Source organism: Microcebus murinus, chromosome 6, assembly GCF_040939455.1.
Source record: "Microcebus murinus isolate Inina chromosome 6, M.murinus_Inina_mat1.0, whole genome shotgun sequence".
NCBI lineage: Eukaryota > Metazoa > Chordata > Mammalia > Primates > Cheirogaleidae > Microcebus > Microcebus murinus.
This window is the reverse complement of record NC_134109.1, coordinates 17,874,383-18,018,561: the sequence shown is the minus strand read 5'-3', so window position 1 is coordinate 18,018,561 and position 144,179 is coordinate 17,874,383. Positions and strand designations below refer to the sequence as shown.

Genomic DNA, 144,179 nt, shown 5'->3' with positions numbered 1-144,179 from the left:
GTTTCCAGCATAGTAAGAATTTTCATCAAATGTCATGTACTAGTCTCTATGCTACTCATCCAAGACACTACATTGAAAACATATAAACTCCTGCAATCGGAGAGGTGGCGATATCCCCTTTAATTTGTACTCTATGCATTTGGTTTTAATTTTTCTCATGATAAAGGAGGGGCACATGGTTTCCAGTTATTGTATAACTGCCCTAGTATGATCCTGTAAAAGAGAATAATCAATAATCTAAGGATGAACCTGTTTGTAAATTCAATAGTTTGTCTTATTTCCAACGCTGTTCATTCAAGTGTTTGACCTAAAAAGAAGAGAGTGCTAAGAGGAGAATTTGTCATCTGTCCCCCATCAGGAGCTTCTACATTGTGTTTAATTTTGCTTTGGCAGCAGTGACATTTTGGCATGGAATTCTGGGACTCTTCTTCACTCATCAGGAATGTCACATCTCTGTGCCTCACTGCTGTTTTAAATGTAGGATACAGATGTAGGCACAAAACCATTAGATGGGGATGGAAAATTCTGACTTCTCAGACCAGTTCCAATTTTCTTAATTGCGTGACTACCAGAAGTTGCTTAATATCTATGGATTTTCCAAATAGTACATTGCAATAGATACTCTCAACTACCCTCCAGCACTGAATCTCTGTAATTCTATAGAACCTCAGGCCCCGCCATTGTTATCCACCCATTGGTTGCTAAAGCCTTTTTCAAAGTAGGAGATTTTATACTTTCTGGTGTCTAATCTAACTCAATATATTGAGCATTTATGGCATGAAATTTATGTTCATGTGGATTATTTCTCTATGCGTAATTATTAGCCCCACATTACAGAGTTTTAAATTTCTGGAGCTGAGAGAAATTAAGGGACTTGCTCAAGGTCATAGACTTTCTTAGTGGCTGAGTAGGGATTTTAACTCATCATATAATAAGGCCAAATCTGGGACTCAGGCTACCACAGTGAAGCCACCTTAACCATCGTGGATGTGGTAAGGATTTGATCTTCAGGCTTCTTTTTCCTTTATATCTCTGGAAGTGCCTGTAGCCTCTTATCACTCAGAAGAGAAGTAGACCAGACCTTTGCAGTTCTGCTCTCAAAATCCTCTTAGATGGTGGCAAGGTGGCTCTGAACCGTCTTGGAAGCTGGGAAACCAAGAAGACAAAAACGACATTGCTCCATGTCTTTATCATTCCCGAAAACTCAGGGCTAAGTTTAGCCTTGAATTTCTGGAAATGTTAGTGTAAACATCCAGTGTTGATTTTTTTTTTCTCTAAGCATATTCAAAACCTTGCAAGCTATAAGGACTGGTGAAACACAGGTGCCCACCCTCTCCCCCCATCAGGTGTCTCCCCTGAGACACTGAATCCAGGGTGTTTTCTGTCATTGGAGATGGAAGTAATGTCAAGTGGGCCTGGGCGAGTGCTCTACCTCCTATCAAACGCTGCAGGGTGCTAACCCAATAGCCTCAAAGGGACTCATTCATGGGGAAGAAGGGGGTTTATCTTAAAAATTTCATGAACTGTCGATCATGAAGTATTGCTTCTCTTATCCTGGCTTCTCTTATACTGGGCTTGGCCAGGTGTTCCGGTAGGAAGCTGCTGTTTGCATAGGTGCCCGTGGACAGGTAAATGTGAAGCTATACCAACACCACCTTGAAATCCTTGTATTACCAATATATCTAATCTCAGTGAATTACAATAAGATGTGTGAAATAAATGAAACTATATGTGAAATATAATTTTCTCTATAGTTCAAGTTAGCTGTGGCCCAATAAATACTATTCTTGTTGCCCAATTTTGAAACAAGTGAGATAAACAATGAACTTAGGGAAGTAGAGATCAAAATAGTTCCTTTTTACTTAAAAAAAGGGGGGGATTGGAAAATGTGGCTTAGATATGTGACCACAACAGACTGCCTAAAAGCGAACTCCGGAATGAGTCTCATGCACCTAAGCCCAGGCGGCACTGAACAAGCACAGGCTTTCCCAGGTTGGCGTCATCCCTGTCAAACGGGGAGCATGAGGACCAGGCAGAATGCATGTGCTATGGGCAGACTAGTCCTCAAGGGCACTTATGGGCGCCTTACTGGAACTTGGCATTCTGACAACTTCCTCCCCCCTTCCCTGAGGGAAGAGTGAGTGTGTGAATTAACCAGGAGGCCGAGAATGTGTAGGGAAAAGCTTTGCTCATTAGAAACTGGAGAACTGGGGAGCAAGCGAACCCCCGCCCCCCAATAACAAAGAAAGCCTTCCTTGGAATTAAGCATCTCACTGTAGGTTCTCCTTATAAGGATATCCCCAGTTTCTAACTTTGCCAAGATATTCTTAGCTTTCACATCGATCTATGAAAATGCCAATTTCTTCTAGCCTTTGACTAACCTCTACTATAAAATCAGTTGCCCACTATCTGGAAAACCTTGGCCCTCTGACAATGGACAGCCTATACATGATGTACCCCCCTCTCTGCATGAGTGTCATTTCTCATGTGACTTTCTCAGACTATAACAACATCCTCAAAGGGGCTCATTCACAGTAGTCAGTGGTGGCTTTTGGCATCTATAGTCCACTGCATAATCCAGAGGAGCAGGTGGGTGCTTTGGGATGAAATCTCCACACTCCTAGCCCTGCCACATAGGCCCGAGTGGATGTTCCTCTCCACTCCTCATAACACCTGTGTTCCTTGGGGTCTATAGGTGCACCTTTCCATTCTCTTATACCGCTGGTTGCCTAGGAGAAAATATTGACTCTCCCGCAGCCAGCACCCAAGGACAGATTCTTTCAGTTAAAAAGTTATAGGTATAGTTTACCATTAACAGACATAATGACCAGCCAAATTAGAGTAATAATCTCTCCAAATTTCTATGACTAACATTGAGTTAACACTGTGGTCTACTGACTTAAGCGTCTTGTTATACACTACAGTTTTTTTTCTCTCTTTTAACCACCAAATCACGGCTTCCTAGACTTTTATATGAAATATGCAATAAGTACTTTCCTACAGCTTAAATCTATTTGCCCCGGTAAGTGTCATTTGAAGTCTACTTTGATGCCATCTTCTCTGACAACTGTAGCTAAGGACTGACTCTGATCTCATATTGTACTCGTCTACATTTACTGTTTCAGTATTATATTATTTGCCCTGGTTTAAACAAAATTTATTTTCAAAAAGCCCCAATAAGTTCTTGAAAGCACTGACCGTGGCTTATATGTCTCTAAAATCTCCCACATTATGTGTTCATTGACTGCTAATTGATTGCCTTGGCTAAAGAATTTGTCCTCTTCTGACACGGTGTTTGTGAATAATGTTGCCTAATTACACATACTTCTTTATCAGTGTCATGTTTTAATACAACTTAATGGAGATAGGAGGAGAAGCCGGAGGAGGAAGAGGGAGAGGACTAAGAAACTGAAGCCAGATAATTAAAATGATTCAGCCCCAAGCCATCCTGCTAGTTAACAGCAGGTATAGGACCAGAAATTTAGTTTTCCTGACATTTAGTACAATGAGGTTTTCCTGTCACCACACTGAATCATTTTTGGCTACTTTGATGGTTTCTCTAGGCTGGGAAGCCATTCCTATAATCGAAATGTATATTTTGGAGCCTGAATCTCAGAGATTGAGATTGAGTAAATTTTAGGTGGGACACAGGAATCTGCATTTTTAACAAATACCCAAGGTGATTTTAAGCAGGTGATTTCAGAACCACAATCTGAGAAACACAGCTCTAGTCTTACCATCAGTCTTGCTATCTCCTACTCACCATGTTATTTTTTCTCTAGCCCTAACTCTTTTATATATATACACACACACACACACACATACACACACACACACACACACATAAGCATACATATGTCACAGTATGTATGCTGCATTGAGTAAGCATGTTTAGAAATGGCCAAGGAATAGTCACGTCATCAATAAAACAGTCCTTTATCGCAGCAAAAGTGACTCTGGTCTACTGCCACCACTGTTATAACCACACACTTGCAGGAGTAACTCACAATCACAGGCCTTTTCCTCTTACCTACTCATAGTGAGCCCCAGGATCTAGTGCCTAACAATACTCCCTAACTACTTTACAAGCTCTTAATCAGTAGTGAGGGCCAATTAGGATGCACTGATTTGAAAGTGTCTCTGACATCATTAATATAAGAAATAGCAGCGATATATTCTCTAAAGCAGTGGAGTTCAAAGAAAAATTCCATTTGCTATTCTCCCTTGAGGAGCAGGATACAATAACTGTGACCCAGCCTCATAGCTTGAAATGTCCAATTTGCTCGTAAATTTATGCTTGTATCACATCTATGCTCTACTCCAATTAGAATATAAGCTACTTGAGGGCAGGGACAATGCCTACCTTGCTCATTTTTATAATATAGTGCCTAGCACCACACCTTAAAGACAATATGTACTCAATTAAATTCATGAAAACAAGAGTCCTGATGAAATCCATAGGAAGCTTCTGCTACCCATAGGAGACATTACCATAGAAATGTGTATGCATTATGCCAGCAAGCAACTTCTGTTAAAATGCAGGAAATGAAAGATACTAGATCACTCATAATGGCTGAGTAATTCTAAGTGAAGTATGACAAGAATGGAAAGACAAACACCACATGCACTCAATACTAAATTGAAACTAATCAATCAACACTTATGTGCACATATGGCAGTAAAACTCAACGGAAATCAAGCAGGTGGGAGGCAGGAGGAGGGAATGGGTAAATTCACACCTAAGAGGTACAATGCACACTATCTGGGTGAAGGGCACACTTATAACTTTGACTCAAACTGTACAAAAACAAATTATGTAGCCAAAACATGTGTACCCTGGCAATATTTTCAAATTGAAAACAAGGCAGGAAATGAAATGCCACTCTTGTCTATATCCGATGAAGTGACTATAGAATGATATGGCATATGTAAGACTGAATGTTATATATAAAACGTATGTGGAGTGTTTAGCATTGAATCTGGCACATAGTAAGTGCTCAATAAATAGCTTCCTATTATAATTATTGCTGCTATTATAAATATTAGGTTTTAATTAAAGGAAACCATTTAGGAAAAACTCCAATCCCCAGGAATTCTGCCTCTGAAGATAAGGATAGGGATCTCTAATATGTAATTAGAAGGTTTTCTCTGAGTTAGCAGAATATGGATTTCTGATAATTTTAAAAGAAATCTCTCTTCCTATGATCATTTTAAAATAAATCTGTCTTCCCACAAATTGCTCATATCGAGAACACTTTAAAAACACAATGAATTATTTTGTGGCATTTTACAAGATTACATATTTTAGGAGAAAGGACGGCTCTAAATGTACATGCAGATTCACAAGTATGTATATTAGAAAAGGAGAAACAAAATAACTTTCTTAATTATACAGTCTCACATTGCCTGTCTTGATTTTTAATGTTTCAAAATTCTTTTAAAGCTAAATGTATAAGTCAGACATGCACTTCGCCCATAAGTCTCCACAGTTCAAATTTTAGACCAGTATTACACTGCAATAAATTCCTGTTTACCCGCAGTCCAGACCACTAGGACAGGGAAGTACCATAAATGGATTTTCTGGGATTTTTGTAAATGCTGTCCTTCAGTTTTATGCTAAAAGAGAGGGAAGTGGTAAGTAAATACACTGTTAAGATTATGGTCAGATGAAAACAACCTCCAGGATGTGTTAAGGATCAGCAGAGCCAGCCCGAGCTTTCATGACGGGTGGTTCTTAACCTTTTATTTCTCAGGGATTACTTGGAGAGCCTCATGAAAACCATTGATTTTCTCTGAAGAAATACATTTTTATACATGCACATAAAATCCGGCATGCAATGTCAGGGTGTCCACAACTCCTGGAGAAATTAAGTTTAAGAAAAGGCCCACATGCCAGTTATTTGAGAAATTTCCAGCTGAGGTTGAGAGCCATTACTCTTCCTTGCCAAATGCTACATGTTTCCACTCAGTGACTCAGTTGGTGAAGAGCCAGCATAAAGCCCAGATGTGAGCAGGTGTACCAGCAACGAGACAATATTTTCTTAGAAACCGCAGGCATAGGGCTGAACATACGACTCTGGCCTTTGCTTAAGAATGATGTCCCATAACCTCTTTTTCTTTTTGAAAATCTCAAGAACTCTCTCTTTAAGAAATTGTGACAAGTAGAATTGTCTTTTTGAATGCACCTTAATTATCAGCATGTCAATAACCTGATATATTAATTATACTCTATGTATTTACTCTATGTTCGATGTACCTCTGGCACTGCACTAGACTCTATGGCAGTCACATAAAGGCAGCAGAAAGCATGATCTGACTCTTGGAAGAAATTTAAAGCTGTTTGAGAGTCTTGAACAAACTTTGAAACAAAGACACACGTAATGAGAATATAGCGTGCACCAGACAAATCTTGAGACATTTGGCATCATTATATGAGTCACTAAGGGAATACATGGTATGTTTTAGATTGGCAAAATGTGATGTCATATGTAGGGACTTAGTTGCCATTGCATCTCGGGGCTCAGCCTGGTATTGCCCACTGGCTTATAACAGGAGAGAACAGTCTGCAGCTGGGGCTGGAGATTGCAAATAGACTGCAGGGGCGAGCCCTGCTCCTCTCCCTCCTCCTGTCATAGTGGCTGACTTCAGAATGCGTGTGCCAGGCACTTTTCCAAGGCTTTTACATAGACTAGCCTGGTTAGTCTTCATATGCACACTGTGGGGCAGATCCTACCTTCATTTTACCCCTGTTAAAATTGAGGCACACCTCATCAGAGAGCCCATGGCTAGGAAAATAGAACAGCCAAAATGCCAACCTGGGCAGATGTGGTTCTAAAGGCTATGGCTTTAACCAGTGTGTTAGTCTGTTTAGGGGCCTGTTAGCATTTATTCTGTGCTAGCACAGTGCTTGGCTCTGGGAAGGCAAGAGTTCAACGCTAATGTTCCACTGTGCTAGATGGTGTTTCCAAAGATGGTCACAACAGCATCTCTCATCCCACGTGGTCTGATGCATTGTGGTCTTGCCCCACTCCCATCAATGGCTGAAGTCTATTCTTTTCCCCTGGATCTGGGTAGGCTCTGTGACTGCTCTGACCAACAGAGTACAGCGGAAGTTCCGGGATGTCTAAGCCCAAGTCTTAAGGATAACTAGGAGCTCCTGCCCAAGCTTCTAATAATGCTCACTGATGGGGCACTATGTGTCCCATGAACCCTGCTGGCATGCTGACAGAAGCCCAAGCCATGTGGACTGAACAAGTGTAGGTGCTCTGTAGACACCCCCAGCTGAGCTCACAGCCAACAGCAAGCATCAGCTGCCAGAGGTGGGAAGAAGTATCCTGTGCATCCCGCCCAGCCCAGCCTTCAGATGACTCCAGTCCCAGCTACCACCTTACTGTATCAAAATGATACCTGGAAAAGATTTTCTGCGTAGCCAAACTTTAGTCAGACTCCTGAACCTTCTCCTAGGTCCATCTGTACACTTTCGCATAAAATCCAATTTTACCAAAGAATCTTGCCAAGTTAGTTTAGCAAGAACCAATCCCCCCTCGATACCTGTTCACTTTCACTGTATGGTTAAGTTCCTCATTCTCCACCCCCACACCTCCAGGCAATGTTTGATCACCATGGTCTGTCTTCAGTAACAATTCTATTAGGTCGATTTAGCCTCAAATCTTTCTTATCCCTGATGTTTCCTTTTAGTGTTAATAATTTTCCAGCCACTGACCACCACCCTGTTCCTTGGCTATAAATTCCCACTTGCCTATGCCATATTCAGGTTTAACCCAATCTCCCTCCCTACTGCAAGACCCCGTTGCAATGATTCCTATACCTACCGCAATGGTCCTGAATAAAATCTTCCCTGCCATTCTTTAACAAGCACCACTGAATAATTTTTCTTTAATAGACCCCAAATAAGAATCTTCCAGCAGTTAATCCACCAAATCATGAGAGATACAAATAGTTGGCTGTTTGAAGACATTAAATTTGGATTGATTTGTTATATAGCCATATATAACTAAAATATCCAACTATAAGAAGCTCTATTGGGAGATAATCAAGTGGTGATCAAATAAATATAAATTACAAATAACATATAAGTTACAATTAAAATAAACATAGAAATTCTGGGAGTACAAAGCAATAACACCCACCCCAGACTTGGGGATGGGAAAGGCTTCTTAGAAGCAGCAGTGGCTGAGACAGAGAAAGGTGAAGGAGGAAGGGAAGGTATTCTGGGTAGGGGAAAGGGAGAAGGTGCCAGAAAAGAAGATGGATGGGGAGAGAAGGGGAGGGAGAAGAAGGAGGAGAGAGAAGCAGCTTTTGCAAAAGGGGGTGTATGAGAGCTAGAGAGTAGGCTGGCTTGGCTAAAGAAAAGAATGTATTGATTGTGAGTGTATGGAGAGGGTGGTAGTTAGTGGGGGAGAATGGGTTAGAGTAGGCTTAAGAAACTGGGTGGCATGCTGGGAACTGTAGACTTAATGCTGAGGTAATGGAGAACTCCTGAAAACTAGCAAAAGGAAGAGCTACCTGAGCACATTTACAACTTGGGAAGATTAAATCCATTTGGAAACAATGCGTAATGGATAACAGGAGAAGGTAGCCACACTGAAGGCAGGAGATTCTGTCAGGAGGCAGTTCCAGAAATAATAGAACAGAAAGAGGACTGAAACTGAAGCTAACAGTTGTCAGGGTGAGGAGCGCATGACATAGTAGCAAACTAGACTGATTTGCTGGAAGGATAAATGAGAAGACGCAGTCATAGACCAGCCCCAGTTTTTGGGCGTGGGCATTTACTACCTGGTGCTGCTACTCATCAAGATAAGAAATAGAGTCCAGGGAGCAGCAATGAGGGGAAAGATAAGTAATAAATGTTGAACAAGCTGAGGCTGGTGTGCCTTTATGGTATCCATGCAGAGATATCAAACCGCTTGATCAACATGACTCTCTGAAGTTCAAGAAGGAGTTTGTTCCAAACTTACAGAGCTGGCAGTCATCAATATGCAGGTGTCTATTAAATTGCAGGAGTGATTTAGAACTCTTAGAGAGAGTACGTGTAGTGTTCTCCCCTCAGGATAAATAGTAAGGACTGATTCTAATGAAAATCTAAAATAACTCAATGATTCCAAAGATCTATATATATTTTTGACATTTTAAAATCTCTGAAATCAGAATGCCTCTTAAAATTAATGGAAGATCATAGTTTAGTTGACAATACTTCTTTTTAGTGTTACAAAAAAATAATAATGTCTTACAATCAATGACATTTTAGATTCAATAAAATAAGATAGCACATCAAAGCAGCCTGGATCTAGTAATTACTTAGGAGAAGGCTTATCTTTATTTAAGTTAAAGAAAAATCCCATGGAAAATATATCAAGAAAATGGTAGCAGGTAATATGCTAGTGGGGAAAAATAATGACATTACTCAAATGGCAAATTTGGGAACATTGCTCCAAGGAGCGTTAATAAGAACAACAATAATAGTGTTTATCTACTGAACACTGTAGTGCCCCGACTGTGCAGGTGATCCACCAAGTATTTATGTGTAATAATTTCATCCGCATATCGATCCCATGGGGTAAATACTGCTATTTACCTTATTTTACAGATGAGGAAATGCAATAGTATGATATAGCATCAAGTCTTAGTCCTAGCAAAGAACACAACAGGAATCAGATGATGTGATGAAGATTGAGATTGAAGCACAGCCACAAAGAAATTTTGGAAAGACAGTACTAAGAAGTGGAGGTGCAATAGCCTGTAGAAGGAGACAGGATTCTGTTAGCAGATGGCAGAATTCAAGCCACACATCACAATTCATGAATGAACAAGATATAAATAAGTACTCAGGAAAGGAAACTTCAAGAATAAAGCAAGACTTCATTTCCAAGAAAAGAATGGGGCGCTTAGGGAAGTTACTAGAATAAAGAAAAGGACCAAGGTAGAAACCCTGATGTGAATATGATAAAAATGATTAGCGTCCTTCTGGAAAATACTTTGGGGATAGTAAAAGGTAATTGCCTGGGATACCCCAGACCATGCACCAAAAAGTAGTTTGAGACCTGCTTCAAACTTAGTCAGATTTAGATTCAAAGTAAACCTGGAACTGGAGAAAGGACTAGCTTATAAAAGAGGATGAAGTAGCTACAGTTATGAGGAGTGAGAGGCTACAGAAACTGGAGAATCAAGCAGGACTTGAAATCAGCAAGATAGATGTTTAGGAATTCCTTGACTGTTTGATGCTATCAGTCATCAGGGGAAGACTCAGTACCAAAGAAAACAACTTTCCTCTTCCCAGACAATAGTGATGAAGATAGAGACTATCTATATAGTAAGTTTCAAATAGCTAGACTATTTGACCTTTATAGTGATGGGTCAAAAATGATAAAATAATAAAGCATGGAAAAATTTTTTTTAAAAAATCTATTGTGATTTAACCAGATCTCTCTATAGATTAAAAGCAAAAAGTAAAAATGCTCAAAAGGATGCTGTTAATATTAATAACAAATATAATGTGTGTTTATCACGTGCCTCATGCTGTACATTTTACATCCATTATCTCAACGCTAACAATAACCCAATGAAGAAGGCCTATTAGTACCATATCTACTATTACATAGGAGGAGACTGATGGTCACTGATGTGATGCAATTTGCCCAACAACTGGGTAGTAGAGGCAAAAATCAAACTCATGTCATTGATTTGAAGCCCATCATCCTTTCATTATATTAATTTTTTCCAGTGCCTTTTTAAACTCTCGGATAAAATTTTACATGCTGGCAAAAGATAAAAACGTATTCAGTTCAAAATGCATATGGTTAAGGAGACTAACCCCGTCAGTAGATTTTTGCTTAAATGAAGGAGGACTCCAGAACTGCTAAGGCTTTCCTATTACAGAAACACCCACAAATAAATAAGTCTCCCCTCTTTCAAAATGAGAAACAAACCTGTGTATCAAGGAGTTCCAGTTTTTATGCAATTCAGGTGTTAAAAATTAAGAAAAAAACTGGATTCATGAAGCTCCATGGTGGTCTGAGCTCAGACTGTGAGTTGGAAGGTGACAAAATCCTTGAAACACTCTAACTCAGATATGAGCAAACAACGGCCATGGTCAAAATCTTGCCAAATGCCTATCTTTTATACAACCTGTGAACTAAGAATATTTTTTTCATTTTTAAATGCTTAGAACAAAAACACACACACACACACACACACAAACACACACACAAAGAAATAGAATATTTTGTGGCATGTGAAAACTATATAAAATTCAAAATTCAGTTTTCATAACTGAAGTTGACTGGAACACTGCCACATGGATTCACTTGCATCTTGCCTATGCCTGCCTTTGTGTTACAGCAGCAGAGTGGAGTAGTTGTAACAGAGACCACAAAGTCTTACTATCTTACACTTTACAGAAAAACTTTGCTGACTCCTGATGTAAATGAAAAATGGCAAAGCATCTCTCTGAAGCCGGTCATTCACGACTCCTGAGATCATTCATAACCTCTAGTGGTAAATGAATAAATTCCAGCTTTAAAATTGGTGGGGAAAATCCCTCTCATTTCATATCTCTGTTTTCCCTTTAGCAACCCACATTCTTAATCCTGGTTACACATTATTTGTAGAATCTAGAACATGATGTCCCTCTACTTTAAGTGTCTGCTTATGCTGTTGTCTACCTGGAATATTTTTCCCCTTCCTTCCCTGCATCAATAATAATAATTATTATTATTATTTTGAGACAGAGTCTCACTCCGTTGCCCTGGCTAGAGTGCCGTGGCATCAGCCTAGCTCACAGCAACCTCAAACTCCTGGGCTCAAGTGATCCTCCTCTCTCAGCCTCCCGAGTAGCTGGGACTACAGGCTTGCGCCACCATGCCCGGCTAATTTTTTCTATATATTTTTAGTTGGCCAATTAATATCTTTCTATTTTTAGTAGAGACAGGGTCTTGCTCTTGCTCACACTGGTTTCAAAGTCCTGACCTTGAGCTATCCGCCCGGCTTAGCCTCTCAGAGTGCTAGGATTACAGGCGTGAGCCACCACGCCCGGCCACCTATAATTATTATTCATTGCCCAATCATACTAGCCTACAATAAAAATATGTGGACAAAATTAAAATTTTCTGTAACTATAAATCTATGAATAGTATGTTATTTTTCTTTTGGATTGAAGTGTCATTGCAATTTTTAATTGATAATGAACATTTGACCAGATTATATTATTATTTTACAAATTTGATTATAGTTATTAAATATAAAAAGTAAAATTATATTATAACAGCATCCTTAAATAGATGGACTGGGCTGTTTTAATTTATTATTTCCCTAGGTTCATGTGTCAAGAATGGATATTAATCATTGATAGAATAATAGAGGACACAGAATCAAGGGTTTCCTACCCCCCTATTATTTCATTATTGTCTTTGATTTTTGATGTACTGTTTACCATAAATAAGTGGTTGAGAATGGGAGAGTCAATCCATAGACCCCTCCTTTTGAGTTTCTCACCAAAAATTACACCATGATCTAGCACCTAAAAACATTTTTTATGAGTCGTGGGTCTTCCACTATATCAAGTTCCCGTTCTTTTTTAAAATTCATTTAAGCAAATAATTGTAAACCACCAGACTCTCAAAGAAATTTGTTACAAAGTTCTTAGTGATTCATTTTCTTATCATCATTGTTCTGTACCTGAAAAGTTCGTACCCCTCTAGATAGAACCCCAGAGACATGCCTTTCTTTCGTAACTGGAAGAAGAGTTCCCATGAAAGGAAGTTGGCAAAGTTCCATCCCAGGTAGATTAATTTTTGGAACTTTTAAGAAAAAAGTCGACAGTCTAGACACTGATGTCAATAGAATACTTTGGCTTCTCTTACCTACCTTGAACATCTGTACGGGTCTCCAAGGTACATGTAGTCACGTGTAGCCAAGTGTGAAAATCATTGCTCTAATAGATGTTTTTACATTCATTGTACTGACGACATTCACGACTGTATCCCCAACTGGCTAGCACAAAGTGTGTTCAGTTGTGTTCAATAAATTTAAACTTAGATGAATTACTGGTGGAATCACACTGTAAGATTCCAATTCTCAAAATGTGGCATTTTCTTTCCTTGTCATTCAATAAGCCAGAAACTTCTAGAATTCAAATTTCTCAGCTTTCAAGAACACAGTTTTTCTCTAACAAAACCCTATAAAGAAATGCAATGCAATGCTTCCAACCCTTTTTGAGAAAAGGTGAACAAGAATCTTTGAGCTATGACAATACACTAACCTTACCTTTTGAAAATGTATGGCTATTGAAAGAACAGATTAATTAACACTCCTAAAGCTAGGTTATATTCACAAGATAGAAAACTCAGTCGAGGTGGCTTCTGGCCAAAATAAGAGTGATAAGTTGCTAATTAGCTTTGCCTATTATTTGCAGAAAGACGTTTATTCTGCGTATGAGAATAAAGTATATATGAGCTGCCTAAATTATTAAGAAACTTGATACATTGCAACTAGCTAAAAATAATGATGCAATAATAGAAAAACCTGAAAGCTTGCATTTTCCAAAAGAACTTTAATTTATGTTCTCCTCTTTCTTTGTGGTTATCTCTTTCCTATATCTGAAAACTAAAAGAGGGATAAATCACAATACAGGAGTTTTCTTTGTTACAGAGCATTTTCCCAGGTACTTTTCCTCCCACCAAGCACCCCTTTGTCTATAAAGGCAAAGAATAAAATTGATTCCACTCAATTTCTCCCAAACCTGCTACTGTAGTTTTATAAGATAGGAAAACCAAGGGCAAAGCCATCCAGATTTGCTGCCTGTAGTGGTAGAATTAGCTGAAGTCTCTGGTTCACTTTGTCTTTATAGATATACCATAAATTTTGGGACTTGACTGTCTACGTCTGTATGTCTTTATTGGCATCCACAGCTAAAATCGCTGACCCCATTAGATCCTATTCCCAAAGTAAGTATTGAGCTTTCAGCTTTTCTTTTTTTTCTTTTCAATGGCAACTTCTGCCCTGAGGACTCTGGTTTCTATTTCTGAGATGATCAGGAACTCACAGGAAATCTCAAAACACACCGTGGACAAACAGATCTATAATACTAAGACCAATATATGTCAAAATTGGTTTCATTTCATAGAAAAGTGGGCCTAAGTATAATTTCAAATAAAATTTATAATAATATGTAGCATTATCTCTATGTACAGAAGCAAAACCTAGAACTAGAGAAAGCTGGTCAGGGTTAGAAGGCTATTAAAACACAGATCTGGGTTTGCTGACTTCAAATTCAATGTCCTTAACATACCACACCTCAAAAGAATTTAAACTCTAGAGAGAAACACACACTGATAGGCAAGCACTGAGAACAGTCAGTACCCAGCACAAGGCCAAAGACACTTTCCTTCTCTACCCCTGAGGATAGAAAGTAACACACAGCAATGATCAATCAGAATACTCAATTATTTACATGTGAGTTAGGAGTTAAAGTGACTATAGCTAAAAAACTGTCCAAATATTTCAAAAATGTTCATCCTTCAGGATCTCCAAAGACTACAATAAAAAAGACCAAAAAAAGTTTATATCAATAAATTCTAAATTATGTTTATATAAATCAATTAACATAATTTTATAATAATATCTTAAAGTGTCTTGCAAATAACTAAAATGTGAAATACTGAAAGGAATGATAAAATCTGTCAAGTATCTATCTTCTGCTAACCTCCCAATTTCTATCTCAATTTCTCTGTGTTCTACAGAATCTCTGCTGATCACTCCAAGGTTAATACTCCAAGATCAACACTTAAAGGTCAATATAAAACCAGAAAATTCTCCAACAAAAAAGACAACTCACCCTTGAAAGAACCAAACATCTAGCTGTGTCTTTCCCACCCAGTAAAAAAAGAATATATAGAACACATAGAACACATCCTTCCCTTCCTTCCTCTGTTCAGTCCCATTCCTATTTCTTGCCTCCCCTTAATGGCAACATTCTTACAGTTGTCTGTGTCCACTGTCTCCAAGTCTCTCCTTCCATTCTTTCTTGAAGCCATTCGAGTCAAGTTCTGTCTGACACACCTCCATGACAACAAAATGATTGTTACTAAGTTCATTTAAGGAAATAATTAAGATTAAATGAGGTCATAGCCCTAATCCAATGGGGCCCTAATCCAATATGACTGGTATCTTTAAAAGAAAGAGAGAAACCATGGATGTACATGCACAGACAATAGGCCATATGAGAACACAGGAGAAGGCACCATCTGCAAGACACAGAGAAGGGACTTCAGGAGAAACCAACCCTGCCAGCACCTTGATCTCAGACTTTCAGCCTCCTGAACTGTGATTTTAAAATATTTCTGTTGTACAAGCCACACACTCGTGTTATTTTGTCATGGCAGCCCTAGTTGACTAATACAACCTCCTCATTACTAAACCCACTGATCAATATTGTCATTGTCTAATTTTATTTTAACCATCAGTAGCATTTGATACAGTTGAACATTCTCTCAAAATGTGTCTCTGGGGATACCACAACCAACTAGTTTTTCTCTTATCTTCTGACCCACTCTTTCTCATCTCCTTTTTTCACTTATTCTCATTTCTCTACTTCTAAATGTCGGTGTGCTGTACTCAGTAAACTGATTCTCTTCTTTAGCCGTGCTCAGTCCTGAGGTGTTCTCATCTTGTTCTTGGCTTTATTGATGACCTGTATCCTGATGACTACCAAATTTATACATCCAACCTGGAACTCTCTCCTGACCTCCAGACCTAAATATTCAACTTCACATAAGACACTGACACTTGAATGCCTAATGGACATCTCAAATTTATCCCAAACTAATCTAATAATCTGCCACTGCTTCCAACTAACTTATGCCTCCTAGAGTTTTCTCATCTCAGTTAATGAAAATTCAATTTTGCTCAAGCCAGAAGAATTATGATTTACTCACAATCCAGATCCTGTCCGTAAGCAAATCTGTTGGTTCTACTTTCAAAGTATATCACTGAATTTGTTTACACAATGAATGTACAATTATTTGAAAGAGACCAAATAACCAGTCAATTATGCCACACACACACAGTTTAGGCTACCCATCTACTATGGTTTGAATGTGTCTCTCAAAATTCATGTGTTAGAAAGTTAATTCCCAGTGCAACAGTGTTTGGAATTAGAGCCTAATGGGAGGTGTTTATGTCTTGAGGACTCCACTCTCCTAACTGCATGAATGTTAATTATAAAAGGACTTAAAGCTGGGAGTTCAAGCACTTGCCCTCTCTTACTCTCTCTTTGCCCTTCTGCCATGGCATGATGCAGCAGGAAGACTTTCACTGGATGCTAAGGCTTCGGTCTTGGATTTTCCAGCTTCCAAAACTGTGAGAAAATAAATGTATGTCCTTTATAAATTACCCAGTCTTGGATATTCTGTTTCAGCAGCACAAAAATGGACTATGACACCATCCATATAATTCTCTCTTTCTAAGGGGGCATCTCCCACCCACAGGACCTCAAAGAATTGGCTTAGGCTTTTCCTGGTCCAAAAGATTAGACCAGAAATGAGCCACAATGCAAGGGCAGTGAAATACACAGTCCTGTAAATTAAGCTCTCATCCTTCTAGCTTCACTCAAGGGAGCGGGGAGCCAGTAAGAGTGTTCTCTTCAGCATTTGGTTTTGGAAAGCTGAGGGATTGAGCCACTTGATAGAGAATGATCCAGAGACCGCAATGAAGATCCATGTGGATAGCAAAGGTAAGAGGGAGCCATGGAGAACAACATTTGAATGCAGATGAAGTTAGTTTATAGGGAAATGGAACTAGAGCAAGAAAAGAGCACAGAAACTGAGATAATAAAACAAGGGCTCAAGAGGAGCCTTGCTTCCTAAACATACCGATATGTCTATAAATCACTGTTTTGAGGCAACTTAAATGGATTTTTTTTCCTTGCAAACAAGCTAGTCTGACAAATTCACCAGCTAAGGGCACTGTAAGGTTATATTTATATTAACTATATATTATCTTACTCATGCATTTGAACCATGTTTAAGTCAGGTATGTTCGCCTGAGGATGTCAATGAACAAAAATGTACAGAATCACAGTTAAAGGATTAAATGTTCAGGTCATTGGCAGAAGACAGTGTTTTGCTGAATGGCATTTTGTTGAAACAAGTACATTTAATGAACTACTTTCAAACGGTTTTATCTGTGTAAAAATCTAATGAAGCTCAGAACTGTGCGGTCATAATTTAAACTGAACTGATGGTAGTTAAGTGTAGCAACTTTGTGGTCTTTCGTTTTGTTCGTAATTTTCAAATATACTAAGCTAAAGATGAACCCTAACAAGAGAAGAGGTGGAGGGTGATCTTTTCTAAGGGGATAGAGAAGGCACATTTGATTGGTGATGCTGATTTTGTGACATCTATTGTGTGAAGGTGACAGAGAAAAATAGACCCCAGAGACATTAATCACACAAAATCTGTCACTAAGGAGGGACACAACCAACAATTTTACCATCAAAATGCAATCCATAATCAGGAGGAAAGGGAATTGCTTCGCTGTGTGATTCTACCCTGATAACTAATTAATTAGATGCCAACTGCTAAATACTGGAGCCAAGGCAGACAAAGGGTCTATTTTCCCCCTTTGCAACAAAAGCATTTATCAATGGAGTACATTCATTTCTTCAAAAATTATTGCATCAGTTTGAGATCTGAAATGAATCCTTTTTAGAACTCTAATAATTAGTCTCTAAAGCCTTGGGTATAAATTTACAAATTGAAAATTTTTTAAATGTGATCAGTAATATTTATTCTATATATCTTTGAAACAACATTGTGTGCTGCTTGGAAAAATCTATACATGTGTTGTCACCTTGAGCTAAAATTTAAATAAATGTTGAACCAGGGCAAATAAGTTTTACTTAAAGGCCAGATTGCTATGTATTTTTGTGTACACATGGTTTACATTTACTATTAAGAATTAACAAAGGAAGTAAAATATGAAAAAGAAAGAAAGAAAAATGTCCTTGGTGTTCAGATTTCAAATTCATTTTTAAAAAAAAAGGTTTTAGAGAGGTAGTTGTTTTATCTGAATTGTTTTTCTTTTATTTCTATTCCTATCCCAGCTATTAACCAAATTAGAGTTATTACGCAAAGAATAAAAGTCCTAGAATCAGGCCCAGAGGGAATTCAAGGGCATTAGCTTTTGTGTATGAATTTGTGCTGTTATGGTTAAAGAAAGCCATTCAGGCTTTCTATGACTTTATTTTTATCAATGTTTTAGGAAGAACTAAAAAGTATAAAGGATCAACACTGTATGTGCGTGAGGGAGGATGGGGAGGGGAGGCTGGGATTTGAGCAGTCTAAAGGCAAAACTGAAAGAGGAGTTGGTGGAATTTATATTCAGTGGTTTCTTGGGAAATGTTAGACCTAGTGGGATGTCGTATCATCTACTTGATAGAACTCAAAACCTTAGCTGGTAGATGTGCAGATCAGTTACCACTAACTATGCCCAATACTTACCCACACCTGTTCTGTGATTCCCAGTAGGAAGTAATGTACCTATGCTCTCTGGATCTCAAACTAAAGAAAATCTCTTTAATCGAAAACATTGATCATTTTTCATAGAACACAAATTATTTCAGTCTTCCTGGACACAAGTCCCTATATTTTTATTGAGTACTCACCTATGCAGCCCTTCTGGGGGATTTGATGTTTATGAGACATATTTAGTTCCTGCCCTCAAAGAGGCCTGTAATCTACAGATTTGCAGTGGAGGTAGATCCAACACACAAGAAATAACAAAGTTGGGGGAAAGAAGGGCAAGGAATGGTATGAAGTGTGATGCTGACTGAAAAAAATCAAAAGAAAGTCCTTTATTGTCAATCCTGAAATTCTAAAGTAATTCATTTATATGTGACTGTGGGGTATTATGACTGCAAAACACAAGCTAATTCTGTTTATATTTATGGTATTCATTAGAAAGGTTAGAAGAACTTGTGTTCTTTAAATATGAAAAAGAAAGAAAAACCTGTTTCCTAGTTACTCAGTGCTGGGCAGCTTTTCTTTAAATGCCACCTGTATTTGTAAATGTATCATGTAAATGTCTCCAATATTAGTTTAATTTTAATGACATGGTCATGTTATTCAGGGTTAATAAACTCCACCCTTGAATCCTTCCATATCCCTCTGTTCTCAGTTTTCATCTATTGCAAAAGGTGTAAATGAAACCTTTTCTATGGTTTAAAGTAACTATTTGATTAAGAAATTCTTTTTCTTCACCATATAATACATGGTGACATATTTGAATAGATTTTTTTAAAAGTATACCTGTATCATCTTTACTTGTCAAAACAAAGCAGTTTTAAATTATTTTTATGGTGTTTTATGTAAATTTTGCACTTGGGTACACAAACATCATTTGTGTTTTAAAATGTATGCAGACAGCATTTGGGTACATTATGCCAGTTTATTTATGGAGAGTACTATAGCATTCACACTTTTGATATTAGTGGGCCCTATAAATATTGTACAAAATGGCCATTTTTTTCAAAGATTTTTAAATACCTTTGTTTCCACAAAACCTTAAAAACCGTGTTCTGTGCTAGAAATCAGGAATCCTAAGCCTTACCCTCTGCTATATTGCTAAGTTATTTCCTGACCTTGGACACAATGCATCAAAACCTTTAATGATTTCCCATTTTCTAATAATAATAGCAACAACAATAAAAGTGAACATGTACTGAATGCTTATCATGCCAAGTGCTACATGTCTTCATGCATTTACTCTTCACTGTACTCTAATTAGCATGGCACCATCACAGGCCCCATTCACTGATGAGGAAAATGCACAGAGAGACTCAAGATCATCCAGCTAATAAGTGGCAGAGCCAGGACAGGGACAATGTGACTCCTAACTTCAGGTTACCTCTGAAAACTAAGCTCCTTAACATGCCATGCACTTCTTTCCACCATATGCTTTATCCTTATTCTCCAATAGCTTTCTTCAGATACTGTTTGTTCCAAACAAATTACACTCTTTCCCCTTCCCAATACATCTTCCAATCTTCACAGGCTGCGTGTTTGCACTTGGGTTGGTTTCTCTGGAATGTTCTTTGCTCATCTCTACCTTTTCAAAGTCCTACCCACCCCTTAAAGAGCTAGTAATTATTGACACTAGTAATGAGCAATGGGAAAATAGAATACTCTTCACAATAACACCAAAACATTTAGCAACCCTCTATACAAACAAGAAGAGGTTTACAGAGTCATAGGAGAAAATGTGAATAAATGGGATGATAAACCATTTATGTGGATGGGGTTTATATCATGATCATGTCATGCTTTCTGAATTGCTCTACAAATTCAAAGCAATCACAACAAAAACTCTAGCTGAAAATTTTGGAAAACTAATACAACTCCTCTTAAAATTAATATAGAATAATAATGGCCTACAAGTATTTTTGTGGGTTTTGAAAAAGGAGAACCAAGGTTGGGTTAGGCAGAATTACCTGACCACATATTAAGATATATTACATGTTTATAATAAGAAGAAAAAAAGTATGGGATAGGTACAGGATCAAAAAATGCCAGTGAAACAGAATGTATAGCTTATAAATAGAAGTATTTAGACTCCAAAAAAACCTATACAAAGAAATAAGTGATAAAGATGGTGTTTCAAAGCAAAGAGGACAGGATGGATTGTTCTATACTTCTGTAGATGGTGTTGGGAAAACAGGCTTCTTCTAGATAGAAAAATTACACAAAATGCAAAGGTATACTACACCTTACACAAAATCCAAAGGTATACTCTACCTTACACAAAATGCAAAGGTATGCTCCATAAAAATTATTAAAAAACAATACAAGAGATAATTCTATTAAGGTGATAAAAGGAAATGCTTAGGAATATCTTTGTGACTTACAGAAGAAGAGAAATACCTTTTTAGAAAAGGAGTTTTATCTAATAAAGGATAATATAGACAAAGTTAACAGGCAGATAAGAGACTGAAGAAAGATATTTGAAATGTCTAAAATAAACATACTATTACAGAGAACTCCAAATTAAATAAATAAATAAATAAATCTCAAATTTTTCAGTTGTCAAAAATATTTAAAAAGAAATTGACAGAAGGGAAAGCTCAAACACCAAATATATGGAAAGAGATCCAAACTCAATACTAATCAAATAAATTCATATTATAATGATGCTATTTTGTATTTGCTAGAATTGTAAAATTTATTTTTTTGGTGAGATCTGCTGAGGGTGTAAACCAGCAGTCAATCTGGAAAGCAGTTTTTCAATACTTGCTGAAATAAAATGAACACATACCCTATGATCTAAGGGCACCCTGTTCCTAGAAGTTTGTAAGGGTCCAGGTATATAAACATTTTTCTCGGCATCATTTGCGATAAGGAATTGGTATATATAATTAGGGAGATGGAAAACGAAATGTCAAGGGTGCATGCTATAGGATACTGTATGTCAGAAGCAATAATGCACATATCTCAAAAGCATAACCCTTAGGTATAAAAAGAGAAGCAGAATAGTATTTATAGCATAATACTGTTCACGTCAATTTAACACCCCTGCCCCAAGCACTACATTTTTTTTTTTTTAACAAAGCTGCATATGTATTTAAGAACATACCAAACATATGCCAGTAAATGCCTATAGGGTGAAAACATTGGGAGAGGAGGTCAGGGATGAGGGGAGAAAACTAAAGATAAGTAAAGTAAAAGAGATACTTTGCTTAAACTCACAATGATAATCTGGCACAAATGGAGAAGTATGATTATCTCCAATCTCTCTCTTCATCTTAAGATCAAGAGAAAAAACAAAAAAGTATGCTTTAGTTGCAGGTGGATACTCCTGGACTGTTGTAAAGGGGAACCCTTGAGAGGGGGCTGGGGCTGAGGAAGGATCTCAGAAGGGGACAGACACACGGGACCTGGCTTTGCCTATCCTATTCACTAGGACCAGGTGCTGTTCCAGGTTCTCACTTTCTGCTGTGATGATTTTTGCTGAAAGCATGCTCTTATTTGGAGAAAAAAATTGAACTAAGATATCCTTAAAGGGCATTGAGGAGTCAACAGAAAAAATGGCTGCTTGGGCATCAGAGTTAAGCTCTGCCCACCTCTAGACAGGTCACATGTCTTTGAGTGAGCCGCTTCTTTCTATTTGATAAGCCTCGTCCATAGATAGCAGCACTATAGCACAGGGTTGTTACAATGAGATAATTTATTCATTTCATTCTACAAATATTTACTGAGTCTCTGTTGTACTCTACTATTGTTGGGACTGGAATCCAGCAGTGAGCAAAACAAGTTTTAAAAAGAAAAAAAAAATGTCCAGTCCTCATGGATTATATAATAGTTGCGGGGAGGGATTACAATAAATGAAACAAGTAAAATGTCCAGAATCAAAGATGGTGATAGGCCAGGTGCGCTGGCTCACGTCTGTAGTCCTAGCACTCTGGGAAGCTGAGGTGGGAGGATCCCTCAAGGTCAGGAGTTCGAGACCAGCCTGAGCAAGGGTGAGACCCCGTCTCTACTAAAAATAGAGAGAAATTAGCTGGGCAACTATAAGAATATATTTTTTAAATTTTAAAATGTAAATTAAAACAAAGATGGTGATAAATTTAGAGGAAATCAAAAAGAAAGAAAGCAGATGGGAATCCAGTTCCATTTTAAATGGGATTGTTGGGAAAAACTTTGCTGAGAGTTTTAAACAAGGATCTGGAGAAAGTAAGGGAATGAGCCAGGCAGATAGCTAGGAGAAGGACAATCAATCTTGACCATGAGGTAGATGCCAGACTGACATGTCCAGGAAGAGCAAAGATTCAGTGTGATTAGAGAGTTGGGAGCCAGGAAGGTGGCCCGGGTGAGCCATTGTAAAGCCAGTTGACCTCTATTCTGACACAGGAAGTCCCTGAAGGAATCCAAATGTGGAGGGCATAGGACTTGACTTACTTTAAAAGAGGACTTTCTGGTCACTGTGTTGAAATAGAATGCAGTAGAGCAGGGTGGACGCAAGAAACCAGCCAGGAGGCATTTGCAGTGATCTCAGCAAGAGGTGAGGGTGGCTTGATCAGACTTGCAGAGTGGAGCTAGTGAAAGAGTCAGATTCTGGATCTGTTTTGAATTGACTGAATAATTTGCATGCAGAGTGTGAAAGAAGGAAAGGTATTCAGATTAGTGCACACAAGTCACCTAGCACAAGACTTGGAATCTAGAAGTCGCTTTCTAAGGCAGTCGCATGAAACATTAGTTTATACCAGAACTCCCTGAAGGGACCCAGTTACAATGCAGAGTCCTGGTACCTACGGTCAGAGACTATCATTCAGTATGTCTGGGATGAGCCTTCCAGGAATCTGCTTTCTTGGCAGGCATGTTATGTGATTCTGATACACATGGTCTATGACCACCCTTCAAGAAACACTAATCTGTATAGTGGGGATGATGTTTTCAAAATGTGAAGCATTCTTGGAAGAAATGCAATTAAACTTAAGAAAATGTCAGCAAAAATCCTGCAGCAAATATTGCATTTTAATTCTAAAATAGAAAAAAACTCTACTGTAGATAATATTTATTTCTAAGTGTGACAAGTATAGAGGCAAGTGGTGAGTAACTACATTTAATGCTTTCCAGTGAATATAAAAACCAAGACAAGTACTGAATGTGCCTGTGAAGATATATATTTAATTGCCTTTATACATGGGATGAATAGGCAATATAAAAATAAAATCAGAACCCAGGGGAAAGGGACTGACTCTTTGCCAATTCTTTTGCCATTATTTTGTGTTGAGGTTGAAATTAAACATCTGTACCTCTGCTGGGGCAAAATCAGATGCAATGAAAAGCATCTAACCCTGATTGTCAAATCTCAACCTGAACTTGAAGAGTCAAGTTGAAGGAGTAGAAAACATTTTTAAGCCTTTTTTTTTTTTTTAACATGATTGTTATCTTTCTTTAAAAAGTACAAACTACTTAGTGCCTCTTGCCCACGGTTTCTGCATTTCTAAACTGAAGGCTCTCAAATGGATCCTAAATTAAGATTCCTTCTGAGTCTAAAATAGTATGTCATGCTAAACAAAGCCAAGTGACAAAGTGTCACTTGTAATTTTAATTAAATATCAAAGGCTCGTGTACAGAAGTCCCCTGCATATGCAAATTCTTCCTGACTTAGTTAGTTTTTTTAAAAGCAGGAAGCCTAGAGAGAGAGCTTGCTCTCTGATTTCAGCTCAGTATTTGTTTGAGATGTGAGGTTCAGGAAGCCCAGATCATTTAGATAAGGTTCAGATAAAGATCCTAACATCTGGATGTGTTTGAACCTCTTAAATTCATCCTCTCCATCTAAAGTGAGAGTATTGTGAATAAAGCCTAGAGATTGTTGGTGCAGATGGAGGATGTAGATAAACATCAAGGTTAATGGCAAATGGCACCTTTCAGTAATTTTTACAAATAAAAATACAAATAACATCATTATTTTGGCTTGGGGACAGTTAGAAGATCATAAACAACCCTGCTATGTAGCCTGGAAAATGAAAGGCTGGGAGAGCCAAAAGTGGCTTATACTGACTACTCATCACAGATTGGTAAGTAACCAGGCAAAATATAGCACGAATGCAGAAAGACCAGGCTCAAATGCTTACAGATGACAGACAGTTCAATGTGGAATGAAATGTAATTATGACTTTGATGGTGTTAATGCCACAAGACAATGCTTTGTAAGAAATAAAATGTGAGGGTTTTTTTTTTTTTTTCCTGAAAGGATGAAAAAAAAATCTCTGGAGACAAATGGCTATGTGTCATTAATTGAAAGAGAAACAGAAAGAAAAAGATAAATCAATGCAGCTAACGAGAGTCTTAATGGCTCAATTGTGTATTCACTTCACCAAATCTGAACACTTGAGAGAGTACAAAACAAAAGAGACTTGAGAATTACAAAATCCTGGAAATGAGGGATAGACTTCCAAGGTCTGGGTAAGCTCTGAAGGGGAAGGATCTGTCCTGCATCCTCTCAGGTTTGTCTTTGATAAATCAAAAATTAGAAAATGATGCTCACAAGATTTCCCAAATGACATTATTTAAGAATATGTTGTTTCCTCCTTCTTTTATTTTCTTTTCTTTTTTTCCCTTTTCTTTTCTTTTTTATTTTTTTCTCTCTCTTTATCAACTGCAATCAATCCTTCAAGGGGCAAATAAGAACAATTCATTTAGGTCGAAATCAGTGGATATTTGGTGAGCATGGGACCTGGGCCAGGAAGATGAAAACGTTTAATGTAGAACATTGGGTTTTGACATCCAGGCAGTTTTGCTCCCCAAGAGACCTTTGACAATATTTGGAAGCATTTTTGATTATTACGACTGGTTGAAGTACAACTGGAATCTTGTGATCAGAGGCCAAAGTGGTGGTAAACACCCTACAATGTCACCGGGAAAGTTCCCCATACAAAGACTCATCCAGCCCAAAATGTCAGTAACACAGAGGTTGAGAAACCCTGCACTAGACTTTTAAAGAACTGTCAGTCTACACTCCTGGAGCCAAATAGGTAGAGAGGGGTATTAAGAGTAAAATGAGATTGTATCTGAGGGACTGAACAGTTTCTTTAGGAATGTGGAGAAGGTCGGATGAGAAGGATTCCGAGGCTCTACCGGGAATCAGTGAGAGATTCCATGAATCTAGTGATCCCTTCCATGGAAACAAGGAAAATAATAGGCAGTACTCGCATCATACATTTGTCACTAACCAACCAGAGGTAGCTAGCTCAAGGTAGTTTGTGTAGTGGTTTTAAACATTCTCAGCTCATGAGAATTTTCTTCAAGAGAAACCGCACCTAGAAATGTAAACAAACAGAACAGATAAAAGTCAAATTGTCTAGGTAATGTCTAGCCTAGAAACCCCACCCACTCTATTCTTTCTCCCCACTGATCAATACTCACGATATCTCCTGGAGTTAATTAACTAGTTGTGAAAGATAAAGTCAGCAGATGCTAAAGGAAACTAGATATGATGGACACAAACATTTCTACCTTATCAGGGGAACTACTTCTCTTTTTCTTTTATTTTCTACATTTAGTTTCCACTTGTTCTTCGTCAGTATTCACTTAAGATTTGGGGAACTTCCAGAGTAATTCAGTTTGACCAATAGATAATTAAGGGGAGAGATTTTTGGCTCGCATGGGGACATTAAGGTAAAAGGTGGGAGTTTACCACTGAAGGACTCATTGGATGCTGCGAAGTAGATCGGCTACAGGAACTGAAAGCTGGAAAACACTAAGAGAAAGATATCTGTGGCAAGCAGAGGCAGAAATCTCTTCTCTCCCTGGCAACCGCCCTTGCAGAACCTTAGAGGTTTTGAGATGGTATTAATAACTCAAGAATGATTTCTTTGCAGTATTGGTTGTTAACTTAATGGTTTGTTCTGTAAACTCACAGTGAACTGAAAAGTGCAGGAACAACATATTTTAAAATCACATTTTGTCTTGGAATCAACAGAGAAGTACTATAAGATTAATCTGTCGCTTTGACAAGCTTCAGATAGCTAATTTTGACTGTGTGGCACTTAAACCAAAAATTAAAAAAAATTAAAAAAAAGAAAGAAAAAGAAAGATAGCTAATGAAATTGGCAAGCACCTGGGGGGTTTTTGCCCCCCAAAGATAAGATCTAGAACAAAAGCAAACCGATAATTTGGAGTTGGGCAATAATCGATGAGTTGTATCAGATGCATACAAACCATTCTTTTCAACTAAAGTAACTTAAAGTTCTTTTCTCCAGTTGCACCCAACCCTGAAGGCTCACAGCTAGGAGAACTTCCTCTTCAGCTTTACATCTCCAATACCTAGCACAGATGTCTAGCACATGTGTGGTAGGTTCTTAGAAATTATTTGCTGATGTAAATGTACTGTCCTCTGAGTATCTAGACCATGTGCAATAGCCACAGCTATCTTCTGAGAGAATTGAATAAGGAAGCTGAAAAACTCTAGTCCTCTTTTTGGAGGCCTTGTAGATATCTATGAGGGCATAAAATCTAACCTCAAGTTGACACAAAGTCCAGGAGGACTTTGTTCCATCCATAGATTGGTATAATTAGTAAAGGAGATATAGAGAGGGTAATTTTTGCTGTATTACCAATTCCAACCTATTACAATAGATTAATAAGCATATTTTAAGCAGTGAATCTCTGAACATCCTACTAATGACTTGGATAGTTATTTGCCTAGATGTGACTTTTTTAGATGGTATTTTTATTCTGATGCACTGATTTTGTGTTTTGAATTATCTAAATTGTATTCTATGTGCTGTGGCTGTGAAATTTTGAACAGTTACAATCTTGATCACTAACCCTGGGTTTGTTTTAGCCAAAGCAATAAGTTTTTTCAATTAACTGTAAATATCACCTTTCAGTGGTTTTAATGAACCTAATAAAGAGATGTGGCAATTTACCTGCTGTGTACACACACTTAGCAATGAGAAAATTAAACTAGGATTAAGCCATATTAACCCTCATTACTTAGAACAGGAATATATTTGTATAACTTAAGATAATAAAACAATGTTACATGTGAATCTTCTGAATTTTTGAAATTAACGTGTGATATTCTTTACAGTTATATTTTAGGTGCAATTATTCTTTACACTTTGAATATGGTCAACTATCCATAGGGGCCTTGAGGTTAGACCTGGATAGATTCAGTCTCATTCTAACAATGTATTTGGTAGAAAGCTAGCACTTTTTTTTCTTTTTTGTTTTTAATATGCACCCTATTTCGTTAAAATAGACCATGTCATTAAAGAAAAAAATACTCAAGGATATGTTCAACCTGTGTCCTTGTTTTGACATGACAGACAATATAACTAAAAAGACCTTTTAAAGTGATGAAAATATTTTTAAAAGTTAGTGAGTCCTAGGACTTGCAGGTTGGAACATAAGAAAAATGATGCATGTTACTTTCTGGATAATGGATTTTTTTTCCCTCTGAAAATGTAAACCACTATATTTACATATACACACACATACATGTATTTTATATATATGTATATAGTAAACCACTACACACACATACACACAGGCTTTAAATAAACAGTCTTCAACTCTACATTCTTTTGTGAGCACGCTAAATGAAACCTTATCCATATGCATCTGGACATACTCAGGGCTTGTCATATTGGAAATAAGAACTTGGGATGGCATCGACCCTGCTGTCATTGGTTTTTGACATTTATATCAGTGTCCCTCCTTTAAAATAGGGGCATTTCGACAGTTCCCGGAGGGGATCTCAGATCTAAAGCACATGGACTTCACTTGATGTACAAGAAAAGGAAATGTTTCATTGTTTGGCGGTGGTTTCCATTGCCAAAAGTTTCCAGACGCTGAAGATATTGACACTAAGTTTTCAGAGAACAGGGATTGGTAGAGTGGCAGAGGGTATGGGGTATGGGCAGGATCTCTGGATTTTGGCTGCTAAAACCAATGAAAGTTTGAAGTTCCAAGTTCTGTTTGCCAAGAATTTAAAAACTACATCTTCTCCCACTGATGGGCTCACTGTGATGACCCAAGAGAGAAGCGTGCCAAAAAGGAGGGGCAAAAGGATTTCCTTTACTTGTAGCATATAATATCTCCCAAATGTCTGGCAGAACCCAGTAATTAGGAGTTGCCAAAATATTTTAGCATCACACTTGGCACATTATGGCACAAACTCACTGACTCCACATTCATCTCCACGTAGAATATGAAGGATGGAGGCAAAAATGGAGATGGAGAGAATGAGAAAAAAATGGCATGAAAATGCCAGGTGGTTCAGGTGAGAGCAGTGATATTATCTGGGAAACTGGTAAAATTCCAATCTTGGATAAAGATAAATTACAGGTAAAACCACTCCTAAAAGGAAAGAAATGAGATAGGAAATATAAGGTATGTAGCTTTTTAAGGAGAAAAGGCAGATTCTTCACTCATCTTATCTCTTAAGAATGAGATATTGCACCATCTGCTCCCCAAACCACTATTTCATTTCACTCTGGATTTTCTCCTTGGTATCCTCCCTCTGTTTCTCTGAATTTTCGGGTTGGCTCTCTTCCTGTGAGTCATATCCTTTCTTTAAATGTTTCCATATTTCCTTCCCTCTCTCTGCAGCTTATGTGTGACTCTTTGTTAAGCATTTCAAAATATTACATGTTACTGCGTGGTGATACTTTGCCTGCATCTAGCACCCTTTTATTTTTAGAACTCAGTGGTGTTCAAACAAATGCTGTCTTTCTAACTACTATGTTAAAAAAATGATTATTCATTATACAGGTGTAAAGTTATGGCGTAATTTTTTAAATGGCAGAATGGCTAGCTTGTACTCTGATTCTACAGTGCTTAATCTAATGTAGTGGTTTTTGTAGGGCTATTTCAAGATATTCTTCAAATTAGAATCACTTTTTTTGTGTGTCATTGCCTTTTTCTATAATATTCAACATGTTATATTAACATCCATGCCTTAGAATTACTCATTAGGGTTATCTGCTACATAGTGACTGAGCTAGAGACTTGATATCTCTCTCTCCCTTATTTTCCCAGTGACCAAACTCTTGCAATTTTACCTCATCACCAGCTTTCTATGTTTTGCAAACTATGAATTCTGGGCTAATTCCAATCAGCCACGTTGTTTTGCAAATAAAATTTTATTGGAACACCCCCACACTCATTTGTTTACATATTGTCTATGGCAGAGTTGAACAGCAACAGCAATGGGTCACAATCAATAACATGTGTTTATGGAAAAGAAAGCCTGTATTTCCTATGCCTATAATAGCCACCTTCTTCAGATTTATCAGGGACCCTAATGTCTCTTCTTCTTCTACTTTCTAGAAGTTTTACCACTTCCATGCCAACTAGCACTTTTCACATATTTCAAAATGGTAAGATTCAAGCTAAGTAATTATTAGTAGTAATAATAATTAATAAAATGCATATCTAAATAATTGTAATGAATAAGTTAGAATCATTAAGAACAAGGTAACACAGTTTTGGAAATGTCAGCATGCTTATCATAAAGGACTGAGCAACAGAAAATATGGCTGCAGAACTGTTTCTTGGTCCTTGCTTATCACGATCCAGTAAATACGTATAGTTATTATGTCTTATAGCTATATCATGAATTGTTTATTAATAGGTGGTTATGGGTCGTCTCGCAGCCAGCTATGTTTTTTCAACATATATGAAGGTCATACTGTGAAATACATGAGATTTTCTACATTATTGAAATGGAAGGAAGATAGTTTGCCTATTATATTAACCCCAACATTTGTCTTATTAGACCAGTCTCTAATCACCTTAGTCATGAGTTTACCTGGAATGAAATGGAAGTGGTCAAAGACAGAAAAAGCAGCCAGAAAATTATTTATACTCAATTTAGTGTGTCTAGACCTCCCAAAACAACTTGGAAATTGGGCTTTAATGTGTAGTTCTTCAAATACATTGTAAAATTTTATTCATTTATTTATTTTGAAGAGACAGGATCTTGCTTTGTCACCCATGCTGGAGTACCGTGCTATCATAGCTCATTGCAACTTCTAACTCCTGGGCTCAAGTGATCCTCCTGCCTCAGCCTCCCAAGTAGCTGGGGCTACATGCGTGCACCACCACATCTGGCTAATTTTTAAAAATTTTTGTAGAGATGGGGTCTTGCAAAGTTTCTCAGGCTAGTCTCAAACTCTTGGCCTCAAGCGATCTTCTTGCCTCAGCCTCCCAAAGTGCTGAAATTATAGGCATGAGCTACTATGCCTGGCCCCTAACTTGTAAAGTTAATAATATTAAAATATACATTTATATTTTCTATTTGAACTTCACCCACACAGTTATTTAAGTGGTCTTATTAGCATTAATTTTGTTGGGACTTTGTTATTATTAATATAACTAAGGAGCAAAACTACATTTCAACTAATGGACTTTAAAACATTTCCAGCAAGGAAGATATTAATACAATATTAGTAAATACATAATGAAAGATTTACAAATGAGAGAATTTTGGGGGCTTTGGAGGCTAAGTGTAACCAAAATATAAAGAGGAACCTTACATAGCTTAGCCCTAGTGAATACCAAATGTACTTTTACCCATAGTCCCAAAGGTGGCCTGGCTTCTTGGTTGTGTCAAAATAGCCCCTTCCTACATAAAAGGCTTTGCCAACAGAATGTATGAATCAGTCAGAAATAACACTTGCCTTTTAATCTCACCCAAAATATCCACAGGAAGGACTGTCAGCATTCTTTTTCTAACTATAGCTTTACAGTTTTAGTTTCCAAAGGCAAAGAGATGTGGAATATTATGTGATTCGCATAAATGACTTGACTTATCCAGAGAAAGGAAAGCCCCCCTACTGTTCTTAATGGTTATGTGATGGGGACAAACCACGTTTTAACTGTTTGAATACATATCCCCTTACTTCTGCCTTGTGGGATTCATACTCACCCGCTAGGCAGGGTTAACTAATGACTGAAACGAAATCCAGTCATTCAAAGAAATCTCAAAGGCTTCCTGGAGTTAGGTTGGAAAGATGTCACTAAGAGAAAAGCTGTACTTTATGCTTTTGCAATGTTTACAGAACCTATAACACAATGGAGCATGATTAATGAGGCTCTTCAAACTCTAGCCCAGGCATAAGACTTTGTACTTGTCATGTCTAAAGATCAGCCTTTATCACCCCCGTAACATAAGAAATGTAAACCAAAACCTAATCATTTCCTAGAGGAGTTACTTGACTTTCATCCTCAAGTAAACTAAGGGGTTAAAGAGGAGACATTCTCATTTTTTAATAAGAATGATACCTTTGCTTTGGGAAATGCTTTTGCTTTAGATACTTTCACATTTGTCATTTTATCCTATGCTTACAAAATGATATAAGGCAAGTTTGCCAGAAATGAACCCCTGTGACAGATGAAACATCTGTGGCATAAAGAAATTAAGTGACTTTCCTAAATGCCCAGCTAGTGCAAAACATATTTGATACCAGAACTCAGCCTGATTCTATTCCAAATAGACTGCAATATGCTATTATACTTAAACACATCCTACAAGACATTAGCCAAAGAACCCAGCCAATTAGCAAATTTTCTCAGTATCTTCAAATCAAGTTTCTAATCTATTCCTAAAGCCTGAGAGTAACGTAAACAATTTTTAAAGATGTGATTTATAGCCACGATAAAATATTTTTTCATTGTGTCAGTTCAAGAAGTGGATCTCAAAACCTTCAGAATTGTGTTTTTCTGTCCATTCAAAGCTCACACCCCATTAAATGTGCTCACCCTCATCTCTCCTCCAGCTGGGATCCTGTTGTGAATGGGTGATGGATGACTAACAGGTTCACTAGATCCAGTCACAATTCTAACCTCTTTCCTTCTATCAGCAGTTTCCTGAGGCCTGACAAACAAGATCTTCCTGGCTGTAAAAAGGCCATTAAAGAGCGTACCAACTCGATTTTACCACATCTAGTGGGAGAACTTCTGTTTGAGAAAAATGAAGACAGAATACTAACCTGGGTCCGTTGCCACCTGAGAACAACTATGCCAGTTGTCCTGAAGGGCCTCATGTGAGGATCATCAGTCTGTGCTTTGGAACCTTTTATATCATTAAAGGAGATGTAGATTGTTCTTCCTGGGCATTTTCATCAGCAGCATCCGGGAAAGCATGGTGGTAATTTATCTAAAATGTAATAGACATGGTGTGCCCCTATTCAATTTTCTTCTTTTCTCTTTTTCTGTTTCAGTTAATTTTTTTTTCAGGTAATCCTCCTAGTAAAATGACATGTTTATCTGTTCCAGACATTACAGTGGAAACCATGGAGAAACACCTTTGGTGGTTTTGCTTATTTATTTTCTTCTTGCTCACAGCTCTGGGGCTGTCATCATTTGAGAAAAGAATGCCTTGATCTGTTCCCCTTGATGGACAAGATGTTGTCTTTATTTTTTTCCCCCTTTGGCAATTGATACCATGTCTGACTTTCTTCTTAACCAATCTGTCTTATTCTTTCTTTTTTTTGCCAAAAAAAAAATTTTTGACACCCTCACAAAATGTTATTTATATTGCCCTAACTGGAGAGAGTCAAAAATAAAATATTTGATTGATGAATATCTGAAAGAATTAATCTGTTTTGTGAACATATTAAACTATTTCATAATTATATTATTAGAGATAGATTTTGATTAATAAATAATCATGTTACCTTGAGCTATAGTAAACAAACGTACAATGGATTGTGAAAATGGAAGAATCTTTTGGCAGAGGATACTGTTGAGCAGAGAACTCAACACAAACACATAAAATTTGTTTTCCCTTGGTGATTCACAAGACTTTTAAAAATGTTACCTTTTTTTTTTTTTTTAAGAGAATAGGGTGGAAAGGACATGTTACTTTGTATTGTGTTTATTTTAGTTCTGAATTTTACAGATCATATAGATGGATTTAATCAGATTGAAAATCACTTGGTATTTTAAAGAACTAGGGAACCACAGGAGAAATTGTTTAAACTTGTGTATTAGTTTACTATTTCTAATACTCACCATATCCCTTATTTACCACTCTTAAGATAATTCAAGTCCTATTTATGGGTGATTTAAGAGTATCGAAAAGGAATTTTACCAAGATTAAATATTTGTAGGTGTTGACATCTTCTTTCTTAGCTTTTATAAAACAAATGGTATTTAGATATATTTTGTATATCATATAATTCATTCTTTTTGAGTGTACAGCTCAGTAGTTTTTAAAGTAAATGTTCCAAGTTATGCATCCATCATCACAAATCTATTTTAGGACATTTTCATCATGGCACTAGGATTCCTCACGTGTATGTACCGTTAATCGCTATTCTCTCTTCCCTCCTCCAGACTCGCTCCCCTTGAAACCAGTAATCTGCTCTCTGCCTCCATAGCTTTGCCTTTTCTGTATATTTCTATAAATTAAATCATCAATGTAGTCTTTTGTGTACTGCTTTTCTCCCTGAATGTGTTTCTGAGGTACTTCCATGTCGTGGCGTATATCCATAAATTGTTCCTTTTCATTGCCAAATAGTATTCCATTCCATGGATATGCCATATTCTGTGTATCCATTCGCCAGCTGATGAATTAGGTTATTTTCAATTTTTGACTATTATAAATAATGCTAAGAACATTTGTGTGAATGTATTTATGTGGACATGTTTTCATTTCTCCTGAATAGACTCCTAAGAGTGAAATTGCTGGATCATACCATAAATTTATGTTCAATGTTTTAAGAAACCATTATGTCAAACTCTTTTCCAAAGTGGCTTCACTATTTCACATTCCTATCAGTAATGTTTGAGGGTTTCAATTTCTCTACTTCCTTGCTAACTCTTGCTATTGTCTTGTTATTTTAGTCATTCTACTAGGTATGAAGTGGTTTCTCATTGTGGTTTTGATATGCATTTCTCTAATGAAGTAGAGGACTTTTATAATTTTTAAAGCCATCTGCTTAAGATAGCTGTATAAAGAAGACAGGATGTCTTTATGGGAATTTGGCTTTTAATTCAGAGATATTTAGAAAGTCTTGAAAGTACCTTTGGTTTTACCCATAATGACAAGAACACATTTTCTGCTGATGAGAGAGTAGCATATATAGCAGGGCAATGGGCTAAGCTCCAGACAGGCTTCTGGAGACCTGGCATTCATTACTGTCTGTATCTCTGATTCTGTGACCTTGGATATGTAGTTTACACTTAATTCTTCATTAGTATGTCATGGTGGGTGTTGGGGGGGACCGCTCAGATAAAATAATTCATTTAGGAATGCTTTAGGGTAAAGGTTCTACAAAGGGAGCCATGTTAATGTCAACTGCTTGACTTTCTATCAGCTCTGACCTATAATATACGTTCTTGTATCTGCTGTACTTAAAAATAATCTAACACTATACTATGTATTTACAAAGTATTACATGAAAATGCAGGAGAAACCCCACTATATAAATGTGAAAATGCTGCAAAATCCCCAGAAAGAAAAAATAATTCAAAACCAGAGCAATCCTGACCTGTCTGTGGTTTGGTATTGTGTTTGGGATTAACTAGGCATCCCTTCACAACACTAAGGAAAATAGGAAGGATTTTCAAAATCAAGCTCTTAATGACTTCTTCAGAGAAAAGAGCCCTTAGGCCTTTGTCAACCTACAAAACAGGCTGGTGATCCAGACTAGTTCTTTAGCATTTAGGAAGGAGAATTTAACTCCTGCCTCTGTACTATTAATAAAGAGCAAAAACTTAATACTAATAAACTCACTCATATTCATGGTAAGTGATTTTCTAACTTGTTTACAAAATATTATTACTAATGGAAACTTTGAAATTCTTCCATTAGACAGAGACACAAAAAGAGACACTATCTGGGAGGGGAACTATTTCTTTAAATTTACTCTCAAGTTTCAGTGTTAATTTTACTTTTCGAAAATGTTTCATGTGGAGAAAGAGGAAACATGAAATCCAAGTTGTTCCAACTGAGTAAGTAAATGAGATGACTAAATCCAGAAAACTCAAGAACTAAAATAATTCAAGAATAAAATTAAAAAGCAAAATAAAAGAACCACTTGAAAAACTTTACAGTTACCTCTATTAGCTAAAAAAAGGAAGTGTGAAAGAAAATTGGCCAAGCAATTTATACGAATTCTTTAATAATGTAGTGAAAAGGTAAGCTCAGAATTCTGTGGGTTGAGGAAGTTTATTTCTTGGTAGGTAAAAACTTGGTAGCAAAAGGTGCTACTTGGAGGAATTGTATAGAGTCATTAAGCAGCCCTGTACTTTTGAAGCTCTCAGAGGTTATATGGAGCAAGGTCACCAGCAAAGCAGGCAGTAGTAACACTACTAAAACTCCATGGAGTGGCCAAGGCTATACAGAGTAAAGTATATATATCTCACATTAAAATGTGTTCTGCAAAACACAATAATTACATAAATAATGGCAGTTTATCCTTATTTTGAGCTTTGAAATACCTCACCTCACTTGATCTTCACATATATTCCCTGGAAGATAGTCTTGGTTTTACTTTTCAAATTTGATAGAAGAGAGACTGTAAGCTCAGGGCAGTTAAGTGATTTTCCTGTTTAAGTAATGGAGACTTGAGGTAAGATCTTCCAAGTCCAAGCTCAGAGCTCTTTGTAATCACACGAAGCTAGAGTGAAGACATTCATTCTTATAATAAAGGTCAGTCTTGAAAACTGTTTCTGCCCCTCTAAAGAATGTAATTTCATTTTTCTAATATGTTGATACATAGTGGGAGAAAACTACATTATCGGTTTTAATTCAGAATCTTATATGCACATTTAATTAAGTGTGTTTTCTTAGATTGAAAAGTCACTTTCCTCCTCCTCAGAACTATAGTTAGATATAGGTAGGCTCAGTAACATTTTCTACAATGGTAGCATCTAGATTTGTATAAGTCCCTGGGTAGATATTTTACCTCTTTTTACACTCTTTTAAAAAAGGCGTTTCCTTTACTTATTCCTCCCAGCACAGTTGGAGAATGTTTGTATCAACTTTATGCCAGCTTCCCTTCAAAACAGAGAGCAACTGCTTAACAAATGGCAGGTTTATGTAAGAGGAAATCTCCATGGTTTAACGTGCTTTTGTTTCCTGTCAGTATGTACCTTCTGTTTTTGTTCACGCATAATCATCTTGTAACCTGCACAGAAAGGCAAAGAAACCAAGGCTTGGGGAAATGGATATTCAAGCAATTACTTCCACACTGATTTTCCAATTCTTGGCCCCAAAGGGCTTTTCATGAGACAGGGGACTCTATTTAGTAGCTGGGGCTGCTGCATGCAGAAGGCTGGATATAAAATAATGCCGCAAAGTCCCCTGTAATATCAGTACATTGTCAAAAGAGCCTCATCATCACTTGAATGAAGCCATCTCTCTAGACTCTGTTTCAGGGCACTAAAGTATTTTGCACATACCTAAGTTGTTGTGTTTCCCTAATGAGTACATAATTATTTGTCTGTGTGTCTCCACTAGACTGTGAGTTTTGACAGAATAGAGACTGACTCTATTCACCGAGGGCCTGCTGTATGTTTTATATTTTCTATGATGTTTGTTGGATCGAAGGATGAACCACATACTCTAGTGTGGTGTTTCAAAATCAGAAGAACCTTCATTTCAATGCCACCGATTCATGTATTCAAGCCATGCCTCACAAAAGGGATGCCATAGATTAGGAATATTTTATATTCATGACAGAAAAGAAATGCCACCTCTCCATAGTATACTAGGCATGGTCATCATCTTATAGAAAGGATACATTTCTCTCTACCTGCCAGAGGAGCTTATTTGTTAAGTCAACATGTTTTGAGCATCAACCAGGTGAAAAGCATGTTTTGAGCATCAACCAGGTGAAAAGCACTGTATGGGACAACAGGCAAATACAAAAGTGAAACCAACTTAATTGTTTGAGACAGTAAGATCTAGTCAAGAGATGCAAATGTAGGTAGCTAATATCACCTTAAGGGCGAATGAAAGGAGCACCACACTGGTCAAAAAATATGAAAGGGAGAAGGGGTAAGAAGGTCATGGATGTCATCTTTTCATAGGAAAATTGAAGTTTTGAACCACACAGAGATGTAGCAATGGGATTGGTAAAGAAGGAGGAGTTTCAAAAAAAAAACAATCAAGATTTGAGAAATGGGTGGGTTTGTAATATACAGATGAGTTGAAAATGACTTCAAAATATGTAGCCAGAGGAGATTGTTGGGCCTTTTCTTGAGGAAATATAGGAGGACTTTCCTAAATTGTATGTAGGAGGAATTTTTTAAGAGATTATTTCTGAGTGAAATGGACATCTGGAATGTTTACAAGTCACACTGAATGCTTAATTTGATCATTTTAAAATCCTAAATTCATGAGGCTGGGCTGGACTTAGGGACTCACTTCCAAAGAACAAAGTATGGATAGGGCATACAATTGTACAGTTGAGAAGCCTGGTACAAAATATCTTGGAGAGTATTAATGTTGTCAATGACATCATGCTGGTACCATGTTCCACCTGACATAGTGATGTGACCAGTAAGGCATTCTTCTTATGGTATTTTTTTTTCTTAAGACTAGTAACTAGAGTCTAATTCTAAGAAAGCATCAGACAAACCCAAACTGATAGACATTTTACAAAACACCTGAGCTTTAGTTCCCAAAGCTCTCAGGGTCATAAAAAATAAGGAAAGACGGAGCATAGGTTATCTATTGATTAAAGGCAGTGTGATAGCCAAGACGGGATCCTAAAACAAGAAGAGAATATTGATGGAAAAACTGATGAAATATGAATGAAGTCTGGAGTTTAGTTAACAGCAATGTAGCAATATTGGTTTCTTAGTTTTGATAAATGTTCCAAGGCAATGTAAGATGGTAGTGGTAGGGGAAACTGACGATGTTTCCATTGATATAATCTGCCTAGGTTTTGAAGGCTGAGCCCCTGTGATGTAATGCTACTATCATTAACAATAACAAGTCAAATTTCTAAAGCACTTTCACGTATGCTGACTCATGATGGGACAATGTCAGAAGGCTGGTAGAACAGGAATTTTTTTTTTGAATGTCCATTTTACAAATGAAGAAGCAGTGACTCAGAGATGAGCTTACCCAAGATCAAAATTGTCAGTGCTTTGAGCTTAACTCATGAACTTACGATCCAGATACTGTGTTATTTTTACTTTCACCAAGTACTAGAAAGACAGGCCAATATACATATATATATGTGTGTATGTCTGGATGGGGAATAAGAAACATGGGGGGGGGGCTAAATAATTTGAGATAACAGTCACATTTCAATTGAAATGAAAACTCTACAGAAAAGTGAAGTCTTAAGAATAATGAATGAGCTGAACTTCTGTTTTTTGGAGCTCACAAATTTGCTTTTTGTTTCTCTTTGGCCCACCTCTCTACTCTTATGTATTAGTGAGTTTCTTGATAAAAATAAAGTAACCTCATTTCCACAGTTTTGTAAATATGCAGAATTATTGTGCTTTGGAGCCCATGAACCTCATTTTCTATTCTTTTGCTAGCTCTGGCTTCATCATCCTGCATTTTAAAAGCTGATTCACAGGTCATGTGGATCAGAAATTTGTCACAACGATTCCTCTCCCACATTTGGTGTGATATTTTTCCCCTATTTAATTTTTCTTGTCCTGATTACGATAACTGGCCCAGTAGCCCTTAATAGGGAGCACATACTTACAGTTTAGAAACAGCAATAATTTAACATATGAATTCTGTATGTCTGCAAACACCCTTCCCCCATTTTCAATCTCATTCCTTCTCTAGCAGCATAAATCAGAAAGTAAAACCTCTACAGGGTTTCGTTTTACCTTTTCAAATAATGTGTTCTTAAAGATGAAATAATTATGCTGCTGTTTCAGATCAAGGTTTCAAAGGAAGAGCCTCCTGCAGATAACTTATATACACTTACATACGAAAACGGATGTTTAAAAGCAGGTAGATGAGTATTTGTCCTAAAATGCGATCTTCCTCGTTGATTCTGGAGCCTGAGGAGCTATCCCTGTGCTTTGCTGCCACCTTGGCAATCTAGAAGGATTTACAACGGAGTCGTGCACTGGGAGGGCTGGAAGCAGCGTTCCCACTGCCTCTGTGGCTGGCAGAGCTCGGGGAGGCATTTGAAATGGCTATTACTGAATCCCATTGGCTTGGGTATGCTGCAAAGAGAAATTAGAACGACTATCTGGTGGAAAAACACTTTCTCTTCTTTTTTTTTTTAAATAACTCATTTTCAGCAAGATCCACGTGCTAGCCTCTGAATGCTTTATAACGGCTCAGTATTTCTTTCTTTCTTTTTTAGTCCGGAATGGAGTCGAAGGAAGAAGGAGTCGGTTGAAGATGTCCATGCGAGGATGTGAGTTTGCGCTCTGAGCGACGTCCTGGCTCATTTGGGTGTGACGGTGACAGCAGAGACGCTCTGCTGACAGCGTTCTGTTGTCTAAGCTTCCTCCCAGCGTTCAGGAGACGACTCGCCTCCAACTCCAGTCAACTTCGTGGGAGTCCACAGCACTTAGTCAAAGCCGTTTACAAAATGCAAAGCATTTGGGCAGCCAAGCTCCTGTATGCTCTATTAAACCGCTTCCAAAGGAGATGGGAAAATATCGCGGATCAAAATGTAGGCACTTAAAGCTGACCTGCTGCTTGCAATGTTGGGACTTGGATATATATATATTTTGCATTGTCATTCTTGTTTGCTTTTCCACTGTTTATTTCATTCTAAGGTTGGCGCGCATTCTCCCTCTCTCTCTCTTTCTCTCTCTCTTTCTCTCAATCTCTCTCCATTTCCAACTCACACATCAAACTCCCTCCTCTCCCCTCAACCATCTTCCGGTGTGGTGTCTTACTTAGGCTTAATTATTTGAATCTGTGTCATTAAGCGTACTCGGGCACTTGATGGGCGGGTGGGAAGCAGCTTTTCTTGTGGTTTCATTTACATTTATCATGGGTGGGTGGGTGACCGCCACGATTTGTTTCGCACACGCAACACAGTTAAAAAAAAAAAAAAAAAAACTAGCTAGAAGGAGCGACGAGTTCCAAATCTTCAAAGCGCAGCTCGGAAAGGAAATAATACGGGGGGCGGAGGGCAGAGCAGGAGAGGAATAAAAAGCCAAACTTCGCTGGCAACTTCAATAAATCCGGTAACTGAAGGCAAAAAATAGATTCCGAGGGCTGCGCCTGGTCCGGATGAAACGCCAGGGCTCCTTCCCATCCCTGAGTCTGGCGCTGGACGCCGGCCACTGGCGTCCGGCCACGCGAGTGCCCCTAGACAGCAGCACACCCACTGCGAACGCACGTGAACAAAGCTCGCGTCCCGGCCTCCGCCGCCTGCGGTTTCCTAGTCGGTTCCAGCTTCTCCAGGGAGTGTAGGGCGCACACAGGGTTAAGTTAGTTCCCTCCCCGGGAGGAGGGAGGGGAGGGGGATGGGAAAAGCGGCTTACTCTCTTAGGCTGGGTACCTCGTAGTTAGTTGTACGTTCGAAACCTGTCGCCTTCACTTGCGAGTTTGGTATCCTCCACCGTGACCGCGGGGGAACGGGTGCTCGGAGTTCGCACCAGCGCTCGCAATCTCCGCGCGCCCGCCGAGGTGTGCCTCGGGTCCTCCGTCCTAGGTGTCTCGCGGCGAGGCGACACCTCCGCGCCCGCCGCCGTGTCCACCGAGCCCCGGGGACCTGGGCGGCAGTTCTCAACGATGGGCAGGAAGGACCTCGACGGCGACCCCTAAAACAATACCATGCCCCGGGAGCCCCGCTGCTGCCGCGTCAGCTTCTTCCCTTTCCACCTCCCTGACCCTGTCGGATTTGGATGAGCCCATTGCCAGGAAGACGCGGCCTCCAGGTAAAGGGGCTGCTGTGCCAGGTGAAGTTTCCAGTGACCGCCGGAGCTGCCGTTGCGCGGGCACCACGCTTTCTTTGGGGGAAGATTTTTTTTTTTTTTTTCTGTTTTGAACCAGCGTTGGGTGGTCACCAGGGTGGGGTGTTCTAGGCTTTGTCTTTCACACAGAGAGCAAATAGGCAGCTTAGCTCTCCCCTGCCTTTAGGGACTTGTGTCTGCAGGTCAAATCCGTCTGCTCTAAGGAGTTTTGTGACTGAGCTCGGGGTCGAAACGCAAATTTCCTTGCCTGCTACAAGCATGGATCCTAAATTGGGGGTTCCAGAGCCCCCAGCCTTGCCGGAGTCCAGTTTCTCACTTCCCTAGAATGAATCTCAACTTCCATCAGTAACAAACCCCTCGCCCCATCTGCTGTTAATGTCACCAGAGTTCTTATCAAGGTTGCCTTTAAAGGCACCAGCCGGTTACCTGCCCGCAATCCGAATCGGTTAGCGGCTAAGCAGATGCAGTGGGTGATAATTCGTTTTCCTTGGGAGGAGGGGGTGCTTTTTTCAAAACCAAGCCCCTTTCCAGCCCCGCTAGTCCTCCTGGAGCTGGCGGGCACTGAACTGAGGCCATCGCGCCTTCCTGGCGCGCCTGCGGGGGTGGCGAAGGCGCTAAGGATCATACAAGGATGAACCAGGATTGCTATGAGCCGAGTAGGTGGGACGCAGGGAGGGGGCGGATAAGTCTCCTAGGCACTGAATGCATGGGCAAGGAGACTGCCAGGGTGACTGGAGCAAGGCCTTGCCAGCTGCCACTCAGTCTCTGCGGGGGCTTGAGACATCCTGGAAAGATCCCTCCGCCGCGCTGACCAGTATGGGGCTCGCCTCCTCTATTTCTGCGCGGGCGCGGTCACTTCTCATTTGTAATCAGGCTCAAGATCAAGGTTGCGGAGTTGCTGTGAGGGCATTAACCAGGGAAAGGAAGCCTTAGGGGAAAGGGTGACTGGGGCAGGCTGGACTCACACCTGACGCCTGAGAAATCCCTGGAGCTTAGGGGCGTCCGGCCAGCGGCAGTTGCAGGTTGAGGCTGAGGCAAGCGCCACAGTCGTCGTTGGCGCTTTGCTCCTGGAACCTCCCAGCAAGATGGCACTTACTGTCTGTCCCCCTCTGATTAGCGCCCCCAGCCGCGCTCCCCACCCTCCCAGACATTTATTAGTCACACGCTGTGTTTGGAGAGAAGTCAATGCGTTTTCCTAGCCCCCTTTGCATAATGCAACTAGAACAGTGACCCGTGCGCACGAACCGGCTACTCATGTGTGTGTGTGTGTCTGTGCATGTGTGTGAGCGCACGCGCGTGTGAGCGCGTGTGCCATCGTGCGTCTCCGCGAGGGCGTGCGTCTGGGTGGATCCGTGCGTGGCATGGGAGGCAAATCGGGCGTTTCTCCAAGTCGTCTTAACATTTGAGCGTCTTAGGCGCTCAGATACCTGCAGGCTGTAGACACAACAGGGATGCGAAGGAAATAAAAACAATCGGGGAAGTGATGCCAAGTGACTCAGGTTTTGAACTGAGGACGTGGAGTGCAGTCGCGCCTGGGGCGCGTCCGGAAATCATCTTAAGCGGGTCTCGGGCACCGCCCCAGCCCAACTCTTGTGCCCCAGGAACTGCGGGGATCCCTAGGAAGTTGGTCCCGGGCAAGTTTTAAACACGCTGGTTGCAGCTCGTGGGCCCTAGCGACTGCGCGTCTCAGAGAAGCCCAGCGCTTGGCGCGGGCTGGTTCTCCCTCTTCTGTTCAGATCCAGCCTCTCTCCGGACTTGTTAAAACATGACAGCAACTTACTGGAGGCAGAAGGAGCAGCAGTGAAAAGAAATGAGAAAACCCGAACCTCCCCCCAACCCCCATAAAGGGACGTGCACCTGGTTTTCTTACATTACTCTTTAACCTTTGCAAAGAGATTGCGAAGTGGAAACGTTGCCTGTATACAAATTAGGCTCCTTTAGCTGTCAAGCCCGTTTCCTAAATCTTTGAGGCTGAATCTCTGGTCGTCTACCGCAATCGATGGGGAAATTAAACAACGCTCTTTCCAGCAGCAGCCGGGGTGAAGGGAGAAAATGGGGGTGCTTAAAATAATCATAATAAACTTTGGATAATTTCCCCAGTTAAAGTTATTTAAGAAGGTCCAGGATGAGGGAACTGGTGATGGGGTGGGGCGTGGGGGGCACATCACCAAGGTTGCCTGAACTTGAAATAACGCCATTTTGGTTGAGAGGCTTGCTATATTTTTACCCTTTAATCTCACGTTTCGATCATTTCTCAGTGTCTCAGTAAAAGATCCTCCTGCCTGGAAGTACATTAGGCAGACATGAGGAAATCGCCTCTCTGGGTGCAGCTGGTGGCATTATCCCAAAAGCTGGAGGTAAGGGAGGACATATGCAGGGTAGAGAGAGGGAGAAAAGGCGTGCGGGGAGGGTCAGGGTGGCATTCGCGGTGTCAGTCCCGGCGCTCTTCAATTCTCTTCAGAGAGGACAGGGTTAAAAGCCGAGTCTGACTTTGCCTCTTGGAAAGCTTTGGGTAGCAGCCGCGCCTCCCAAGCATTCTTTAAACGAGAAAAGTGGGAGGGACTCCGGGAGGGAGGCAGAGAAAGAGGGCTCGAGGAGGGGAGCGCGCCAGTGCGCGAGGGACGGAGGGAGAGGAGGAGCGCGGGAGCAGCGGAGGCGATCCCGCGAATTCATTACTGTAAACATCTCCCGGGGGTGTCAGGAAGGGTGGGGGTGGGGGCCGCGGCGCCTACATTAGCCGGGCCGCGTCGGATTGAGGCAGCAGTGTGGTCGGAGCAGCCTCCAGACCCGCGCCGGGCGGGCGCAGCACTTGGAGCGAGCCCCGCGCCCGCCCCCGCGCAGCGCCGCACGCCCGGCTCCGCGCAGCCAGCACACCCGCGTCGGGACTGAGCCCGCCTCGCTCTCCCGCCGATCCCCGGGGTCCTTCGTCTCCGAGGAGCCCCGGCGTCGCGGGGCCCCTTTCCGCCGCCTTCCCCGCTTCTTTCGGGGTTCGTTAGCTCGGCCGAGCGGAAAGGGGGAGGCACAGGAGCAGAGGAGGCGGGGGCCGCGGCGGCCGGAGCCGAGAGAAAGTGGCATGCCCGAGCCCTGGAGGCGGAGGTGGCGGCGGACGGGGGAAGACGATGCCGCGGCTCCGTGGGGGAAGTAGGCGAGAGCGAGCGAGGCGAGCGGGGCCCCCGGGCACCAGCCGGCTGCGGGGAGGCGCGCACCGCCCCGAGGCTCCGGCCTCCGCACCCCAGAGCCCCGACGCTGCGGGCGACAGGGCTCGGCTCCTGCAGCCGCCGCCTTCGCCGCCGCCGCCACCTGGAGGACCGAGCAAAAGTTTGGATCTGGGGGAGGGTGCGGAGCTGAGCGGGATTACCACCAGGGCTGGAAGGAGACCTCGAGAAGCTTCGCAGGTAATGCGCACCCCCATGCCTCTCCCTCCATGCCCCTCCCGTAGCTCCTGCTCCCTCCCTGAGCTGTTCGTGGCGCTCGCCAGGTCTGGCTGTAAGTAAGAGGGAGGCGAAGTTCAAGATCCCGGGGATGGGTACTGAGCGCTGGCAGATCGACAGTCACGTTGGAGGGGTAGCTGCGCAGGGAGGCGAATCCCCCCAGGAGTGGAAGGGAATCCTTAGCCCCAGCTGGTGCCTCGTCGTGTAGCTCTTTGGAAATTCGGAATGTGAGTTCAGGGGCTTTTAGTATTCTTCAATCCAGAGAAATGATTCATGGATTTCGCTCACCCTCACCTTCTCACTCTCTCACTCCTACCTAACACGTTTTTTTAAAAAATGTTTAGAACCCGCTGCCTACTCGCCGCTTCCTTTAGCTGGTGCAGGAAAGCAAATTTGGGGGGTGAAAATTGCAAGCGAAGGGGGAAAACTATCCTTTCCCCTTTTGACATCCTTAGAGTCCTCCTCCCCCCCTTCCTCTTTTGGCGTCATAAAATGGGAACTTTAGAAGTCACAATTTCATTGAGGAGTGAGAAGAAATGTGTTAGCCATTGGTAATGTAAATTTGCCATGATTAGCCGGGTGTGTGTGTGTGTGCACGCGCGCCCGTGTGGTTAGTGGTGCTGCAGAGAGGCCGAATTTTTATCGGTGGCCTGATGCACTGTGGGGCCGGGGAGTGAGTGGCCGCGTGTGCGTTGAGGCGGGGGTAGCGGAGGAGAGAAGATGGTCACGTCTCCCCAATGGCAGCCTTACTTTGGGTAAGAAAATAGCTGCTGCTCGCTCCAGGAGCAAAAAGATTCCAGCCCCAACTCCCAGACGCCCCTTTTCCCCCAACTGAGTTTTGAGTTTCTAAGCCGCTCAGTGTTTGCTGCTATCTTTATTATGATCATTACTTATTCACCTGGAAACTCATCCTAGTCTTCCCTTGTGAATGGAAATCAGCCTCCAAGAGCTTTTGATTAATTTTAGTGAAGGGAATCTCTTGCAAAGCTTACAGTAAGCTAATCAAGTGCAAAGCACAAATCCGTGTAAATGCTCGCACAGGAGTGCAAGGTGCTGATTAGATTTCTTTACATGCTGCATTTGCTATGCAAAGCCTCTTCTAAATGGGAGCTATTGCTCCCCACTCAGCTGGGAGGCTCTTTAATCACACAGGGTTTCAGGGCGCTTTGGAGCATGTCCACTCGCTCAAAGCCTTATTGCTAAAAATTTATTATGTCTAATTTCTCCCAGCCAAATGAAGGCTAGCTTCCATATCAGACCGATATTGTCTGCAGACTTAGCTGGCATGACCTTATTAAATCTCCAATGAAAGGATCCCCAAAACATTTTGAGATAAATAGAATGTAGGTTGGCATTAGTCCAAGGATGTATTTGGTTGTTGCAGTGTGAATGTAAAATTTTAGGTCAGTACTGAAAGTGTTAGAACTGGATTATTATTTTTATTTAATCACTGAGCAACATGCGCCAGATAGGTATGATGGGACAGACCACCATATTAAAAGAGAACCAATCTGTAGATAATACACATACCATGAAAAGTTGCTTATTTCCCCACAACATGATTGCTCCTGAAAATAGAACTTTTCTTCTTCCCATCCTCAAAAGCCAGAAAGAGGATAGGGTTAAACCATTTACGGATTTTTAATAATCATAGATGACAGTGCGACACCATACTGTCATGTTGAGTTGCAAATATCTGTGATTGGAGAAGATTGGAAGATGAAATTCCAAACATTATCCCATTTCTCTGCCAGTAGGTATGAGAAATTGTAAAAAGAATCCGGCTAGCTGTGGCAGAACCTATTACATACCTAGCATGGAAGGAATGCTGTTTTTTTTTTTTTTTTAAATGCCCATGTCTTAACACTTCAGTAGTTTCATTGCAGTTTTAGAAATTCCAGGGGTTGCTTTTAACAGAGGAAAGTAGATTTCCAAATGACACCATGCTGGGCTACCCTGGAGTCCCCAAGGCACTCATGGCTTTTCCTGTATGCTGGGTTTCAGATGATGTGATCATATCCGAGTTTGACTTTGACCGGCTGGATCTAATTTGAACCTTCTCTGATGTCCATTACATTTATATTCTGGCCTGCTGGAGAGTTTGATTTAAGGATGTAGACATATCTCCTTAAAGCAACCTTGTATTTTCCCAGTGTGAAGCTGTGGTTTCAAGAAAAGGCTAGAGTACGTACAAGTCCAGAAGCCTTATTCTGTAGAGATCCAGTGTGAAGATCTGATCGAGTTTGACTCTTCAGCTTTGTACTTTACAAGAAAGAAATTGCTGCTTCTGTGATCATCAGTGTCTGAGTGTCTCAAGTTAAAAAAACAGCAAGGGTGATGTGTGGCTTTTGGTTTTGCTCTCTGTTTAGAAGATTCAGAAAAGGTCAAGGTGATGTAATTTTTCTTTTCAAGTCAGAAGATAATCATCTTTTGATATCTTTATTTTAATTTCAATTCAAGTTCATTTTCACTAGATTACATTAATAACTTTGTGGTTTCTGCCACAGTGATTCAAATTCAGTCCATTAGTGACCTCTATCTGTGAGAAGTGAATACTCATTGTTTTTCTTCCTTTGCATCAGACTCTGCAGGTTATGTTGGGGGTGGGGACCCCAGTGGCTCTTAGTTCTCTCTGGATATTTCAATTTTTCTAATTTGATTTTTTTCTGATATAGAGTTCAGTATGGATAATGATATTTAATAACAGTAATAAAAATGTTATGGGCTAGAGAAGCTACTAAATGGTTATTCCATATAGCATTGACAACCTAATCAACATAAATAAAACACTGGAACTATCCACTGCCAATGAAAGGATTGTACAGTCAGGTAGACTATTGTTTTAGGACGCACAATACTGCTGAATGTAAGTGAAATTTTATTGCTCCTAAGTGCTTACATAACAAGGGAAACTTGAGACAAGCTCAGAATATATATGTGGTAACTAGACTTCATGGTAGCTGTGTGTATGTCTTTAAATTCAGCTGTGCTTCGACTGTGAACTTATGGTACAGATCAAAGAGTGTGAGAAGAGTATTTATAAACAGATGGACCTTTTAAGGAGACTTTTAAAATTTGATTCCTAATCCAGGTTTGTCTTCTGAGGGTTTTCAAATAGAAATATCAATTTTAGTTGATTATTCTAAATGCTAATTGAAGATAAAGTTTACTGAATTTCTTAGGTGGGCGGACACCATTATCTGACATTTTCCAGATGGTTTTTGATGTAGTGGTATTTGGGGATATGGAATTTTTAGGAGGTTTTCTTTCTTTTCCCTTGGGCAAGTTTTACGCAAAAGACTTTTTAAGACAAGTTATTATTAAAGTTAAACATCCATTATACTACCTCAGGCAACTTTCTTACCTTTTTCCACCCTCCAGATTTCTTTGCTGTTGTTCAATTATGTTTTTCTTCTAAAGCTACATGTGGAGGATAGAACTATTTTTTTTACTCTTTTCAGTAATAAGCTACTTCCAATTAAGTATCTGATTATAGTAAAATGCACACACAGAAACGCACAGCAAGAACCATTTAAGACAGAGATTCTTTTCAAGGTTTTAAGCATGTTCCTTTTTTAAGGGCTATGACACAAATATTGTAATAAAAATATCCTGTGTTCTGATGAATACAGAGACTTATTTCAGCCGCATGGAACAGTAAAACACTGTATTAGCAAAATAATCAGCGGTATTTTGAGTACATGGTCAAAATCTGTTAGAACCTTCATGGTTTTCTTTTTTTTTTTTTTTTTTTTTCTTTTTTTCCCTTGGCGAATTTTTGCATCTACTGGTCTTTTTGGTTTTCTTTGATTCCTTCTACTGTGGCTCTTTGAAGTGATTCAAAATTAAACAGTAGCTACTTTTTTAGGGAAATTCATCATGTTATGTTCAGGATTCCAGAAGAGTTAATGATGCAGAAAAAGTCCTGTAAAACATCTTTCTAAAAGAAGTCCTTCTCTTGCAGGCTCCCCACTTACTGGCCTCCTGTACCATTTGCAGTGAATTGGAACTTCATTATTTATTTATTTTTCAAATACCACCTCTAACTTAATTTAACGTGGGATGTGTTTCTGCAAAACCAGGCAGCGCCATGTGTCCTGAGTCGCCTGAACAAAGCAGTGTCATTGTTACAGATCTGTAATAAGGGAAGGTCAAAGAAAATATCCTCCTATAATTTGGGAAGGCAAAAGGCCACATTCATGATTCTCAAACACTGGTCAGTTATGCTGCTAATACTTAATAAGCACATGCTTTTTCTGGCAGTTTAATAGTTAAAGACCTTAGCCATTTTTTGAAGCATTCACAAAATAAATCTCTGGTGCTACTAACCATTAGGTGCTCATTAGAACTGAGCATTTTTCCTCACTTTTTTTCCCAGGTTGCTTTTAAGGGAATGTGCAAGAAACTTGGAAAAAGGTCTCCTGTTCCCCTCAGTTCACAGGTCATACTGTTATATTTCAGTTCTCTTTATTAGAGCTTTCAAGATGCGGATAAAAAGAATCTTCCATCTGAACCCTTTAAGAACCTGAGGGCTTTTGGATTTAAACCCACTAAAAAATATCAGGTCTCAAAGTTCATAGATGCTATTAGGCCTCAGAACACTGAAACCACCTTCAGCAGGGAGTAAAAGAACAGTGGTTCCTAAAATCAGTTCACAAATATACTGTCCATTGAAGTCAACAGAGGTCATGTGGCTGAATGGAAAACATTAGACACATATCAGTCCTGAAATAGGTTCACATGCTGGTGTCACTCTTAGCCCCAGCTGCCTGTGGGTGTCACTTTCATCAGAATCCAGTATCTAAACAGCCTGTGTGATCATTTCTTCTCCCACTTTGCTCCCAAACATGAACTCAAATACTTAGAAGAAGGAAATAATGCAATGGATTGTAATATTCATTGTGTATATTAAAGAGGAAGTGAGAAGTTAGTGGAATAGTGTGGATAAATATTGGCTATAGAGTTTCCAGGGAGCTGTTTTAAAGATTGGTTTAAAAACTCATTCATATCTACCATAATTACCCCTGGCCCTTATATTTTCCAGTTCTTACCTACAGGATTTCAGTTACTCCTCACAACTGCCTCTGTGAGTTGGTACAAGAAAGCCCTACCCACCTAGCTTCTGATTAGGTAAACAGAGTCAGAACTGAGTTAAGGGCTACCTAAGGCTGCACATTTTACATCATATCACATAAATATAGAATTCTCCCTATACAGTTTAGAAGCTGCATTTTTTATGAACCCACCCAAAATGATCAGAGTTAGGTTTTTAAAAGTTAAAACATTAAAACTGTTGCAATCATACAAACATTTAGATTTAAAATAGTAGCATGTCACTCTCTCTCCAACATTATAGTAGATTACAAATAGTAATAGTAAATTACTATTTACAAATAGTAAATCTATTACAAATAGTAGATTACAAATTATAGTAGATTACAAATCTACTATAGTAGATTACAGGCAAATTTGCCTGTTCTGAATGAATAGAATTTTATGATGTAAACATTTGCCACCTTAACTATGGTGGGGAGTGAAAAATAGAAGAAAGAAAAGAAAACCTAATTCTTATGTCAGCACATTACTTTCTACATACGACCTTGTACGAATTACTTAATCTCTTGGAGACTTAATTTTCTCTCTGCAGAGTTCAACAGAGTTGTTGAGGGGTCAAATAAGATTAATGTGTGTGAAAATACCTTGATAACAATACAGTGTTATATTCCCATAAAGAGGCCTTATTCAAATTGATAACATTTATCACTGCATGACTGTCTTGCTCTAGGATAGACTAAGTTTTATATAAATAAGGTGGTAACCAAGACAGAATGCCCTGCCCTTTAGAAGCTTTTGCTCTTGTGGGTGCTACTGTGCACCCAATAAAGTGTCTAGTAGCCCCTGCCTCATTTGTTCCATTTGTTTAATGATGGGTTATCTCCTTTTGTGGGTTTGCTCTATTTTGATGCAAGTATCTTTTTAAGGATGAAGGATAATTAGGGTGAATTGAGTTCAAGGGCCAAACTTTCCTTCCTTAATAGCTTGGCTTGATTTTGGAAATTGAAAATTGAGGATCATTTTTGGAAAGAAAACATCAATGTTCCTTGAAGTAGGGTTGTTTCTCTTTTTGACTGGGTTTATACTTTAGCCATCCAAGGTTCCTTTTGCAAAAACAGCATCATTAATAGAATATACGATGATTTTTTAAAAGATTTTGTTTTGCAAAATAAGGCAGGCTAGTGCAAAAGACTTATCTTTTTAGTAGTTTGGCAAACCTCTTTAACCTATTACCTGTGTATAAAAAGGCATGATTTATTTAGGAAGCCAATATATATTCCTAGGCCTGGCCTTATTTTCATTATGTTGATGTCACTAAACCCTGTGGGATAGTTCTTTACAATTTATTTGCATGTTTTGTTCAGTTGTATTTTTACAGTTCTCAGATCTGAGGTGCTTTTAACTTTAAATGTTCCACGTGTGAGCATGTTTATGTCACTTTGCTAATTTGATTGCATTTAGGCCTTTGTGAAGGTTAATTCTTAATTGTTTTATCATTGCTTAATTGAAGGCTTCAGAAAACACATGCCTATGTGAAATGCATATTTATAAAATCTATGGTTAGATTGTGATTCTTGGTCAAAATGGATAATTCTATCAGTGATTTGAACATGAAATCTGTATCTAACAAGGTTCTTTTCTGTTTCTGATTTGCTATTTTTCAGAGTTCTGACACTTTATTTTTTTTTAAGTTGATCAGTATTTTAGTAATACTTTGTAAAGTACATGGCTATAGAACTGTATTTTAGCATGAAAAATTACTTTCATAGTTTGGCAAAATTAATCTGAGTACCTTTTATTCTGATAGTTCTGAAAGATATAATAATAATAATAATATTTGAAGAAAGAAAATGCTTGCTACCACTCTGAAGAATTCTAATAAAGTGAGCAGAATCTCTAGGTACATGCCTGGAAGTTAGTAGATCTTTGAAATGCACAAACAAATCTAAGTCTTAGCTACTCTGGGGAGGAAGGGAGGAAGTACTGTTATACTCTGAAGTTAGGTGGTGCTAATTTAGCCTATATGTCCCCAATATGATAAAGTAATGAGATAACCCAAGTAATTTTTAATTGGAGATTTTTTTCCCCCCAAATCGGTCTTAGGTAAACTATAAATAAAGAAAAGCACAAAATACAACCAGAAAATATATTTTTATGTGAGTGGCCTGGTCCTTATCAAGGAGATATTCTTGTAGAGGCTGCAGGTATACACACCAGATGGTGAAGAAGGCTTATTTATTCACTCAGGAGACAGTTTTTAGCCCTAATCACTTACCAGGGGTAGAGTAAGACTGGACGCGGCAAAGGTAGATAAGGCAGGATCCCTCCACTCCAGGCCTCCCAGACTGGTGAGGAGGGCAAGAGACACAAAACCTGATTGCATCGCAGTTTTATGCATGATTGAAGACAGTGCAGTCAAGGCTAAGTGTGCCAAGAATGCATAGTGTTAGCGAAAAGTGCTCTGCATTTGGAGGGGGATAGTCCTGAGTTCCAGTGCTGGCTCTTCCACTTGTTAATTTTGTAAACTTGGCCACATTTCCAAATCTTTTAGTCTTTGTCTCCTCAAGTAGAAAATGGGGGAAAAGGCTTTCTACTCACAGAGCTATTCTTCTGAGGATTGAGATAATTGTGTTAGGTGTCCATCTGTTCTGGCACATAGTAGAAGCTTAATAAATGCTGACTGTCGATCTTTTCTGTCTCTGAATTGATAACGATTCCATTATGTTACCCTTACTGTCTTACAAATATTTTTTGCCATTTTTCTGGAATCCCAAAGGCTTTTGATTCCTTGAACATGAGACAGCGTTTTCTGCAAAATAAAATTTCATTCTTTGTGCATGTAACAAAGCATGAAAAGGACAGCAGAGGAAATTAGCATTTCACACAGGGGCACAATGAGCTTATAGCTAGTGGTGTGTAGTGTAGGGTGATGGCATAAGAGGGGACCCAGGGAGGGAAGGGGAGGGGAGAAATGAGGACATGTCCCAGTTTGGGGAATCAGAAAGTGATGTTAGCCGGGTCCTGCCTAACTTGGACTTTTTTTGTTCATTGAAAGTATAGCCTTTGTGACAATTGAGAGTTTTGTCCCCCATGCATCCCTGCCCATGGACATATAGCCTTCCACCGACGACCAGTGCCTGCAGCTCGCAAGGAGTCCTGTGTCTAGACTGTGATACTGAGCACAGTGAGTTGCAGTTATTATGCCTATGCCATTAAACACTTGCTTCACATAATTCATTTCACACGTGACTCTTGGCAGAGTCATGAAAATACTTCATTGTAGAAGATTAGCACGTAAATTATTGGTATGCTTTACATAATGCTTATTCTGTCCTTATAAAATGATTATACCTTGCTTGTATAATCATAGATGTTAGGTCAGAAGGATGCTATTGGAGTATCAGTTCAGTGGAGAAATATTTCTTTCAGAAGGTAATTTTCAATTAATTTAAGTAACGGAACTTCTCACTGATTTTACTGCAGGTGCTTCCAAACAAATACAGGGCTCGGACAACCTGGTCAAAACGCGTGATATTGGAGTTGGTTTTCATTTATCCTTATAATTACATGTATACATAGTATCATTTCTACATTTTCTTCCATAGTTGAGGTTTGTTGCTTTTTTTCACCCCAACACTAGGAATCTGTAGATGTATTGATGTAAGAGAGTTATATTTAACAAGACGTTAGGCATGCCCTGGACCTCCACGCTGGGAAACACACAAGCCTTTCCTGTTAAGATCACATAATATATAATGTAATATATACACATATAATTAATCAAATTGGAGCAGTGAGAAGCAGGCACTAGAGTGTATTTTGTAAGCTATTAACATCTTAGTAAGTAGCTTCTGAACCAACGTTCAACCCAACATAAAACAATAAGACCTTGTTTTGCTGCTTTAGGAAATGTAAGAGAGATTAAAATTCTTTGGGAAATAGTTTTAAAAAGTATTTCTTTACCCAAATAGGTAAAGAACAAGTCCAATAGTGCTGACAGCAATGGAATTTAAAACTCGATTCTAATAAACCCTGAGTCCCGAAGGAATGCCAGGCAGACATTCGTTTGAGTCACGAGCTTGTGACTGAGGATTTGACAAAGATTGAGTCCTTACTGGGTGCCAGGCACCATGCTAAGTTTTGTGCGAGGCATTCAGGATATATACTCTCTCAAACAAGACCTCATCCCTGTTCACAAAGAAGTCTGACAGGTTAGCCTATAGTCACCCTTTTTTAAACTTGACTCTTCTATCTGAATTAACGGGAGGAGCTGTTTAAAAATACAGATTCCTGGGCCCTAATCACTTGTGAATTTCTGAGCATAATTTTTGTGCATTTATTGCCATATAGGAAATATCGCTCAATTTAACTCCAGTCTTCTGGAAAAGAATCTTCAGAGTGGCCAGCTATCAGGGCTGGCTTTCGTTTTGGTAGCCAGTCTCCTGTGTGTTCTCCCAACCATCAGTGTGCCCTGAACCATTATTGTAATGTTTTTGATGTCTCTAGAATTAATTTCCTAAAAAAAAAAAAAGAAAAAGAAAAAAAATTACATCGTATTCTTTAGTAGTTACCTACCTCTTGGATCCCCTGCCTCTCTGGAGAAAGCCCGTTGAAACTTGTCATGTCATGTGAGATCTGTGACAGTCTGGCTCACAAACCACCTCTCAGACCTCGTTCTCCAGCACTGGTAACCTGCACTCTTGTTCCAGAGATGGTAAGGTGTGATCCTCTTGATGCTCTGCCTTTCACCATGCTGTTTGCCCTGTACAGAGAGCGTGTCCTGCTCACTCTCCATTTGGCAAAGTCTTTTCCTCTAAGACCCACACAGATGTCACTTTCCCTCCCAATCAAAATTAATCACTCCTTTCCCTAGACTTCTGCGGCATTTTGTTTGAACCTTTATTGGTTCTCTGTTCGTGTTGTATTTTAAGATGTGTGCATTTACACGTCTTTCTCTCCCATTAGGCCCCAGGAACCTTGGCCCCTTTCTTCTGTTTCCCTAATGCTATCAAAGGTGCCCAGTGCACCAGGTTCTGCAGAAATGTAATTGAATAAATCAACTTATAATTGCACTGGCCAATCCTGGAAGACAAAAAGATCTTCATAATGTAGTGAGATGGACTGCTTCCTTATAAGTACTTTTTCATTCCCATAGATTGGTTGCCCAGTCGAGGGAAAAACAATATAACCACCACCTTTTCTGCCTTACTCTAAGCAGGTTTGTCAGTCAGATGGTTGCTGGTTAACCCAACCTGATCAGCATCAAGCTTTCCAAACCACACAAGACAATTCAGATGCCACACTGGATAGATCTGTTTAAAAAAGAAATAATTTCACTTGATGGTATGCCTTTCTTGGCACTGAGCAGAACTGTCGGTTATATAGATATTCACACAGATGTGGTTTTCCACAGAATGAGAAGTTTAACTCACAGCATTAACTTTGTGTATCTGTCTTGGCATAATTAAAGAGAGCAAAGCAAGGAACTTGTGAAAATTGTGCACTTGTTCTCTATTTTATTTTTTGCTCTTTTTAAACAATTTGGTGTATTTTTATCCTAGGCACATTGTTCCCTGATGGAGATCTCTGAGGAGCCAGGGCTTTCCAGAGAGGAAAGATGACTAGAAATATTAACACTTCCTTAATCACTCTGTCTTCACAAACAAAACAGGATCCACTTTAGTCTTCATGATTTGCACATTGAATACAGCAAAGAGCACGAGAAGGTTCCAATACATTCTAAACTTGCGTGGTTTAATGTGATCATGATGGTAATATAATAGAAGTTGGACTTTAGGTCCTTCTTGTTGGCCAAAGGATGGTTCTAAGAACACTTTGCCACTTCCATGATGGATTATCAGCTAATGGACAGAGATGACTGGCATGCAGGTGGTATGTTTGTGAGCACACATTAAACACACTCCAATTTCTCTCTCCCCCTTTTTAAGCAAAATTTCAGTGGCTGAAAACAGTAGAAGAGTATGGAGCATATTTTGATATATCGTTTCCTTGGCCTTTGGTTTCTCTGGGCTGTCTATATGTTGGCAGTACTTCCCATGCTAGTAGGAAACGCATGATGTAACACCTGAGATGATTTTTGATAAGCCACTACCCTTTAGTTCTGGGGGCTTATGACACCACATTAGATCTTTTAATGTTAATTCATCAGACTGTTGAGAAACAATGTGCTCTCTTAATTCTTAAATCACACTGATTTAAGAATTAGAAATATTAGCAAGGCCATATTCTCATCCAGAGAGGATCAGTAATAATAAAACAACAACAACAATAATAATGGTATTGATCATAGATAAGGTTTATTTAGAATGTTGCTTATGTGGTTCATGTATGTTATCACATTTAAATACTGTAAAGTAGGTTCTGTTAATTAAAATTGGACATTGCTCACTGACCAGTGGCTGCTAACCAGTGCTTCTAGCTTTCTCTATGTGATTTTTCTAAAAGATAACTATCTAAGAAATCATTATTTAGTCTTTGCCATTTTGAATTAAAGAGATTCTTGAGTCTCTTGATGTATTTCTGTAACATGGGAGTAATGGAGAATCGCTAATTTGAAAACAAAGCATGGCAACTTTTAGCACATTTTCAATACCAAGGAAAGTTTGTGGATAAATGCCTAATATAGAGGCTATATTTATTGTAGAGAACACTTTCCATTTTTTTCCCCTTACCCTTTTACCAGCACTACTAATAAATAGTTAAATGGACTGATTCGAGATTCACCTCTTTTTCCCTGTGGAGGTGATAATGGACAATGGAATGACCAGAGGGCAGATAAAAGCCTGTAGCTTCTGAGAGACCCTAGGGATAATGGAAAATTGACTGTGTTATAAATAGGGCAGATTCACTCATTTTCAAAATCTCTGTAATTGTTCAGGTGGTAGAGTTTTATAGGGTGAAAAAATGATGAGACATGGGCTGGGAAAGTCTTATTCCACATTGATAATGTGGAAATGAGTACAGCATGTGCTTACAAGACTTCACCCTGTCTAGTTGGGTTTTTAACTATCCCTCCCCTTTTGTACTTTCTGTTGATGTACTTGTCTCTGCATATATAAAAGTTGGTGGTTTTTTTTTTTTTTTGAATTATGAGATTGTAATTAAGGCCATTATTTGTCCATGGTATATCCATGTAAATATTGTTCATACTGTTTAAAGTGAGTGATCCATTCCTTAATCCCTTCACTTCCCTTCTATTCTATCTGTGTTCTTTTGTTACCCTATCCCCATGATCTGTGGTGAGGTGACTGTGGATTATTTCTGACCTGGGTCAGCTGAGATGGGCTCATCGACGGGGCTGTTTATGAAATCAGGTGATATCTGGGTGTCGTAGCAGTTGGGTGAATGGCTCCACAACCAGCCAGCCCCATTGCCACATGAAAGCACCAGCTTTGTTTGGCCCTCTGGTGAATTCTGCCGTGTGTCTATCTATGAACGTGCAACTCTAGCTGAGTTGGGTAGAACCAACATATTTGCTCTCTGAAGTTTGCAACTGTGAAAAATGATCAGGGCCTGTAAAAGAAACCTGAACATTCCAGTGTTGCTGCTACTAGAAATGGCTGCTTGGCTTCTCTGGACCCCATGTATCTGTGAGTGACCAGCCTGTGGCATGGTGTCCCTCTTCCCACCCCAATATGAGTGTTGAACTCGGTTGGATTTTTTGCTGGACTTCGGTGTCAGTATGTTTTAGAACGAGCTAGTCATTCTCAATAAGGTCCTACTCGTGCTTAATTCACATTTTCTTTGTTAAACAAGACATGCTGCTTAGAAACACTCCTTTGGGTCATCTTTAACGACTCCCTTTCACTTATCTTCATCTCTTCCATCACTAGTTTTATACATTTTTTAAAAAAATTCCGTGCTTCTTGCCCTTTCACTTTGGTTCTATTGGGGCCATCGTAGGTAAGCCCACGTATGTCTCCCTCCCTTTCATTGTTTTTTCCCTGACCTGCATGCCAGTTACGTTACTCTTCTTCATGCCTGTGCTGGTAACATCACTCCCCATCATTTACAGGGTCAAGTCTAAACTGCGTTTAACACTCAAGGGCCTTTTTTTCTGAAGCTTTTTCTAATCTTTCTAAAGTTAATCTTGTCCTCTTATGAACGAAATTTAGGATATGCCCTTCGTTTGATCTTTATAGTAGTCTCAGTGTGGTATGAAATGTCACCAGATGCTCTGTCTTCACTGTCTGATGTTGTGCTTGTCTAGGGTAAGGGCCATACTGCTGAATAAATGCTTGAAGAGTTGAATTGAACTTAAGTGTCTGGCCCCAGCCCACCTCTGTGAAACTTCCATACAGTACCAGTCTGTCTACCCCATGCATGCTACTTCCCATGAGATTTAAATATTGAGCAAATCGCTATTTACAAAGTTTGTACGAATAACTCTGATATATATGAATTTTAAATTTATCTAATAGAAGAAGAAGCTTCCTTTGTTCTCTCCATGGAATACTTTTTCAAAGCTCTGCAGTCCCTTGCTTTGAAAACAGGAAGGTAGAACATTCCAACAGCATCATGAGTCCTCTGTTTATATTTGTGAAACCTGTACTCTTTCCAGGCCTCTAGGCAAGAGCAAATAGAAATAATCAGAGGCATTAGAACTTGATTATGTTGAATTGGATTCTTATAACTGAGGCTTGATAGCTAAAATTAATGGTGTGGTAGTTTATACTGAAAGAGATGCTTGTAATATTGCAAAACCATAGTCTCCCCAGCTTGCTGGAATCTTTGAAGACATCTGGATGTTTTGAAAAATACAATAATCACATGCTTTTTATTATCTCCATAATTGTGTCCTTTTTCAAAGGGAGCTGTATAAAGAGGAAGGGTGGGAGTAGAGAGAAGGCCATGGAGTTTGGATTCAGACAGACTGGATTTGAATCTCTGTTCTGCCTGAAGCAGCTGGGATGATTTCAGCATATTTCTTCATCTTTGTGTCTACTTCCTCAGTTTTTGAGTAGAGCAAAATTAGTGCTCAAAGGATCACTCTGATGAACAGATTATGTGATATCTGCCACAACTCAAGTGCTAGTGTGCATTTAGCTCCCTTCCCGTTTGCCCTCCAACTTGAAAAAGTATGAATGCTGTGGCTTATAAATAGCTATTTTTTTTCTGCATGGATAAGACTGTTCTGTGAGACCATGTTACCATTTCCCCAAAGAATTTCTCTGTGGAGCAGCAATACATCTTGCCAAATTTTCTTATAACAATATTTCTTTCTGGTGTCCAGAAGAGGATGAGATACCCTAGAAGTAGTCAGCATTCTATCTCAATTAGGACACTGATTGTTGAAGAACTCTTAAAAATCACTTCTCTTCCTGGGGAAAAAAAGGAAGTCTTTCTAGCAGTTGCATTACCTCAAAAACAGTGAGTATGATGGATTATTAGAAAGGGATTACTCAAAAAAAGAGCTCTTATAAACACCTGCCTAAAGAGACAGTTGGCTTATCGACAGGCAAAAAATGAATTTTTCTACTTATTTTCAAGCTTGTCACTATAAATGAGAAAATAGCAACATTCACAATATACTCTGTGGGGACAATGCTGTGAGTGTTTCCACCAGGTGGAATTCTCAAGCAAAAGCTTGTAAGAATCAACATTTACTCTTACAGAACCTTAGGGAATGTCTGTTAGGAAACAGGTAAATAACAAAATGAGAGCCATTACAGAGAGGGTAGCAAAAAAGGCAAATCAAGTAAATAAATTCACTGTAGACCACATTATGGAAAATATGGTGTGATATGAGCATTTCATGTAACATGAATGACCAGTGCAATTAGAATCAGCTAATGACTGTTTTATTTTTCCTGCATAATATGAATATGTTATGAAGGTGTTTTCCATATCACAACCCTACAGTTATGCAGAATTATATAGACTTCTTTTCTGGTGCTTGGATAGAAGTCAGTGTTGCTTAGCCTTTACTTAAAGGCTTATCCACAATCTGGAAACTCATGTGGGAAGATAAAGAAGGATGGATTTTTTTTTCCCCCTAAAAGAAATGGATATTAGAGTTAATACTTGATTGTATTTATCTTTATGTGGAAGGATTGATCGTGCAAAACACACTTTGGAAAGCTGGAAGGGGTTTCATGGGAAAACGGTAGCATTTCCTTCATTAGAGCTTCTAGAAATATTTACTTAAGAAATAATATAATTATTTAAGAAATAATCTGATGGTAAATTTGGTCTTCTGGTGACAGGTGTGCAAACAAGTTGGCCTGTCATTGCCCCTTCCTGTTCCATGATTCTGTATTGCTAAGTCATTAATGGAATTTCCATGAAAATATATAACAAATAGATCCCTGAAAAAATTGGTATTCAGATAATTCTTTACCCTTAAGTGACAGAGAGACTTGTAAATAATGAAATCTAGTGAGAAATCCCTAATTTCATTTAACTGGTCGTTTGGATATGATTCTGATTCCACCTTTTTACCAGAACTCCTAACAAGAAGGTGAAGGGATTTAAACTTCAAATCTCATTTCCTTTTCTGTTTGGAATTAAGAGCAGCTCCCTGATGGAAGAGTGGTACTTGGTATCTATGCAAGGGAGGAAACAGGACCATTTGATCATCATTGAAGTGGTATAAAGAATGGGATTGTTTGGAAAGATAGTAAATTGCAGGGGGGAGAAACTTGAAAAGGGCACAGGCATGCCACTGGTAGAAATAACCCTCTAGTATCTCCGTTTCTGTGTACAGTAGCTCTTACCCTTCTCCAAGGGGTGTTTATTGAGAATTACTAAAAATGTGAAATATTTGCTTTCTTCATGTCACTCAGGATTTCTCTCCTTAAAGTCCAAGTGGTAGCAGTAGAGGCTCCAGTGTCACCTCCATTTGTCCTGTTCAATAGAAGGGGATGGCAGGTGTGGTGCCTGCAGCCCTTGGCATATACCCAAACGTGACTCTAGGTAGGTGGAATCTCAGGCACAGCATAGTTGATCCATGTTGGAATTCAGTTGGCCTGACTTTGAATCCCAACTCTACCACTTCCTGACTGTGAAATCTTGGGCAAATTATATATTTTATCTAAGACTCTTCTGTAAAAATGAAGATATTAATACTTTATATAGAGTTCTTATGAAGAATTAAATCAAATAAGCTATGCAAAGTATTATGCATAGTAGGCTTGTAGTGTATTTTTGTTGATATTTTATGTGTTTGGCTAATTACCGCTGTATCCTAAGTTCTTTAATAAATGAATGGATGAAAGCCTGCATGCACCGGTGGAGGCATGGAATAGATGAATTTGTGGAGGGGTTCTGCCCTGAAATGCCTTAAAGATTTATTTTATTTAAGATTGTAATGGTACCAACTAAGATAACTGAAGATTTAATTCAGTTAGTGAGAAAGTGTAGCTATGCAGTGAGCAACTTGAAGGTGAGAACTGTTTTTCATAATCCTTTCCATTTTTGTAACTTGGATTTCTTTTATTTCTTACACTTCATTTTACTTTCTTATCTCCTGTAGTAGGTAGTGCATGTACAATGCTCCCTACTTCTAGAGTCCCAGAGAGGAAAATAAACTGCTGAAGGTCATATCATTTTCTGTTTTGTTTAGCTGTGTACTAAATGGGCATTTTATCTACAACTGATACCATCAGTTGAATTATACAAGTGGTGTTTAGCTGTGTACTAAATGGGCATTTTATCTACAACTGATGCCATCAGTTGAATTATACAAGTGGTGGGTATCTTATACAAGATACTCAGAAGATCAGTGGTACCCTAGGCAGCAGCAGTGGATTCTGGTTTTTGTACTGCCTTTAAAATATATTTGACTTCTGTCAAATTACTTAAACCTTGGGCCTCAGTCTCCTTATCTATACAAGGGTGGGCAGTTCTAGTATAATAATTTTCTGATTCTTAGAATCTAAGGAGCCTGGTATTTGTGGTTAGGAGCTTGGCCCTGGATTTAATCTTCATGGGTTTGTAGCTACCTTCATTGATTCCAGCCCCGTCACCTTGGCAAGGTTCTTATCCTATGTAAGCCTCACTTTTCTCATCTGCACAGTGGGGACAGCAATAATAAAGTCCCCTGAAAGAGTTGCCATGAGGATTAATTGAGGTAATCCACAGGAAGCATTTCAAGTAGTGCCTGGAGCAGTTAAGTGCTCAATAAATATTAGCCAATCTTCTGCCATGGCTTATTCAAAAACGTTAAGTACCGCTGATGTTTTCGGAAAGCAATCGACGTTAATGTGTTCCTGTATTACTAACTCAGCAGCCTAAATCATGCCCATCAAAGCTACCCAAAGGACAGAGCCATCATGGCTAATTCTGGAATACCCTCCATGCCTCTTCAAAGAGAAAAGTGGTCCCTCTAGAGGCTCAGCAGTTGTTTGAGGATGCTAACATTGACAGTTATGTCGTAGCATAGGGTTTTGTGTTGTAGACAGGTAAGACGCTAGGACCTTTGGGTTGCTGGCAGGATTTTAAGGGCTGATGGTGGCACCTTTGATGTGAGGGAGTTATTCTTGAAATCCTTCTGCCATACCTAAGCTGTTGTAAATAATGAGTCTTGTTGCTCATATAGCTGATGCTTCTGCCGCTGTGATAAGTCTCTAAAAAATTTGCCAGCCTAATGTACAGGATCTAGTTTTAGAAAACTGCGGGAGTAACGGTATTTTTTTTCATACGGTACTCAGCATATGACTTCTACGTTGAATTTTAACTATGGGATTTCTGTGAATTAAAGACTTTCAGGCAAAGCAGATACAGTGAATAAGGCAGAGAATACCTAAGACAGCAGCCACCTTTCACTTATTGGCTCTTTTGACTCAGGTAAGATTCTGTGGGTATCTGCATTAGTCATTGTTATGAAATGCACACCCATCTCTTCTTTGCAGTGTTCATAGCAAAAGGATTCAGTGAATAGTGCGGCATAAAGGTTTATTGGCCAAGAAATGTGAATGAGGACAAGATGTGATGATAAAATCTTTTTAGAATGCAAACAGAGTATTTAGTACTGGCTGACTTTTAAATGTCTGCCCCCAGTGATTCATGAGCTCTCTGACTCAGTGGGGCTATGCCGCTAAGATCATCTATGGATCATTTTTCTTGTTGAACCCCTTGGGGACTGTGTACATCGGATTTGTCCCCACATCTTAGCACTGGTGGGGTATCTAGTCAGGATTTAACAAATATTTGTGGAAGGAAAGAGTGAGGATGGGAAGGAAAGATTGAAGGAGAATAGAAAGGGAAGAAGATTTCAGCTTACCTCCAACAGGTAAGTATAAATAGCTTGTTGTTGTTGTTAGTTTTTTTTTTTTCCTTTATTTTAATTTTGGAGAAGGATAGAGTGTTTTTGTGCTATTGAAGAAGTAGCATTAATCAAGGAGCTTTGGGGTGCATTAAAACTCAACTCTGCGTATATGCTCGACACAGTTGTCCAAAATAGATTTCAGTTTTATGTCCATTAGCTTACAAGGTGTAGGGTAGACACATGTCAAATGTGGTTTTGAGGGTTTAAATTAGAAAATCTCATCGGAAATATAAAGCAAAGCTTCCTTTCTCTTTTCATTTTCATATAGAAGAAAGGGGAAAATATTATATTCTTTTTTAAAGAGCTTACTTTATTAGAGGGCTTTATTACACTCTGTGGGACGCCACTTGTATTTGAGTAAAAAAAGATTCATGATTGAGCCAGCAATCAACAAGTATTTATTGAAGTCCCAAATACCAGAGAGTTCTAAGTGCTAGTTTAGTGGTCTTCCTGAGGGATTTAACAAACTGGCATCTTGCACAATAGATTGTAGAAGATAAACATTGGTCAGTGAGCCGTCACAGGCTGCAAATGCCCTTACTACAGAGTAGAAGTATGTGCTTCATTGAGTCCATCTAAGACATATGGCTCGGGTTGTATAGGATGTACAACATTTTCACTTTTTTTTTTTTTAAGGATGCCAGTAGCCTGCATCTGGCTTTCAGATCCTATCAGACCAATTCTTTGTGGTTTCTGTACCTATTTTGAATCCTCTCCTCTTTTCCTGAATGGAAACCTGACATTCCAATGAAAACTGACTACAAATTCAACTTATCTGATGGGATTGAGAATCTTTCCTTCTTAAATTGTGATGCTTCTATCTGACCTATTAGTTGTAAAATTTAATTCATTGGCTTTGACCAAAGCAATTAGCATTGTGAATATTACTGTGATTTTTAGTCTAATCCAAGGCATGGTTACCTCTCTTTGGTTATTCCTTTCTAAATGTAAAAATAGAGAGTTGCTGCTGTGAATTTGAATAAACTTAGCCTGGTTAAGAGAACAGTTCTGTATCAATACAGGATGCCCATTAAGGGAAGACTCTGAGGTCCCTTTTCCCTGCGGCTGAAGGTGGTAGCTGGCTGTCCTGCAGGGTTGGGGTAGCATCTGTCACATGCCGCTATCCTATGTCCTCACCCTTGGGTGTGTATCACATGCTGTAGGATGATGCACCCATGTGGATTAAAGACCTATAACATCATCCAATAATGCCTGTCTAATAGAGATAGGAACCATTCTGGTAATGTAATTTTGATCCTTAAAGACTTAGTATGTAAGTTAAAAATTTGATTTTATTATTTGTCTAAAAGCTATCTTTAGTGACAGGGAGAGAGGGAAAGTCTAAGGTGGTAACATATTGAAGGTGAGTTTTTTACTTCAAATATCACAGTAGATTCAGATCCTGACCTGCAGGGCCAAAGCAGGTTAGCAGTCCTGATAGTGTTGCTGTACATTCAGAAATGAACTAGTTAGTACGTAAGAATATGCCTAGATTCCTAGAAGATGCTACAGATCAGCAATGTAACTGTTTTTTCCCTATCTGAAATCTTAAAATGGATCTGGTAAGGAAAGAAGAAAATTGGAGGAGAGCCTACTATTAAAAATTAGACAACACTTTTTAAGAACTGGAGGAAGAAATAAACATGAAAATGTATACATGTTTCTGTTTTCTGGCAATGAGACGTTAGGATAATATAGATAGAAGGCATATAATTAAGAAATTTACTATTAAGTTGGTAAATCCTATCTCATGAACATGGGTATTTTAAACTTACATAAAATCCTGTGGAGTATACAGATGATTCTCTTCAAATTAAATTAAAGCAATAATAAGCAGTGTTGTCTGTATGTTAATTTTTTTTTTTTTTTTAAGTTTGGTGTCCTAGAGACAACTGTATAGATTTCAGCAGAAATAGTTGCCATTCTGAGAGAATGCCCACTGGGTTGTAGAAAAAGCAGCTTACACACTTGGTCTGTGCATGGCACAGTAATTTCATCAGTAGGGGCTTTCTTTTAGATTTTTGCTTACCATTTAATGGGCTTTTTATCCTACACCCCTACAAAAATCCTACAAAATTTTTATTTTGTAAGCAGAACAAGAGGCAAAGAGCTCTCATTTGCCCCCGGATTTATAGTCAGGTTTTTCAGGGAATTTGTGTTTTCACCGTACAACGTTGGTCCTTGCATCAAAAATAAATTTTAAAAAAATAAGTAAATGAGAATAAATAGAGAAAAAAATGGGTAGGCGGGGGAAAGGAAGACGGAGTCATGGGAATGGCGGGTGCTTAGCGGATTTAAAATGAGAAGTAAAGCAATGACTGATGTTCCTAGATAAATGTTGATATGCATTATTAAATGAAACAGTGGTAACATATAGACCCTCTTTTCCTCCCTTAAACTTCACACATGAGTGGTGCTCTGTTAATTTTTAAAAGTTAGTGGTAAAATTCTGTTGTTAAAGGTGTTTTAACTTTAAAAATGGAATCATAGCCTGAGCCTGGTCTAGGGAAGACAGATGTTCCTGCAGAGAAGCCACGTTCAGCCCAGTAATATCGCATATGCTCCACCTTGCAGGGTGCGCCTATTCCAAGAGGCAGATGTAGAAAACGGTTAATCTGGTCTCCGGGCCAGACTTTCTGCATTCAGAATCCCATCTCTTCCGTATCATGGGTAATCGTAGACAAATTACTTGTCTCTCTATGCCTCAGTTTTCTCATTTAGAGCATGAAGATAAGACCTGCGTTATAAAGACCTGCATTATAAAGTTGTTGAGAGAATTAAATGAGTTAATACATAGAACATCCTCAGCACAGTGCCTGGCACATGGCACATCCATAATAAGTATTAGCTGTTACTATTGGGTATAGATAATGCCTTACAAGTAAAAATTATGTGCTATTTGTAGTTGATCCAGTAAACGACATTATGAGTAAAATTGGAAAACACACAGATCGTCTTATTAAGGTGGAAGCTTATATCCATGATTAATTCCCAGCAGTCTTTATTTTTTCAGCATATTATGGGGGTACAAATTTTAAGGTTTCAAATAATGCCTTTTTCTCCCATCCCCCCACAAGTCTGAGTTTCCAGCATGACCATCCCCCAGATGGTGCACATCTCACTCATTATGTATGTATACATCTGCCCCCCTCCCCCCTGCCCAATACCCTATTACTGTAGTTCTATGTATCCACTTAGGTGCTGCTCAGTTAATACCAGTTTGCTGGTGAGTACATGTGGTGCTTGTTTTTCCATTCTTGGGATACTTCACTTTGTAGTATGGGTTCCAGCTCTAACCAGGAAAATACAAGATGTGCTATATATCACCATTGTTTCATAGAGCTGAATAGTACTCCATGGTATACATATACCACATTTTATTAATCCACTCTTGGATTGATGGGCACTTGGAATTATGAATTGTGCTGCTATAAACATTCGAGTGCAGGTGTCTTTTTTGTAGAGTGGCATTGGATCCAGTGGTCTTTTTTTAAAACACTTTTTATTAGGTAGCTACATTACTAGTTTGCAAATGCCTTGAGAGCAAGGTTCATATCATATTCCTCTTGTAATACCTCTGCAGCACCTAACTGAGTATTGAAGTGATGAATAAATAAATCTCCTGGAACTTCTTCTTTCTTAAGTTTACATTATGAATATGAGATATTATGAGTAGGGCACCTAGATTTTCAAAAAGGAGATTGACTAGGTGATGTCCCTACACAGGCCCAGATAAAGTATAAAAACAAAAGCAAAATAAAAAGACACTTTTCGTAGCCACTTTGCTTTTACCACTAGTTCATGTTAGAAGGCAAATGGTGATTGTAGATATAGTCAACCTGGGATCCTTTTTAGGAAATGAAGCAAATAATGGACTTCTTTCCAAATCATCTCTTACAATGTTCTAAGACTGTAGGGATAATAATGCCTCTTTGCTCTTGGAATATATGTGCCTATCTGTGTGTACATATGCATGTGGGGTGTGTGTGTGTGTGTGTGTGTGTGTGTGTGTGTTTATTTTCAGTTGGCTTATGCTGACATTTTTATTTTGTAAGCAGAACGAGAGGCAAAGGACTCTCATTTGTCCCCGGAGTTACAGTCAGGTTTTTCAGGAAATTTGTGTTTTCACCATATAACATAGATCCTTGCATCAAAAATAAATTTAAAAAAATAAGTAAATAAGAATAAATAGGGAAAAACTGGGTAGGTGGGGGGAAGGAAGACAGAGTCATGGGAATGGCAGGTGCTTAGCTGATTTAAAATGAGAAGTAAAGCAACGACTGATGTTCCTGGATAAATGTCGATATGCATTATTAAATGAAACAGTGGTAAAATATAGACTGTCAGAAGCATTTTTCTTCTAGAGACATGGGGAGAATTGAAATGTAGTTTCAAAGGAAAAGTCTCTTTCGGTGTTTCTTCAATCATTTTCTGTTTGAAGCTTTAATTACAGTGCTCCTTGCTACCTAATGCTTGCAGTTTAAAATCACATCACAAAAGAGAGGGAAAGATGCAATTGTTCAGATGAAGAGCAGGCATCTCAGCCGCATTGAGGTGTTTATTCACCAGGGAGTTCCTGCTACATGATTCCTTTATAGATCAACATTTTGTTTTTAGAATGCTTTTGTATCATGCATATTTGACACAGTTTTTCTTTACGGTGATTGCTGTGATACTGCTATTGCCAGAGCAAATAATAACCTTTGGGAAATAATGTATTCTGAAATAAAGGAACTAGTTATTTGCATAGCTTTCTCTGGATTGGATAAAGTGTACAGGGTGGCTAGTAGCTTTCTTAAGGTTTAGTATCCTAATCAAAGAAACCTATATTTAAAATACATTTATGTGGACAGATAAATACACATGGAAGCTTATGCATACACATAAATATGTTTACATGTGTGTACGACATATATACACACGTATGTAACTGTCACAGTTATTCATGCAGAGTTTTGTTATTCAGTCCCATCAACACTTACATTTTGAGCATGTCCTCAGCATAGGGGTGCAATGTATAGAGGACTCAGTCCCTGTTCTCAAGATGCTCATGGTCAGGTGGGGGACAGATGTGGAAGCCAGGATCATACGCTGTGATGGGAGGAGTGTACGCAGCATCCTGGGAACAGAGTAGAAGGAGGGGTTTTTCCCTTGTGGGACTCTAGGACATGATGACTTTTGAGATGATCCATGATGAAAGAACAGGGATTAGCTGAGCGGAAAGGAAGATGGTATACCCAATGTAATATGTAATCATTTAGGGACTGATTTACACTAAAATGAATATTAGCTCTTTTGCTTCCAAATAACTCAGATGTCCTTTGACGGCACTGTTCTTACTGCCCAGAGGAGTCATGGAGCTAAACCATAGTTGCGTGTAATAAATATTGTATATATATGTGTGTGTGTGTTTATCATATATGCATATATGACATGTGACATATGTATATATACATATATGTCATGTGTGCACTTAGGGATAGATGTGAGATATATATATCTAAAAATATATATATATGCTATTTATAAAATCCTTTTACACTTTATTTTTCGTTTTACTTCATGGCAGCACTGTGAGTCAAACTGATACGATCATTATTTTTCAGGTAAGGAAAGGGGAGCTCACAGAGGCAAAATCACTTTCGCACTGCCGCATGGCTCAGTTCCCCCCCAGGGATGTTCTGGGACTCACTCCTCTTACTTGGGTCTGTGCTGCCCGCTGCCACCCTGAGGTTAGATCACAGGTTACAAGGCAGATCTCTGGCCCCGGGTGCCCACTGGTGGTATCAGCAGCGTTGAGTCAGTGACTTCCTGGGGCCTGCCTGCATCGCTCTCACATCATGTCTGATGATCCATCTCAGGAAGCCTCCAGAATTTGAGCAAAAATGTTGCCTTACTGGCAGATTCGTGGGTCCTCCTTCTTTCTCCGCCCTGCACTTCCTCCCGAGGAATTTCAACGAATCTCGTAATGTTGCTTTGTCATTTCTGTACTTCGAAGTGTTTCTGCCAGGCACACCTTATCTGTCCCAGCTCTGACTCTTTGGGAATGAGGAGGTTTATTGATTTATTTTTCAAATCTTACTCGTCTCTGACTACACGTGGATTTTTTCCCCAATTGGGTAAAACAGTTTTGATTTCCTCACGTTTATAGGTGAGAAGGCGTGAACACACAATTAATTGAAACTAAGTTCAGAATCAGGAAGTACGAAGGAGAAACACATTTTAGGTTAGCAGAATTACAAATGATATCACACACACACACAAAAGGACCATTTCTTCATAAAGACAGTTTTGACACGTAGAATCCATGCTCTGTGACCAGGAATCCACAGCAGCTAAAAAACAATAGTTGTTCATAAGAAAAAAAAATTTGGAAGGAACTATGTGGCAATGTGGCTGGTATACCTGCTTTAGGGTTCTGTGGCGCTATTGGGAAACTAAAAAAAAATATATGAAGAATGTTCATTTCTCTTCTTTTTTCCTGCAATTAGATCTTCTTGACTAAGAAAAAAAAATGCAGAAGAGCAATTACTCTGTTACTTTAATTACTCTCCTAATTATAACGATAACCTTGTCACATTATCATAATTCCCCAAACAGAAAATGCATGCTCCAAATTGTACCAATATTTGGTAATTTTACCTTGTTAATGGCTTGCTGTCAGTGTGTAGAACACTAAATTTTTTTCCCATTACCTTTTTTTCTGCACAGTGTATATTTCTTTGCTTCAGAAAATGATAATACATTCTGTACAGCATGTTTGTGTTCCACAAACCCATGATTTGAATGCAGCTTTTTAACGTCTCCTTACAGTTTCAGAAGCTATCTCCTAAGCAGTATGTAATTCTCCCCTGGCTGTTTGATGGTAATGGGAGCTGTACATGTATCTGGAAAGAGGAGAGCACAGCCCGGGGTAAGAAAATAGCTATTTATCAAGGTATCTTACAATCTCAGTTTATGTTGTTGTAAAACATTACTGTGCATGTTCTGTGAGATTATATTCACCAGAAATTTGTCAGCCATTGTCAACATACTGTGAGGAATAAAGATGGGTACTATTCTAGTCAACTTAATTTTATTCTGCATTTCTTTGCCCCTGTTTTCAAAGAGACTGACTATGAGGGCCGCTTGCTTAATGGTGCCGTCTGTTAGATTGTGAATTGTACAGAATGAGCACTGGAAATATACTAGAACACTCCCCAAACCCTCCCAGGCAGAACACAAGGTCTCCTGATGCTTGGATCCTACTATCTTGGAAATTCTCTTTCCATCATGATAGGGGACGATATTGACAACCAGTAAAGTTGCAGAATGACTGCCTAGTATATTATGATAAAATAGAAATGAGATAAAATAGAATCATACCAGAAACCTTTCCAAATAGAATGGCAAATTTGCCCTTATCTTAAAATATATGATGATGTGGCTTAGAAAAATTATTAGTTCTTCAGACAGCCCCAGGCTTTGGTAAAATTATGAAATTGTTTCTATTGTTACTATCTTTGTATTTTATTTTTGTTGTTGTTATTTGGCTTTAATGCTCCTAAAATTCCAGAGCTCCCCATCCTCATGTCTGTGGGAGACTTTTGTCACACCATATTTCTTTTCTGTCCTTAAGCTTTCTTGCCATGAAACTGGTCACAAGATGAATTGGAGACTCATTCCTATTTACAGTGAATAAATATATCATTAACTGGCATGAATGCTAAATGTTAGTTTTCTGAAAGTTTTCACACTTTAAAACTATGAATAAAGACTCAGACTTGGGGCCGGGCGCGGTGGCTCACGCCTGTAATCCTAGCTCTCTGGGAGGCCGAGGCGGGCGGATTGCTCAAGGTCAGGAGTTCAAAACCAGCCTGAGCAAGAGCGAGACCCCGTCTCTACTATAAATAGAAAGAAATTAATTGGCCAACTGATATATATATAAAAAATTAGCCGGGCATGGTGGCACATGCCTGTAGTCCCAGCTACTCGGGAGGCTGAGGCAGAAGGATTGCTTGAGCCCAGGAGTTTGAGGTTGCTGTGAGCTAGGCTGACGCCATGGCACTCACTCTAGCCTGGACAACAAAGCGAGACTCTGTCTCAAAAAACAAAAAAACAAAAAAACAAAAAAACAAAAAAAAAAAAAAGACTCAGACTAAATGCAAATATCTGCTGAAATGGAAAGTTTGGTACCTGCTGATCAAGTGGATAAAAAATGTTCATGGGAAGCATGGCATCACTTGCTTCTGAAATTCACCCCATACCTTGGTCAGCTTCTTGAGTCCATGCGATTCACTCATGTTTCCAAAAGGACATTTAATTTTCACATGCAGACATAGACATTTCTGAAATTCAAACCAAAGGTCATTGGAGTGTTATGCAACCTTTGAAAATTGCTTTATATGTTTCCTGGATGTATGGCAGTTGGCATCAAGAAGACCCAAGTTTGAATGTAATCTCCATCCACATTTTGGCTGTGTGGACCTCATACAGGTTATTTGACTTTCTGCAAACTCAGTCTTCTCCTCTAGAAGTTAAAATTAATACTGCCAACTCATGGACTTTTTCTAAGGATCAGATGAGATGATATAAATATCAGAAAGAGTAGAGGGGTATATAATGTCAACTGTTGGAGCTAGTTTCCAAATCTTCTCTAACCCTGCCTTTTTTTCCCTCTTTTGAATCCAGATTCAGGGTTTCTAGTTTATTTTATCATTGCCTTAAAGACTACAATGCATGTGGGCATCAATTGTTTTTCTGTTCTTTAGGGCAGTTTTCATGCTCCACAGTTCAATAACAGGAAAGAATGCCATCACATGATTGCACCGTGTTCTTCAAAATGAAATCTATTGATGGTTGAACAGTATAAACAGCAAAGAACATAATTGGTCAGAATGACCCAGGGGAAATAGCCCAGTGAAATTAAGCAAAGGAAATTTTATACTGTGAGGAAAAATCAATGGACTGTAACAGAAGCCTGCAAGAGGAGACACGTAGGTCTCAAGTCCCAAAGACCTACAAGTGATTGAGAAGCAGTGTGGACCAGGGACTGGGCTTCTTTTTCTGCTTTTTCAGTGCTGTTTCTACATTGTTAAATATAAAAATAAACAATAAAACCTTTCTTCCTTAAAGTTAGACATCCAGAAGTATCTATAGGCCATCTACTCCTTCAGAGAAACACATCCTATTTTTGAGAATCATGGTTTTCTGTTGCCTTACTCAATTTAATTATTACAGAAGCCTGTTGAAGTATAGATTATCACCGTTGTTCCCAGGTAATAACACAGCAGTTATCTCTGCCACCAGGGCCACACAACCAGGAAGTGGTGAGATTGGAATGGGACTAGGTGTGTCTGATTCCGAAGTCTGTGCTATTTAACAAACACCAGATGCATTGGATCCCACTCCCCTTTTGTGACTGGCATGGCTCAGATCCACTCTTATCTCTAAAACCCTAGTACTAAATTTATGTGATCTTGGGAAAGAAAAACTAAAAAAGATACAGTAGACGTTTCTCTCAAAAAAATGGGAAAGGTATCTATTGCCTCCTAGGCGGATACCATGGATATGTCTGTTATTTGTACGTAACTCAGTGGATGATATTTGATCTAAATCCCAATGAAGATACTTAGAGTTTAAAGGGAGTTGGAGTTTGACACTTTTAAAAGGCCTACCATGAAAAAAAATCTCTTATAAAAAGATAGTCCCCCGTTTGACGCTTGAATGGACAGCCAGAAAGTAGGGCACTTGTCCTCTTCCTACATAAGGTGACCTTATCAAGGAAAAGATAGAGTAGGCAGGGGGGTTTTCTTTTCAGTGGCTCAGTTTCCAATGTTTACATGGCAGGCAGCCAACCAAAGTGGCACTTGGCTACCTGCTCTTCTCTGCTCGTACATGGAGAGTATCACAGCCAAATGTCATTTTTTGCACATCCCATGAATTGATTTGGCCAGTGACTATGTATTACTTGAATATGGGTTGCTTGGATTGGCTTGAATTGCCTATATCGGTTTAGAAGCTTTAGCAATGTTTAACCCATATGTCGAGTAGCAATTTGGGAGTGAGTGTTACACGCTGGTTTCTCTCATTTTAGTACAAATGAATTGTCTTAGAGAAGTAGGAAGTAATCAAAAATTAAACAAGCAAATATAATCTCTAGCAACCCGAGTTAGAAATATATTTAGGTAATTAAAAGCCTGAGCCATTACATTGCCATTGGGCCAGCCAAGACCATTGCAGATGTATTTGTGGAGGATCTATTCAAAGATATTTTGACATGGGCAAAAAGGGCTAGTGTTCTTGTGTGTCATAAGACTCTCAAATAACATAAAAAGAAAGTATTTGAAAGTAAGATTCTGTCATATACACCATTTTCCTCTGTCTTTTGTAGGCATGGGTAACATACTATTACAGAAAAATACTACTAGATCTATCATGATTGAAACAAATGATATGTAATTTAATGTAATAGTTCTTAAACTGTGCAGCTCTGTATCTCTGTAAATCAGCTTTTTCATCTGCACAATGAGGATTATAATAGCACTGATCTCAAAGGTTTTTTTATAGTGATGCAAGATGAGATATTTATCATGTGATCACGAGTTTTCTCAAGTGAAGGAGATAAGATCTTTATCATGTGATCACTATTTTATCTTGGCTCCCTCTTACCATTTCTGTGACAACAAGAAAAGAGTAGTGGAGTTAGGAACTCTGCCAGTCTTAGGTACAAAATTTGTAAGATACCAAATAGAACAGTCAAGGGTACAAAGCCATAAAAATCCTAAAGTTTTATTTTAAACTAGACTTTGATTTTTGTCACCCCCATTCCTTTCAAGGATCTTGGGAAAGAGTGTGAACTACTTTACTTTAAAAGCTGGTTTTTATTTTATTTTATTTTTTCTGAATGATGATAATGAAAGCCTCTCTGACCCAAATGGCATGCAGCCCAGAGTGTCATAGATTGTTTTTGCATAGCAGTGATATTAATAACCTCAGTATATATGGAGTCATAAAAATAGCTTTTGTCATAACATCACTTGTGTACTGTTACTTTTCTCATAATAAATCTGTCACATTCATTTTAAGTTAAAATGTCAATGTGAAATAAGTAGATCTTGCAGTTACTTTAATGGGCTGAGTATAGAAATAATGACCTTGATGTAGCTATTCAGAGTATTATGTAGCATCTGGAATCCCGATAATTTCTCAGTCTCACTGATAATAATATTACCACTTCTGCATTACATGATGATTAGTGACCACATTTATTTATTTATTTATTTATTTGAATTTTCAAATGATTTCTAAAACCAAATACATATGACAGTGCATTAAGATGTATGTGTATCTTGTGCTCCTATTATTGGTTTTAAAAATACAAGTTGTTATCTTTTAAAATAAAAGTTGCTATTTCAGGTTGTCGTGCTTGAAAGACACTTGGAAACAGCATACAAAGACTCTTAGACTGAAAAGGCTATTGCAAGTCATGAGGGAAAATGTGCTTGATGTGACACTGATGTCTTTGTACCGATTGAATCCATGGAGCCTTGGAGCCTGCAATGGAATTTATTACAAAATATCTACCAACAGCCCTTATTTTAAGGGAGAAAAGACATTGCTTTCTAGTCCTCCAGACAGAAACTTCACTGCTTGTGAGTGATTTCAATATTTCAGTAGAGGATGAATAAGCAAAATGCAACAGTTTTTGTAAAATCTCCCTCATCATTAGAATAAGAAAGATGGGCCCTTGCCCTTTGCTAAATCTAGGCCATGCTGACAGATAACCAGTATAAGAAAATGACAGATTTAGGGACATTTGCAAGTGATACTATGCTAGCAGTAGTTTTTTCCATGAAGTAATTGGGTGATTCATATGTTGGAGACCAGGAAACAAAGTAGATTATACCTGGAATAAAGATCTACTTTCATAATAGTGCTTGGTCTGACTCATTCTGGTTGAGGGCGTTAAAGAATACATGATTTAACAAACAGTAGTGTCCCCATATGTTAGGGGAGAAAAAGTCAAATTTTTGTACCCTGATGAGCCAGGCATCCGTGGGTCAGGGACGATGACTGTGAAATGAATCCTTTTCTTCACAGTCTTATAAGACTTAAAAGGGAAGGTTTCATTGAGAAGAAATGCAAACACAACAAATTATTTTTCTGCTAAAGACTGAAATGAAGACTGATTTCTGAGGATAAAATGGTTTCATAAAGAAATCAAGAAAATCATCTTAATTTTTCAACTCATAAGATAACAGTAGGTAAATTTTAAAGTCTAATCCTAAAAAGACTTTCCTCATCATTCCCATGGTTGTGTGTGTGTGTGTGTGTGTGTACCTAAGATGGAAATTTCTGCTTTATTTTAGTGAAAACATTTGGGAAGATATGCTATTTAGTATTGCTCAGTATTGCTCAGTAGTTGATCCAAATATATATGGTAGAATATATAAGGTTTACATTCCTACCCTAGTTGCAGGAAAAGAAAATGTCATCTCGTGGCTGAAAAATCGCCTCAGTATTGGGTACTATTGAATCTTTGGCATGAAAAAAGAACATATCCCTTATATGTATCAGCTTCCCGGGAATGAAGAGAGCATAAATATTTTTCAGTTTGGTCGTTTGCGAATTAGTCATGATGAAAAAGCAGCCAGTTTCTGCCAGATGAAGGGTAATACAGTGCAGAACTTTCCAACAGTATTAATATTTGTGTTGTGACTAAAAAGTAATGAAAATGGTTTCCACAGGTCACACAAAATTTCTCATGATTCAAACAGTGTTGTTGAAAGTTGGAGAAAGGACACATCTGTTAGAACCTATTTAAATGAAAAATGTGTTGATGCTTACACCCAGTGGCAGTTTTTTCAAAGGGGCTGGAGTTGGGAAAAGTACATGCAAATGTGCAGAAATTGGGAGTAGGATAGTAGTTGTGGGCTATATAGAAGGGGTTGAAACCATCCCAGTTCAGCTGCCAAACTTGACAACTCCTCTCAGAACCTCACAAACACCCAGACAGTGTTTTGAACAATGTCGTAGTTCACCTTTGGTGCATGTCTGTGCATTATAGAAACTCCAAAGGTATTTGGAACCTCTAAGTTTCTTCCAGCGTGCTTCCCTTGTTAGGCCAAGATGGAGCTTTCTAGGAAAACACACACTGTGAGCATGCAATGTGTTTGCCCTGTTGTTGTATCGTATTGGTTAAGAGCTCGGATGCTAGAGTCAGATACCCTTGGCTCATATCTCAGCTCTGTCACTTATTTAGGAGCTTGGACAAGTTTTGTTATCACCCTGCCTCAGTTATCTTTCTCTGTACAATGCAGATAATTATAGTATCTACTCATAGGGTTGTTGTTACAATGAAATGAGTTAATATCTGTAAAAGGCTTAGAAGAGGGCCCAGTACCCAGTAAGTGCCTCCTCAGTGTATTTTTTTTTCTTATAGATTACCAGGGAAACTTTAATTTCTCCTGTAAACAATATGACCTGCCCTCCTCTCAACAGATGAGTTTGGAAGGACTGTGCAATACCACTAGAAAGGGACCTGACTTGCACTTATTTGGAAATTGAGCATTTCAGTTCTCCTTGAGGTAGATTCCTTGAGAATTTGCCTCCTTCCCTGTTTCCTACGGGAACAAATAAAGACAAGGTAGGGAAAGGTGGTAGGCGCTGCCTCTTGTAGAATCGTGCGGAGCTGTGGGAGGGAGGCTGCTAGAAGGAGGCCAGGGGTTTCCGAGGCAGAGCCCATGGTTTGCTCTAGCTCTGCCCTGGGAGAGTGGCTCAGTGTCTCACCCAACCGGGCAGAATGCTTCTTCCCTGCTTGGGCAGTTGAAAGGCTCATTGTAAGGAGGATGAACACGGAAATCACAAAATGATCGGACAGGCTCAAGCACTGTGTGTGCGGTTTTAGCACCAAGGCAATGCTCATTGCTGGGCATGCTTCTGAATGAATTTAATTTTCCTTCTGGTACTTAAAGCAGATGGGGAGTCTCATTAAAAACGTGATCAAGGCCGGGCGCGGTGGCTCACGCCTGTAATCCTAGCACTCTGGGAGGCCGAGGCGGGCGGATTGCTCAAGGTCAGGAGTTCAAAACCAGCCTGAGCGAGACCCCGTCTCTACCATAAAAATAGAAAGAATTTAATTGGCCAACTAATATATATAATATAAAAATCAGCCGGGCATGGTGGCTCGTGCCTGTAGTCCCAGCTACTCGGGAGGCTGAGGCAGGAGGATCGCTTGAGCCCAGGAGTCTGAGGTTGCTGTGAGCTAGGCTGACGCCACGGCACTCACTCTAGCCTAGGCAAGAAAGCGAGACTCTGTCTCAAAAAAAAAAAAAAAAAACGTGATCACATTCACGAAGCCTGGACCAGTTCTAGACCAAAAGGCACAAGAGTTGGCGTGTGAGTTTCATGCCCAGTTTACCTGCCGTTTCTTCTGTCTTTTTCTCTGTTTCCACGACCTTCCTTAGGGGACCCAATGTCTTGATCCTGTGCCCTCTTCCCCCAAATTAATGAGGACACATCTCTGGGGAGCCCAATTGTGGCTGCTTTCTCCTCCTGTGTCTGGGATCTTTATCTTTCTCCTCACACTTAACTCACCTCTTTGAAAAGTCTCCCTGTCTGCAAAACGCAGATGCCATCGCTGACTTCAGAGGTTCAGGAGTGTGGCGTGTCTAGCACAGTCCCTGGCGCAGATTAGCTGCCTCCCTTCCACTCACTCGTCCTGCCTCCTCCTTTCCCTAATCTCCTGTTCTCTTATGGATTTCCAGGTCAATCTGTCTTTTATTTTAGAAATCCCAATTATGATACTAATTGATCAGTAAACCCTCTCATGACAAATAATAACATTGTGACAGCAATTTCCAGGTGACAGTAACCCTTCACTGAAAGGAAAGATTGCTTAACTGTGGAATTGTAGGCCTTGGGACAAAGTAGGGAGGCCTCTCTGAGGGAACAGGTAGGCACTTGAACCACTCCAGATGATTCCCTTTTTTTGCCTTTGAGCAAAAATCTCCCTTGTATTTCTCCTAGAAAGAAAAATGGAAATGGGTCTGCCCAAAGCGGCTCTGCCATCACCCCACGCCCTCGGCAGCTGGGCATGGAGTGTCCAGGCTACCACGGGCAATGCAGGTTTGCTTTTACTCTCCTGGCATGGAGTGAAAAGGAAGTTTGAGCTCCTCTGGTTCCCTTAGCTCACCGGGAAATGGCACCAGGAGCAATGAGGAGGGTGGAGTCCAGCATACAGTCCTCTATGCTGGGTCTGTGGGACCAGAGCAGGGCAAGAACAGCAGGAACCAGAGATCATTTTGTGCAGCAAACGCCGCCCACACTGGAGCCATTCACCTTGGCTCTTAGAGATAAATGTTAGAGACAAGGAACTCTTAGGAACCCAAGGCATTGTAAGTGTACTCTAGCGTTCTCATGAAAGCCTGCAGACAATCACACTGAGAAGTGTGGTTTAAGAATCTCAGATGATGTTTGTTTTGTCCTCCAGCCCTTTGGTTACCACAGTTTGTTTTAGTTTTATCAGAGCTGCAAAAAAAAAAAAAAAAAAAAGTACATTTATCTTGCTACACAGTGATGAGTCAATGGCAGAATACCAAACCCGAAATAATGTTATTAAAGCATTTTTTCCTCCTGTACTTTTGGAGGGATTTTGTATTAGCCATAAAAAGGATCACAAGCGTTGTCACCACCAAGCTGTTTTCTTTTAAAAGTTATAGACAGATTGAATTTTCAGATCATGTTAATTAAATGTGACAGCGAGTCTTAGTGGTATTTATGAGATGGTGGTATGGCCATTTCGTCTACCACAGTATTCTTTAAACAGTCTTTCTCCAAATGGGCATATCATCTTTCAACCTTAGAGCAAATCAAGAACAGAAAGTGACGAGCTTTCACACCAAACAGGACTGTGTATCTCCACTATCCCGTCCTCTAGTTTCTGGGATTGACAGCCATCACCCAAGAGGGTAGACTTGTCATTTTGATACATAAATTATACTTTGGCTCCTGCAAAGATGTTTGCTTATTCCTTTGCCAGATTTGCATTGAGTATTAAAGGTGAAAGACCTGGGTTTTTATAGGTTTCAAATTCCAACTCCAGATTAGAATCTGTGTGAGGATATTGTAAGTAACTGAGTCAATACATACGAAAATTGAACATGAAATAATTCAACTCCTTTTTCATTTCAGGCATTAAAATTCATAGTCTTACATTCTTACCTTACCCTGAACACAGTATTGGAAGCAGCCAAATGAGTTTCCATTTAGAGGTCAATTATTTTTTAAATCATTGCCTAGGTGAGGTTTAATCATTGCCGGTCCAATGGTAGGAGGTTGTCAGAACTTACTAACATTAGTGTCACTAAAGTTGGTATATCACCCTCCATTGCTAGATTTGACTGGCAAAAACAACAGCAAAAAAATCTGTACAGTTAATGAAGGAGCAACGAGTGAAGTGCACGGTTTTACCAAATTCTTTTGTTTGTGGTTTTCCTTTAAATTCTCCCTATTTCTTTGAAAACAGCTCTGGTAGCTTAATAGATTCCATTATACTTTTCATTGCCCTCTTTACTGAGTCAAGAGTTTAGATTTGAAAGCATTTGTTGCTTCAAGTGTCTGAATCTTAAGAAAGTGAACTGTTTATGGTTTTCAGTGGTATTGTGATTAGGTGATCTTGGGTGATAAGAGTGGATAAGAGTTGGGTCCTGGTGACATCTTAAGGGTTTGGAAATCAGGGCTTTTCTTTGTCTATTTTGCTCAAGGCTAAGTGATTTAAAATAAGTATACTTTTATCAGCACAGAATGCTGTCTGCTAATGTGTTTCTATAGAAGAGTATATCACTTTAATAATACCATGATGTTTACTTGGGGTTTGCTATAATGCTTTTATATTCGAGAATTTCTTTCAAAATGGAAATTTCCCATTGTTATATGTTAGTTTCAGAAACTTTACCAAACTATAAGCATAAAGTCGTGGGGTGGGGGGGTATATTGAATTATTAGGGGAGCAAATAATGCATAATATGATATTTTCACTTAACTGTTGATAATTGGCAACATAGAGCGTTTCACTCAATGGATGGGGTGATTGGTGCAGGCATGAGAAAGGGGAAATGGTTTGTCTAATCTCTGGACTCTGCCCTTCCGTTGACGTGCCCAAAGGCTAGCTGTAACAAAAATCGATTCCAAAAAATAGAATCAAATGTAATCGTTGTTTATCTGGTATTGGATATTTCCTTGACTTTCTTACCATGGTGAAATGGGAGGAATTGTATCAAGGCTGACTAGGATGGGTCAGCATAGGGGCAGAGCCATAGAGGGGCTTTGCTTTTCTGACTCCTTGTGCATTTGATGTCTGAAGAACACAGTAGCACCTTCTTTCCTTATCAAGTGTCTCATGATTTGGCATGCCAAGGCTCTTAGTGGCCCTTGTTTACCCCAGCAGCGACATAAACCATGTGTCAAGAGACACTGTTGTTTAGGCCTAGACAGCAATGGTCTAGTTCTTGTACCTGGCATTTAATGCTATAAACAACATGAATCATATACTGTGTATCTTTAAGTTGTCTCTTAGTCCTGAGTTTTCTCATTTCTGTAGCTTTACTTATGTCATAAAACTAGGTTTCCTCTTTTTCTGCTTATCTTAATCCTACTTCTCTTTCAAGGCCATTTTCAAGTGGCCTTATCTTCCATGAAGAATTCCCAGACTGTTTTACTCAAGGTGGCTCCCTTTTCCTCTGAGCTCATAGTCTTATCAGTTATACCACTTTGGGCTCTTCATCAGGAACTGCTATGTGTACTTTTTATGTTGTTCTTCTGTAGTCGTTATTTAGCTGCCATTCCTGTTATTTCTATTTTGCAGATCACTAAGGGGCGCAGAGAATTTGAGTAAACTGCCCAAGGTCTCATGGCCAGTCAAGGTAGAACTTGGATTTAGACACAAGTCTCTGTAACTCTTGGGAGAGCTTTTTTATCACTCACTGCTTCCCACTATACTGAATTCCTGACTATGTAGACACTGTGCTTCAAGTTTTGCGAGCCAGTTCTTGGCCATTCTTATCGACGATTAGCCACAGTTTTTGTGTCAGTATCTTTCCTTGTCTGAATCATCATTTTGGACATTTGGAACTCAGAGTTAACAACCTAGAATTGTCAGCCATAGCCTCTGTGGGAGGGAAATTCTTAGGAAAGTAAATGGAAGGCTGGGTGGGGAGTTATTTTAAATAGCCAGTATATCACAGAGAAGAAATTTTGCCTATGTAAAAAGAAGGAGACACTCCCTCCTCCACCCTCCACCCCTACCCCACGTATCACACACATACACACAGAGAGAGACAACTTTGGAAGTAAAAAGTAGTTGAGTTTGAAACATTTTCAGTGTAGTGCGATTAGCTTTTTTTTGCTTTACTCACTTTTAATGCTGTGTTAGCATTTACTGATAAGAGTCGAGAAGCCGTTTACATCTGTTGAGGTAATTCCCGGTTCAGACGTGAATTTCTTTGTGTTACATTGTGATTGGACAGTTGGCTTTGCAGTGAAGGAGTCTGTGCTTTAGCTAAGGTTAGAAAAATGTCTCAGCTCCTTGTTGGGTGTGTCAACTCTTTCAGCTGTTCAAGAAGCAGGATGTAAGGAGGAATTGTTGAGCAGTGACAGCGTGGGGTGAATTCTGGCATCAGGTGTCAGAGACTATTCTTGGTTGTGCTTCTGATTGCTAATTTAGGGTGAGGATGGTTTTCCCTTAGAGTCCTTATCTGGGTAATAAAGAAGTGGTCCATGACAGTATTTTCTCAACCAATATTTCAGTTTACTTGATCTCCTTTTGACAGTCCCAGGTTAACACTGCCTTAAGATTTAAGGCTTCTAAACCATCCCTAAAGGCCTTGATGGAGTGATTTGAGCCATCAGAAAAATCCAGCTTATTGTGTCTTCCTCATTTCATTTTATTAGTCTGGGTTACAAGGTCATTTCCAAGTGGCCCTGTGTCATGACTCACCTGGGATTTTGTAAACACAGTGGTGCTTGGCCCATAGAGACCCGATGTACAGGGGAAGGTTCCAGCAGTTTGCATTGACAAAGTACTTCCCAGAAAACCCTGAGACACATTAGTGATTAAGGACGGCTGGGTTGCACCATTAACTGGCTCAAAACTGGTTTATTCAGAATTTTCCCATGACTCTTTTATTGTTCTTTTGTTAGGATTGATAGATTTAATAAATAAAAATATAAAATGCCCAGTTATATTTGAATTTCTAATAAAGAATAATTTGTTTTAAAAAACATATATCTCATGTAGTATCTGTATCTTCTTTTATCTTGTCTGGCTACCCTTTATGTTATAGAGCCAGGGGGAAATCTCAGTTCTTTCACAAGCATTATTAATGCTGAGAGGTCACAGAGAATCTTGAGACAAAGAGGTGTTTGTGGAGGCTTCGGTATTGCCCATTAGCAAGTATCCTGAGCCCTTTTGAGAACCATTACATTAGAAATTTGGAGATGCTTTTTTAGTTTATTTTTTCATTTTCTTTCTGCTGCATTTTGCCAGTGTAGCATTCACATTTATTCCTTAAATAAATTGATTTTTTTTTTTAGAGTGCAAAGGAATTAACCACGTGGCTTCTATTAAGCCATCACCTCATATGGAAATTTGTTCCAACTATTCTCTTGTGAGTACAGCTACCTTCTTCTAACTTGCAACACTTGATTTTGATGTGAGGCTTATAAGATGTTTAAGACCTCCTCATTGGCCAATTTGTTGTGTCTTCTCAAATAGTCATTCTTCCAAATAGAATATTTTCCACTGTGGTTGAATTGCACCTCTTTGGTCTCCTTTGGAAAACTTTTACCCAGGACATACTGGGCAAGGTTGGAAACAAAGGCATTGGCCATTGTTCAAGAGCAAACCAGGTCAGCCCCAGCAGCACCCGGATTCATTTCCGCTTAAATTGATCTCAGGGTACCACTCACACTTATTACAAACTGACTTGGCAGAAAAGGCCTGTGGTTGTTAGATAAGCAAATATTTTCACTTTGGCTTTTATTTAATAAGTTATCAACGTGATTTCCTAGCCCCTTAATGGGCACACTTGTCTTATGAATATGGTAGATACTAGCGCAGCGCCTGTATTGGGGTTGGGGGTTGTGATTGCCAAGGATATTGTTCAACTCCCTGGGCCCAAACTTATCATTGGTCTGAGGTTATTTATTCCCAACCCATATTCCAGGGCTTTTACCATCTCACTGAGATGGTGGAATCTAGACCCAGATCATCCTTATGCAACGATCCTTATGTCTAAAACAGGCCCGATGCTCTTTTGCACGTAAATGTTGAATGTGCATATCTTCTATTTCTGGGTACTTTAAGGAGGAGTGTGGGTGAGTGGATTCAGGGCCTCTGGGACTGAGAACCCCATTCCCTACTTTTCTGGGGTTGATAACAGTTTCATTAATTCTTACTGAAATATTTTTTATTACTTAAAAATACCAATACTGCTCTTTTCCCTCATAAAATATTGTTTGGGTACAAAGTAAGGGGTTCTGCAGCTCAGAAAAGAAATTGCCCCAGAATGTACTCAATTTTCTAGTAAGTACAAGTTAGGTTGGAACTGGGGAAATAAAACAGTTCTCTGCTTTGCGATGGGAACATTAGCCTCCTTTGTGGTGATCCCAGCCAAAGGGTAGCTAAATGCAGTGAGGAGAGATGAACAGTTTGCATCCCCGAGTCTCCAAACCACTGGTTTTCTAGGCAAGCATTGAAATCCCTCCCCTAGACTGTACTTTTCCCCATAGGGCGAATGGACTAATGAATACAGAACGTTCTGCAGCAATTTTTAAAGCATCTCTGGAAGAGTTCCAGAGATGAGAGTACTTAGGAGGGAAGGCAGAATGGGGATGGCTTTGTTGCCCTGGGCCACCTTCTAGCCATCATCTACAGCTACGCCTTCACTTCTGAATGTCAAATGTTCATCTGTAAAGAAGTGATAATGCTACTTACTTGGCCAGGCTACGGAGAAGATTAGAGCGAGTAATATATGTTAAGTGCCTAGCACAATGCCTGGGAGGGGTGCAGCTTTTCAGGAGTTCAGTCAACCTTAATTCCCTCTTGTCTTTAAAACTCCATTTGTGAGGGCATATTCTCAAACTGGAAAGGGTGCTTATTGCAGGAACTCATTAAGAGATTATTCATGGACCTGTTTATTTATATGCTGTGTTTCTTCTGATTAATGACCTACCATGGTGCTCACCATGACCAATTATGAGGTAAAATGATCTTTCTTTACTCACAGTCTGTGCTAGATTTGAAATTCGGGCTGACAGAGGCAGCCTCAGAAATCCATGACCTCAGTTATCCAGGTTTCTTTCAGATTTGGTGCTGTTTTAATTATATGTATTTACTTATTTTCCTTTCAGGACAAGAGCTGTGCATTCCCATCACCATGGTTATCTTCCGATGCCTTAAAAGTATTCGACTGTTTTCATCTGTTTAGGCATAGAGGCAGAGACATTATAATTCGTCTAAAAGTATTTCCTGTCTCCAATCAGCAGACAGTGTGGCTTACATTTATAAAGTGCTAAAACATTACCATTGTTTTGTGCTTGGTGCTTGCAAACTGGGAACTTTACATGTTATTAAAAGCTTTCAACACTTTCTTTTCCTCCTTTGAAAAATAATCAGCATATTGCTTGCCTCCAGCATTCTTTTAAGGAAAGCCAGAGACAGTGTTTTTCAGTTTCCGAAAATCTAATTCCAAATGCCATAGCAATACAAACGGATTGTACCTTTTGGGGGTAGGTTAACAAGCCATTTGTCCTGTTTGTTTTCAGATTCATTTCAGATTTGCAGCTCTCCATATTACAACTAATTGCTTGCTTGATGGTGGAAATACTTTATTGCATTGGAGAAAAGGCACTGTATAGACACACCTTGAAAGTCTTCCAAATGTGCCTGCCAGAGCACCGACATAAGGCCGTCAGAGGGGAGCAGAAATTCTGCCCGCAGACTCAAATCCCTGACATGAATTTCACACAACACGCACATGTTTTATATTTTTTATTTAGAAAAAGTGGAAAGACGGCTCTGTCCATGTATGCTCCTGATCTTAAATACTATTATTCTTCCAAATATAGTTCAGGACATTTGTCAACTAACTGTGAAGCTATTGTTAAAAATAAAATGGAAAGTCAAACCTCAAAAAATAAAAAGAGAAGAGCGATTTGTAAAGCATTGCCACTTGCATTTTTCATTTGGGTTGGTGAATCTGAGGCCCGTGGAATTCCACTGTGGGTGACCCCATTCAAATCATTATAAAGGCTTTGAAATCTTATAATTCTGATGGCTCCTTTTTCTGTTCTACCAGAAAGCTACACAGCTGAATTGATATTTTCATATTTTGTCGTTATATATAAAAATGGAGGAGAGAAAGTGTCTCAGATGACATATGAACCCATTTTCCCCTGCAGTGCTGTTACAAAATTCCTGTTGACATTAAAGTTGAGCACATGCACCAAGAGGCGAATTCTAGTCACAAGCTCACTGCTACTGATTCTAAAAGGAGATGCATGGATTTTTATTATTAAATAATTCCCTGCAGCCATGCTCCCTTTCAATATTCTGCTTTTTAGGCAGAATACTCTCCTTTAGTCTGTTTATTAGCCTCGAAAGACCATGTCCTAGCTTCAGTGTGTGTGTTTAACTTTTATTTTTACTGTCAATGGGACTTGAGTGAGAAGGTCAAGGACAAACTTTGGCCTTGATTCAGCAAATGACCATCACTATCCTGAGACAGTTTGTCAAACTGGGAGTGGAACAGGAAAGGGCCGGGCGTGCTTAATGTTGCATCCAGTGCCACCTTTTTGTTGTCATCTGTGCACAAAAGGACACCTGATTTGTTGTTTTAAAAAATAAAATTGGCACCTGTTTTTTGCCCCAGTTCTATGTGTAACCATTCAGAAAGCTGCTAAACATTCCACTGCAGCAGCTTTTTCTGTGACTTGTGCCAGAACAAAAATCACTGGGCTCGCTATATTAACTAGCCAGTGTAAAAAGCATATTGCAAACATTATCATCAGAAGGGAACATCTTTATAAGTCTATAATCATTTTGAATAATAATGGCGGCAGTAACAATGATAACCGATGGATGATAAACCGAGAATGGAGGGCTAAGTGGCTGTCTGGAAGAAGTCACCTCGTAAATCAGAGGCAGAGCGGAGGAAGGAGGCATCCCTTGACTACCATGCAGAGAAAATAGACACCTTAGCAATGTGGGGAGAATGAGGGTCGAGGACTATCACAAACCTATTTTAAGGAACTTTCTGGTTATTTCATGTATTTACTTTATGCAGTTTAATCCAGGGGCATTATTTTACAAAACGAGTATTGCTCTGAATTATAATCATGTAATAATGTGCAAAGTTTACAGGCAGCTTTATTTGAGCATAAAATACTTCTGCCTTGTCATGAGAAGGGTTAAAATTGAGTCTGATTGACACCTGGATGGTTGTCCCTGCTGCTCAAACCCAGACTGGCACTCCAAAACCTGGAACTGTCTTGCAAAACCTGGGAAATGTCTGAGCAGCAGACACCCGTCCCTCTGAGTTAGGGCCTCGTATCTTCTGGTCCACTTCAGCATCCCAGATAGAAATCAGCTTTGGGAAAACACTTGGAATTCTTGTTTTGATATGACTGGCATCTACAGTGACTCTCTGCTCCTCTTCCTCCCTCCCCTATGGAGAAAGGTCCTCCTTTCTGCAGGCCCTGCTGGCCCCCATTGTTCCTCCTCCCCCCAGGAGCTGTCTTTGAAGTCAGTGAGAGCTGTGCAGTGGGCTGGTGGGAGCAGGAAAATTGGAGGGGAGGAACCAGGGCCAGCTGCAACCCATGCTGCTCCGATGGGATAACAGGTTTCTCCTTCTCCTTCCTTTTTGTATATTTATTTTTATTTTCAAATGTGTGTCTTCTCTTGGCTAAAATGAAGACCGAGGGAATTTATCTGGCTTTAAAAACCCCTCCAGAGCCAGCTTGTTTATATACAGAGTGGACTGTGACACGCAGCTGCTACCAAAGACACCTAGCCAGGATTTGGAAGCTGGACATATACCCATTTCATTTAGGCGTAGGTTATTTGGGGGGAGGGAGGCAGAGTGCTGGGAAGTGTCACAAAATTTATAAATGAATCCTGATGCCCTCTCTTTCCTGGTACCTCACTTTTCTGCAGCTTGGAACAAATCAATTTACCTCTCAGAATCCCAATTTTCCTTTTCTGTAAAATGGAAATAAAACTCTTAGCTTTTAGGGTTGTTAGGAAGATCAAAGGATGTGATATTCTTAAGCCCTTTCCATAGTTTCTGGTTCATTTTAACTGCACAATAACTAGAATTCTTTGCCGTTATCAGGACTGTATTTATGGGATGGCAAGTTTTTACTGAATATGCATTAAGGTTTTAAAGGACAAAAATGACAGAGTTCTCTTTAAGAGCAGTACCACTGGATTCACAGCACATACTTTGTGAATGTATATACCAACACTCCAGATTGGGAGGAGGGTGAACATTCCATGCATAGGATATTTGGGATTTCCTAAAATAAGTAGTTATAAAAAGGGATGCCTGGGTCATTTGTGATTTGTCCTTGAACAGTCACCAGTCTGGTTTAGGTTGTCTCAATTTTGTCACTGAGATTTGCATCTTGTTTTTCTTTCTGTTCTTAGTTGTTTGGATTTCTCCCAAAGTATTTGTGGCTGAAATTCCTTTTGGACTCTGAGCTGCTTTTTTTTTTTTTTTTTACATGAGCTTTGAATTGGAATCAATAGAATGTCAAGATGCCAGGCACATTCAGCCTAATAGCAGGTGGGTGTCTGCCGGACAGTGTGCCTGATTTGCCTGACAGTAGCAAATTTAGGCCAGAATTAATGAGCCAGAGAAAGCACTGTGGGTGTTGCAGGATTTCTGCAGAGTTTTCAGAAGTAATTTTATTTTTCCTGCTAATGGGATTATATTTGCAAAAGAAATATGTGTTCACATACATGTGTGCATGCCCCTTTATTATAATACCTTTATTATGACATTGGCCCAGTTTATTCTTGGAAAATAATATTCACATGTACCTAAAAATCTGGTTCATAAACCTTAATAGAGTTTAGTTTAACAGTTTGTCTTAGTCTGTCTAAATGTTCAAAGAGAAGAAAACACCCAAAAGATTAGTGAATTGCTGAAGTTTTTATTTATACTTATCAGGACACATTCCTGCTATGTGAAGAGCTAACATTAGAAAACAACCAGCCAGCAGAAGGCAAGTCACGTGGGCTGGTGCATAAAAGAAATGGGTTTAGGGTCAGACACTACTGTGTTTGAATCTTGCTTCTGCTGCTTAGAGGATGTTTAAGATTGAGAAAAGACGTCTGCCTTTGGACTTTGTTTTTCCTCTTGGTTTGTTCTTGTGTCTCCTGGAGTAAAAAAAAAGAAAGCCTTTACTTCCTAGGTCTTTTTAAACATTAAATGTGGAAATGCAAGCAAAGTGCCTGGTGTGCTTCACAAGCACTCCCCACATAGTGGCTTTCTAGCTAATCCGTGGCAATAGAAGTCTGTAGTTATGAGTTGAGCTTCTTCCATGTTTATACATTAGCTGGCCTTTTTGTTTTCCTTGTTCTGTTTCTTGCAACAGGCGTTCTTTTATTTCAGCTTTTGATTTCACATGCAAACTCAACTCTGGAACCCATACCTTCTAATTGTTGACCACGAATGCCCTTTAAATGTGCACGACCTCCCATGGTGTGATGATATTGAAACATCCTGATCTAGATTTGGGCAGAGGATGAATAAAATAGGAATGAGGTTTATGCAAATTAGCTTGCCGTTTGTTTGGGGATGGTCTTAGGGCGGCAGCAGTCCTCGGGAGTATTCCGGATTCCAGAACAGAGCAAGCAGTGCTCTGAATGACAAGCTGTGGCTTCACGTGGCTCATGACAGGATGCCAATTACCCCAGAGAAGACTGGCCTCTATAGTTAGTGGTTAGAAAAAGGAAAACCATAGTTCGATGGTACCACTGAGTCCTAGTTCAAACAAACGCTACCACGTCTCCACTTCTTGGAACAACATGGAGGCTGTTCCCTTTGCTTAGGTGCACAGCCTGAGTCTTCATGGGCAGCCATAGTCACAGGACAATAATGTTAGTGTTTGGTTTTGGGTCTAGGAGGAAGACCCCCATTTTCTTCTGGAATAAAAAAGGTTTAATTCTCCCTTATAAAGTGGTCCTATGACATACATTCTTACAGATTTGTTTTACAGTATCAGTTATTCTAAATTTATAGAAATGGATTTTGAATAATGAAAGTATTTATTTTTATTCAGGAAAAAAAATGTGTTTTTATTTGTGGGACTGAAGAAAATGGTGCCCCAAAATTCTTTTCCCAGATTTCATTGGACTAAAACATAGTATAATATTTAGGGTCACTTTGCAGTGTTATTTATTATTAAGAATATTGTTCCAGCCATAGAAGGTATGACATATGTGATTCTGAGTCATCTGATTTCAACTTGGGTCATAGCCTTGGAAGGGATGAAGTTTGGCTGTGGTTGACAGCTGCACTTGCAAACATTGATGTGGTTTGGTGTTAACTCATATCTTTCCATACAGTGAGGGCATGGAATAGTACCTCTAAAAATGGGAAATGCTAACTTAATAATAACTACCACTCTCTACTCTGTGTGATACATGGGGTTACATATATATGCAGTTCCTACTCTTAGGCCCTCCGGGTTGGTGGTAAAGCAAAACAAATGGAGTATTGATATAATTTTGTTCCATAGCCGTATGAGCATTATTTTGATGCACATAAAATATGGCTTTATGATCATCTGATATGTGTGTGTTCAGGTATGCAAGGTGAAGTTGTGGTTTGTTGCAATTTAGGAAGCTTTATGAAAATGTAAGAGAGCCTGAATGGAGGATCTAAGAAAGAAGTAGAAATTATTTGCTTAGTAACTCTTAGAGATCATTTTCAACCCCAGTCATTGATTTGTATTTGTACTTAGTGTTTGTTTGAGACAGTGTAGCAAAGTAGATAAGAAGTCTAGAATCAGGTCAGTTTGGGTAAATCCCGGCATTTATTAGCATAGATTTGGGTTATGTTACTTATCCTCTGTGGGATCAGTTTCTTCATCTATGCAATGGGAGTAACTAGAGAAATAACCTCGTGATGCTACTGCAGGTGTTGAATGAAGACATTTTAAGTAAGGTGCCTGGCATGTAGTTAGACATTCAGTAAATCATAGCTTTTGTCATTGTTATAATCATTACTTCAATACATATAATGGGAATGATAATTAGTCCTGTCTTATGTGGTCCTTGCAGGGATTGTAAGCCTCACTGTTTTTATTATTAACTCAGGATGAGAGCACCTAATTTTGAGAGCCATTAAGTAGTGGCTGTGCAAAAGGACATCATTTTACAGGGTTCTGTGTATGTTTTAGATATATTTTAATTTTAACTATATATTTCTATAATTTTCTGCCCCATCATTTCATTGCAAAGCTCTGGAGGTTAAAGCTAAGCTACCTCTCTACTCTCCCCTTCCTGCCCTTAATCTAAAATAGAAAGCCATCTGAAATAAAAGAACCTAGGGAAAATTCCCATGTGAGCAATGAAACTGTCCTTGTGAAGGGTTAGGGCTCTACGAACTATGAGCAGAAAATCATTGAAAGATAATCTCTATACGATGCTGAAAATTACTGGCAGGGATCAACTCTGAAGGTTAGACTGTCTCTTGAAATGCTTCTAATAGTAAATACTTAAGGGAGATTTATTTATTTGTAATGACCACCTTCCTTTTTTATGCTGTGTCATAATTCTTAAAGAATATAGGCAATGAAAAAGAATATGCAAAGTTCATTGATTTTGTTAAATCAGAAATTAAAGAAACACTCTTGTTGCCTTCAAAAGCCTTGGAGCTGATGAGCTGAAGTGTCCAGATTTCCCTTAGTTGTAACTGTCAGGGGTTAATCTGATGGACACTCCGTCCCATGAACAGAATTCAAATATGAGTTAAAGCAATGAATTTTATGAGCAGAACACTCCTAGTTTGGTAGCACTTACTTGAAGCCCCAAGTACTCCTAGAATCAGACAATAGATAATATTGAGAGATGCTCCTAGCACATTCCAGGACTCCTACAGGATAAAGTCAGGATCAGAGCTCCTGGCCTGCTAAAAGGATATTCCTTCAAGGCATCATGCAAAGGAGATATAACTAACTTTTTATAACATGGGGTGCTGCATGTTGATTGCCAAGCACTAGAGAGAAAAAAAGCAGGAACCTCCTGAAAATCAGACAGAAGGAAGATAAAATGGGCCTTTCTTAATCTAATCAGAGTCCGCCAGTACTGGATGTTATAAGAATAAATGGCAGGCAGGCACATCTGTAGTCCTGGCTACTTTGGAGGCTGAGGCAGGACGATCACTTGAGTGTGAGGCCAGCCTGGGCAACATAGTGAGACCCCATCTCTTAAAAGAGAAAAGCATAGGTGGTGATTGGCATTAGCAGTTTGGTTATTGATTGGCTCCTGTGGTGCAGTGGACTGTCTTTATCCCTGCAATAGGACTTAATTCATTTATCCCTCAGGGAATAGTGGCTCCCATGCTCTCTCACCAGTGAGCTTGCAGGCTCAGGAAGACTCTACAATTCAATTGCTCTATTGTCTTAAATTCTCTGTTTAAGCGTTGGTGAACAAGGGCTCCTTAGCTACTTGCCTTGCAAAATGAACAAATTGATTAATATTTGCACAGGACTAGGAAGTGCCTTTTTTGAATTTTCTGAATGGGATGTGCACATACCAGGGTGCATAATATTGACTCAGGACATTGCACTTATTTCCTTGTTTAAATAATTAGCAAAAGAATGACATGGAAAAAAGTGCTGAAAGGTGTAAATGAGAAAAACGTGGGGTCCCATCCAAGCTGTGAATGTCCTGTCTGAAGCTGTGTCTTAATTCTGTATTTCTGTCAAGCAGTAGACATTGAGTGCCTAATTGGGGTGACTTGATACAGTCAGACTTTGAGGTTTTTCCTTAGACAATCTGTTGTTCTTTCACTCCCTCCTGTCTTTTAGGACATGACAGGGTGCCCTCCAGAGCCACAGAGGACAGACTTTCTTCTCTGGGCCCCCTTGCCTGCTTCTCTGTCCGCAAGGCCGTCCTGCTTGGGTTCAGGAGAGAATCACTTCCTGTGCAGTGGCAGACGCCTGCTGACACAGGGCTTGAAGCGGTGCTGAAAGCTGCTTTATGAGGCTTGCAGAGGCGGCGTGCACGTCCGCAGCTGCACATCTGGGAGAACACTGGTGGATCCGGGCATCGCCGGCCCTACCTTCGCCAGACCTTATGTGTGGGAGCTATATGAGGCTTTTGTCCTCTTGCTTACTTTGCATTGCATACGGGGCCGCATCCAAAGGCATATGGTGGGCATGGGCTGGGAGGGAGACACGGTCCGGCAGTAACGAAAGGTACAGGGCTAAGTAAGGAGAGGCCAGGGGCAGACAAGCGCCTGTGCAGCATGGCGAAAGGATAATTTAACTTCGTAGCAAGAAATGGGGTTGGCATTGTAACCCTACCACAGACCCGCTGCGTGTGCTCGAGCCCTGTTTTCTTTGTAAAATGGTGGCCTGATTGCTCCCTAGGAAGTGGGAGTGAGAGTAAGAGACATGATGCATGTCCAGTCATCGCCATGAGCTGTCAAGAAACCTCTCCTTTCCCAGCCTTCCGTCCCCAGGTTGAGGGTCTGCCCCCTGGGTTCAAAGAGCTTGTGTTTTGTTTCTTGTACTCTTCTCTTTCATACTTGGTTCACCCCAGACTCTCATTTTTCAGGGCACTGTTGATGTTTATCCCTGATCTCATCCTGCCTTCCCCAGACAGAGGGGCACAGCAGTGTTCAGTTATACTGATAATACTGAAATTATCCCCATTTTAAAAACCGGAGGCCGGGCGCGGTGGCTCACGCCTGTAATCCTAGCTCTCTGGGAGGCCCAGGCGGGAGGATTGCTCGAGGTCAGGAGTTCGAAACCAGCCTGAGCAAGAGAGAGACCCCGTCTCTACTATAAATAGAAAGAAATTAATTGGCCAACTAAAAATATATAGAAAAAATTAGCCGGGCATAGTGGCGCATGCCTATAGTCCCAAGCTACTCGGGAGGCTGAGGCAGGAGGATGGCTTGAGCCCAGGAGTTTGAGGTTGCTGTGAGCGAGGCTGATGCCATGGCACTCACTCTAGCCTGGGCAACAAAGCGAGACTCTGTCTCAAAAAAAAATAAATTAATTAAAAAAAAATAAAAACCGGAACCTGTTTGATTTCTGATCACTAATGGAAGGCAAGTTTATTGTAGATAATTTGGAAAATCCAAAATTAAAGGGTAAAATAACTACTAGTTATAATCTCAGCACACAGAAAGAATCTGTGTTTGTGTTCTGTATGCATGTGAGTGTGTATACAGGGCATTCTATTATGCATTGCATTTCCTAATATACTATTTAGGGTTCTTAATATTGAAAAATAAAGTCTTTCAAGAAGGAGGATGGATGAATTTGTTTTCTTCATACTTAGCTAAATCTAAATGACAAAAAAAGCTACAAGGGCCCCTGTGACACCTGCCTTGAGGTCTAGGTGAAAAGCTGGGAAACCAAAGATGAGCGGCTACATTTTCTGTTCCCATGTTCTGCAGGAGTAGCAATGCTTCAGCTTTGCTAGGAGTCAGCAGTAATGACAACAAATATTTTGATATAGTTACTTCCTTTGGTGTTGGTTCTACGTGCTTTTAATTAACATATTTAATTAAAATGTATATTGCATTTAATTTATATATAATCAAATGTATATATAATACATGTATACACCAGTATACACTTATATATGTTATATATACATGCACAGATTATATGTAAATGTATGGTTAATTCTTACAACAACTGTATGATATGTAATTACTTTATCTCTATTTTACGATGGGGAGAATGAATCATAGAGAGTTTAATGAAGTAACTTGCCCACAAGTCACGTAGCCAATAAACACTGGAGCCAGGCTTCAATTCCAGGGGACACTGAGGCCTGAGCTTTTTTATCTAGCCTGCTTACCATGTTGACAATACTGGTATAAGAAATGATGTTCATGAATGGACATAAAGCTTCAGTTATGCAAGATAAGTTAGTTCTGCAGATATGCTGTACGACATTGTACCTGCAGTTCACAATACTTTGCTGAACACTTAAAAATTTGTTAAGAGGGAAGATGTCATGTTGTGTTCTTACTACAATAAAATGAAATTTAAAAAACAGAATACTCAAATTTGATATTTCATAGTCCTGATACAGCTCACTTATGTTTATGTGCCCATTCTTGCATAGTTTAGAAATTGAAAATATGGTATTTTGATATATGTATATATATAAAAATACATATGTAAAGTAAATACATATATATATATATATATCAAAGTAAAAGGGAAAAAAATGATAAAAATGGTATTTGGTCTTTGTTTAGCTTTCTTTTTAAACAATTAAAGTTTTATACCAGTCAGGCAAATTCTCAAGGGCATGTTAGACATGGAATCAATTTACTAATGATGTGGTCATTTGTACAGTGGGCCCATGGTATTTCTCAAAGTCAGAAGAAAGATATTCACATCTAAAAGGTTGACACAGGAAGATAAGCTGGTTCTCGTAGAGCTTGGTGGAGCTGGTTTTCCTTTACAGGTCGGTATTCATCTGCTTGACCAGAGGGAAATCTACACTGTTTTGTGTAACTTATATCTAACTTGATATTTGACCCTTGGCTATATTTTAGACAAAGTTGTTGTATTATAATTGCCCATTTTACCATCAAATGAGGAAGCTAAGTTTTACTTTATTTTCAAAGTGATATTTGAAAATACACACACATACACACACAGAGACACACACACTCAAACACACACACATTCTTTGAGCGGTTCAGGAAGTGGGCACAAGTAGATTTTAGCCTTGAAACTGCTTTGTCATCTAGTTTGTAGCTGGCTAAGGAATGAAAAAAAAAAAAAGCAGAACTCATCTTGGTCACTGTAATTGGCACCGACAGCAGACACCAACGTGCCAATAGTTCCAAAGAATTCCTGTGTAAGAGCTACTTCAGCTGTCTGAGATTTTCCCGATTTGTTTTGTTTGAGCATCTGATGTATAATCTTGTGGTTTCTGGCCCTCTTCACCACATAACGCAGAAAGAACATATTCAATTCTTAGGGCGTTTTAACTGGAACTTGTTCTTCAAGTTTCAACTATGTCAACAAATTAAAGGACTTGACTGTGGAGTTATTTTTTTCCTTCCAAGTGAACACTTTGGTGTTACTCAAACCCTACCACGGGTTCAGCACACACAGGCAAGGGCCCCCTTAGATGTGGTCACAGTCAGCAGCTCCAAAGAACAAAATCAAAACTCTTTAGACTTTGAATTAAAAACTATCCTTGGAATAAGAGCTCATATTGGAAAGACGATATTAATATGATAATTTTAACATCCTCCTTTAGCATAAGTGTCTCCTGATTAAAGACTACCCACAATGCTGTTTTGTCTGAATCTCCCATTTAGTAAGGTACCTGGCTCTCCCATTTAGTAAGGTACCTGGCATGGTGAATGATGGGGGAGTGCACTTCTTATATTCCAGCTTCCTTTCTTATTGGTGGTGATGGGAGTAGATTAAAATATTCTAGAATGAACCAGGAGTGACTATTCTAGGTACTGAATTTTATTTTCTTAATACTATTGTAAACTTAAAATGATTGCTTATTTTTATGGCATTTTAGAGTTTCCTTTCCACTCCTCATGGGTTGTTAAGTGAAAGGCATACAGGCATTATTATTAATAAAAATAATAAAAATAGGCTGGGTGCGGTGGCTCACGCCTGTAATCCTAGCTCTCTGGGAGGCCGAGGCGGGAGGATTGCTCGAGGTCAGGAGTTCAAAACCAGCCTGAACAAGAGCGAGACCCTGTCTCTACTATAAATAGAAAGAAATTAATTGGCCAACTAATATATATATAGAAAAAATGAGCCGGGCATGGTGGCGCATGCCTGTAGTCCCAGCTACTTGGGAGGCTGAGGCAGAAGGATTGCTTGAGCCCAGGAGTTTGAGGTTGCTGTGAGCTAGGCTAACGCCACGGCACTCACTCTAGCCTAGGCAAAAAAGCGAGACTCTGTCTCAAAAAAAAAAAAATAAATAATAATAATAAAAATATTTCCAGTTCAACAGGCATGCCAGTAACTGCATGAAGTGCTTTGCTTGAATTATCTCTTTTACCCTTATAGGTAGGTATTGTTGTGTTATTAATAGCATTATACAGATGAGGCGCCTTGGACTTCCAGAAATTCTATAATTGGGTCATGGTTCTTTCATTAGTTCAGATTTCCTTAACTATCATACTTACTAGTGACCTTTTGAGCTCTTTGTCATGGTATGCTGTGGTGTGCATTGTATGATATTTAGCAGAATCTATGGTCTCTACCCATCAAAATGGCAGTAGCTATCAAAAATATCTTCAACATTGCCAAATTTCCTTGGGGTAAGAGCAGGGAGGCAAAGCTGTCCCCATTGAGAAGCACTGTGCTAGTTACATGCAGAAACTTCATTATTAGGCTCTGGACTAATTCCCTCCATCTTAACTCCTGTGCTTTGTTGCCTCTCCTTGTTTATAGTGTACGTAACTATGGCTGTCAGCTCTTGTGCCTTCTGTTCCTTCTTCTGAACATAGGGTTTCAACCTTGGAAAATGAATCCGTAATGTTTGCTTGTTCATCTTGGTGATAGATGAAGTGCATCGATAAACATCTCCCTTTTCTCTTTGTGATTATAGTCAATTAAAAATGGTGTAGAGATCTTTGTATTGTGAGGCAACATCACACATGAAGAGGCATATGTTAACAGTACGTATTTCATGAATTACCACTCTTTCCTCATTGAATATGTGGTTGGGATATGCACAGTCACATGTTCACTGAGTCAGGCTTCTAATCACTGTTTCCTCCGAACTGTTGAGTTGACTTGAGCAAACCACTGAGTCACTGAATCATTTGTGTTTCTTCTTTCTCCTTTTTGGGAAAATAAGCTACTTTAAGGCCTCTTACCCTTGACTTCGAAAGGTGGTGTGATGTTTATTGCAAAACTCTTTGAAAGGAATTCTAATACATCTAGTTCATTGAAAAGTAAATACAATTTTTGGAAAAAGAAAAGCATTGTTCATAAGAATAAATTTTTGAGACGAACTAGTCCATTTGTCAACCACCAATATTTAAAATACTGTAAAAAGAAAGCCAGGAGGTAGCACTAGAGTGCTTTTCCAAGCCAGCTACAGTTTGGTTTCTGTTTTCTCAGGTATAGACCCTCAGAGTCACTGAGGATTGGGTAAATACAAAACCATTATACAAAAACTGAATGGAAGCACACATTAGTGGTAACTTGATGTTGGTGACATCCATTCATTTCATAAAAGCTGAGGGCACATCTTGGCCTTTTCCAGTGAAGATATATTTGAAGTGCATTGTCCGATGGGAATGCCTTCTCCCTATTAGAAAGTCTACAGTGGAAAAAGGTTTGGCCTCTAAAGATCTGAAGATGATGGACAGGCAGGGACTATGCCTATGCCTCTTGCTTGAGGAAGTTACAGAGCATATTCTTATTAAGGACTTGAAATGTAACTTACATGAATACTTAGGTGATCCAGGAATCTCATCCCCTCAAGTCTACAAAATAGCCATCAAATTTGTTTTGCTAATTAGTACATAAAAAAGTTAGCTGAGAATAAAACAAATCATCATATATCTACGGTAGTAGGCAACCAAATATTTCTTCTTAATTGCTCTTGATTTATTGAGTGATAGGTGTACATGGCTACCTAATTTATAAACGAGGTGCAGTTTTGTCTGGTGAATATATAGCATTTTTTATTGCTTAATAAATATTTCATGAGCTAAGCCCTGACTCTTATGGATGTGGGGAATAAAGAGGTATTATGCTTATATATAATGCAATATAATTTTAACATGCATTTATCTTATTGTCTTAAACACATAAACAGTCAAGAAATAAATAACTCACTCCACTAAATTGAAAATAACAAAGTAAATTACAAATTGATTTTAAAAGTGTCACCTTAAGTATTTCTTTGCAGACTAGTTGATTTCACCCTGCCTGAAATGGGTCATTAAAATAGATGTGACACCAAGAATACAAAATTCTTTTATAAGGTTGTTTTAAAAAACAAGTGATAGAATAAAGACGACTTTCTTGTTGTGATGATAGAAAATAGAAAAGGAAGGAGATAACCCTCCTTTTTCTGCTCATCACATCCCAATAATCACATCCTGGTTTCTTTTCCCATCTGGTATTATTGGGCTGCAAATTGTGGGACATGCAGTATATGGAAACCCTCTTTCCTTCTTTATCAGGGGATAGAACTGGTAGAACTTTCTATTTGATGATAAGAATGTATCAACTCTAAGAATAAATAGGGTCTTCCATGTACCAGGAAGTATTGGTATTACTTATTCAATTAGTAAAAACTGGAGCCATATCAATTCTTTGCCTGTTCATGCAAGATACACGCAGAGTGTGTTGGGGGATTCAGAGGTGGAGAACATACTACATTGCCTGTTCCATGAGCACAGGGCTTTCTTTGTAGTCATTCCATAATATTTTCATATTTAATAAAGAGTTTACATAATTTTTTCAAATCAGTGGATTGGTAAAAATGAAGAAAATACATCTTCATCTATTATATATCAAGTCTCAATTCACATCTATGGGTAATATTTTCTTTTCTTCTTTGGCCCAATCATTGCCAGAGTGTTACACTATAATATTTAATAATATTTGGGTTAACTGCAGAAGAAAAAAATTACATTTTACTAGATATCTATATAATATTCCTAGATTAACTTTTATATTAATAACTACCTTACAAATGGATAATCAATAAGTTTTTAGACTTTTCCTAAAACTTTTAGATTTTTCTACCATGTGTATGTGCCTGGTTTTGCATTAGTTTTGACATTCCATGAAGTTAACTGCTACTTCTTGCACGTACTGTTCAAACTCTTTTTTTGTTCTCAGACTTCACCTTCTGATAGCATGGCCAGTAGGTTTACTTAAGGTTTGTCATACCTTTCCTACAGTTCCCACTTAAACACAGTCAAAGCCCTATTGGTTCAATAAGATTGAAAACATATTGAGCCAAAATAAATAAGTGCCCATAAAATTTTAAATATATACTTTTTGAGGATAAGACCCAAGGGTTATTTTTGGGTATAGTTTACCTCGGAACCAGTGAATAACATTTTATAAATTCTGGACTCTTTACCTCATTGCCAACCCTTAAATATTTCTTTTGATTGTTTAGCATTGTTACATGACTGTTCCTTACCTATTTCTTATCCTTTAATTGAAACAGTTTCACAGCCGGCTCTGAGCATTAAAGGTGCTTAGCATCTGATCTTTTAAAAATTATATCTTTAAAATTCCTGGTGTCCTTATATATTGCAGGTCCCAGCAATATATAATTGGTCTGATTATTTAGGATATTCAGGACCAAGTATCTGTTTATAATTTCTTTTCAAATTTTCTAAAAAACAAGTATTACTTAATAATAATAAACATACATAAACATGTAATGTTTAAATATTATTATTTAAATAGTATTAAACAAGTAAGTAACAAAATTTCTGACAGTCAGTGAATGAGGATAATTAGCTCTTAGCGAAGCTAGAATTTATAATTTCAATAGTAATGAGGTTTTAAGTCCCCTTGAATTGTGGTCTTCTGAACATTGTAATGAACTGACTTCAGACTTAAGTACCTCAATCTAGTTCTAACAGAAAATTCAAATTGAAGTGGGTAGAGCCAGGTAATTCATCAGCCATGTGAAAAAAGGACTAGGCTCTGTCTTGACACAGCTAAGCCTCCTCCTGGGGTTGAGAACATGCTGCCTCGGCTGGGTGGGCAGAGCCTGTGCCGCCATGCTGTGCTTGGAGACAGGGTGCCCTGGGTGCCCTGCCCCAGTCACCAGCCCTACTGCTGTCACCTTTCAGTGTGGCTTCCTTCCTTTGGATTCCCAGGGCTTTTCTGCAAAGAAGAATGCATTTTAAAATAATATGTGTTGATTCGAGTCTCCTAATACTCATGAGCCCTTAAAATAGGGCATTGTTGGCCCAGGAAAGGTGTCTGTGAAAAGAAGAGGTGAGGCGGGGCGTAGTGGCTCACACCTGTAATCCCAGCACTTTGGAAGGCTGAGGATGGAGGATCTCATGAGGCCAGGAGTCCATGACCAACCTAGGCAACACAGTGAGACCCCGTCTCTGCAAAGAAATACAAAAATATTGCCAGGTGTGGTGGTACACATCTGTCATCCCAGCTACTCAGAAGGCTGAGGTAGGAATATCACTTGAGGGCAGGAGTTCATGGTGACGGTGAGCTATGATTAGGTCCTAGTACTCCTGCCTGGGGCAATACAATGAGGCCGTCTCTATTTATAAAATAAAAAGAAGAAGAAGAAGAAGAGGTAAGATGGACTCCTGAACTATCTGATGTAAGGTAAGGGCCAAAGGAACAATAGGAGAAAAAAATTCACAGACATACCCTATGCGCCTCAAGAAGCAAGGCCTTAGGCCGGGCGCTGTGGCTCACGCCTGTAATCCTAGCTCTTGGGAGGCCGAGGCGGGCGGATTGCTCAAGGTCAGGAGTTCAAAACCAGCCTGAGCAAGAGCGAGACCCCGTCTCTACTATAAATAGAAAGAAATTAATTGGCCAACTGATATATATATAAAAAAAATTAGCCGGGCATGGTGGCGCATGCCTGTAGTCCCAGCTACCCGGGAGGCTGAGGCAGAAGGATCACTCGAGCCCAGGAGTGTGAGGTTGCTGTGAGCTAGGCTGACGCCACGGCACTCACTCTAGCCTGGGCAACAAAGCGAGACTCTGTCTCAAAAAAAAAAAAAAAAAAAAGAAGCAAGGCCTTGACCCTAAGGAAAGTTAAAAAAGTCTGTAAAAGGAAGCAACTCATTGGACAAGCAGGCCATGATGGAATGACTGTAGCTGGGTGCAAGAGTCTCCTGAAATACAGGTCCTAGCTGTATTTCATGTTTGCCAACAATGAAGGGAGAGGAGGAAAAAATGTATAGGCCTTGACCACCAAAGCTGGGAAAATCTGGGATTTGGGTTGTGTGTGGAACGTGTGTGCATGTGTCTTGAGTATGGTTTTTTGTGCCTGTGAACAGAGCTTCACTGAATAGCTCACAGCCAGGGGTGGGGAACCTATGGCCTCGAGGCCAAAGGTGGCCCTCCAGACCCCCAAGTGCAGGCCCTGGACGGAATCCAAACTTCACAGAACAAATCCCTTTGTTAAAAAGATTTGTCCTGTGAAATTTGGATTCAATCAAAAAGCAGCTCCCTGGTGCCTCCAAATCTCAGCACTCTCGTCCTGGGTGAGGCTTAGCTTGACTATGGCTATTTAAAACTGCACCCATGTAGCCCTTCACCACACACCCTAATTTGCTCTTACCTCAGTAGGTGTTCAGTAAACATTTGGGAACTTTCCCCCTGAGTCCTGAAAGAATTGGGGCCTTTGGAGTTGTCCTACTCTCACTCATTTTCAGTTGAGAGACATACATGATGATCTTTTGGCATTTCTGAATCTAAATCCTTCTCCCGTTCGTTTTTCCTATCACTCTGGTAAGAATCACAGTTTAATCCAGTTGACTCTTGAACAATGCTAGGGTTAGGGCTGCCCACTCCCTGAGCAGTTGAAAATCCATGTATGAGTTTTGACTTCCCCAAAACTTAATTGCTATTATAATAGCCTACTATTGACTGGAAGACTTAACTATTTACATAAATGGCCAATCAACACATATTTTGTATGTTATATGTATTATATACTATGTTTTTACAATAAAGTAAGCTAGAGAAAAGAACATGTTATTAAGAAAACCATAAGGAAAATATATTTACTTTTTTATTAAGTAGAAGTGGATCATCATAAAGGTATTCATCCTTGTCTTCATGTTGAATAGGCTGAGGAGGAGGAGGAGGAGAAGAGGAAGGATTGGCCTTGCTATCCCAGGGGTGGCAGAGAGAGAAGAGGCAGAGGAGGTGGAAGGGCAGGCAGGAGAGGCAGGCACACTCGGTGTGACCTATATTGGAAAAAAATCTGTGTGTAAGTATATCTGCACATGCAGATTCATGTTGTTCAAGGGTTCAAGGGTCAACTGTAGTTCCATACTCCCCCACAGTAATTAGCTAATGGGAAATGTGTGTTATAAGTTAGAAAGACCCTGGGTTTGGGGAGTTGCATAAACCTGGGATCAGTTGCTGATGTTTACAATCTGTGAATTTAAGCCAATTGTTTTACTTTTCTCAACGTTAGTTTAAAAACAAATATCAAAAATGGGTTAGTAATAAGTTGTTAAACAGTGCCTGACAAGGTGCTTGACATTGAGAAGGTAGCTGGTATGCACACATTTCAGCTATGTTTGTGTGCTTGTTTATTATGTATGGGTATATGCACACAACTATGGGAAATCATGGATTCCTTTCAAAGATATGGAAGAAAGAACCTTTTGAAGTCTATATGAAAAGAGCTTAGGAATTAATGTCCTGCTTTTATCCAAGGTATAAGTGCCTACCGTGTTCAAAGGGCATCAATAGGATTAATATTCAAAATTTTCTTTGAAGTCCTAATACAGGAAAGCCTGGGAGTAAAACCCATAGCTATTTCTATAGGGGAATAATTTTTTCAGTATCAAGTAACAGGCCTAGTGGGAAAACTAGGCCATTTCTGGTTTGCTGTGTTTTCTTATCTTCGCGTATACGTTTTCTTGGTTACGTGAAGACGATTTGGAAGGGTTCAGTTGACTGGCAAGGAGTGATTGTGTTTCTTGGTCTGTTGCTTGGAGTTGAGCTGTACAAGTCTCCTGGGGCGGGTTTGGAGGTCTTTGAGATTTCTGCAGTTGCAATTGGGCTCGTTTTCATTCCTATTCAGACAGACTTGGGGCTGCATCTCTCAGGAAATTACAGTTCATTTTTTGACTGTCCAGGAAGAGTTTCTTAAAATCCTGGGGCCCAGACAACAAACAATGACTCCCTCCACAGGGCAAGGAGGCCGCATCTCACCCAGGGGCCAGGAAACAGCCCCCTCTGAACCTTCGCCATTGTTTGTTTTCACACGTTATCTTCTCTTCCAGATCTGGAGACTGACATAGAAACTGTCCTCACGGATTTAGGTGGGGTCAGTTCAGTGACCACCGCCCTTCTGATTGTCGCAAGAGTCTTAAAATAAATCAAGCATTTCTGTAAATATTAAAACAGTTAGACACACTTTTCATGTAGTTTTTGTTTTCTTTTTTGAGAAGCTCCAGCACATTTGTTAGCTGGTTGTCCTGTCATGCCTTTTAGAATCATGGACCAAAACAGAGATTAGATATGAACATACAACAGGCTTTTTTGGAAGTAACTTTATTTTAATGTGGAAAAGGGATTTTAATGTGAGAATTTATTTTCTGTGTTTGTCCAATACAGAACTTAATAAAAAACATTTCAGTTGTAGAAATGCTAAAAGTCGTTGAACTCATCATCTTTCTAAAGAAGCTATTATTATTATTTTTTTTTAACGTTTTCATTGTTTAAACTCTTTTTGCCTGTCACCATGGTAGTTGGGAGGATTCGGGTGCTTCACAGGTGAGCAGTTACCACGCAACTGCACAGATCAGAACATGCTAGCTGTGCCTTGCTATGTGGTGTGTTGACTTTCAATTGATTTCAGGCACACTTTAAATGGTAATGAAGATGCTGAGCTGGGAGATAGCATATGGCCTTAACGATTCGATTCTCAGAAAGCAAGCAAACATTTAAAAATGATAGAGTTTTATGATAGTCACAGTCAAGGTGAAATCAGGGTGTTTGAATGACAGATATGATTTCTTCTTCTTTATTATTTTTAGCTATGCCTGTATTCTATTTTATTGTGTTGATATGAAAAAATAAAGAACACCCAGTGTTTGCTATCCAAGTTTGGATCAAATTAAATATGACAGAAGGCTTTGCTCAAAAGGTATGACTTCTTTTGGTATTTTCGAACTCAAATCATCCTTTTAAGCAAAATTTAATATGAAAAAGTCAATTAAAATATAATAAGGAAAAATGTAGTTCATGGAACTGGAAAATTAGAGAAATGTGTTAGGGCATGAGAGGAAGATGAAGAGAAATATTAGCTATTTAGGCAGGAACTACATTTACATATACAATACTCAGTACATATTCTTTTATTAATGGAGAGAAATATGCAAGTAAATGAGACGGGCCATTTAGAGATAACTGATTTTTTTAGGGGGAAAGACATCATATCGGTGCCATTATAAGTTTTCTTTTTTTTGTTGTTCTGTTAGATTTTGGTGACTGTCATTCCCAGCTAAATGGCAAAAGCCCATGAGCTTATTTATTTCTTAAATCGTCCTATTTTCTTGGTTAAAAGCCTGATACTGGAAGTAACAAAATACAGTTGACTTTAAGATATTTAGTGGCTTCACACAACTTGTGAGAAATCCAGTTTGTTCACAGAGACACCATGCTTCTCTCTTCCTGTGCAGTCATTTCTACTTCTGCAGAAATCCAAAGGCATTGGTGAATTATGTGAAAATATATAGTGGCTTAAAATTATATACTGATACTGAGTAGGACTGCTGAGGCAATATATTCTGGTGGCATTCTTTTAAACCAGCAAAGTTGATTTATTAACAGTTATAAACATAATTGCAGTTGATAATTGAGTTATCTCCTCAGTTTCCAACTCTTTTTAAAAGGCCTGTCTACACTTGTCACTATTTCACTTCAGTTGTTGCACTCAAAATGTCAATCTGGTCCCTTCACATAGACATATCCTAAGTCTAATGATGAAACTAATGATTACTATTTATTGAGCACTTACTTCACTTAGGTCATTTATTAATACTAAATAATGCCTTTGCATACGCGGCCACATTTAATCTTTACAACCACATTGTAAGGAAGCTTTGGATTAGAGAAGTTAAATGGTTCACTGAATGATTTGCCCACAGCTCATTAATGGCAGAGGAAGTGTTCGAAAATACAAGTCTGTCAGACAGCATTTCAGAAAGAAAAGAGAAAGGTGGAGTGGGAGCTTGGTGAACTACATTTCATTCATCCTGGAATTAAATAGATTTCTTAATTGAGTAAAGACATTGGACTGTAATTCTAAACTTCCTTGGATTTTTCAAGTGATTTTTGGTTGCAGTGCACGAGTAATACCAGATATTGGAAGCCGATTCAGGAATCCAAGTCTTCTCTGTCATCCTTATCAACACTTTATATCCACCGGATTCATTGTAGAGCTTGGTTCCTGACGGTGACATTCTGATTCTCTGAGAAGTTCTGCAAAAATTCTTCAAATCATAGAGCTACTTCTTAGTTGGACCCAATGGGTAGCACTCTATACTTGGGACTCATGGGACTTTCAAGTTGGAGGAGACCTTAGGCATTATAAAAACCCTCTTCTTCCTGTTACAGTTTTAATACTCAAGCCCAGAGAAAGGAAGTGATTGCACATTTAATTAGTGACAGAACTAAGGTAAAGATCCAGGTCTCTGGAATCCAAGAGCATCTCTTTCTACTGTTCAGGAAGCCTCCCTCACTTGATTAACAAATGTATATGTGTATTTTACAGGTGAGGAAACCAGGTCACAGGAAGATTAAGTAATTGTCCCAAGTTCACACTGTTGGGAAGTGTTGGATCTGAGATTTAAGTCTAAGATCCAAATCAAAAGGCTGCATACAGCTGTGGAGACATGGAAATGATATCATTGTCACAGGCAGTAGAAATGTAAGTTTTTAACAGGATGGGACAGTGATGGGCACAATGATACTTTCACAATAGCAACTGTAAGTGGTTGAGGGTGATTAGAAAAGAGGTTGAAGACAAAGAAATAATGAGGCAAGTGAAATTTCACTTCATTCCTGGGGGTAATAGTAAATATTTGAAGAAGGAGCATGTGAGAGATGTTGCAAAGGAAGAACTGACCTCACTGATGATTCACTGGGGCATGAGAGGAAGTAGGAGGCAGCGATGGCCTCTTCTCTGTGGGTAACAGGATGGCAATGCCTTTGGTCGAAATGGAGAAGTCATCAGAAGAGCCTGAGAGATGTGAATTGAAGTTCCAGATACATATATGGCTCAAGATCCACGAGTTTGGAAATGTAGGGCTAAATTTCTGATCACATGTTGTAACTGGGTGAAAGATTAGGGATCCAGTTTTATGGGATTAAAGTGGTAGGGTTTACGTATTCATGTACCAGAAAGAAGGTGCCTAGGGGTAGAACTATGAGAACTATCCACCTGTAGGGGCTGGAAAAAGACAGGTGTGGTCAGAAAAAAGGAGACTGACAGGACATCAGAGAAATCGACGGAGGGGAGAGTTTAGAGAAAGGAAACATGGTCAGGCGTACCAGTCCTCATGGAGAAATCCTGGTAAAAGAAAATGGAAAGAGACTATTTTTTGTGTTAGGAAATCGTACTGTGGACTTCTCAGAGAGTGTGGATTATAGAGACAGTGTAATTTACATGAAAGCAAAGAAAAAGATGGAGTAGGAACTTGATGAATTTGCAGTGCCAGGAAAGAGTTTTTGGAATAGTGGGGACCTGATTGTCTTTTTCATCAGGGAAGACCTGGTTGGAGTCCTGGAAGTCTATGGCTTATGCATCATGCTGTGCAGAATGTCTAGTCCATTCTATGTGCCGAATAGATGCTTGTCGAATGACTGATTTAGCTTGTTAGTAAGACTTTCATGTTTCAAAACAAATCATGGAATAAAATAAACAAATAGAAGCCATGTCCTGCAGTAGCAGGAGGGCAGGAGAGAGGTTGGATGAGGAGCACACGCGCAGCAGCTGAAAGGAGAATGTTCAGCTGATGAGCAGGGAGGGACTAAGGCACAGGAAGGCAGCGAGGATGCAGGGACAGAAGCTGAAGTGCTGTCATCGTGTAGGATGACATTAGAGGGAGATGCAACATAGAAGAGACCCATTGACAGAATGTGGCCCTGGGCAGTCAGCTGGCAGTCCAGACCCATCAGGGCCTGGTTGAGCTTGCCATGGGGCTCATAAATTGTTGTTGAGGCATTTTGTCAGCATTGCTTACAAGTTTCTGTGAACTTTAAATGACACAGCATGATCCTAGGAAAGAGGTGATGGAGCACAGCCAGACTTCCAGGACTAAAATTATGCCCAGCATCACCAATTCCCAGGGGAGACCACAGGCCTCTGGGTAACGGAAGGCAGCAGGTGGCGCTAGCAGCTGGTGAACGGCAGGCTGCAGTGGATTAATGGCCTAGGGGAGCAAAGCTCTACAGACCTTTCCAGCTCAAAGCAGAGATCACAACCCTGGAGTCAGATTACTTGGGTTTGAACCCCAGCTCTGCTACCTGCCATCCAGACAAGCTTGATCAAACCCCTGGTGCCCCCTGGGCCTTGGATTTGTCATTTGTAAAATGAGACCAGTGGCAGAGATGTGGATGGCTAAGAATGAGTACTAGCAGAAGGATTGCCCTAAATCTGGCATACACTACTCAGAAATGGGAGATTTTTTCCTTGAAGTCACTCTGGAATGTTTTGAGTCCCAGGCTTTATCAGTAGTTGCTCCTGGAGGTCAGGCAGAAGAGTTCATTGTCTACAAAAAACAATGCTTCTTGATCTGTATGAATAAAAGGCCCTTTTTAAAAGGCCCTTTAAAAAGCAATAGATACTTGATTTTTAACTGTATTTAAACTTGTTAATAAATTTTTTCATTAAATACCAACAGGGCAGTGAAGTGTCTGCCTAGATATATTGTGGCTATAGATGTATCTGAGTATATATTTATATGCATTCATACACATGCCCTGTAAATGCATATGTGCATGTATATTACACAAAATGAACATATAACTACTTGATTTTCTTTGCTTCCTCCTGACAAAGAAGTCTGTTCAAATGATGATACATTTATTCCAGTTTCTTGAAGTAGCTATTTTGCTAACCAACCTTAGAATAGTCCCTTTACTCCAATATGGAGTTGCCGTTGCAGGAATTATTCCTGGTACACCATTGGCTCTTCTTCTCTACTGGAAGCAGAGATGATACTTCCAGTTTCATTATAAGCACCCTGTGGTTCAAAGAACAAATTGGAGAAACCAGGATTGATTACATTCAGTGCTCTCTTTGTCTTCGTCAGGGTTTGTTCAAAGCCAAGTTAGAGTTTTCAAAACAGGAGTAGCTTAATGGAGCTCTACACTCAGCACAGAGAATTAGGACTTGGCAAAAATTCCGATTATTATAAAGAGTGAAATGGAAAGAGTGGGCATGATTTTGCTTTAGGACCTGTACCTTCACATCAGTGACTTTTGCCCTGTTAACTGAATGGACTGGGGGACTTATCCTTTGATGCATGTGAATTCTGTGTAGGGACCCTTGATTTCACTTAAAAATAAAACTAACAACCTTTTGGAAGATGTATTGCAGAGAAATCTGCCACAACCCCAGAATAATGATCACCTATGTTCCAAGGTTATTTATTTATTTTTTTATTGGAGGGTAGAGGCGTTTGGAGATCATTTTCTTCTTTGCAACTGATGAGGAGTTTGAAAAGTGCAAATGCCACTTTCTCTCCAAGTCTTTCAGATATTCCATTCAAATAGGGTCCCTTTTGTGCCTGGATATAATTTTGTCGATAACTCTGTTGATGGCATTTATAACTGCCTGCCTTAAATTATTCATTGAGCTATCATCCTTGTCTTCCTGTCTCCTAAGTAAGGTACGGGCAAGGACTTGGACTGATATATTTCTTAATTCCCTGAAGGTATGTAGTATGAGCTTCTGTAGAGGACATCTATAGAGAACAGAAGATAGAGGCCCCTTTGTGTCTATACGGTAGAGGAAAGTTGAGGTTCTGGGCATCTATTAAAGGCAGAAAAAACAGACTCGTTGTGACTTAGTGTAGTCTAGAATAATAGAATTGACTGAATAACTGGTAACCTGTAAAGAATGTCCCTGTCTCATTGCCCATTGCTGAGTGAAGCTTTCTGATGAGGACAAGATAAGGGCAGATAAATAACTTCTGATATAAGATGATGGGATTCCCTCTTCATTCTTTTGTCCCATCTTGGCAGGTAATTAAGATGTAGATTAAGAATGGAGAAAAGGTCAGAGATTAAAATCGTACATATTCTGGGTATCAAAAAGTAACTTTTCCTTATGTCTTGAGGGTGCCATTTTGACTGGATTGGAATGTACTACTTTCATGAAAGCCCATGTCTGTTACTTTCTTCAAAGTTATTCCAGTGAACTGAAGAACTTAAAGAAGCCATCCTGCCTAACTAAATCAATCCTGACTGGTCTTACTAGTTTTTTTAAAAACACTTTTGTGGGGTGATTCTACTTTGTGGAGGTGTGGGATCAGTTGGAAAATCGTCATCTATTTTAAAATTAGAAAGGAGCTTAGATAAAATCTAGTCCATCTCCTTTCACACGTATGAGTGACACGATACACAGCAAAGTTAAGTGATATGTCTGCATCAGTAGATCATTTAGCAGTGAAATCATGCTTTCCTAACCCTTACCCAGATCTTCCTTTACTTAGACCTATTTTCTTTGTTTTTAACATATTAATATGTTGCCTGGTAATCTCTCATGTGCTCATTTTATTTACCTGACTCTACTGTAAATTTTCCAAGGACTTGAATCATATCTTTGACTTCTTTTGGCCTCTCTCCACCTAGCCCACGTCTTGGGAACATTATTATTCACAGCAGTAGTATTATTCACTTTAAGGATTAATGATTGAGGTGGGCAGCATTTGTTTTCATAAATTGCTATGGGTGAAGAAATTGAGAGAGAGTTGCAAAACTCCACCAAAAAAAAAAAAAAAGAAAAAGAAAAAAAGAAATAAAAATCAGAAGCAAGATAAATAAGCCTAGGATTGTTTTTAAAACTGAGAAATTTTTTTTTCCATTCGTATTGTTTTTGAAATTAGACTAATGGTAAAAGGAATAAAAGGATGCAGATCAACTAAATTGTTCTAAATCGCTGCAGTTCAGAGCAGTGCTAAAGAAATACCTTCAAAGAGGGTTTAGAAAATGGGGAAGAAATTAGTCTTTCCCACTGGGTGTTTGCAGAGGAGTGGAATAGGAGGGGTTAGGAAAGAAAATGGGAAGACAATTGGCCCTCCCAGCCTGGCGTGGCTGTCACTGCTGTTAGTGCCCATGTGTTTCTTTGACACAGAAGGTTCAGAATCATTACAGGTCGCAGAGAAGATGCCACTAAGAATTCATAGTCCTTTTGGGGCCTGAATGCACTGAACCTGATAAATAATTCAGGCAGTCAGAAGTGCCTGGGTATGGAAGACTCTAACTCGTTTTCATCTTTTCCTTTAATATCATCCCAGGCTTTTCTATCTGAGTCAGTTAAAACTGACACTCCCCACCACCCTTTTATTTTCTAGAAAGACCATTTAGAGAACCCAGTTTTGTTTTCTTTTAGCTACATTTTGCTTTCGATAATTCACAAATATCGTCAGAGATTGGGGAGCATTATTTGTATCAGTTCATTACTTTTGCTTGAGTTTTTTGCCTCAATAAGTCATAGATTTTGTAGGTTTTTGAGCTGAGAAAAATCATGATATGCATTTGAAAATTTATATAGTGTACACGTTATCTAATATCAGACATAATTGGGACAGTTACTTCAGTTAAATTAAGAAAATAAACATATTGAATAATAACTTATACACAAAAACCACTAAATTGGACATTAATTGGCCAATCTTTTGAAGTCGAGCTCGGGTTTTTGTCTGCATATTTCCATATCACTGATTAAATTAGTATCATTTTCTCTCCTAAATATGTCAACTCTGATTTCCTATTTGCTTTCTTATGTAGAGATGAAAGAGTTTTAAGATTCTGCCTCCCCCATCTTCCTCCCCACTCAATTTGCCAGCAACTTTGACATGCATTCATTAATTTTTCTAAGCCATTCACTAAGTTTCCATATAACGAGTAACACTCCTCTCTGTGCTTCTATTTTAGTGCTTTGCAAAATATTTATTCATGTTACATAATGACGCTTAAAAACTATGAGAGACTACTTCGTATACTTTGGACCTCTTGATAAGCATAGAGTGCAACAGTCAGGAGCAGTGGGTAAACGTACAGGAAGAATATCTTAGCAACAGCTAACACTCCTTGTGTCCTGAGCATGTATATATGTGTCTACATATACATCTCCGAGTATCCCAATCACCTGTAATCTTGGTAAAGTGGCTTAAACACTTGATGCCTCAGTTTCTACAGCAAAAAATGTCAATGTAATAACATTTAACTCACAAGGTGTCCCCGAGAATTAAATGCGTAGGCAAATCTCAAGCACGTGGCATGGTGCATCTCAAACTTTGCAAGCTACTCAGCACGTGTTAGCTGTCATTGTTCTCACTTCCATGCCTGGTAGTCTGTGGCAGTGCCTCTTAAACCTTTTTCATTATCCTTCCCCCTATAGGCATAGGAGGTTGTTTAGAGATTTTTTCCCTGAAGATCCTCTTCCCTCATGGCATTTTTAAATACCACAGCTGTACTGTATATCTGTATATGTACTTTGGCCATTTGGAGAGCCATAAACCATCATCATACGTAAGGTTTATTCCTCCTGTCCCCAAGAAGCAACATTTATCCCTTTGGGGACGATACTGCACTCACTGAGAGGCACTAGCGTATGATCTGTTGTGTTTCGGATGACTGTGTTCTCCCCCAGCCATAGGCATCCAGGCACCGTGTGAGAGAGATGTTGACTCTTCATAATGTGGGATTGAGCCAGTTGTGACCTGGGGGTATCATGATTCCTTCTCCCATGGATGTTTTGCTCCTGAAATAGACACTTAGGTGTGGGAGCTATTGATGCAGAGGGTACAGTAAAGGACTGAAGTGCATCGATGATTTTTAGAGCCTGAGAAAGCAGTTAGAGTCAGGCGATATTACTCTTCTTAATAACCACTTAGCAGCAGTTTTCATTGTTGTTAATGGACTGTCATTGAAGATATGAAGTCATTATTCATTGGCCAGAAAAGTACAGGGTGAGTGGATTCTTGGAACTGCTGAGGGCAGGGCCACAGCACCTGGGAAAAGAAAAGTTTTCAGCACCCAGGAGTATGCTCTTGGGGAGTCCTGGGAGCTGAAATTAGATTCAGTATGCCGTCCAGAAGGATGACTTGCCCTCAGTGGACAAACAGGTTTGCTTTGCAGTCTTGCTGGATACAAGTGAGGTGTTTCTTAATCACCTCGTGTTAAAATTAGTTGTGGCATGCCTTTCTTATGTGTTAGGTATTTTACATACTTTTCACTGTATTAGGAACTCAAATGTATCTCTGTATTAGTCAGCTCAGATTGCCATAACAAAGTACCACAGACTGGGTGATTTGAATGAACACCAGGGATGTACTTTCTCACAGTTCTGGAGGCTGGAAGTCCAAGGTCAAAATGTCAGCAGGGTTGGTTTCTTCTGAGTCTTCTCTCCTTGGATTGTAGGTGATGGTCTTCTCTGTGTGTGTCTGTGTCCTAATCTCTTTTTACCAGGACACTACTCAGATTGGATTTAGCCCCACCCTAAGGAACTCATTTTACATTAATTACTTCCTTAAAGACTCTGTCTCCAAATACAGTCAAAGGCTGAGGTACTTGGGGTTAGGGCTTCAATATATGAATTTTGTGGGGACACAGTTCAGTCCATAACAGGCCACTACCTGTCATGCAGTGGTCATCTGATAAATGTTTATTGCATAAATAATAAATGGAAGGATGGATGGATTTTTATTTAATCTGTGGATTTAGCAATTCTAGCAATATTTATGAGTTGAATGAAAGTAATAATCATACTGTTTCTTAAAGTTTTTGTGTTTCTTCCAACCCTAAAGATATGCTTAAAGCATAACATTCCTCTGTGAGGTTTCTGTTTTTTCAGGAACTTAGCAAAATTGCTTTGTGTATGGAGGTGGGTCCCCTCATCCTATCAGAGCCATCCCCCTCAGCAGGCCTGCCCCAGAGTCTGCAGGGCCCTGAGCGAGAATACAGAGAGGGGCCCACTAGAGATCCTATTAACAAATTGTTTTAAAATTATGTGCCGTTCTCCTATTGCGACCCATCTGCCTTTCAGAATGTCCTGGAAGGCCAGGCAGGTTTGACTTTAGAATTCTCAAACTTGACCAAGTTCTGAACAAAAAGTGGGAATGCAGGGAGAACTGGTCCCCTGGTCTCTTTCTTTCCCACTGGGGTTCTGTCTGACCTCCAAAGAGCTTTTCACACACACCCAGCTCTGCAGTCCCCATCCCCCATCTAAGCAAGGTTTGAGGTGTCATAAGCTTAGGAGGACAGACCCAGCGGAGAGGTCCACCAAGGCCCTGGCAGAAAGCTTGGGCCAGGAAATTCGGGAACTGGGTACCCAGGATGTGGCACTACAGGCTTTGGACAGTCTCACCTCCTTGACCCTGTGCATTTCTTGTGCCCGTAGGAGAGGTGTGGGCTGCGGGTCTAAGGACGGTACTGTGGTCAGTTGCAGCTTTTTCAGGAACTATCACTAGTTTTGAGATCATTGCCACTTGCTAAATTCCCTGTAGAATGGTCTAGAGAGTTAGGGAGAAAGAACATTCTGAGAAAACACCAGGGTCAGAGCTTAGCCACATCCAGAGGTAGTTAATAGAGGTGGCTGTTGCACTGGGAATTTGTTCATTAAGTCCTGACCCTAAATACCTACAGTTTTTGCAACCGTGAGTCCCGCAGAAGACCAAGCAACCCCTTGGGTGGAGACTTCGTTCTAGAAACGTGTGAGCAGGCAGGTTTCACATAGAAGCACAGTGTGAGTGGCTTCTGCACCCCTTGCATGGGGCCTGTCCCCATCTGCGGTGAGCTGGAGGAGAAACCTAGCACCTTGTGCACAGGTGGGGCTGCCCAGCCTCTCATGAACGATGCAGTTCAGGCAGCCTTCAAGAAACGTGTCAAACCCTGTATTACCCTAGTAACTTTTTAAATCACTAGAGCCACTAAAAAAGCCCTTTTTCAAATTATCCGAGGTGGTTTGCCAGGCTATGCACAGAGCTTCAGAAGAAAGAAAAAAGCCAATGGTTTTCTTCACCACATAGAATAATTTATAGGCAGGACCAATTTACTTGCCAGGGAACAGCAGGTGGCCTGTGCCTTCCTCAGTGGAAGGGACATTATGCTAAGCAGGGTGGCAGGCTTCAATGCTCATGATAGAAGGCAAGAGACCCTTCTAATTAAGGACATGGCTGTCTTTACCCAGCATGGGTACCTCACTTTCTCATCAGAGTCCTTGTTTAGTCAAAGCTCTGTATTTCTTTTATTTATTTATTATTTATACTTCATCTCTTTCCAAAGAGAATTTGAGATGGCTGGGGGGGGAGGGGGAATGCGTCAGGGTGTTTGGGAGACTCCCTGAAAGGGGACATTTGAAGAGAGATTTCTAACAGGAGAAGTTTGGAGCTGACTTTTCCTCTCTAAGATCTTGTTCTTGATAAAATGTCCTGTTCTACTTCATCATTACTTCATGAGAACTTCCCTCAGCTCTTTGCAGCACAGATCCAGATAGCGTCTTTGATCTTCCCCTTCTCTCACCGACTGTTGCCTGCGGGCTTTCCATTGCCCTGGGAATAAAATTCAAATGGCTCAACAAAGCTGCAAGGCTTTGCCTGTCCTAGGGCAACAGAACTCTTGGCCCTGTTTCTGAATTCCCCTGTCCCCACTCCTCAGAAATGTGTCCCGGACACATTGGTCTTTCTGTTCCTGAGAGGGCAGACTCTCTCTTCATCGTACCTTTGTGCCTGTTCTTACTTAGGCGTCGACTGTATTACCTTCTCTTTCCCAACAGTCCATCCTTCTGCACCCTGGATCCCCCATCTTTAACAGCGCCTCACTCTCTGGGAATCCCGTTCTCCAAGGCTGCCATATTTAAACCCACTCTGCAACTCCTCATTATTCCCCATGACGCTTCTTTATTTCCGTCTTGACGTTGCCCACGGTTGTACCATTTCAAATCTCAAATTTGTAATTTCTCTTGATTTTACTTTCTGTCTTGCCTACTTAACACATGACTATAGGGACTTTGTCTGTCTTGTTCACTTTTGTGTCACACGGCCCTCAAACCGAATCAGGCACACTATAGCAGCCAGTCAACAAGGGTCCGACGAAGGAGAGTTTGAGAAAGACTAGCTTTAAGAAAAGGTCTGATCCATTCCACTTGATTTGGAATGTTTGCCCAAAACATGTGCATCGCTGGAGAGAGCAGCGTACTAATCGAAAGGAATTGGTTTTTAAATAAAATTGTAAGCATCAGAGAACCATCGAGATCATGTTTTTGAGAAAACGAAGGCCCATGGGAAACCACAGCACACGACGTTGTTGCCCAACCATGTGTCTTTTTCCTTGTTCGGTCTCAGACAGCAGACGTGTTTTGGAGATGGAATACTTTACAAGATAAAACTTTATAGACCATGTACAATACTCCCAAGGACCAGGGCCTGTATTCGCTTCAGTGTGGGAGTATACCTAAGGAAGGAATGAGTAACTCAATCATACTTCAAGCACAGGATGCTCTCCTTATCACTCTCACTGTTTTAAATCCTCCTCCTCTTCTTCTTCTTCCTTTTTTTGGGGGGGGGAGGGGGAGAAGAATCTCACTGGGTTCCCCAGGCTGGAGTGCATTGGTGCAGTCATACCTCACTTACCACAGCTGTGAAACTCCTGGACTCAAGTGATCCTCCTGCCTCAGCCTCCTGATAAGCTGGGACTGTCCATAGGCACACACCACCATGTCCAGCTGACTTTTGTATTTTTTGCAGAGACAAGAGTCTCACTATGTTACCCAGGCTGGTCTTGAACTGCAGGCCTTAAGTGATCCTCTGGTCTTGGCCTCCCAAAGTGCCAGGCCTTAAATCTTCTTTATCGTCCCAAACTTCACAGAACTCTCTTAAGGTTGAGTTTTATTTTTTTCTGGATAAACATCAAGTGTTTGAGACAAAAATGAAAAGTCAGTTAAAACTATCTTCTCAAGTGAAGTACACGTGTGTGTGTGTGTGTGTGTGTGTGTGTGTGTGTGTGTGTGTGTATGTGTGTGTGTGTTTTGTTGGGACCACCTTTCAGCTGTGTGGCCTCCCTCTGGTGGCCGTTATGTGTATTTGTACCTGGCTGGTATAGACTAAGTCAGACTATAGCTTGCTTTCCTTAAATAAAAAAAGTCAAAAGTCATCATCTGCTCCTGAGGGTTTTTTTTATTTTTATTTTTATTTTTATTTTTATTTTTATTATTAGTGGGAGTTCTTTTATTCTTAAACAAAGAATTAAGTAGTTAAAATTAATTGGCACCATGTACTTAAGAAAATACAAGCTTTTTGCCTTTGGGGTAAAGTTTAAAAGCTATAATATTCCTCAATGAAAGCAGAGCTCTGATTGTGTATAAACCAATAAAAGGATCTATTTGTATGTTTAAATTCCTCTGTGTTTGGAGAACATATCTTAAAATTCATTCAAACGAGAAAGGCCACCAGTACAGATTTTTTTAAAAGATGTTTTTTTAAAATCTACTGTGTGTATTTTAAATATTTTCCTTTGACTTATTCCTTATGTGTACTGTGTAGCTAAACTAGATATATTACCATCTGGAGTTTTTCTCAAGCTTTGGAAATGACTTAATTTGATCTTAACCCATAATATCTGGTCATATTCCATGGGGGGGGGGATGTCTTTGAGAGAAGAGGATCAAAGATAAGAAATAATAATTTTCTTATGTCATACCCTCTTGTTCCCCAAATGCAGAATTAGTCCCCTGAACGTAGCCTGACAACACAGCATGGCAGGCGTTCTGAAGATGAGAAGGCAAGTTGTAAAAACCTATTTATTCAGTGAGGACATTTTATACCATTTACACTCAGAGCTATTCCTATGATACCAAAATAGGCTTAAGCAATGAATTTTTCATTTTTTTAGACTCAAAACCAGACAGCTCACCTGGAAATATACACTATGTAATTTTATTTCATGCATCTAATCAATATTGCCAACTGAAATCTGTATTTTCCTTGTGAAGGAGACATGAGATTGTCTGTTTTATTATGTGTATTACATATGTAATACAATACTTTGGTGGGGAAGTAGGCCATGTTTATATTTTTGGATCAGTTTATTTTTATTATATGCTTTTTTATAGCTTTCAAAGATACTGGCCTATTTTATGTTGATTCTAACTGTGGAATGGCAAACTAGTAAGCAATTAAAGTTCGGCGGAGCTGTTACATTGAATTTATATAAATATTTAGAAGCTATTAATAGTATATGAGCATAAATACATATTTTTTGTGTGTGATAGACCACAAACACTTACCTGATTTCAGGTCACAAGCATTGCAGAACTGAACTGTTAGGTATGGAAATACTTCTCATCAAACCAAGTTTGTAATAATAGTTCAGCCGACCCCATTTCAGCAGTACTATAGGTCAGTAAGATTCTAGAATTTGGTGATATTTTGTAAAACAAGTATAGAGCAGTAGGAGTTGCAATTATTTTCTAGTTGCATGTTCTGTGCCTTTTATGAAGGTCAACTAGTTTCTTTATGTTTAGGAACTATTCATCCATCTCTGTATCTATCCTTCAATCTCTCCGGATAGGTTAGGGGAGCTTAAAATCCTTGAAAGCTGTTCTGAAATATTATCTCAGTGATTCCTTATGGGACCTCAGATTGAAGATGTCGAAGAGTTTTTACAGACTGCCTTTTCAAACAAAGTAATCATCTGAAGGTCGTCCTTTGATTCGTTCATTTATTGTACAAACAGTTCTTGAATGCTTGCCACGTGCTGCTGTAGGCTTTGGGGAAATAACGGTGAGCAAAAGCAGACCGGACTCTGTCTGCCTGGAGCTTACAGGGAGGCAGGACAGAGGTGAGGAGCAAGGTTCTGCAGCCCATGCCTGGGTTCAAGACCCAGCTCTGTCACTTGTTCACTGACCGACTTAATAAATGTCTCCATACGGACACAGGGTTGATGGGATGATGGTAGATATATGTGTGTGTGTGTATCACCAAAGTAAAGAACTATGATCAGTGAATGAAGGAGGAAGGTTAGATTCAACACAGGCAATTCTCTACCAAATTAGGGACAAATGCTTCCTAGCACAGGAGGTTTTGTTATTGCATAAAGCTAAGGATAGGAATGACCAATGTAATGAGTGTGCTTTCCACATGTAAGATAATAGTCAGAGTGATTTCTCAGCCTTCCAACAACCATGAGAAATTAATACTATTATTCTCTCCATTTTACCTGAGTTAACTGGGGCACAGAAGGTGACATTACTAGTAAGTGGAAAAGCTGTTCAGGTATCTGTCTCCAGAGCCCACCCCTTGTACATTACACTTTCTCTACCTCTCTCACACCAGTTTATGGAGTGCCTGATTGGGACTCGTAGTCACTTTACATGATTTCTGTTTAATCTTCCCAACAATTCCATAAGCACAGCTGATTATCCTCTGGTGAAAAGGTGAGGCTCAGAGAGGTTAAGTCAGGTGCTCATCATGCTGTGAGTGAGTAGATAAGTGGAGATCAAAACTAAATTCTGACTGACTCCAAACTGCCTGCTCTTTTCACAACATCAAGCCAACTCTCACATATTTGCTTGATCTAGAAGAGAGAAGGACCAGTTGTCTCAGTTCCCTGAAAACAGTTCCTGATGGGGAGCGGACCCCTAACGTGGCTGGGTATCAGACCTACCTGGGCAAAGCTGAGGAAAGGCACAAGCCCAGCCTCCTTCGCAGACCTGTCGAACCAGAACCTGCATGGGTGGAACCCAGAAACTCATTTTTCACCACCATTCCCTGGTGACTTGGGGTTGGGTAATCATTGTACAAAGAGATGGCGGGGAAAAGTTCTTACCAAAGGGAAGAATCTAAGAAATCAGTTCTTTTCCATGACACAGGAAATGTTTGGGATCTGTTTGAGCAAATGAATGAATGTCATGAATGAACTGACATACCTCCCTTTGAAATGGATTGAAAGTATATAGATATGAGCTATAGGAGGTCCATCTTTTATGGACCATATAATTTTATCTTTTATTAGCATTCTCTCAATTCTTTTCCCCCTCTGAAATTCCGCTCTACAAGCTTCCCTTCACTACTGGGAACCAAATGCCAAGCCAGTTGCTATCAGGAATTGTTTTCAAGGCATCAAGACAGCTGGCCATTCTGTCTTCTGGAATAAACCAACATGCAGGTGGCGATTGATGTGGAAAGAGGCCACCATCATGCAGTCCAAGATTTTATTTTATTTTTTTTTTTTATTTTTTTTTTTTATGGACAAGTTTGGTGGCAAAACAGTCCAAGATTTTAAAGGGACCAGGAGACGATCCGTGGGAGCTCCCTAGTGGATTGAGAGAGGCATACGGTAGTAGTGTATATGTCCTCAAAGTTTATGCATTTGACTTTATAATGTCAGTTTTTTTGTTCCGAACTTATCCCTGTTATTGAAAATCATGTGAGAATAACTCTCTTTAAATGTGTTGGAGTATTTTCTGTTTGCCAAGAGAATAGCTTGTTTTTTTTTTTTCTTTTCTTTTTTTGGTTTGATTTTAATGTTTTCAATCCTACACTGACCAGAGCCAGGAAATTGTCAACTATTTAAGTGTTTCCTTTCTTTCTTCCCCTTCTTCCCTCTTTCCTTCTTTCTATCTTCCCTTCTTTCTTTCTCTTTGTCTTAGTGAAGAAAAAATATTCATCTAGTGAGAAACTTCAAGGGGCTTGGTTGAGGTTCAGTGAATGAGATAGAAAAATGATTTCAAGTTAGAAGCTAACTAGTGTTGAATTTTCCCCAAATTCCTTTGCTAATCCCCACATCTTGGCCAGCTAACTATAGAACTCTCCCAGTCATTGTGCAAACAGTATTTATAACCTATCTTCAGGGATGTGGAAATGTGCACAGATCTATAAACTGCTTTAGTGTTTCCAGATTGTAACAAAGACATTTGTAGTATAGTCAGGCCTATGGATTCTGCAGGTGCACGTGTCTGATTTTGAGCACAAATTCCTTAACTTCAGAAGCTCTAAGTCAGCTATGACCCCGGGAAACTTTGCTCGGAGAATCCCTCTTCAGTTTAGCTTCCTTATTTATATCACTTCACGCACTGTGCTGCCTTGTCACCATTCCGCTGGTTCTGCAACCATTAAGATTTTATTAGGTTTGTCATAGTGTCGTTATATTATGCAATTGCCAGTGCTTATTGACAATTCTTATTTTCTGTACTATGATTTTTATAGTCTGAGTTTATTAAGCACTCCTGGAATACAGCCTCCTGGAATTAATTAGAAAAATAAAAATAAAAAAAAACAAACAAAAAACTTCCACAGCACTAGGAGAGAAATGCTTTGCAGAAAGCTTTTACATGACTTACATACTTTGAGTCTCAGTTCCTATGAAAAGAGTTAAAGTAAAGTAGCCTGGAATAACTGCCGCTGTTACTGTCATCTTTAAGAGACTGGCAGGGCCAGGTTCTCGCTGTCCCCAAAGAGCATTTTTTGCATGTTGATTTACACTCAGGCTTTTGAAACTGTTATCTCCTTTAAATGAAAATTCCTGTTTTTTACCTAGCACCTCCCATTAAGCTATTCTTCATAATCTCTAGTTTCCTGGAGAGGAAACATATTCAACATAGTATTCAAACAAATAGGGAAGAAATTTAAAAAAAAACCAAAAACTTTTGCTCTCAATATTTTCAGTTCATCTGGTAAAGCAATGTTTTTATTCCCAACATTTTGCCTTATGCATGAAATACACCCGATGATTTTGAAACATGGGTTTGTTTATTATCTTCTAGCAGCATGACTACCTCCGTAAGAGGCAAAGAGCTGGGAGAAAGTTCTGTGTAGTCAGTGTTGTTCCTTCTCTCAGCTGAGCTGACTTCATCTTGCTTCACGTCACAAGAAGCAGCTTGGATCTGCGTGCAGAACTTCTGGACTCTTTTTCCTGGCGTGGGCCATCAGATCTTCACAGAGGCAATCTTTCCCCGGAAGCATTTTCCCTGATACTCCAAAGGCCAGGGTAGAGCCCTTTACATGGTACCCTAATTCCCTGCCTGCTCATTTCTCCCCCACCCCACCCCACCCCACCCTGCCCACTAAACTTGAATTCTCATGAGGTCAAAACCCACATCAGCTCTGCACACAGCTCTGACCTCGTACCCAATAAATATTGGTTGAATGAATGAATAAAAAGCTTATTACATTTTCATGCTTTTTTGGTATCCATGACAAGAAGCCTTTTTTTAGTTCTACTTATTAGAAACTTATCTTTAATTTCCTCTAAAAAATTATGGTAATAATGCCAACCTTGTATGGCACTCATAAGTGGGTACAGATCAGCCATTCTCAACCGGGAGTGATTTTGTTACCCCAGGGGACATATATATGGCAGTGTTGGGGGACATTTAGGATGCAGCCCTACAACGAACAGTTATCTGGCACAAAATGTCAGTAGGGCCAGGTCGTTGAGAAACTCTAGGACAGGTGAAAGTATGTAGAACTTGGTAGGTTAAAAGTGATTCTATTCTGTTCTACATATTGCAGTTCACCTCTTTGGCTATCATTAATAATAATTACATAGAAAATAATAGTTTATATTTATTATGTTCTTGCCATGTTCAGGCACCTTATAAGCTTTTCATAAATATTATTTTATTTAATCCTTTCAACAGTGCTGTGAATTAGAAACTATTATTATCCTCATTTTTCAAAGGAGGAGACTAAGCCTTGAAAGGAAGTAGGATGAGAATACAGGGCCTGAGTTTTTTGACCATTATATTATCTCGCTTTCTGTATAAGTGTGGTCTCCAGCTTAACATCTAAGCGGATCTCTGCCCTCCGTGTTCGGTAGGAACCACAGCTGAAACTACAAAGGGAATTTAAATTTAAAAATTTAAATAACATCATTATGGCATAGGTGTTTGTAATTTTATACTTCTACTAATTTGAACAAAGATACAGTATGATGACTGACGGGCACAGGTTTTTGTTGATCCAGGGATCCAAACAAATCTGCTGTATGCTGTTATTCTGTGGGAGTCCCAAGAAGCTCATAGAAAGCTCTGAGAGTTTATTTTCATTCAAAATTGAACTTGTCATAGCCGATCAACACATTGTGATCTAGATGAGTCTTTTCTTCTATTAAGGTGTATGAACAGTGACAGTTTGCCCTGTGTAATCTTATTAGGAGCTTTCTCCAGGATCACATCATCTTCTTACATAATTATAAAAGAACCACTCATGAGTAAAATATGCCTGCAAGAGAGCAAGACGGGGACAGAGGGTTGATGGGGCCTGTTCTCTCCTTACTGAGGACACAGTTCAGGCAAGTGGAAAATTTACAATTTGGATGCATAATAATAGTTTCTAGGTCCATCCCTGAGTACTGGTTAACTCCCAATGATAATGTCCTTGAGGCTGTTAGCTGATGAACTTTGAGTAATGCCTGTCATCCTAGAGGATTGCTTTGTTCCATAGGTCCTAAAAACTTGGCTTGGAGGGACAATTTAGAAGCCTCTATTCTTTTTAGGTAGGAACTTAGAGACCCTCAGGCTGCTGTTTTTCTCACTTAGGACATTCTGCTCATTGTGTGCTACTATCACACTTTGAAGATTACAGTGAAATACTAAGAAACATATTAGATTCTATTCTTAAGTGTCACTTTTCTGCCTCTTCTGAAGAGTAATGCTAATAGCACCAAATGGTTTTTTTTTTGTTCTTAAACAGTTTATAAAAGTGAGCTCCTCTGATTGCAAATAACTGTGCATTTGTATCCAGATAAACACTTTCCCTTTGAGGCCAAGTGACAGATATAGTCATTGCACTGCTCCTCAAAGAAGTAATTTACATATAAGATGTAATTTGAGACTATCTCCTGGGGACAAAAATGATTAGTATGCCTTAGGCCTTTACACTTCTCAAAAAGAGTCATGTGACATGCTCTTGCCTTTATTTTACATTTAGTAAATTAAGACATGAATGATGAAATAAGACGTCAGGGGTATTTAGGGCAGTACTTCCCAAACTTTAATGGGCAGTTTTTCCCACTCGAGGCTCTTGCTAACAAGCAGATTCCAGGCCTGGAGTGCTGTTCCTCCCACTTCCCAAGTCAGGATCATGGTGCTGGACTGAAGACCACACTTGAGTGGCAGGATATTAGGGAACATCAAGATGGCCTGAAACCTGAGGTAAGGCCGGTATCAAGCTGATGGCATTAAACTCATTTTTCCTATGCTTATACTTCATTGTATAAATGATTCTTTAAGCATATAGAGAGATTTCTTCCAGAGGGAATGACTCCCTTTCTGTGGCAAAACATGTATTTGCAAGGTTTTTTTAAATTACATAATCCTTGAATTTTAATAAGCATCATATCATAGCTCCCTGTTTTTTCCTGGAAAGAGATTCTCCCCCCACCGCCCCTTTTTTAAAGTTTCCTAAACAATAAATGATGAATTTTACTATTTCAGGTCATCAAAGTCATTTTTGTGTACATGATTTATAATCTTTTGAATTGTAGAACAAATTTACAATATCCTTGACACTTAAATAACATTTCCACTGGTATTTTTTTTCTTTTTAAATTATAATTCTAAAGATAGCTAAGGGAACAATTTCAGATAGTTCCTCTGTGCTTTTAGATATAAGCTGTTTCAATATCTGTGTATTGGTGAGAATTAAGAGACTCACGGCTTGCCGTGTCCTGTCATGTCCGCTTATTTTGTAGGGAAATCAAATCTGGCACCTTTCAATTAACTTCTTTACCTCTCTAATCTAAAAACAGATGGAATGCATTCTGGAACAAGAAGGCATGATTACTATCTGTGGATCGCCTTGATTTCCTCAACTGTGTCTTCTGTCATTTCAAAAGTTGCTAAAAGTCCTTCTTTTAGTGGGAAACAGGAAAGCACATACAGGAGGAAGGTGTTGTTGAAAAAACATGTATCCACAGTCATGATCTTGGCAGATCTTAAAGGAGATCACCATGGTGTACCTCCTTGGGACCTGGAGGCCCAAAAGGAGGGAACAAGTAGAAATGTGGCATGCACTGGAGAATGATGATTGTCCTTGGTGACTTGAGTATAAGCTATTTTGGAAGAAGATAAAGAGAAGGGAAGGCAAGAAGCGGGAAAGGAAAGAGGAGTCGTCTCTTTGCCTTAACACTTGCTTCTGTGCGTTACGTGTATGCTGCCTCATTGCAGATGGTCCGTAGGATGCATCTTTTTTATTTTGAATGATTTTTTTTAATGACATAGGAATGTACTCATGACATCCCATTAGGTAACAAAAAGAAAAATGATGATTCCAATTTTGTTAAATATATGCATAGAAAAAGGGAAGTAAATAAACTAATTTGATGCGTTATCTCTGGATGATAGGTAACATGAATAATCTTGATCACCTTTACACTGTATTCCTTACATCGCATTCTTTAAAGTTCTCCATTAAGCATGAATAAGCTTTTGCATCAGAGTTTTAAAAGGAAATGGCAACACCCACAGCTTTTTTATACCAGAGTATCCGAAAGATCATATACGATAAATGGTGTTGGAAATATAATGAACTACGAATAACTTTTTGATAAGGATGCATCTTTTTAAATGGCTTTATTAAGTCTTTATCTTGCATTTTTGACATGTATAATAACGGTATAGGGCTTCACATTTTTCCCTTCAGTTTTACTAGTTGCTCAGTCACTGTCTCAATCCTGAAACAAGACTGTGACCAGTAGGATTTGTAGGTGGTGATCATTAACTGATCTGTGGGTTCAGCAGCGTGCCTGTGGCTCTGAACCTGTTTGGATATGCAAATAGATATTTAAGAGACATGGTACTGACTGGGCTGTAAAACCCCACAATGTGGTTACTGATAGTGAGAGGTAACAGTATGGTTTCCTTTTCAGGATAAGATATTTTAATGATTTATTACACCTGTTCAACTGAATTAACTCTTACTTACAATACCCCTTAAGGCCAACCCCCCTCCCCACCTCTCCAAAGGTAGTCCCAAGCACATTGTTTTTGAAAGGCTTACAGTCATGTTGGCATTTCTTCCATTTCCACCTTACCTGACTGTTTCTCCTTTTCTTTCCTACAACAGATTGTGGATTGAGTTTACGCAAGAAATTCCTAGGCTAATCAAGGCTGGCCTGACCCACAAAAGAAGAAGGGAGTTCTGCCTGCCTGCCTGGGCTTGCTGAAACCGCTGATAACTTGGCATCACCCATTGCCTGTGTGGAAAGTTCTCCCTGTTGAATTTTTTTGCACATGGAGGACAACAGCAAAGAGGGCAACTCAGGCTGATAAGACCAGAGACAGCAGGAAGATTATTTTACCATACGCCCTCAGGACGTTTCTTCTAGCTGGAGTTCTAGACTTTGACAGGACCCTGTCCAGTCATTTTGATTTTGCTATCTGGTTGTTTTTTTTGTTGTTGTTGTTTTTTTAATTTTTCTTTTCCCCACCACATTGTATTTTATTTCTGTACTTCAGAAATGGGCCTACAGACCACAAAGTGGCCCGGCCATGGGGCTTTTTTCCTGAAGTCTTGGCTTATCATTTCCCTGGGGCTCTACTCACAAGTGTCAAAACTCCTGGCCTGCCCTACCGTGTGCCGCTGCGACAGGAACTTTGTCTACTGTAACGAGCGAAGCTTGACCTCAGTGCCTCTTGGGATCCCGGAGGGCGTAACCGTGCTCTACCTCCACAACAACCAAATTAATAATGCTGGATTTCCTGCGGAACTGCACAACGTACAGTCGGTGCACACCGTCTACCTTTATGGCAACCAACTGGATGAATTCCCCATGAACCTTCCCAAGAATGTCAGAGTTCTCCATTTGCAGGAAAACAATATTCAGACCATTTCACGGGCTGCTCTGGCCCAGCTCTTGAAGCTTGAAGAGCTCCACCTGGATGACAACTCTATATCCACAGTAGGGGTGGAGGATGGGGCCTTCCGGGAGGCTATTAGCCTCAAGTTGTTGTTTTTGTCTAAGAACCACCTGAGCAGTGTGCCTGTTGGCCTTCCTGTGGACTTGCAAGAGCTGAGAGTGGATGAGAACCGAATTGCTGTCATATCAGACATGGCCTTTCAGAATCTCACGAGCTTGGAGCGTCTGATTGTGGACGGGAACCTCCTGACCAACAAGGGCATTGCCGAGGGCACCTTCAGCCATCTCACCAAGCTCAAGGAATTTTCGATCGTACGTAATTCGCTCTCCCACCCTCCTCCTGATCTGCCAGGTACGCATCTGATCAGGCTGTATTTGCAGGACAACCAGATAAACCACATCCCTTTGACGGCCTTCTCCAATCTCCGAAAGCTGGAACGGCTGGATATATCCAACAACCAGCTGCGAATGCTGACTCAAGGGGTCTTTGATAATCTCTCCAACCTGAAGCAGCTCACCGCCCGGAATAACCCTTGGTTTTGTGACTGCAGTATTAAGTGGGTCACGGAATGGCTCAAATACATCCCTTCCTCTCTCAACGTGCGGGGTTTCATGTGCCAAGGTCCTGAACAAGTGCGAGGGATGGCTGTCAGGGAATTGAATATGAATCTTCTGTCGTGTCCCACCACAACCCCCGGCCTGCCTCTCTTCACCCCAGCCCCAAGTCCAGCTGCTCTGACCACCCAGCCTCCCACTCTCTCAGTCCCCAGCCCCAGCAGGAGCTATTCGCCTCCCAGTCCCACCACGTCCAAACTCCCCACGATCCCTGACTGGGGTGGCAGAGAAAGAGCGACCCCACCTATCTCCGAGCGGATCCAACTCTCTGTCCATTTTGTGAATGACACTTCCATTCAAGTGAGCTGGCTCTCTCTCTTCACCGTGACGGCCTACAAACTCACGTGGGTGAAAATGGGCCACAGCTTGGTGGGGGGCATTGTTCAGGAGCGCATCGTCAGCGGCGAGAAGCAGCATCTGAGCCTGGTGAATCTGGAGCCCAGGTCCACCTACCGGATCTGTCTAGTGCCGCTGGATGCTTTCAACTACCGCGCGGTGGAAGACACCGTTTGTTCCGAGGCCACCACGCACGCCTCCTACCTGAACAACGGCAGCAGCAACACGGCCTCCAGCCACGAGCAGACGACTTCCCACAGCGTGGGCTCCCCCTTCCTGTTGGCGGGCCTGATCGGGGGCGCGGTGATATTCGTGCTCGTGGTCCTGCTCAGCGTCTTTTGCTGGCACATGCACAAAAAGGGGCGCTACACCTCCCAGAAGTGGAAATACAACCGGGGCCGGCGGAAAGATGACTACTGCGAGGCAGGCACCAAGAAGGACAACTCCATCCTGGAGATGACGGAAACCAGTTTTCAGATCGTCTCCTTAAATAACGATCAGCTCCTTAAAGGAGATTTCAGACTGCAGCCCATTTACACCCCAAACGGGGGCATTAATTACACAGACTGCCATATCCCCAACAACATGCGATACTGCAACAGCAGTGTGCCAGACCTGGAGCACTGCCACACGTGACCGCCAGGGGTCCAGCGTGATGGAGGCGGATGATAGAAGACTCTCGAGATCACACACGTGTGTGCACCTAGAGACACGCGAATTACATTTGATAAATGTTGCGCAGATGCATTTGTGCATTTGAATACTCTGTAATTTATACGGTGTACTATATAATGGGATTTAAAAAAAAAGTGCTATCTTTTCTATTTCAAGTTAATTACAAACAGTTTTGTAACTCTTTGCTTTTTAAATCTTAAAAAAAAAAATAGTTGCTAAAGTACTGTACAGGGTTGTACAATGAGAACCCAACGCCAAGGCAAAAGAACAAGTGATTCTTCCTTATAATGCACATTAACCACTTTGCTGTTGAAGCTGTCAGAGTAAATTCCTGGTGGTCAGATGAAAGGGCAGATTAAAATGGACTCATCCGGGTAAGATGAGTAATAGGGGTGAAACGAGAAATGGCCTAGATATTTTCCTGCTATTTCTATACCTCCTTGGTCTGGTAGACAAGTGAAAAATTCTGTAAGAATGGAGGTAGTTACCCTGATTTTGACCCAGTGCAGGAAACACAGAAAGCATTGAGAAGAAGCCAGTTCTCGTGAGATAAGTTAACCCAATGTGACAGATTCAAGAAAATTGAGATAAGATTTGGAAAAAGACCTTAAAACCCAGGGGTTGGCTTTCTGACTGGGAACCTAAAAATCACCCTTCATGCTTCCCTGGCCCTATGTGGTAACAGGGCTAGAAACTTGAGTCTGATTTCAGTCATCTTCAGGGGCTGGTCTGATGTCCTAGCAAGAAACTCCCTTTGAAAGTGTTACTATTTAAATCATATGTCAGGTTGAATCACATTCAACAGAGATATATTCTAGAATACTTTTTTAGAAGAGGCTAATAAAATTAAAGGGAAGAATTATATTGAATGGAATTATTTTTGATAATGAGAATTATTTGGGTAGATTCACTGAGGCTATGTCAACATGATATTTAGACCAACAAGGGATCAGTGGTTAGAATATACTACAATGACTTATTTAAAAACCATTGATACTATTGAGACAAAAACAACTGATCAGTGGTTCTGTTCATCTGTATCAACTGACTTTGCTAATATCATGTTGAAATAGCTTGAATTAATACCTTTATCCCCTTGCAAATTCTTGTCTTCCAATCATCTCCCATATATTTTCATGATTAGTTGTTTATGCCACTTTTGTGTTTCCCCCTCTGCTCAGTATTTCCCAGAAAATTATGGATGCCATTCTTGGCTGCACAAAACATCCATATGTACTGACGAATTTAAAAACGCATACTAATTTTCACTGCTAATAATTCTGTAAGGACACACCAAAGCTCGCCAAAATAATGCATTTTTTTAAAGCAATATCTGGTTTCCACTTTGGACTGACTTTGATCTTGTTCCACTTTTGAAATTTTATTTGCTCCTTTTCAATTGTGGATGTTCCCCTACTTTGGGAATGGTAGAGGGATAATCAATCTTACAGTAGTAGGACAACCAATGAAAAATGAACAAGTTGGAGAGTGAAGGCTCCTACCCCTAATCCTTTCAGAGCAGAGGGCATAGGAAGAGAGGGAGGTCTGTGCTTAATTCTAGATATTTCTGAAGCAATGTTCCATCTTCAGAAAACATGCGTAATTTTAATCCATACCATCCCTTAGATATAGAAGGGCTATAGATCACATACATTATCTAAAACTCCTCCCTGGAAAATTCTTTTTGAAATCAAATTTAGACATTTCACTTTGTGCTGCCTAGTTCCTTTACCACTGGCCATTATTTTAGGCACCCATGAAATAATTGTCACAATCATCTTTCTCTTTCTCTCTTCCTCTCTCTCTCTCTCTAAGCAAAATAAAACTGTGATGTGTCTTTTTTGTAAAAGTTTAGGTATAAAATGCTATGCAACTTTTTCTTTATAGTAAGAGCTTTATTTTCTTTAATGATATTCCCCAACTTATATGTTTTAGTCTCCCTTGTCCCTCAGAATAAGCAGAAAATGTAACTGAAGCTATAATGTTGTAGACACAAGAATTGAATTTAGCTATGAATTAATTTCAATTAATTCTAAAGTGACTCTGGTTTCCATTTTAGTCTATTAGCTGGAGGGTTTTGGCTGTTGTTCTTTTAAAGCTAGGTCCAAGCAGGGAAGGGCAAGAATAGTCTAAAGGTGATGAGTATAGCAGTAAGTAAGCCACCTACCATCAGGACAGCGACATGGGGCTTTGTGTGCTTAGCTGGACAATTCCCTTGTACTACCGTCTCCCCCTTGGCTGTGGAGATAAAACTGTGTGTTCAAATGATGGTACTTTGACTTTTGAGGGTTTTTATTTTTGTTATCCACAAAATAATCATTCTCATTTATTTGTGTTGTATGTTTAACCCCCAGCAGGATTTTTGGCTGCTGAAACTTCTTTGCTTTGGGTCAGGAAGAACAAAGTTCCTATAATGTCTTACGGGATTCACAGAATTATCTGGGGCTTAAGTGGTACAATAGAGACCCAGTCATGTGAAGTGGTTAGGATGGTCTGAAATGGTCCCCGTGTTAGAAAATGTTCCTGAAGAGATAGACGCTGGTGACAGGCTTTATTTTGACCTTGTGCACAACGTACAAAGACTGCTAAAATGAAAATCAGTCTCCCATTTGTTGTACCTTGGCTGTCATCTAGACCGGGATAGAAAGCACATCAGAGAAACTGTGTTGTCTAGTGTGTCTTATTAAAATTGCTGAACAACCATTCCTGGAGGATTATGTTTGGATTGGCATTTTTAGCCATGGGAATCTATTTTGCTGATACATCCAATTCTGCATTTGGTTCTCTTTTGCTGTCATTATTGTGTATTTTGAGATGATTAGTCAAAAGTCAAGGTTGAAAGTGCAGGCCAAGACCATGGAAAACAGCCGTGCTCACTGGCTTATAAAGAGCTCGATGCTGTCTGATGAGATTATGTGATTTCAGGTGGTTATCTGACTGCTTTCAGAGCTCTGTACCTGTCACTGTACAGAGGACATTCCAAAAGGAACAGGCATAGCCACGATCACACACACATATTGGCAGTTATTCCTACCCAGGGTAATTGTCAATACCTACCTGTGTGGGGAGATGTGTTTAATCAAGGAGAGATCCTGGGCTTCCTTCCAACATTGGCAGGTGCATTCACGGCCCTTGCATGGGACAATCACAGACAGATAGGAAGAATGCGTCCCCCTGCCTATTTTCCTTGTGTGACAAGTGGAAAACATCTCCCCTGTGAGAAATAATGTACTTTCTAATTATCTGGATGTTTATTGAAAATATATTAGACATTTTTTTTTCCTGAGGTTAAAAACAAAAAGTGTAATGTGACCAGTCTGGTGAAAAGTTATTAATGAAGTAGCTAATATTACAGCTCCTTCTCCTACTAGTGCCGAGCATAACGATCTTAGTTGTCTCACACAAATCAAAACTTCCTTCCTCACCGGGGAGGGCAAGCTCTTCATGTTGGGAGCAAAGCATCCATTCGAAACACAAGGCCACAGTGTTGCAGTCCGCAGGGAAAACATGCTTCACTTGATGGGCAGACCTCAGCTGCAGAGGCTGCTGCAGCTTTTAAACAGTGAAGTGGTTAATTTCCATTGGCATCTTTGTTTCTAGCATTTTCCTCTAACCTATAACAAGGAGACACAACATTTTACTTCAGAACACGAGAATAGCAGTTTTGCTCACGACTTACCCTTTCAAGCTACGGTGGGAAAACAAAGCAGAAAACAGTGCCCCAAAGGGAAAGAGATACTTACACACAAAACACTTCTAGTTCTTGGTCTTGTCAACCCTTGCCTGATACGCTTTAGAAAGTCAAAATACTAACGGTAAGAAGGTGTAGCTTACATCCTTCTCTCATGTCTTCAGCAGGGTCTAAAGAAATTGCTGGCAATAGGGGATGTTTGATAATTATGAGGAAAAAGTTCTGTACACGTATGACACTGTTGTTGCAACAAATGAGATACTTTTGCTTATAGTTTTTTTTTTCTTTTTCTAGCTGCACACCCACCAGAAGAGCACAAAACAAGGCCATTGCAACAGGCATTTTTAAATTAGTAAAAAAGCTGCAAACACGTGCATACACACACACACACACACACACACACACACACACACACGGGGCGTTTGTAAAGTTGTCCGTGGGCTGTAACGTTTATAACCAATTTGAGACAACGTGAAGACATCGCCAGCCGCGAGACTAGTGTATATTCACTGAAAGTTAATCCTGATGATTTGTTATTGTTTGAACCCTATGTTGATTTGCTTCTGGTTTGTGTTTAGCGTGTTCTCTCTGACAAGGGGCTGGAAGATTCTGCATCACACATCCTCTGAGACCTACCATGTCGCACACCTTGTTAACTACAAACTTCACTCTACACTATACAGTACCTTGTTGATATATTCAGTAAAGGCTTATTTTAAAAGAAAACCGCATTGTGTTTATCTGAGTAAGTTCATTGGGTTACAGCCAATCCTTGTGGTGTTGATCTAAAAGAGAAATGAGGGGTGCTTCTGCGTAGTACAGGGTGGCAGGCATTGAGGAGGCAATGGGATTTCCATATCCTTTTACCATGAAGACGACGTCTGTTTTTAAAGGCCATTTGATCCTTTTTGTGTGAGGGGTTTATGGGAAATCCTCATGTTCGTTTCTGTTTCCCAACTATATCGTGCGTTCCTATGAATAGCTTTTAAATACACACACAAACACAGAGCATAATACTTTATATTTGTGAAATCTGTGTTTAGGATATAGATAAAACCAATGTACTTAATCCAATCAGAGTAGTATTTTTCCCTATTTTATAATATAAATGATTGGTTTTAAATGTCAGTTTTCTTTAAGGATTTTCATGATGCTTTTCTACTTCAGAATGGTTTAGAGTTCGTTCATGCATACTTTCAGTGGGCATTCACAAAAGTGTGACTGTTCACATGCCCGAGTTTGATTCTGCATTAGTTTCATGATTTTCCAGAGACGTTTTTGCTAACTTTTTGCTCTTGGCCATTTCACTAATAATGTATTTGAGAGAGATTGAATCAGGAAATAAAGTTATGACATTTCAGTTAACTAATATTATTTGTAGAATCTCTGTTGGAAAATTAACTATGAAAGACAGCGGTAACAGGTGATTCATATTACATTTGGGGAATTCTATGTGAAATAATGCCCATGCTAAACTTGGTTACGTTTGCCAAGAGTTACAGACCTTATTCTGTGGAGACTAGATCTATAGTCAAGAAATACTATTCATTAAAAAGAATTTATTAAGGTATCCCTACTGTTCCAAGCACTAGGCTGAGTTCAGAAGCCTCGTAGAAGAATAAAATGCAGTCTTAACCAAATCAAGCATATCTTTTATTTCACTACGTCCCTAAAGAAATCTCTTCATCCAATGTATTTACTCCTCATCTACTTTCTACAGTACTCTGTTAGGGTCTGCTGAAGATTTAAAGAAAATATGATTCTACCATTAAGGAGCTCACAGATCAGGTTAATAAATGCTTTTTTCTAATGCCTTCCAGTATTTCAAAGCCCATGTAATAATCACTTTACATTCTTTCACTAAATCAACAGTATCTAGGGCAGGGGTCCTCAAACTTTAAACAGGGGGCCAGTTCACTGTCCCTCAGACCATTGGAGGGCCGTTTGAGAGTGTGGTGTGCATTCCACACATGCGCACTATGGGCCTGGGACGAGTCAGCTGCCAAGCAGGACAGGCAGCAGTGGCAAAAGCACCCAGTGGGCCGCATGTGGCCAGCGGGCCGTAGTTTGAGGACGCCTGATCTAGGGTAACAAAAAAGATATTCTTACCTGTTGGTAAAGTTGATGATGCATCTGTCTTATATATTAGATGATCTTGGTTTGATGATCTTGGTTTTTAATAGATGAAACAAAGTGACAGTACATTGATAAAATCAGAAATCAATTTGAGTCAAATATTCAAATTTATACCAAGTAATTGAAAACTTAAAAATTATATTTGATAATTACACATACAATCTCTTAAAATTTTTTTAAGCACCAGAATGAAAATCAATCTAGAAGAGTTATAATGACACCTGACAATTATTGAGCACCTATGTATATGTAAAGCCATATGTAAAGTGCTTTGATACACATTTGCATTTTGTCTTTAAAGTAACCCTGTAAGTTTCATTCTCTTAGTTTTTCAGATTTTTAAACTCAGCTTCAATGGAAGTCAAGTGATTGGGTCACAGTCACAAATCCTGTAACTGGCAGAGTCAGAAATTAACTCCACACATGACTCCATGGACTCTTTTTTTCCCCAGCATATTATGGGAGTACAGATAATTGTATTCCTGCTTCTTTATTATAAATTGACTAGCCTTAAGATTGACTGGCCTTCAGGACAAATTCTTAGTTATGCATAATGATTTTTGATAATGGAGCTACCATAACTTCTGTCAATGGATGCATATATTATTGTTTATGGCAAATCAAGGAAACATTTTTAAAACTTCAAAATATCTATCTATGTCTTTTAAAGCCCTTGGTCATCCATTCCTACTTTTTATAGAAATTCCGTTTTCTGTGATTATTTGATGACTGCACATTTATCTGATATGAAAGTTTCAGATGGAATCAAGATACATCTGTACCCATAGGGTGAGCTGAAAGAACTATTAAAAGGACTTCAGTTGGGTTATTTTTAGCAATGAATTTGTTTCATACTTGAAAGGTTGCTCTAAGTATTTTGTAGATCCTGCTGAAGACGCACATATGTCAGAATCTATTAGGGCATTAGTAAACTGGCTTCTGGATTTATGCTCTTTTTATTCATAGCACAAATAAAGAATGTGTGCTTTAGGGGATATTATATAAGCTTTATTTTCATCAGTTGTACTGAAAGTTAAGGATTCAGGATTTTTCATGCTACACCCCACACCAGATGCCATTTTAGCAAACACACCAACAGAGGGTTTCATTAGTTTTCCTGGTATGAAGTCTGAACTAGATGACAATTTCAATATATACTTAGGGGGATTCTTATCATTTCAGTAATATTATAAACCTTCTTATTGGGTCAATCTTTTCCTAACTCAATACAAAGCTATTTGGCTCAGAGTCTTTTAAACTCTCTAGTTTAGATAGTATGGACCTTTGTTGTTTTAGCTTTGTTTTCATTCAGCAAATACTTACTGAAGCTTGGTAAGTTCTGGTGCTGAATAAAACAACATATTTTCCAGGAGAGTTAAGCTATGTTTCATCAAAAAATCTTTTCTGGAAGCTGCTGGTATTCAACACCTGGCCAAGGCTGTTCCTGCCTCTTTGCTTTCCTGAAGCTCTCACACCATGACATTTAGATAATCTGCCACGGATCCTGCTAGTTTCAGCACTTGCATGGTCTCTAAAATGTGTTTTCCCCTCTCAGTCCCCTGACTCTGATATGATTAACATCCTTCCTTTAGTCATTTCCCACTTCAGCTTTTCCTACATGTCCAGAGACAAATGATAATCTATATATAAAAAAATGCCTGAGTATGTCACAGCCTTTCTTTCAAAAATTCCATTGCCACTCCTTACATGATGGATAGAAATCAAATGCATCGTGTGACATATACATTCTAACCAATGTTGCTCCCTGGCATTCCTTACAGTATTACTGTCTTCTTCATTATGTGCTCTAGGTTAGACATATGTTTAACATGAACAAACAAAAAGCTCTCAGTTTATCTTCTAGGGACCTCAAACTCCCTTATGCTGCTGTACTTTTGCTCAAGGTTTTTCATCCTGTGACCTCCTTTGCCTGGTGACATATTTATCCTGTAAGATACAAGTCAAATGCTCTTTTCTTGAAAAGCTACTTGAATCACAACTGCCAATTATCTGATCCCTCTGTGTAGTTAATATAACTTTAAAATGTTTTTATTTTTAGCACCTATATATTGTAATTTGTTGTGAGTCTGTTTCATGCTTCTACTCTGGGCCCCCTGGAGAGAGAGAATATACTCTCTCAATTGTTGAACCCTGTCCAGTGCTGAGTATGGTGCCCAGGCCTTGGTAGATGCCCAGCTCAGAGAAGAGCCACTCTGTCAATCTCTTATGGCTGGGTGACCTTAAAAAACAGCCTCATAAGGAGCTATGGAATTCTGAATCATGTGAGATAAGCCTTGCTCAAACACTACAATATGCATTTATTTTACAAGAAACAAACATACATATTTTCTTAGAAAGTCTCTTGGTTAGCCATTACATTTTTTTTAAAGAAAATTTGTTTTTGTGATTATTTGGTGGCCACACATTTATTTGATTTGAAAGTTTTAGATGGAATCAGGAGATGTCTACAAACAAAAGATGTGCTGAGAGAACTATTAAAATGACTTGAACATCCTTTGGATACATTACTGACAACCTCAAAACTCTGAGCCAGTTTGCAGAGAAGCTTATAAAGAGATATCTTTAAAAAATCACCTTGCAACAAAATGTCACAGTCATGAAAAGTCCACAAAGCACAGGTAGACACAAAGTCAAACATTTTGACAGTTTGCTAGTCAAAATGAATTCTTTACATGTAAAAAGCAGAGGTAGATATTTTTTCTTCATTTCCACCAGCAAAATCAAAAGAGATAGTCTGTATTCACTGTGTCATATCCTATATAAAAATATAGCATATATCATTTAAAAGTTCACATTGTTTTATCTTGATTATGCCATGATCATAAATAGTCTCCACAATGGAGACTGCCTCCTTCTTTATGGGCATATCATTTCTATATGTTGGTTTCTAAGACCTTAGACATGAAATCAGACTGACTTATTCTGGAAACCTGCCTCAACCACTAACCTGCCAATTGGCCTTGGCAATAACTTACAATTTATGGTCATTAGTTTCTTCTTCCTGAAATGGGGATAACAATGTCTAAAACATGGTGGTTGTCATAATTAAAGCCATGTGGAGTAGCTGGCGCAGTATCTAGTATTGAGTATGTACTGAATAAATGACATTGAGCATCATGTATTATTATTCATGCAAACTTAATTCACAAGCACGTGGTGACATATTACCACTCTTATGATGAAAACCAAACTTCTATATTAAGATAAGAATTATACATAGGATTGTCTATTAAAAAGTAGCTAGCATCCAAAATTCCACATAACTGTGCACAGCCTTTATTAATACCAGTCAGACAAGGAGTTTCCCATATTCTCTATTCTTTCTGGGGGGAAATTTGGGGAAAGTGGGGTGCCATAGGATAACACAGACCACAACAAGCCTTTTGTCTCATGGTGAGTGGGACCATTAAACAACATTGTCAAACAGAGAGAGAACAAATTTCTTTTTAATGTAGCATATATGCTCTCTGGCCTGCAGAACACATGTAGGTGTAATTATTGCTGAAAATTAATTAAGGAAATGTGAATATCAAATAGGTACTGAGAATGAGGGTTCAGATGACATTGGAAATTTAAACATTAAAAAAACTTCAGGTAATAAATTTCTTTTTCAAAAATCTATAATTTTAAATGATATAGTTTTATTACCTTCTTCTATGTCACCAACCATGACATGTAAACCCACACTTGATTCACAGATCGTGGGGATGGTGGCAAACAACAGAAGAAGATTTTAATGGCTCTGCACTGCAGATGCAATAGTCTACCACCTGTCATGCAGTTCTTTTTTGCAATCAATACCATTCCTAATTTTGTAATCTGGTTGTGATTAAGAGTCCTGCATCCTCCTCAGCTGGGTCCTGTTAGTTTTTTCTTTCTGTTTGTAGTAGTTAAAATAGTCTGAAAGTAGCTCCCTTACAGTGGCCTATGTTAGCATTCTTTTCCTTTCTCTTCTTGTCTTTCCTTGTCGAATGACTGTAGAAAGTCAGATATTTGAACACTGAAGGAAAAAATACTTTCTTTTCTAGTCATGACTGCATGGTTTAATTGGTTTTAGGGCAGTTATGCAGCAAGTATAAATGGGTACTGTCATTCCTGTGGTCTACACCCAATTTCTCTTATGTGTGGACCCGTGTCTGTTTTGATTATTCCCACACACACACCCAGCTCTTTTCTGTTGCTAAATATTTTACATATCCACTCCCATTCACTAGTGTGGCTCAAGTAAGGAGGAAACAGGAAGTGGGTTGTTTTGTAATGGAACTCAGTCATACCAGATAAAGCAGTAGTGTCTATAGGACACAGCTTATTGGGTGGAAAGCTGTATTACTTAAAACTAATGGTTGTCTTTAATTCTGAGTTCAAACCTATCTAAGGCTAGAGTCAAATCCCTGTTCCAGCTCCTACTAACCTTGGACCTTGGGCACATTTATGCTTCAGTTTTCTCATCTGTACATTGGGTAATAGCAGTGCTCACCTCAACAATAATACACCACAGTGCCTGACACACACTACCTGCTCAATAAATGGCAGCCACTTTCTGAAAATATATGGAATTGGTATACAAAAAGTAAGTTGAGCTACATAGCTCAAGTTTCCATTGGATCTTGGGTAAGACTATTTACCACTCTGGTTTGTTTCTTCCAGTTGAAAGCATAGGGGTTTGGTTAATCTCTTAAGTTTTTTGGACTTTAAATTCTGTTTCTATGAAGTTTTACTTTAGTTAAGTGGGCTAATTTATACCCTGTGTTCTTGTAAAAAATTCAGGAAAATGTATATGGGATAGATACAGTGAATATTCAAACACTCAGTTGCATTGGTTTTATTGTAAAGACTCACACGTTTCCCATTGGTTTGTGACAGCCTTAAACCAAAAATGTTTGCATAATCATTGAAAGCGAGCTACAGACTCACAGAGAACTGTGACTTCGTGTCTGTGTGATACTGTTTCATGTTCCTAAGCTTCAGTTTCCTCATTTACGAAATGAGGTGCTAATGCTTGTGAAGATTCAATGAAATAATTCATATCAAGTCTTCAGTTCAGAGACTGGCATCTATTCAAACCCATTATGGCTGAAAAATTACAAATGAATAGAAAGAGAAGCAAGTGGAAACAAAACTCATTTTTTTCATTCCATTACCAATTCCTCAAAACAAGGAAATGTAAACTATATCATTAAGTAGACACATTTATAAAATACTTTATTTCAGTAAAAATTATCAAAGATTGATTTCCATACAATAAAAATCGCATAAAAACTGTTTCTTAAAATATTGAATACATCATCTATCTTGCAGACCTTTTATATAATAGCTATTAAACACCAATATTCAACAGGAAAGGAATTATGAAAAGAATATGCAGGAAAATATTAAATGATAAATGTGGTTTATTTTTGGTAGAATAGATTTTAACAGTGACTCTGCCATTTTTCTCTGAACCTTGAACAAATGCACAATTATAGTCTAAAAAAATTAGAAGACAAGTTTTTAGAATAATAAAAAATGTATTCTTTCCAGAATCTTCAATAGCTTTATAAAACCACTGCTTAAGAGATAACAGTGGGGAGTTACTTTCAAAATCTTTAGTCATTAAAGTGGTTGCCCAAGAATACCTGCCAGTGAATACTAGTTTCATCCAATCACATCATACACCTGAATATAATAATGAAACATTGTTTTATTAAAGATGTTTATATAATGCAGACATTCCAATAATTTATAATTGCCTAATGATTCATATTTTAAATTAACGGTTGGTAATTGTGTAATTGGAAAGTGATCCTTGGGATTCAGATTGAGATATCATTTTCTATTCTTTTTCTAGCTGTTATTTACATTTCTCATTCATTAGCCCTTATTATGAAATCTTCAAAAGTTCATTAATTCTATAAAGGGAATTTAATAAAATGTAACCAAATTAGGAAAATACTTCTATAAAAGATGACAGTAGCATTTTCAAAGGAATTTATCAAAGTAAATATGATAAAAGTATTTAATAGTATTTTTATTGAAAACATTAAAATTCTACCTGGCAGTTCAGGAACACTAACACTGCTTAAATGCAGGAACATCAAAAGTGAAGTCACCATTACCTGGGATGAAAAAAAATTCTCATTAATCTAAACTAATTTTCCATAGTGAGAGAAATTCAAAATTTCAAAGAGACATGTTTTTCAAATATTTTATTTTATTAAATACAGCTTTTACTATTGAAAGAATTACTATAAAGCATGCTTGTTTTAAAAAGCAATGAAACCTGAACAGTAAGCAACAAACAAACCATCAAGAGGAAGAGAAAAAGAAAGACATAAATAAAATGTTTATACAAAATTACTAACATTTTAACAGACAACACACAAAAGGCGAAAATTTTAATATCCAAAAACATGTCTTACAAAACAGTGATCAGAGCATGGGCAAGCAAACTGTGGTATGATGTACATTTTTAGGTAAAAATTAACAACATGTTTTGTGGAGATATGAATAAAAACATTTCAAACATACAAATCATTTGTGGCATGGGTACAAGTGTGACAAATCAGGTCTAATTTAGAAACTATGAAAAAAATTTACATCTAGACCAAGAAGTTATTGAAAGCATTAACAAGTAGTTTAAAATATTAACCTTCCAAGCACTAGAAAGTCGAACTGCTGTAATTAAAAGTTATTCAAGAATCCCCATAGTGTATGACGTGGTAGGAATAGCATTGGCTTTGGAGTTCAAATACTGACTCATTCACTTACCAGCTGTGTTTCCTATCCAAATAACTTCCCTTCTTTAATGTTTGGTTTTATATATTTAAAAAGTTATAATAAAAAACACCTACTATAGTGTTGGTGTGAGAATTCATTTCAAGTTACCAGCACAGTGCCTAGTATATGTCGGTCACTTAGTTATATTAACTCCATCCGACGTTCTTTCTTTAGCTTCTCTTTCACTCCTGGCAGGAATAATGGCTTTTCCATGATCCTGTAGTGACAGCAAATGTCTCACAGTCTGCTCTTCCATGAGATCCTCAAAAAGAGAGGGTTGCCTTCCCATGTGAGCAAGTGCAATGTAGCTTTGAGCGTGGATCCACCATGCCTGCCATGCCTTGGGTATTCTCATCTATCCTTTGTCTTAAAATAAGATTTGAAACACAATAGGCCTTTGGAGCTTCAGTAGATATCTCTGGACGAGCTGGTGGGGCACACATTTTTTGCAAATTTTTCATGTAATCTCCCACCAGTAGTAACAATAGGGTTAACTATATGTACCCACATAGTATGTTCTTTAAGGGGAGTTTAAATACTCTATTGTCCTTATTTGTTGTTCTACCATCCTCCACTCTGCTTGAAATGCCCACCATTATCCTCATTCCTTTGCTTCCAGGCATCATTACCAAAAATGTGTACACATGACCTACATTTTCAACACCTGAAGTGTTTACTAACCACTGTGATAGGAGCTGGGACTATGGCTTATCCAAATGTAACAGCTACTGGTAGAGGATGGGATAAAAGACAACAGAGTGTGGATAGAGAAAGGAGAAATGGAAGAGTTTGGAGCACAAGCCACTAGACTAGACAGACACCAAGAGGGACCCCAAATTTGGGGGCAGCATTGAGGAGAGTGAGCTTTGCCTGGGTGGTTGGCATTCCTGGAAGAGCTCTGGTGCTGTGGGTAGAGAGCCTCTGCTATCAGTTTCATTGGATATCGCCCAGGTTGAAGAAAGAGTACTTCACCATGGTTCTGTCCTCTTCCCCAGGATACCCATAAGGCTGTTGACTGATGGATATGGGGGTGGAAAGGCCTGGGCATCTTAGTGTAGCTCAGATCAGCTCTGATGGGCCATGTCATCTTCCCAGTGTGTGCTCGGTTTAGGCTTCAACTGCAAAGGCCACCTTAGTAAGCCTCTTGCATGCTACTCCCTGTCTCAGAGTCTGCTTTTCTGGGAAGCCCACCTGCCACAGCCCACTTCACACTTCTGCTCAAAGTTGTCTTAAATTCCACCAGAGATGGAACTATCATTACATGAAGGTGTAAAACTGATCCCAAATGATTTCTTTACTTATTGAGCAAAGCGAAGTAAAATTAAACTTCATGTTATAACCTATGACTGTTCTTCTATGAATTTGACTGATGCACCTGAACAAATATGGGGCCCAAATTTCACTGCTTATTTCTAAGCTTATTTGGGTTAATCAATGTTGAACATTTCCCCTTCTCTGATGACTGTCAAATCATCCCAGTACACCCTAAAAAATAAAAAAAAATGTAGAAAACATAAATTGCATAAAAGCAAACAAAAGTTAGCTGACTCTCAACTCTTTTAATGAGGCCAAGTGAAACCACCTTTATCAACTCTATATAAAAATAAAAATATCTAAGAAAATGGCAATCAGAATGATTAGTGTGTAAGGTCAAGTGTTTCCTGTGCTAGATAAAAACTAAGCTAAGGCTGGGCATGGGGACTCAAGCCTGTAATCCTAGCATTCTCAGAGGCTGATGCCAGAGGATTCCTTGAGATCAGGAATTTAAGACCAGCCTGAGTAAGATCGAGACCCAGCCTCTACTAAAAATAGAAAAATTAGTTGGGCATTATGGCACTCAACTGTAGGCGCAGCTACTCGGGAAGCTGAAGCGAGAGGATCACTTGATCCCAGGAGTTTGAAGTTGCAGTGAGCTATGATGATGTCACTGCACTCTACCCAGGGCAATGGAGCAAGACTATGTCTCAGGAAAAGAAAACAAACAAACAAACAAACAACAACAACAAAAAATGAAAAACTAAACTGAAACCAAAGGAATTTCCAGAGCAGGCAGTCTCTAGGATGATTTTCTCCCATGATCCAGTTATTTTAACAATACTTGCAGGATCTCACAGGTTTTCACAATCATTGGCTAGAAGCTGGGTAAGCAATAACTCTCATCACTGCTGCCTTGTTTCCTTCCTCCAGTCATAATGCTCCTTTACCAATTTGGTCAACCAGAAAGCAGGGTGTTTATTGACCATGCCTTCTCATTACAGCTCCAAAACCTTGACAGGAGTAAAAGAGAATTGAATTGTCTTTCTGAAGTGTTTATGTTTTTAAAGTAAGAAGCTTTTCTTGAAAGTAGTTTGCCCACATGGACAAACAGAGGATGAACATCAAACATTGTCAGGCATTCAAGGAGTCAACTTTACTTTCTATAATGTAAATAAAAGAATGGGCCCCAGCAGGAATTCTAACTTTGCTTTCCAACTTTTTTGCTATTTACTTTTAGAGAGCCCAAATGATGGTAGCAATGAACTACCTATCTCAATCCTCTTGGACAGCTGCTGAATTTTCTGTTATAATTTGGCTCGGATTAGCATGTATGATAGTAGAATTTATATTTCCAGACCCTTGTTATTATCAAGTGCATCACCCATTTTAAAGATGGGAAACATTGAAGCCCCTAGAAAGGATTGGTTTAGATTTTACAGTAAGTGATAGAGTGAGCTTTGAAACACAGGGCTTAGGATTTCCAATCAGTTAGTTTCCCCTTTCTATTCTATATTCTATACTGCTTCGCTAGTGGAATTTTGTACAGTTATTGTTATTATCTAACTACTTAACTAGTGTGGACTATCCTGTGAGCTTGTCATGGTTTATTCTGGGAATAAACCCAGAGGGGAATCTGGAAATGACCAATCTGAACACTTTCCCCAAAACTGTATGTTTTCTCAGGACAGTACGGCAATCAGTGGAATAATGACCCTTTCCAAACTTATGACTACATTTAGAATCATGCACTTATTAGTTTTTAACATGGGTCATGGCCAAACTTTCCGTGGGAAGTAAAACTTGGCCACCCAAAATGTAGCTAACAAGTATTACAATTTGAGAAGTTTTTAAATTGTTTAATCCTTAGGAAAGCCACTGACAGCCTTCTCCTCAGAAGCAAATTAGGAAAGGCAGAATTATCTAACAATAATAATAATGACTAAGTTCTTTCATCAAGATCTCTGTCATGATAGAACAATTTTCTGCCATAAATTTCCTACTATTTAATAAGTGTGCCTTTTGAATACTACTCTGTCTTTGTACATGGGCTGAATTCTCACTGGTCAGTCTCTGTTTTCTCCATTGGAGTCTACCATCTCTGCAAAGAAATTTAAGCCCCTTGATTAGAACATAGGAAACTGCTCAAATGGCCTGGCAAACACATCATGAGAAGCTACCTTTTATTCACTCTCACAAAGAGCTTGAGAGTATTGGTATAAAGAGACATTTCTGAAATATAGGCTTTGCTACAGCACAGCTGAGTTGCCTGTCTGAAAATCCTGACCTGACTTCCTTCAAGCCATGGGATAGTGGGCAAGTTGCTTAAACTGTAGCCATAATTTCCTTGTAGATTTGGTGTAAGCACTAAATGAGTTTAAATGCATATAAAGCATGTACTACATCCAGTGCCATTCTCCATAATGTGACTGGCAATTATTCTAATCCCTCCCACAAAGTATTTAGTCTATGACTTATTTCTGCTAAAACCTACTAAAGGAAAAAATAACAAT

General features: G+C 39.3%; 1 protein-coding gene across 2 annotated transcripts; it reads left to right on the top strand.

Annotated features, from left to right (window-relative positions):
• The first annotated feature begins 40,860 nt into the window (after window positions 1-40,860).
• Window positions 40,861-129,692, top strand: FLRT2 (fibronectin leucine rich transmembrane protein 2). Of its 2 annotated transcripts, none has more exons than XM_012758468.2 (2): window positions 40,861-41,351; window positions 125,390-129,692. In XM_012758468.2, exon 2 carries the CDS (start codon window positions 125,784-125,786, stop codon window positions 127,767-127,769), a length of 1,986 nt encoding a protein of 661 aa, XP_012613922.1. In that variant the 5' UTR covers window positions 40,861-41,351; window positions 125,390-125,783; the 3' UTR covers window positions 127,770-129,692. The 2 variants fall into 2 exon arrangements, with proteins under 2 accessions (XP_012613922.1, XP_012613913.1); XM_012758459.2 differs by lacking the exon at window positions 40,861-41,351 and adding an exon at window positions 44,682-44,782.
• Window positions 129,693-144,179: the final 14,487 nt, after the last annotated feature.

Excerpts from the sequence above, each read along its gene's own strand:
- FLRT2 (XM_012758468.2), top strand. The coding sequence starts at position 125,784 with ATGGGCCTACAGACCACAAAGTGGCCCGGCCATGGGGCTTTTTTCCTG.